Raw genomic sequence first — 121,896 nt, 5'->3', positions numbered from 1 at the left:
AATAAACCGTGAAAGCTGCAGTGGTCTGAATGGAAAAAAAAGGGTCTGGCCCTTAAGGGGGGTTAAAGCCTACGGTTCTCAAGTGGTTAATTGTTACATAGTTACATAGTTACTTTGGTTGAAAAAAGACATACGTCCATCGAGTTCAACCAGTACAAAGTACAACTCCAGCCTGCTCCCTCACATATCCCTGTTGATCCAGAGGAAGGCGAAAAAACCCTTACGAGGTAAAAATTCCTTCCCGACTCCAGATGGCAATCAGATAAAATCCCTGGATTAACATCATTGGCATTACCTAGTAATTGTAGCCATGGATGTCATTCAACGCAAGGAAAGCATCTAAGCCCCCTTTAAATGCAGGTATAGAGTTTGCCATAACGACTTCCTGTGGCAATGCATTCCACATCTTAATCACTCTTACTGTAAAGAACCCTTTCCTAAATAAATGGCTAAAACGTTTTTCCTCCATGCGCAGATCATGTCCTCTAGTCCTTTGAGAAGGCCTAGGGACAAAAAGCTCATCCGCCAAGCTATTATATTGCCCTCTGATGTATTTATACATGTTAATTAGATCTCCTCTAAGGCGTCTTTTCTCTAGACTAAATAAACCCAGTTTATCTAACCTTTCTTGGTAAGTGAGACCTTCCATCCCACGTATCAATTTTGTTGCTCGTCTCTGCACCTGCTCTAAAACTGCAATATCTTTTTTGTAATGTGGTGCCCAGAACTGAATTCCATATTCCAGATGTGGCCTTACTAGAGAGTTAAACAGGGGCAATATTATGCTAGCATCTTGAGTTTTTATTTCCCTTTTAATGCATCCCAAAATTTTGTTAGCTTTAGCTGCAGCGGCTTGGCATTGAGTACGATTATTTAACTTGTTGTCGATGAGTACTCCTAAGTCCTTCTCCAAGTTTGATGTCCCCAACTGTATCCCATTTATTTTGTATGGTGTTAGACCATTGGTACGACCAAAATGCATGACTTTACATTTGTCAACATTGAATTTCATCTGCCATGTATGTGCCCATATAGCCATCCTATCCAGATCCTGTTGCAATATAACACTATCTTCCTTAGAGTTGATGATTCTGCACAATTTTGTATCATCTGCAAAAATAGCAACATTGCTCACTACTGTATCCACTAGGTCATTAATAAATAAATTGAAGAGCACTGGACCCAGTACAGACCCCTGTGGGACCCCACTGCTAACAGTCTCCCATTTTGAGTATGATCCATTGACCACAACTCTTTGTTTTCTGTCCATTAGCCAGTTCCCTATCCAAGCACACAGACTCTTCCCCAGTCCTTGCATCCTCATCTTTTGCACCAGACTTTTGTGGGGAACAGTGTCGAATGCCTTAGCAAAGTCTAAGTATATCACATCTACAGCATTCCCAATATCCATATTAGCATTCACTACCTCATAAAAGCTGAGCATGTTAGTCAAACAGGACCTGTCTTTAGTAAACCCATGTTGATGCTGAGAAATAAGATGTGGTGTTATCCAAACATTACTGTAGCCAAATAGATAAGCAGGGCTGCCAGGCAACTGATATTGTTTAAAAGCAAACAAACATGGCAGCTTCCATAGCGTACCCATGAATCGGCTGTTGGGAGACTTGGGTGCAGGGGAAAGCCGATAAACTGCTAACCCTGCTCCTGCACAAGTCCCGGTGGTGTTAATTACTATTCCCCCTCCGGGTTGCGGTGGATGGTGGGAAAAGATGTAATTCGGCTTCCAGTGATTAGTGGCGGCTGAATTAGCGTTTTTGTAGTAATTTGTGCTCAGTTTTTTTGACGGCACCCAAATAATTAACTGAGCGCCACTATAGCTGTAATTCCTATTACGGCCTATGGTGGCACTGGCTGCGCCTAAATCTCCTGTGTCATTTTCACAGCGCTTTGCGTCCATATGTCTCACTTCAGGTTCCCTTTGAGGCCCCTTCACATGTACAGCTGAAGTACCTGCCAGGTCTCTTATCAGCTGGCCACCTAGTGCCATTTGGCTGTAGTTTACTGCAGTAGCATTGCAGCGTTCATTCCCCCCACCCATGTCAGCACTTTATATGCGGTGCAGCAAAGGACTTCCTTGTGTGGAATGCAAATGTTACTCTGATGCACGTCTCAACTGCTCATGCTGACTGCTAACAATAGTCTGGTCAGTGCACATGCAAAATTGCATTGCAAGGTAATTCAATGGGGATGGCTCACACTAATGCGATTTGTGCATGTGGGTTGGAAAGCCTGCAGCATAATATTGCAGTGTGATTTAAAATTACAATGCTTTAGATTTACATGGATCATTTCTTTTTGGTTTTCAAGTAATTAATACAAAATGACAATTTCTGCTGGCAACACATTTAATAAAGCAAGGTATATGCTGTACCTAGGCAGCCTAAGATGCCCTCACATCATGCACTGCTAGAACCATGTTGCTAAACTGGCATGCAGCACTCTGCATGGAAAATACAAGTATTCACAGATTTGGTGGAGGCTGGAGGATTGCTTGTAATGCTCCATAAAATAAATCTTTTCATTATTTAATATTAGGAAATCTGGTTACAACCTTGGCTATAAATAAATGTTGCTCAATGATAAACACACGTAGTACGGATGTGAGCAACAGGCCAAGGCCTCCAGGGAGCTTTCACTATCCCTCTCCAGTCCATTAATCTTTCTACAAAATACACAACACAGCCTGCCTAGATTTTATTTCAACTGTAGAGAAAATCTAAAGTGCAGCTTCACTCATTTCTAGCACCCAGGGAATCTCAATAGCACATTAAAATGCATGCCAACAATGTGGCTCATACAATTTAAAGTTTAGCAGAGGGTTTATTACCCTACTTCTGAAGCTTGCACAACTGCAGAAATTTCATCCAGATAAATACTGATATAATTATTTGATTGCACTCATAAGCAGAGCACAAACACAAGCTTTCATCAGCAGGGAGGGTGGTAGGTACAGTTGTGTTCAAAATTATTCAACCCCCACTGAAATTGAGTGTTTTGGCTAGTTTTACATTGATTTTGATAATTTCAGTCATGTTTACAATTAAATCAAAGAGTCACTTGTAAGTCAAACAAATATAACATTTATAATGAAATAACCACAAATGTCTTTTCTGTGCTGACATCATTATCAGTTTTATTAAACCCCCAAGTGACATTCATTCTTAGTACAACATCCTTTCCAGTTAGAACAGCTTTAAAACCTGAAGCATAGCTTGGCACAAGTGTCTTGCAGCGAACTACAGGTATCTTAGCCCATTATTCATGGGCAAAAGCCCCCAGTTCAGTCACATTCTTAGGCTTGCACGCTGCAACTGCTTTCTTTAAGTCCCACCAGAGGTTCTCAATCCGATTTAAGTCTGGTGACTGCAATGACCACTCCAAAATTCTGAAGGGAATTCATGGTACCTTGCACACGCTGAAGCTTTCCTGTACCTGCAGAAGCAAAACAGCCCCATGCATGATTGACCCCTCGCCATGCTTCACAGTAGGCAAGGTGTTCTTTTCTTCATAGGCCTTGTTCTTCTTCCTCCAAACAGTGTTGATCCATGGGCCCAAACAGTTCTAATTTTGTTTCATCAATCCGCAGAACACTATGCTAAAACTTTTGTGGTAGTGTTCTGTGGACTGATAAAACAAAATTAGAACTGTTTGGGCCCATGGATCAACGCTATGTTTGGAGGAGGAAGAACAAGGCCTATGAAGAAAAGAACACCTTGCCTACTATGAAGCATGGCGGGGGGGGGGGGGGGGGGGGGTCAATCATGCATGGGGCTGTTTTGCTTCTGCAGGTACAGGGAAGCTTCAGTGTGTGCAAGGTACCATGAATTCTCTTCAGTACCAGGAGATATTGGTTGAAAATGTGATGCAGTCCATCACAAACCTGAGGCTTGGGAGACGTTGGACCTTTCAACAGAACAATGATCCCAAGCATACCTCCAAGTCCACTAGAGCATGGTTGCAGATTAAAGGCTGGAACATTTTGGAGTGGTTATTGCAGTCACTAGACTTAAATCCGATTGAGAACCTCTGGTGGGACTTAAAGAAAGCAGTTACAGCCCGCAAGCCTAAGAATGTGACTAAACTGGAGGCTTTTGCTCATGAAGAATGGGCTAAGATACCTGTAGATTGCTGCAAGACACTTGTGTCAAGCTATGCTTCTTGTTTAACCTCTTGAGGACTGCAGTGTTGAACCCCCCTAAAGACCAGGCACATTTTCATTAAATTGGCCACTGCAGCTTTAAGGCCAAGCTGCAGGGTCACATGACACAGCACACAAGTGATTCCTCCCCCCTTTTCTCCCCACCAACAGAGCTCTCTGTTGGTGGGGTCTGATCGCCCCCCGTGTTTGTTTATTTGTATGTGTTTTTTAAATCTTTTTTTTCCACCTTGTATACCCACTCCCTCCGCTGGCCAATCCCTGTGATCAGCTGTCATAGGCTTCAGCCTATGACAGCCGATCACCTCTGTGGCTCAGGAGTAGAGATGTAGCGAACGGTTCCCGAACATCTCTGAATGCATGGGGCTTTTACTACTTCCGGGTCGCTCTGACCCGGAGTAGTACACCTGCGCTGCCCGGCGAAGCGCGTCCTAGATCGCGCTCCTGTTGCCGGGCACTCTCTGCGCATGTGCGTGACGTCATGAACGATGTCACGCACATGCGCAGAGAGTGCCCGGCAACAGGAGCGCGATCTAGGACGCGCTTCGCCGGGCAGCGCAGGCGTACTACTCCGGGTCAGAGCGACCCGGATGTAGTAAAAGCCCCAGAGACGTTCGCCGAGCGAACAGTTCGCAACATCTCTACTCAGGAGGGGACAGCCGTGTCACACGGCTGTTCTCAGTACAGTGCTGCTGCTGATCGCAGTGCTGTACGGGTAATTAGATGGTGATTACGCCATCTAACAGTCTCCTGAAGGCGGAGCTCAGCTCCGCCCACCGAGCAGGAGATGCGCGTGCATCCTGCGCGCGATCTCCTGCAAAACAGAGCCACAGGACTTAACGCCAATTGGCGTTAGGCAGTTCTGGGGCTGCCGCCGCGGCCACGCCCATCGGCGTGACGCGGTCGGCAAGAGGTTAAAAGCTGTTATAACTGGAAAAGGATGTTGTACTAAAAATAAATTACACTTGGGGGTTGAAAAAAAATTGATAATGATGTGAGCACAGAAAAGACATTTGTGGCTATTTCATTATAAATGTTATGTTATATTTGTCTCTGACTTACAAGTGCCTCTTAGATTTAATTGTAAACAAGATGACTAAAATGATCAAAATCAATGTCAAACTGGCCAAAACACTCAATTCAGTGAGGGTTGAATAATTTTGAACACAACTGTAGGTATAAGGTGAGGAGGGAAACATGGCAGTGCCTATAGCTTTTAGAAACCAGAAACCGAAAAAAGTGGCATTTGCTGGGTTATATGTGTTAAACTGTAATATGAAGGTTTGCATTTTTAAATGGTTGCATGTTTATATCTTTTAAATTCCCATTTTTAAAAGGTCTAAAAGAAAATACATTGCCAGGGAGCCTCTCCTCAGATCAAGTGAATGTAAGTGACAGTACCTTTTTTTTTTTTTATAGCATACATCTTCTACCTGCACATGATCCTGGCCCTAGTTACAGTAAATGAGGTTATTATTGAATAGTCAGCTTATTCAGTTGTAAAGATTGAGTATACTGAAAAAGTATATTTTTTCAGCTCTCCTAAAGCTCTCCATGTGTCAGACGTGGTTTTAGACTGGTGAGATATCTGAACGATATAGTTTATCTGTGCACAGTGGATATTATATCAGACCTGACTGTGCCACACAGGGAGCATCCCAGAGTGGGCAGGGTCAGTGGAGTACAATGTCCCTTCGCTGAGTGTCTGCCACTGCCAGGCGGATCTCTGGCTAAGGCATGAAGGGCAGTCACTGTGCACACTGTTTGCAGGGATGGCCCTGTCCAGGAACCAGCTAGTGTTTTTTATATTATTGATTGGGAAAGGTCACTTTTCACCTGTTGAGTGTGATGGGAGTGCTGTGTGAATGACAGCTGCAAAGCTTTCTACTGCACTGGAGCCATAGAAGCTTCAGCAGCAGATTTTTCTTCTGAAAGTTATTGGCCTGTATGAAACTACATTCTTCACCTGAGTTTTCTCCTAGGTCAGTGATGACTAACCTTGGCACTCCAGCTGTGATAAAACTACAAATCCCATCATGCTTCTGCCTCCCCGAGTTATGTTTAGAGCTTGAGAGTATTGCAATGCCTCATGGCACTTGTAGTTCCACCATAGCTGGAGTGCCAAGGTTAGCTAGCCATCACAGTCCTAGGTGATACGATACTTATTTGTAAATTAAATCACCAGTAAACAAGAAATACTCAAACTAATTTTAACATACGTTTTGCACGTACTTTTTCAATTTTAGACAACACAAGATGAAAAATTATGTCCTAGAAGAAAACTCAGGAGAAAAAGTTAATTGCATATGGCCCCTTGAATGGTGTTAGATTATTGCTAAAGTATACTCGCCTCTACCTTCCACCATTCCTTTTCAGTGAGGAAAGTGTTGCACAAGGATCTTTGTTTCTGCTTCCCTTAGAGGCAATAATATAAAAACTATAAGAAGTGTGTTAGTAGAACAAATCTATATAGATTTGAAGGAGCACATAGTAGGCTGCACATGTGCTGGAAATAGAGGTTATCAGGTGAAGGAGGAACCATAGGATTACAACATATAGTATAATGTTCTATATAACCCACCTTTGACATGAGCAGTGGGTGTACATTGCCTGAACTCTGTGTGAGTTGGCTTTGGGTACAGACAGCAAACACCGGTCTTTGCAGGAGAGCACAGACATGTCTTGCATCACCCGTGGCTGACTGCTGTACAAATCAGCATTTATGATGTAGGATGTCCTTGCACCATCAGATTAGAGTACATTGTAAAGCATGGAGATAATATATATCGCTATAGTATAAACTCACTGACACAGATTGACCATATATCATAAAATATTTATTGTAGTAAAAATAAATAACGTATGTAATTGTAACAGGCTGATAATATATGTAACATTCATTTTCAATACACCATCCACATGCATGGATAGATAGTCAATGAGATATAAATAAGTTGATGCAGATCTTATGTTATATTTACAGTATTTGATATTTGAGCAGTCAAATTCAGTAGCTAATAATTTTAATTACTCCATTTTGCAGCTGGCTCTGTTTGCATAAATTAACATACAATTTGCATCAACTCAAAACAATTAGCCCATTGTTGACCATCCATGATGGACAGGCAGTCTCTCTCATGACTTGCTAGCTTATCACCCAAACCAGGACCCACATATTGACTGTAGTGGTCAGGTCTAGGAGAACTCATGAAGGAGCAAGGGATTTGTTTAATCTGATTTGCTGTGATCTCATCCTGCTTCAGCACATGATCATGACTAGCAAATCAGAGACTTGCATATCTATCACCTGACCAAACTGATCACATGCTTCTCCGTAACTTCTACACATGACCATCACTAGGTGACTGATATGGGCATTATAAAAATGAAGGCATCGTTTGAATGTTTAATGCTTCTCAGTGCACAGTTTTTAGCTGAGTTTTTGATTTAACCGTTATTATACAGATAATAAGATGTCATTAGTACATGTTTGCATACAACATGAAAACAAACAAACTCAGCAGCTATTGAGTTTACTGGTGAAAGTTTAAAGAATACAGCAGTCACCATGGCTGTCGTTTAAAAATAAATACATAAAGCTTATGGAGTTGAACATCCAATTTCTATAAAATAAAATCTGGATTTTGACCTGGATGTCTTGTTCTTGGCTTGTATGGTCGTTTAAGTCCCTGATGGCATACAGTGCTTTATACTAATAGATCTGCAGTGCAGCCTAACTCCAGGCTTCCTGTTGGAGAATAGAAGGTAAAGATATTCCTCCTGCATGCCACACTTTGTTGTACCGCAACACACCTGCCACAGTGTGAACGTTGTATTGGTTGTGCATTGCAGTGTGGCAAGCCACGCTATAGGGTGGCCATTATGCCACACCACTGTAAACAGGGCCTCAGATGACTTAGCAGAATTAGCCCTTTGAACAGCTGCTTTACAACTAATATTAAAGGCATAAAACACATTCCTGTGCTCTGCACAGGCAGTCATACAGACAGGCTGCAGCAGCAAGCTGAGGTAAGGTGCCAGCCGCCTGCAGTGGTCCTGTGCTGGTTCCTGTGTACTGTAACAGGCATCCTCTTCCCTGTTCTGCCTTCATGGTTGAGGCTTGTGTGGAGAAGTCTACGTTCATTATACTCTAGCCTTTGAAAAGTGGATTCTTTGTGCCACCTTTTTACACCCTTGTGCAGAGAAGATCCTCTCGTCCTTTGGCACAAACACAAGTTCCTGCAGGAGACTCTCTACAGAGCTTTCTGTATATGATAAACCCCGAGCAGTGAAGACATCTCGCACACACAGTCTGACATGAGCACGTTCCAGAGGCAGGAAAGGTACAAAGTCACTAACAAGACCCTCTTGTAGCAGGTGCCACGGCAGGAAGTAATCTGTAAAGGAAAACACACTCGAGTCAATCACTTTCCAATGTTTTTAAATTTATGTTAAAGCCAACTAAACCCAACATTGCACAAGACAAATTCTGAGACACCACATGTTGCTTAGGGTAAATTATAAGTACTGTATTACCTTTAGAAAACAAAGCCTTTAGGCTCAAAAACCTTCTGACTAGTGCAGCTAGCTGCAACTGAGCAGTATCACCTCAGTAATGGAAAGCCTCTTTATGATCCAGAGACTTCCTGGACCCTCCTTCAGCCCACTGATCCATTGTAGGAACCCTCTTTACCTATTCAACCCAGCACAAGTCAAATGCGCTCCATGCAGCCACCCTCCTGGCTGTGTATCAGCACACAAAGCAGCTCATTTGGCCCTACCATAGGCCATAACGGTGAATTACGGCTATAGCAGCCCTCAGTGACTAATTTTGGTGCTGGCAATAGCCCGGACCTCAAATTGGGGGGGAAGGTAATTCAGCTGCCGGCAGTAGCCGATGCTGTGTACGAGAGGAATCGCTACCGGGAGACTTGGGTGCAGGATACAGCCGATATGGCTTATCCTGCTCCTGCACAAGTTCCCGGCGACGTTAAAAAAAGGTTCACAAGCGACTTTCTTCTACTGGGCATGCACAGACCTTACTCAAGCTATTCCTGAGCTGGATAGGTAAAGAGGGTCCCTACGATGGGCTGATGAAAGCAACTACAAAATTCCCACCTCCTTATGTAGACTTGTTTGTTTATTGTAATAGGGGGAAATGTTATTCCTACTTTGGGTGTAACTGATCTGCCCAGCAGCTGAATCCACCAAGTACAAGAAGCAAGCTATACCACAGCTCCAGCCACATATAACCCTTGGAAATAGTACATTAAAATTACAAAAGTAAAAGTTGATGTTTTAACAAAAACCTCTTGATCTTGGCCAAACAACAAATATCACTAAGGCCTGGGGCAAACTACAAGCGCAGCAACAGCGGAACTCTGAGGCAGATCCCACTTGGTTAAAAAAAATGAAGCATTTTCAGAGCTATTTCATTAGAAGGAATGCAAAGTCATATTCCCTCAGAAATTGAGGTGTAAAATCGTTAGCATTTGGGATTAAAGCAGACCTGACCTCAGAATGTCTTCTCTGCACTAAAAGATACACAACAGCATAATAACCTTTAAACAAAAACATTTCTTTGTTACAGCTGATACAAATCCTAAAATAAATCTACACTGTTTCTACTTCCTGATTCATGGAAGCAGACATATTGTTAACATCCAGTCAAATGTCAAAAGTCAATCAAATGGGCTTATCTGCCATAGGCAGTCATGTGACAGTGATCAGATTACAATTTGTGATTAGACACAAATGAGGGGGAATTAAACCGGCTAAACTCTCTAAATACACACAGGGTGCATTTCTCTACGTTTTCCTTCTGTCTTGTGCGAGAGTTCAGGTCCACTTTAACAATTTGTAGCGAGTCTCAGGCTTAACCTGACACATTTCTATATATGAGAAGCCTTTACACAATTTGAGTGTACTGCTTATGAATAAGCCATGCCTCATTAGTAACTGTCAGCCAGTCCATGGAAGGTCAGTCACTACGGTCGGTGTAACTGGCTGCATCAGGGACTGCAGCTATACTCGCCTCATTAGTGACTGTCGGCCAATCCATGGAAGATCAGTCACTAGGGTGGGGTAACTGGCTGTATTAGGGATTGCAGCTATACCCGCACCATGACAGTAATTACTGACACTGATGGGGTCAGATGAGAAGCCAGCTAAGGGAAAACATACAAACTAAAGATTTTTGTATTGAAAAACAATGCATTTGATTTACAATTTTAAATACAATAATAAGTGTGCCTGTGCTATTGCTTTAAGTTTTTAAATAGTTAAAATAACAATTTATTTGATAGGCTATGAAAATCACAGTACCCCTGTGTATAAATATGTATTTTATCCTACATAAGCTAAACAGAACTTGCACGCACCTTCACTCCTCCTTATTGCAGTCTTCAATGGGCGATCCATATCATCCAGAGTAATCTCCTCACGATGGCGACCAGCACGCCAGAAATTAAGTGTCACCTCATTGATGGCACTGCTGCCGGTAGCACTAGAATGAGAAATAGCAATTACATTGTTAGAAGACATTAATAGGGAGGGATTGCATAAAATACATTTTGAAGCTTGTGAGAATTTAAAGCACACACTTTTGTTTTGAATAGGGGATAGAAACAATCGAAAGTGGGGTCAGACTTATTCAGGAACGATGCAAATCTTTTGTTCCAGTACACACGTTAGGACATCTGACCGTCTCAGCTGACAATCGTTTTGGGGACCACCAAGGTCCCATTTGTCAAAGTATAGACAGACAAAAACTTGTTGGTACGTGCTTTTTTTTCTGCCTATGCCTTGACAAAGGGGACCTTGGTGGCCCCGAAAAGATTGCCGGCTAAGACGATGAAATGTCCTAACGTGTGTATTCAAACAAAATATTTGCATAGCTCCTGTATAAGTCGGTGTGCAGTCATAGTTACATATAGTTATTTGGGTTGAAAAAAGACATACGTCCATCTAGTTCAACCAGAAAACAAAGTACACCACCAGCCTGCTCCCTCACATATCCCTGTTGATCCTCTTTCAATTTTTTTTGATTGTACAGTACTGCTAATGGGATTCTGCACCAGCAACCACTCCTGGCAGCCGGCAATTCTTTTTAAATGAATGGTATGGGAATAGATCATCTTTGGTATTTTAATCTATGGAATTTCACTCACTTCCTGTCTGGACTCTAGAAGTGATGAACAATGAGATGCTCCATACATTCAAATTGTATGTACTGTTTTGGAGGCACAAGGGGACCTACACAATAGAAGGAAGTAAGTTTAAATGCCTTGGTTGGTCAGTATAGTAGGAGTCTATCTACCTAGCCACACAGGTCAGGCCTGTTTTCCAGGAGCAGCTGAAGGTGGTGAATTCACTACCTGTCAGCTGCTCCTGCCCACCCCCGCCATGTAGTTGCAAATGCCATGGCCAGAAGGGATGAGATTTTTTTCGCCAGTGTTAACGAACGCTGCCATTTGCTGCATGTAATAGCAGTCGGATGGCGCTTATTTCCAGCAGCCAGGATGCTGAGCTGTCCAGTAAACTAGCAGTTCTACCGTCTGTAGAAAAGAGGCTTTAAAATTGTTTTCTGTTTGTTTTTGTAATTTGAGCCATCTTCATGATGCAGTACTGATGAGAGAGCTTACCTCAGGAATATGAAGATGCTGCGGGCGGGATGGTCTTCAGCAGGCCTGAGAAGGGGCAGCAGCGGTTCCAGGAGGGCTGCTGGTAGCTTGTCTGCCTCATCAAACACAAAGAGGGGCTGTGCACAGCGTGAGGAGATTTCTCTCATCTGCTTCCCCAGCTGAACCTGAGAATGAATCAGTGACACATGACATAATGCAGAGGGATTTACTGAACACTCTACTGCTCATTACATCACATTAATCAGCGCACAGTTTACACATTCCCAGCCATCATCATAAATACTGAGGAATAAGTATTTCCATTTACATCTTGGATGCTGCTAAACCTGAACTAACAGCTCTCATCAGCTGTGCTTCCCTCGGCTCGGGGCAGACAAATGGACCTTTCTTTAAGAACTGCATTGCTCAAAACAGTCAGCTCCCTCTAATAATCCAGATTTATCACTTTTTTTAATATACGTATTTACTGTATTCAACCATTATTTACTAATACTAGTATTTTTTAGCACCTAATTCACTCACACTGGTTTCTTACGCCTGGAACACACAATGAGATTTTCTGGCAGATTTACTGCCAGACCGATAATTTACAACATGTCCGATCTGATTTCCGATAGATTTCCCATTGTTTTCTATGGCAAATCCATCAGAAATCAGATTGGACATGTTGAAAATAATCAATCTGGCAGAAAGTCTCATTGTGTGCACCAGGCATTACATTCTGCTAGGATCTGTCATCTACACATCAGGTCTGCTCAGTGTCCTGGGCACAGGCAGAAAGATAATAGATTACAGACACTAGTCATCAGACCAGAGTAATACTACAGACATAGGCAGCAGCAGGAGGATTTGCAGGAAGAGGCAGGACAAAATCTCAGATGAACAGGCTGCAGACACAGCACTGCTGATGTACTGTATGTGTAATTTATAGGTTTACATATACCTGAAAGCCTAACTTTAGCTACAATTTGTATGTGTATTTTATAGAACACTATTTTAAATTAATCATGCATATACTGGTAGTTTCAAAAAAAATAAAATAAAGTACCGGTACTATTGCTACTCCTAAGTAAACTCTTAGGCCCCATTCACACTTAAAAGCGCAAAACGCCGGCGAATACCGCCAGCGTTTTGCGGGAGTGATTTTTCCGCGATTACACGCAGAAAAAAAATCAATGGACACTGCGGCAATTTTTCTGCGATCGCGTTTAGCGCCTCTATAGTACTGAAACGCGTTAGCCGGGAAATCGCCTGAAAATGGTGCAGGCTACGCGCTTGGCGTTTATCGCTGGCGACTGACGTAAATCGCCCAAGTAAGAACGAGCCCATAGGGTTTTCTAGCACTAGCGCTTTAAAAAGCGATAGCGTTTGAGCGTTTTGCCAAAATCGCCGGCAAACCGCTCTAGTGTGAATGGGCCCTCACTGCCCACCTGCAGTCATTGTGAAGCCATGTCTTCCTACTAGAGAATGACAGCTAAGAGTCACTAGAGAGGCCCGGCTTGAGCTGACTGAGCAATTATTCTAACTCCCGCCCATGTCACTGAAGGGGGAGTGTTTTTCGGACAGACTGGGAGTGAACTGGTAGCTGCAGGTCACAGTAGAAGAGGAAATTGTTGCAGCAGGAATTTTCTAATACTGTATAATTTGAATTGTTTTTTCAAAACTTTTATACGCAATTATTTTAAATGGTTCTGTTGAATGCATAAAAGAAAATTGCCTCAACAGAACTTAAAGCTTTGCCCACCCACTGCTTTTACATGGAAAATATCCCTGTTGGCAGTTTAATTTACTTTACATTATGAAAGAAACAAAAGAGCAATGACATTTTGTACAGTAGTGCTGTATAAGATCAGTCAGATTATAAGATATAGAAATTACCTTATAGGACTCCACATGGGACTGGTGGGGGAAGTGCAGCTGCGGGATGAAGACTTTAGTACAGCGGTTCCGCAGTCCCAAGTGATAAAGGTTCTCAGCCATAATACGAGCAACAAGGTTCTTGCCGGTTCCTGTCCAGCCATGGAAGGACAGCACCAGTGGCTGGTGGGTATTCCCATCTTCCTGAAGGAACCGCTCCAGGGATGACAATATCTGCTTCACTGCCTGGTGCTGCCCATGTACCCGCCGCTCCAGATCCCAGTGCAAACCTGGCAAGGGAGGATAGAAGCTTACATCAGTAATGGGTATTTATTATGGCCATTAATGGGAACTTTCAACAGAGATCATTAGAGGAACCTTTAAAGTGAGAAGAGTACAGAGACGGCCATCTTTATACTCTCTTGAATATTACTAGTGGTCTGGCTGCCTTGTGGATTGTTTGGTTTCAGTAGTGTAAGAACCACTATCCTGGAACATGCATGTGGCCAGAACACCTATTCTTCATGCAGGCTGAGGAACAGCACAATAGTCAGAGCACAATAGTCAGAAAAGTATTTCCTTTGTAAAGGAAGTTAGTAACGGCAGCTTCCATATTTCTCTAAAGGCAAGCTGCCTATAGATGTCCATTTTGAAAATCAGAGTATCTGTTAACCATAGCAGAAATGACTAGGACCCTTTTACCTCCAAAACAGCTCTGACCTTTCTAGACATGGACTCCACAAGGCCACTAGAGGTGCCCCTGTGGTATCTCAATAGTTTTAATGTTGTACCTGATCAATGTGTATTATTGAATTTGTCATGCATATAAAGAGGTCTGTCCATCTGCCTGGAATCACTGCTGGTGAAATGCAGCTGTAGAGACTCCTCTGTGCACACATGGAGAATGTGGACTTGGGCCAGAAGCAGAGCAGCTCGGCTCAGGAAATGACTGGGAGGAAGAGAGTCCAGAACAGAGGAGATTCTTCTAAATAATATGAAGATTCATGTATTGTGGGAAGAAAAATGAAACCAAACATTCAGGAGGTCTTGCAGGAAAGGGTCGATTTCTCTGCATGTCAGGGGGAAATGGTTTATAAAGGCTTCATCTCTACAGCATGCAAATTCATACCTTTTCACATAGCAAAAATTTGCATGTTCATTTTTACACTCAAAACACAAGCCTATAGAGGAAATGAGGCCTACGTCTGAATTTTTTGCTGGTAAAGAATGATCAATGGCTGAAGCCAACACTATGACAACAGTTTAACTGTATGGCTTGTCTGGTGGTTGTACAAGGCCTGCTACACATCATGCAACACTTCAGCTCATACTCAAACATGGGATCCAATTGATATTCAGATCTGAACTGGATCAGATACAGAAGAATGCTAGCGTATGCAATCTCTTCAAATTTTAATCATATTTCTTATTGGATATCAATCAAAAATAACTTGAGAGGAAAAACTGGTACCAAAAGTGGACATACATGCAGAACAATGGCTGGAACTTTGATTGATATTTTCCAGCTTATTGGATCTTCTTCTGATCGAGAATGAGATTGGTTCTTAGTTTGAGATCGGTTGCTGGCAATCAATAAGCTGTATAGTTTTTTGCTTGGTCCAATTATTTACTCGATCAAAATGAGGATCTGAAGTAAAAATTGCATCACACGTACCAGGCCTTAGCTCCCACATGGCGACAGAACACGTTGCTAGCCTGCAGGCTATCGATGCGTCTGTACAACCTTAGCTGTGTCCCGATCACTGTCGGGCAACAGTAATCCCCAGTCTGTACCCAGCCTTACTTTTCTCACCTGTGATATTGTTTGTAACAGCTCTCTGTGTGGGATCGGTGAGATCAGTCACTCTAGTGTACAGATCAGTCAGAACGTTCAAAGAATCCCATCCCAAACTGTTCCAGTTCCAATCTGTAAGGCAAGAGATCACATGAGTACACACAGTACACCAGTACAAAAGTGACAAGGCACACGGGACAGACAGAGCCTCAGCAGAGACCATGCAGAACGTTTGAAAAGAGACAATCAATGGGATGCAAGTATGCCACACTCACTGCTCATTACATGCAGCTTGAAAATTAGCTTATCAAGTGCAAACAGATTTTGATTGGCTCATTTGCAACATCTCAGAAAAATTAGTTTATCACTGATCAGCACTACTTTGGAATGGTGTGGAAAGGGCTTTGAAACGTTTGGGAGCTCTTATTGCTGTTTCACTAGAGAGAATTCCTCTCGCTTTCTGTCGGCATTTGGTGAAACTTTCTTGCTTAAGGGCCCTTTCACACTTCCTGTTACCACGCGGCACACAAAACATCACATCCTGTTGAAGAAGCCGTGATAGCCCTATGGGACTGTCCCATTGGATGCAGTGCAGTGCATCTATGCCTTGTGCCCGGTTAACCTGGAAGTGAGGCATACCGTCATTAGAGTACACTTCACTGTATGGTGGCACTGCAGCGGTAACATGTGGTGCGACTTTTTTGGACAATTGCGTTGCAATCATATAACAAATGCACCACAACGGAATGCATTAAGTATGAAAGAGAATCTGAAATGAAAATAAACGTATGATACAATGATTTGTATGCGTAGTACAGCTAAAATATAGAACATTAGTAGCACAGAGATCAGTCTCATATTGTTTCCAGTACAGGAAGAGTTAAACTTCAGACGTTATCCTTGAAAAAGAGCTTATCTGAGCTCTCCGACTAATTTAGTCAGAAAGCAATGCTCTTTTCTGATGCATTGATCTCAACCTCTCTTACTTTTTCTTCTTTGTTTAAGGTTTTACTGCAGAGCTAATGACCCTTTGAACTTTCAATAGTTTAAAATACAGAGTATAGTTTGCAAAAATAAAAATAAATAAAAAGCTATATAAACGAAAAAATAAGACTTTTCTTTGCTACTAATGTTTTATCAACTATCCATACTACACATACAAGTCATTATATACGTTTTTTTTTTGTTTTGTTTTTCTCGCTTCGGCGTGTAAGAAAGTTAGAGGTCCTGGTGTCAGGAGAGGTGGAGCAGCAATACAAACTAGTTTGGGATTCCAACTATTCCCATCTTTACCGAAATATTTTGTTTGTTGCGATCTTTGTTACTTCTTAGTGAGACTTATTTACTAGTGTCCCCATTGGTAAAAGAAACGATAAAAAAAAAACAACTCACAGGATGACATTACAGGACAGGATTAAAAATCTATAAAGGGTTCTAACCCATTACAGTTACTATCCAGTCTATCAGCAATTTAGTGAATGGAGAAACAGTCAGCACTGACCTGCAGGATCACTCTTCTCTTCACACTTGTCCGGCCACAGCCAGCACTGCAGCCCATGGACATACTCCCAGGAAAGCTGGGCCAGATCCTGCACTTCGGGGGCACCAGAAAACCACACGCTGTCCTTGTCCTTTGCATCCTGACTTTGCTCAGCCAGTCCTGAGTCCCCCTGCTCAGTGCTAAGCACTAAGGATGAGCTGATGAGAAGCAGCAGGATAGAAGCTCTGTGCATTGCAGGCTTAGGCAATTTCTAAACCAGGTTCTTGGGCTGTGTTTGGTTCTTGCAGCTCTGCAGAGCTAGTGATGAGTGTGGCTGGTCAGTGCTGTATGGTTTCCTCTGGATGGAGAATCTCCTCCCTCTTCATCCCTTGTAGGAATACAGCTCACCCATGTGCTGCTTTCACTTGTTATATTGCCTTTTTCCTTTCTCCTCCCTTTGTCACATCGCACCACATTCCACTCCTTACTTCAGGTGTGTCATAGTTTCCTTGTCTGTCATAAGTATGCTGTGATTGTAAGCACGCCCCTGTATGACTGTCACTTTCCCTGGGATGATGGGCTGTGCCTACAGTGCCTGTGCTCTGCCAAATCCAGCGGGCTATTCCTGGTTAGCTGTGACTCATCCTTCATGAGTCCTCCCTGTACGCACTACAGCTTACTGGGGAAGATATGAGGAAATAATGCTTCTATTTGTATTCTGTTACGGGACACACAGTTCTCTGCTGAGAGGATCTTCACGGCTCAAACATTAAAACCACCTGCGTAATAATGTGAAGGTTCCCTGTGTTGCCAAAAACAGCCAACATCCTATAGATGCTCGATAGGGCTGAGATCTGGTAAATACAAAAATGGCATTTACTCCCTTCACTGTCAATGACGTGTGTGACAGACGTACATACACCTGTAATGTGCTATGTAAGGTGTGAGCAGTAATGTAAGTGCAGGCATGAAGGGAACAGATTACAGAGGTCAGGGTTATTTCATTCATCCTGTACTTTGGTGGGGGGGGGGGGGGGGGGGGGGGAGAGAGGGAACAATTGGCTTATTGCTATATTCACACTATCACTGCTATAAAGCAAAAGTAACCATAGTACATTCCATTAGCAATTTTTTAAGTTCCTCTAAGGCCTCAATTCACTAAGCTTTATCAAACACTTTACGTTTGATAATTTACCTCATGGGTGAAATCTAATTTTGAATTCACAAAGAGGTCATAGATTTATTGAACGTTTTATCGATAAAACATTCGATAAATATATATCACCTTAGTGAATTCAAAATTAGATTTTACTCATGAAGTAAATTATGAAACATTCAGTAAAGTGTTTGATAAAGCTTAGTGAATGGAGGCCTTAAAGGATACCCGAACTCAGGGCCGAGCCTGGGCGGGTGCTGAGAGGCGCCGCCCGGCCCCGCTCTCCCCCTGTGGCCGCCGCCGCCGCTCTCCCCCTGTGGCCGAAGCTTCAAGCTCCCTCCCTCTAGCCGCCGGCGCCGCCACGTCAGACCTCGATCAGGCGGCGGGCGCTAGGACCTAGCACGCCACACTGATATGCGGAAGTGACATCACTTCCGCATATAGAGCGGGTGCGTCCGGCGCCCTTTTCCTGGTCGGGTCGCCCGCTGATTGAGGTCTGACTGAAGCTGCTGAAAGGTGAGGGGGGAGCGGAGGATGGAGCGTTGGCGGCGGGGAGCGCTCCTGTCACTCACTAGCTATCCTGGGCACAGATACTACCTATCCTGGGCACAGATACCCCCTGGCTACCTATCCTGGGCGCACATACTCCCTGGCTACCTATCCTGGGCGCACATACCCCCCCTTGGCTACCTATCCTGGGCGCACATACCCCCTGGCTACCTATCCTGGGTGCACATACCCCCTGGCTACCTATCCTGGGCGCACATACCCCCTGGCTACCTATCCTGGGCGCACATACCCCCTGGCTACCTATCCTGGGCCCACATACCCCCTGGCTACCTATCCTGGGCCCACATACCCCCTGGCTACCTATCCTGGGGACATATATCCCTGGCTATATATTTTGGGGACACTGTCTGTTTGTCATTATGTGCATTTGCTGGTGAAAAGCTGTCTTATTATGTGCATTTGCTGGTGAAAAGCTGTCTTATTATGTGCATTTGCTGGTGAAAAGCTGTCTTATTATGTGCATTTGCTGGTGAAAAGCGGTCTCTTGTTATGTGCATTTGCTGGTGAAAAGCGGTCTCTTATGTGCATTTACATGGGGAAAAGCTGTCTCTTGTTATGTGCATTTACATGGGGAAAAGCTGTCTCTTATGTGCATTTAGTGGGGAAATTTTGTCAGTAAATTTTTAGGTATTTGTCAGTAAAAAAATAACGTGAAAGGTTGGCAACACTGGCAGGCTGCGCGGCGCAACGAGAAAGATACAGGCAGCCCACCTCACGCTTGGGCTTGGCGGGGGGAGGAGCCTACGACAGCGAGAGTAGGGTGGCCGCAGGCAGCCATAAATACGCAGTGTGTGACTGCGTCGCACTCGCAGAGCCTCTCAGCCTGAGTCAGTCCAGAGACTAGCAGACTCGCAGGAAGCCAAAGCCAGCCAGGAGCAAGCCCATGGAAGAGGGGTAGGAATGGGGTATCACATGCATGCGGAAAGAGGTGGAAGGTGTGGGTGTGATTAGGCAGGACACTGGTGTGGTTATGTGGTTGGGCGCGGTAAATTTAACCACTCCCATAGGCGCCAGAGAAAATCTTGCACCCAGGTGCCAGGCACCCCAGGCTCGCCCCTGCCCGAACTGAAATGTGACATAATGAGATAGACATGTTTGTACAGTGCCTAGCACACAAATAACTATGCTGTGTTCCTTTTTTATTTCTCTGCCTGAAAGAGTTAAATATCAGGTATGCAAGTGGCTGACTCAGTCCTGACTCAGACAGGAAGTGACTACAGTGTGACCCTCACTGATAAGAAATTCCTCTTTTTTACCTCTTTCTTCCTCTCAGAAGCCATTTTCTGCTAGGAAAGTGTTTTATAGTTGGAATTTCTTATCAGTGAGGGTCACACTGTAGTCACTTCCTGTCTGAGTCAGGACTGAATCAGCCTTGCATAGCTTATATTTAACTCTTTCAGGCAGAGAAAGGAAAAAAAGGAACACAACATAGTTATTTGTGTGCTAGGCACTGTACATACACATGTCTATCATTATGTCACATTTCAGTTTGGGTATCCTTTAAGTCTTATATAGATGAAACTCCGTTGTAATTTTGGGCCTCTATGATGAACTGTACATTTGCCAAAGAAGCAGAATGGGATTTTTTTTTTCTTTGCACAAATCATAGATGGTTACAGACTTAACTAGAAAGCCAATTTTAATCATAAATTACAAGTTAGTTTATGTCCAACTGAAAGTGGAGTTTTAAGTAAAGGCTGTGATTATAGCCACCAAAAAGGCCATTTTTAACATCAAGAATTTAAGCAATGCATAATCTAAATGTACAAAAATTGAGCAATGAGAGAATCCAGGGTGACACTCATTTTGTAAAGAGACCCCTGGTTCTATTAACCGCTTTGCAAAAAAAAATAAAAATAAATAAAAGCCTGTTTTTAGTATTATAGGAAAAAGGATAAGGCTACAACCTCAACTTTCAGAGTACTATGTGCAATTCTGCCCAATCCAGCCCACCCCACCCCACACAAAATCCAGGATAATTGAGAGATTATAATTTTAATCCCCTTCTAAAGTTTCCAGGATGAATAATCTCCCCAAACTTCACAACAATTTTTGAAGTGATACAGTCTTTTGACAATTCACCACCATGAAATCATCTAATCAGAGAAGCAACTGTATTTTGTTGCTCCACATTCAAGATCCAGGCTGCCAAATAGAACCGCTGGGGCTCTGGATGTAGAATTCTCTGTTAAAAGAGGAGTTGCAGACAGGAGGTGTAACTACAAATCATGCCCCTCCCCCCCACCAAAACTTTGATGGGGCCCCTTAACGGTCACAACCCTTCTGTTGCCTCCCATTGGTGACCCTAACAGCCTGGGGGCCCATCTTACAAGGCTCATAAAACAAGTGTAGCTATCAGGATCTTCACACCCATAACATGTGTAGCCACAAAACCACCTGATCTGGAGCATCAGAAAAAGCAAAGGTTGGTAGTTGGGGCCTCCAAATACCTCTTGCCCCCCACCCTGCAGTCACAGAGGCTGCTCCCCCTAGTTACACCCCTGCACCCTAGAGCTTTCCCCAGCAGAATCTGTAGAGCAGGCAACTATACTTTCCTGGGCCAAAAAATCGTTATAAGCAATAACATTGCTTTGTTCAATTCTGATTTTCCACAAAATCCTTAAAGTGAACCTCCAGACTAAAAATCTACTCAGCAGCACTGAAAAGGCTTGATGTTTCTTTAACAGTTTCACAGCATAAGAACTTTGTTTTCTTACATAAGCCTTATTTTTAGCTGCACAAAGGCTAAGCTCCGCCCCATCAAAGAAAACTGCCCGGGCATTTTTCCTCTGATGCTGTGCAAAGCATGATGGGATTTCCCATGTTGTTATTCTCGTTGCCTAGCACCTGGGAAGGATGATCAGCACACAGGACAGTTAGAAGTGAGTCTCATGCTCCCTGTCACCTCTTTTCAACCAAAAAGATGGCTGCCCTCATGAAATCAAACCTTTGCCTGTTCTCTTAAAACAGGATGGGTAAGAGACTATATTACCTATTTTTATTAACATAACTAATGTAACTTAATGACAGTATGTTTGTTTAGGCTGAAGTTCCTATTTAAGATCAACCAGATAGGAGGGAAGGCTTGCATCAAGACAAGCTTCTGCTCAAATCTTCATGCCATAAAGATGCTTAGGGTAAAACCAGAATGCTTGTATACATAAGACTACTCAAAAGACACTTTGAGCTTAGGGCTAAAAGTGTTTTAGGGCTGTAACTATCTTAAAAGGAACTCGCAGTGAGAGAGATATGGAGGTTGTCAATTTTTTTTTTCATTTAAACAATACCAGTTGCCTGGCAGTCCTGCTAATCTTTCTGGTCAGTAGAGTCTGAATCACTCACCTGAAACAAGCAAGCAGCTAATTTTGTCAGAAACATCTGGTCTGCTTGCTTGTTTAGGGTCTATGGCTGAATGTATTAGAGGATCAACAGGATAACCAAGCAATGTGCGTTGCATAAAGGAAAATAAAGATGTCAGCCTCCATATATCTCTCACCTCAGGTTCCCTTTAAACTCACAAGTGTTAATAAAAGCAATGTGTGTCAACAACTCATTTGCCAAAAAGCCCAGCAACCTCTAGATTCACATTTGCTGGGAACAATAGGAACCTGCACCAAATTATGTACGTGGTAGTTACAAAAATAATAGTAATAATAATGGACACCCTTTACCCAAGTATACTTGTCTCGTACTAATCTCATTACTATTTTCTCTCATCATGCAACGCTGAATACCCTAAAATGTCAAAGTAAAAAACAAGAGTTTAGCAATTGTTTTTTTTTACAAATGATAAGAAATGAAAACTGACACAGATGCATGACTGGAATGGCACCAAGCAGTTCAGCATTAGGTTTATCAGACCAGAGAAACTGGTCTTCTCACATTCCTTTACCTGCCTTTCTGCAAGCCTCAGGCATGCTTTCATGTGTCTTGTAGGCTCGATTCCCACTTGCTGCAAAAATATACCCATCATCAGGTACATATTATTTATAAGCTCTTCTCAGTGCAGGAAGCAGATCCAAATGGTAAAAATAGGATCCGCTTCCACTTAGATCTGTTTACTGTATTGTGGTAAACTGAATGCAGAGTGCAAACTTGCCTAATTTTTTTGGAGCATGATCGTCGCCGTCACACAAATATTCATGTGTCCCTGATTCTGCTACTGCCGACTTCTCTGCACTGTCGTCAGAAACAGATCAGTGCCCAGGCATGGGGATCCCCACTAGGATGCAAAAGACCAATGGGAATCCTCAGCAACAGGAAGGATTCTCATTGGTTCATGGTGGACTAATGAAAATGCTCCCTGTTGCTAGGGAGAATTGGTCTATCGTAATCCAATGGACAGCCCCATGCTCCTGCCATCCTCTGGACTGTGAGCTTTAGGAAGGATCAAACAGAAGAGTCAGCAGCGGCAGCACCAGGGGACGTGAGTATCAGCGATTGCGATCGCAGCGGATGCAAGATGGAACTGAGGAAAGTTAATTATGTATTATTTTACTATCAGATGGAATTTAAAATATTTGTAGAAAGATGTTAGTGATGAGCTGCAGTTTCATACACAAGTGTTATAGGTCATGAATTGTGTCAATGTGCACAATATGGGGAAAAACAAATTCTCAAATCCTGCCTTCACTTTGTTATTATAAGTTACTGAATGCTGTTTTAAGAAGGTAAACTTCTGCTTTACAAACATTTTAGTAAGGAGGCTTTTTGGTCTATTTCAGCCCCCTTTCACTCATATGACTTCTGGTTCACCGTGAGCTTGCTAGGCAATCTGTAACTCTTGTTAGATGAGGAAATTGAACTTAAAAAGGGCAACTGAAGCAAGAGTGATATGGAGACTGCTTTATTTATTTACTTTTAAATGAATACTGTAGGGGGGGGGGGGGGGGGGAGCGGGGGAAAATGAGTTGAAGTTACCCAGGGCTTCTAATGGTCCCCCGCAGGCATCCTCTGACAGCGCAGCCAGTCACCCATGCTCCGGCCCCGCCTCCGGTTCACTTCTGGAATTTCAGACTTTAAAGTCTGAAAACCACTGTGCCTGCGTTGCCGTGTCCTCGCTTCTCCTGATGATACCAGGAGCGCACGGCGCAGGCACAGACCATACTGGGCCTGCGCAGTACGCTTCTGGTGCCATTAGCGGGAGTGGGGACACGGCAACGCAGGCGCAGTGATTTTCAGACTTTAAAGTCTAAAATTCCAGAAGTGAACCGGAGGCGGGCTGGAGCATTGGGGAGTGGCTGCGCGGGCACCGGATGCCTGCGGGGGATCATTAGAAGCCCCGGATAACTTCAACTCATTTTCTACCGACCCTCTATAGTGCCCCTTTAAGCGATACCAGTTGCCTGGCTATCCTGCTGTTCCTCTACCTCTAATACTTTTAGCCATAAACCCTGAACAAGCATACAGCAAATCAAGTGTTTCTGACATTATTGTCAGATCTGAAAGATTAGCTTCATGCTTGTTTCTGGCATTATTCAGACACTACTGCATCCTAATAGACCACCAGGTCTGCCAGGCAACTGGTGTTGTATAAAAGGAAATAAATCTAGCAGCCTCCATATATTTCTCACTTCAGTTGTCCTTAAAAAAACAACATACATGTATAGAGAGGAAGGGAATGGATGTAAATAAGAAAAGGTGAGTGTGTATGTTTAGGAGATTGAATGGAACTTGGAGTACATAAATTTAAAATGTGAAGTATGAACCCGGAGACAGGGGCTATTTAGACCCCAGGTCGCTTTTTGTCGTTTACTTGTTTTTGGTCTTTTTCTTGCTTTTTTGTTTGTATTTCCTTTTTTAATTATACATACATATACAGATATTCGTAATCAAGAATTCATAAAATTATCAAACGATGATGCAAAACTAACCCAACATAAGAGGGCTCCGGTGAAGCGCAGCTAACCTAGTTGGGTATAGTACTAATTTGTACGCGGAGTTTGAAAAAACAAAACAAAACAAAAAAAAAAAACACATACAATCAGAGGGTAACTTACCCAGGTACTTGAGGACTTAAATCCCCCCTAGGTAGTTATCCACGTCACTGGTTAGTCACAGGAGCTTTTGGTTAATTGAAAAGCTTGTTGTCTTTATGTTTACTGTTTCAAACGCTTTTGTACACATGCCACCAAAGAGGCAACTAGGTTTATACGGGCCTCCAAGGACTGTTTTATCATCTCAAGTGTCATTCGCCTCAAGTGTAAAAAACAAACATAAAGAGCGTTCTGAGACTGGCAGAAAATAGCAATCACGCTGTCCTATCCAGGACACCTGATATGTAGTGGCTGTCACAATCCAGGTGAGACCTGTTCTGGATAGGACAGTGTGATTGCTACTTTCTGCCAGTCTCAGAGCGCTCTTTTTGTCTGTTTTTAGCCATGTACACTGGGACCACAGAGCTGCATATGAGCAGGATTGCCTGATCGCACCAACAGGGGACACTCCAAAACCCCATTCTATCATTCTCCTCAAGTGTATTAAGTGGAAATTTGCTCTTGTTTATGTACTTAAAAATTCTGTATACCCCGTTATGGACCCATTTCTGTTTTTCAATAAAAAAAACCCACTAAACCGAAACAGCAACATACAATAAAACAAAAACATGTTACCTCACAAGAACAAGACTCAATCATCCAGTGTGACACCCAATACAGCCAAACACAGTGGACAAATAACGGGACAGACGGCTACTTTTAGTGATTGTTTTCATTTTTCTTCTGCTTTCCACCATAAGACATAACTCCAATTTAAAACATTATCTGCAGATCATTTTATCAGCTAAACGGGCAGGAATTAAAAACAAACAAAAAAAAGAGGTTCTCTTTAAATTAGGGCTATCAATATAATCATTTACAGTGCTAGACTTGTACATAAAAGTATACACAAAATGTTCAAGCTCAAAATATGTGTAGCTTGGAGAAAGAATATTGCTCTGTGCCTGCTTCTCCTAACTTAAGAGGAATTGCATTATACTGGCCACATATGCTGTAATGTTACCCACAGTTTTGCAGAGTGACAACCTACCTTAATCTATCCAAAATTCTATTCAGTTAGATTGACCCTCATGCCACACAGTTGTGTAAATACTGGCCAATCAGATTTAGGGCTGGTTCAGACGGACGCTTGCGGAGCGTTTATCGCAAGCGTTCGGAACGTCGCGGTAAACGCTGTTCGGGTCCCGATTTTCGCGAGCGGTCGGGCTGCCCCTGGAAGCGACATGTTGCTTCCAGGGAGCGGCCAACCGCGACGGCTGATGTTCCCCTAGGGGAAGAAAAAAACGCGACCGCATCACGACGCGACCGAAGGCTACTGAAAGCCTGACCGCGCAGCCGCCGCAACGCCCCCAGACGCGACGCCACGCAGACGTCCGTCTGAACCAGCCCTTATACTGGTACAGCAAGCATTTCAGCAAATGTGTCACCTCACACACAAAAGCACCGCCAGATACTTGTCCTGCTTTTCTCGAAGGCTGCTTTCACAGTGGGAAGTTAAGAGGCGCACGTTAGAGGAGCCTGTAACGCACCCCCACCGCACAGCAATGAAAAATCAATGGGCTGTTAACAGTGCCCACGTTGCGTTACACATTAACGCTTCACGTCAAGACAACGTACTGCATGCAGTACTTTATACGCGGCTAAGCCGCGTTAGACTGTTTGCACATGCTCAGTACGGGTGTTTTTATTTTAGGGGCGGAAAGGAGGCGGGGAGAGGCCGCTACGTAGCCAGGCACATGGCTACTTTATATTCACTGCACTTGCAGTGTTTACTCTTTGGAGCGGCCGCTGATTGGCTGGCGGGATCACGTGATGCGGAGAGCTCCACTCACGTGGTCTCCGCAGCGCCTCCGACAGAGCAGGCGCACCAAGAGCTGCTTGTAACGCGGCTCTTGGTAGCGTCCTGCTCCAACACCACCAGGCGTTGCGTTAGTGGCACGTTATGTGCCCTATAACGTCCCCTAAACGCAATGTCCTGGTGTGTAAGTAGCCTAAAGCAAAGTGTAGCTAGACTGGCAACTAATGTAATCAAATTAATATGAGCCTAAGTAGAAGGGTGCCTGTTCTCACATATACATAATGAATGTTATGTAGTTTGTGGTGTAACTCCAATCAAACTGTATAGGTTTAATGTTGGCTAGTCTACACACCCCATTGTGAGTGCAAGCATGAACCATTCTAGTAGGGCTATATTCACTTTAATTTTTTATTAGTCATTTCAGAAACTCTTTAAATTACTGTGAGTCAAAATATTTTACTTTAAAAACAGAATCAGTAACACTAGGCATCTGCAGGCATCTGCAATAACCTGAATATCCAACTGAAGTTTTATCTTTCTGAAAAATAAATTGCCTGTTTAGGTAAAGAGTGCTTCTAGTATAAAAAGATTAGGCCTCTGCCTCTCATGTAAGGCTTCTTTACTACTGCTTCACGATTGGGGGGGGCACGGTTAATTACTTTTCTGCTCGCCTGTAATGCAGTAGACAGGTGACGCAATGCTCCCCTCCTCAGCAAGACATGTCCAGTCTTCTAAAGCTCTGCGGTCACCCCCACCCGCGTTGGCATAGCCTGCTCCCAGCTCGGCAGCGTCCGCCAAGCCACAACAAAGCAGGTGGGGGAACTTCATCAGACTCTTGGAAAAAACACCAAGGCTTGTACAACCCCCCCCCCCCCCCCGCAATCAGCAAACACAGCAGAATCTACCTAAGTGTGAACCAGCCCTAAGACAGAGCCTTACATGACAGGACTACAGTACTAGAAGTACTCTTTAATTGCACTCCTTCCAAAGCTCTGTGCATTACAGGTCTGATTAAGGCAATTAGAGGCCATTTCACAGCCTGAACTTCAGCGTGCTTGTTCCTACTCTTACTGATGACCATCACATAACACAGGCTTGTGTTTCTTTTTTAACAGGCATTCCTTTCATGTTTTAAAAAGTATCCATTAACACTAATGAATTGAGCAACAACTTAGACTTTGCTGGTCACAAATGATCGTTCTGCCAGTTTTGTCTGAAAATGTTTTCAGCTATCTCCTGCTATTTCTTATGGTGGCCATACACGGTACAATAAAAACGTTCGATTTTCCCGTTTATTCGATCTAAATGATCGAATTGAATGAAAGTTGAAAATATTTTTTTTTCCGATCAAGAAATTCGAACGATTATCCCGTTTTTTCGGGAAAAATGATCGGACATGCTGGAAAAATCTTTATATTCGATCTAACAGAATAATCAAACTAAATTATCTAATTGAAAAATTGTACCATGTATGGCCACCTTTACAGGGATCTGAATTGCCCTTAGGCATGCTGAGGGCATTTGATGTTTCCGCAGCAGGTTACCTTTGTACATCCTGCCGCCTCCAAAGAACAGAACATACATCTTGGCAGAAGGCCAAGCAGCATCTGCTGTTAAAATAATTTATGATCACTTTGGGTGACCATTCTGAAATTTTCAGAGGGCAATAAAGTGTGTACGTAGCTTTAGCCATCTCTCAAAGCAACGCAGTGAATGAATACAGAAGGTAAGCAGCAGCATCAGGTAGACAATACTTCCTTATTGGGGCCATTCAGAGTCATACCAGTGCCTAGGAGTCGGTTTATAGCACAATCATTGCAAATAAATGAGTAAAGCAGCCATATTGGCTGATGAATTTATACTTTTCACAGTTTACTAGGAACCAGGAATGTTATTACCATTTTTTTGGCATAACCCAGAGAGATTCCTAATAAACTGATGGCCCCTAGGCCATTCCTTTTGTGTATAAGAGACAGGTTACATTTAATAACATGTACCCGTGTCTTAAGAAAAGTAGCCATCACAAGCAAGAGAGATCTGTGTGGCAAGCACTTCTGTAGGAAACGCAGTTCCACTGCCACTGACATTCAGCACACTGCCACTGATGTACAGGGATGGCTACATGATTAGCCATTAGCTGCAACAATGATATAAATAAAGTGTTACTGCTGCACTTTACAGCAGTTCAAGACGGTTCTACTATTAAAAGAATGACACATTCAACTATCTCAGTTTCAGGTGGACACTGGCAGGTTGGATTGCAAACTGGCATCTTGCACCTCTCAGGACTATGCAAGACCTCTGTCCCTGAGCATCCAGCTCTGCACCCCTGCCAAGGCCATTATAAAGATAACATTCTCCTGCTGATGACAGTGAGCACAGCAGGAGAAGGCATGCTCCTATACTTGCTTTTGTAGTAGCTGCGAGTCACGGCACAGCCAGTGGGACAGTCTTTAAAGATAAATACAACTGGCAAGTGTATCTGCGGAAAAGAAAGCCACACTCAGCCTTACCTGAACAATCCTGGCGATTTCCCTGGTTGGCCAGTAGTTGCTATACTCCGTCCTGAAAGAGGAGAATTAAAGCACACCTGAGGGATATGGAGGCTGGCATCATTATCTCCTTTTAGGCAATGCAGATTGCCTGGCTGTCCTCCTGTGCCATTGTCTCTAAAGGTGTACACACCTGCCTGGTGGATCGATTGCACGGCAGCGGTCGGGGGGGGGCTACATACATCATTATCGGCTGAGGAAGTCGTTATTGGCCGCCTCACCCAACTTTGATCACGTGTCTGTATCTAGCTTAATACCATTAGCCATAGACCCTGAACAAGCATGCATATCAGGCATTTCTGACTGAAGTCTGACTGGATAAGCTGCATGCTTTTTCAGGTGTGTGATTTAGATACTCCTGCAGCCAAAAAGATAAACAGGACAGTCAGGCAATTGGCATTGTTTAAAAGGAAATATGACAGCCACCATATCCCTCTCAGGTCATGTGTACTTTAACTATCCAACCAACAAAAGGCAAAGAGAAGAGTAAAGTTGCCCACTAACGGTACAGTCTAATGAACGATCTATTGACGATGACCATTGGACTACTTATTTTCCCTTCTGTTGGTGGGCCTGAACAATTGTTTCCGATCGATCGCAACAATTAGATAGGACAGTCGATCGTTTGAGAAATTGGACCTATAATGGGCACCTTTAGGCCGAATCCACACTATAAGCGCTTTTCGGAGCTTTTTGTGATTGATTAGCGCGTTCTGAGCACTTTTTAAACATTTCTCCCGTTCACTTACATTGAAATCACGGTAAAAGTCGCCGCGATCGCGAAAAATTGTGGCAATTTTTACCACAATTTTAATGAAAGTGAATGGGAGAAATTATTAAAAAGCACTCAGCAATCACAAAGCACTCAAAAAAGTGTTTATAGTGTGGATCCCGCCTTAAAGGGATACTGTAGGGGGTCGGGGGAAAATGAGTTGAACTTACCCGGGGCATCTAATGGTCCCCCGCAGACATCCTGTGCCCGCGCAGCCACTCACCGATGCTCCGGCCCTGCCTCCAGTTCACTTCTGGAATTCCTGACTTTAAAGTCTGAAAACCACTGCGCATGCGTTGCCATGTCCTCACTCCCGCTGATGTCACCAGGAGTGTACTGCGCAGGCACAGACCATACTGGGCCTGCGCTGTGCGCTCTTGATGACATCAGCGGGATCGAGGACACGGCAACGCAGGCGCAGTGGTTTTCAGATTTTAAAGTCTGAAATTCCAGAAGTGAACCGGAGGCGGGGCCGGAGCATCGGTGAGTGGCTGCGCCAACACAGGATGTCTGCGGGGGACCATTAGAAGCCCCGGGTAAGTTCAACTGATTTCCCCCCGACCCCCCTACAGTATCCCTTTAAGCCTGGCGTATGCTTACTCTATCTACCAGAGCAGTTTGTCTATTCTCACCACACTGAGGCCGGATCCACACTATAAGAGCTTCTCTGAGTGCTTTGTGATCGATTAGTGCTTTTTAAAAAGGTCTCCACTTTTTACCGCAATTTTAATGAAAGTGAATGGGAGAAATTTTTAACAAGCGCGAATCAATCATAAAGCGCTTATAGTGTGGATCCGGCCTAAGGGGCCTTTTCCACCAGCAATCACAGACGCCAGCGATTTTTCATTAATTTTGTTATGAGATTGCGATTTTTCATTTGCATTGCATTATCTCTCTTAAAAATCTCTCCAGAAAGCGATTGCGATTTGCAAATTGAATCACTATAGTGGAAAATACTTCTCATGATTTCTATGATAAAAGTAGCAACCCTAGCGATTAAAAAATCACTAGGGATTTGCGATTCAGCTGTGCAGTGGAAAAAAGGCCCTAACTTTTTTTTTTCCTCTCCTTGATGGAGAACACTGACTGCTGGGCCCATCCAGGGGTGACTATTATAGTTATTTTCTTTCAAGCACACAGGTCAAGAAGTACAATTATCTTTTAACACTGGATTGGATTCTGCAAAAGCTCTAGGTACCTTGGTGCCTATTCCACCTACTGGCGTTCAGCAATAGAAGAAATATACGTTTTGGGCGACTCTTACCACTACAAAAAGGAGGAAGAAAAATTAAAGAGATTTTTATACTGACAAAGTCTCAGAATATTTAGTAGAATTCAGAATATTAATCTCCAGATTGCTCTTATAGGGATTTCTGAAGCTGCCCTACAATGGCTGACAGCATCAGAGCTACCATGTGTCTTAATACCGCATTTTCGGGACAAGTTGATAAATTAGCTTCTTTCTGATCTGGACAGAGCTGCAGTAGTAAACGCTGAACGCTTTGTGCCCTATGGCTCTTGTGAAATACGGCAGCGCCACCATGTGGCCACAGTTAAAACTGTACAGCTGTAAACCAACACCCTCAAGGCCTGAAGGTATATAACCTTTGCGAAAAATTTAAAAATAAAAAACAGCAAGAGAATAAATTATGACATCAAGACAGAACTTGCCATTTTCTTTTTCTGCCAACAGTCAATATGTCCTGAGCATCACATGTCTGTGATGTCCCTTGAGTTCAATAAAAATCTTAGTTCTGTAATGCCCACATTATGCAGGCTATAAGGTGTCCTGGAGTGTCCGTTTCCACCCCCTGGCCCGATATCCCTCCACCGTGATGGGCTGCAGTCTGTGGGGGGAGTGCTGTGCTCTGACATATTTATTAAAAGATTCACATCCAGTAGATGTTCTCGTGAAGAACCTAGTTTTCAAAAGGACAAGTCTTCTATTAGACGTGAGACAAAGTCATTCGGTCCTCCACCATCACCACGTCTGAACCAAACTGGTCTAAACACTGCTGGACGGTTGATAGGATTCCCTGCAGGCGTCGTTCCAGCGCCTCCAAGTGAGTATCAGCCAGGACAGGGGAAAGGGGGTCATGACTGGTAGCAGAAAGTATTGTGGAGCGAAGGGTACCGTGCTTCAGGTGAGAAAGCCGATTCCAGGTAGAGACGCGGATACTGTAACAAGAGGAAAGACTTATAATAGTAGTGGAAGGGTTTTGATAAAAAAAAAAAAAATCAACTAAAAAAAAATCTCATAATCCCCTTTAGATTGTAAGCTCGCAAGGGCAGGGCTCTCTCCCCTTTTGTGTCTTGAAAATTATTATACATTTTATTTATCGTGTTACTTTTATCACTGTCCTTACCAATTCTGTATTCTGTATCATCTTTGTATTTTGTCACTAATTATGTATCTTGTATATACTATTGTCTGTATTATGTACCCCCATGTTCGTTTCTTACTTTATACAGTGCCACGGCGCTTTATAAATCAATAATATCTGACTGTTAAATAATTTTTATATCACCCAATTTAAATACTTACAGCTTGCGCCTAAAATGAGTTCCATGTGACAGAGCTTGACATCTCAGCTATGTAGATAGTGAGTGACAGATTAAATATGGAGATCACAACTAGACTTGGCTGGCTGTATGTGTGTGCCATGATCATGCCGTAAGGCCCATATACACGCCTGACTAAAGGTTGCCGAGGCATCATGTGTACAGTGGCCACCAACCCATGAGCAATACAGCGGAACAACTTAGCCCCACGATAGGCGATAGCACTGTCTGTGCCGCTACCCCGCCATAACGCATGCGCCGCTCTGGCGTCCTCTCTGATCCCCCCACATGGATGCTGAATGTATCGTCCGTTACAAAGCTGACCTGCGACTGTATAGGCCAGTGATGTCCTCCAAGGGGATTGGGCCCTGCTCCCCAACGAGCGACATAAGTCAAGGGGTGTTTATGCAGCTTTACACACAATATTGATTGTACTGATACATAACCCCAGGTCTAACTACACTATGCAGCTGTTTATTGTGAGATTTTAACTCTAATCTATCCCTACTGTATATTTTATATCCCTACTGTTGATTATATAGGTGTTCCTTTAGCGGCTAAAGGAACACCTATATAATCAACAGTAGGGATATAAAATATACAGTAGGGATAGATTAGAGTTAAAATCTCACAATAAACAGCTGCATAGTGTAGTTAGACCTGGGGTTATGTATCAGTACAATCAATATTGTGTGTAAAGCTGCATAAACACCCCTTGACTAAAGCTTAGCCGATCATCAAACCCCAACCAACCAATCAAGTGCAGTGTATAATCTTATATTGCATAGGTGTGGTGTGATGCAAAGAGGGAGTATAGCTGTCCATACAGGCATCGGTTTTTACTGCCAGATTTGATCACCGTTATCAATCAGCCAGTTATCTGTGACGCAACTAGCCACATCAATCATAATTTTAATCAATTTGAGGCAAAGATTTATCAAAATTATGATTCGTCCAGACAGTAAATTTCGGTCGATCAGACGCTCCAGGGGAGCGGCGGTAGTCCGACAGCCCATAGCGTTGTGACAGCCCAGAAGGGGAATAGCTACCCCGGACTTTCAGCAGGCACACGGGAGAACAAACTTTAAGCTTCCCCCTGCACCGAAATTTGGCCACCGCCCATTTTACATGTATGCATGCGAGCACCCGTACTGTAGGAATTACTGGTGATTAAGAGAATGAAAGATAACAGAAGGTGAAAAAGGAAACAATCTTACATGCAGCATTGGTACAGAGGGGCGAGGATGCTGCGTTCATCCGTAGATGGGTTTCCAAAACTGCAAGACAAAAGAAATCATGCACATTTGTGAAAAACAGTTTACATGGTATTCTTACAATGGACAGAAAACAAGGGCATAGCTAGCAACAACTCAGCCACCACAATTATAAAATGATCTTTACTGTCCTTTTATACAGACAATTGTTACTTATCAAAGATTGTGCAATGTGCACACGGAAGTATTTATGATCATTCCTACATGAACCTAGGATAACCTTCGTCTCACTTCTATATAAAAGTCTCCTTAAGGACTTGCCTCCTGGACTTAGCTCTGAAGCAGCCGATGACCTTTAAAACTGCACACGTTACTGTATTAATACAACTGTAGTGTGGATGAAACCCCTTGCTGATCATTTTCATAGATAGCTTAATAATAAGAAGAAAGTGCCTTTCTATTAATCAATGAAGCTAACCATGACATTATCCTCCCTAGCGGTATTGACAGATTATCCGTCCATACAAAACATGCTGTGAACAGTATAAACGTGCATAAACATCAATATTCTCCTGCACTGTCTACTAGATCCTTGCTTGACACATTTTGGCAAGTTACAGGAAAAAAAAAAGTTATAAAAATGAAATTTTATCACTTTTTGCACAGAAATCCTGGAGAAATTGAACGCCAGTGAGGGAATTAACAGGAGTGCTTGGGTAATCAACAGGGTAGGGCTAAGCAGCAATAGCTGAACCTGTAATTTTTACACCCTTGCCCTGGGAGCAATTTAGCCTGGAAACTTCCCTGATTAGAAGCTGAAGCTTAGCTTCCAATGCGCCCTCTGCATTACACACATGGGGAGGCATGCTTCCAATGCGCCCTCTGCATTACACACATGGGGAGGCATGCTTCCAATGCGCCCTCTGCATTACACACATGGGGAGGCATGCTTCCAATGCACCCTCTGCATTACACACATGGGGAGGCATGCTTCCAATGTGCCCTCTGCATTACACACATGGGGAGGCATGCTTCCAATGCGCCCTCTGCATTACACACATGGGGAGGCATGCTTCCAATGCGCCCTCTGCATTACACACATGGGGAGGCATGCTTCCAATGCGCCCTCTGCATTACACACATGGGGAGGCATGCTTCCAATGTGCCCTCTGCATTACACACATGGGGAGGCATGCTTCCAATGCACCCTCTGCATTACACACATGGGGAGGCATGCTTCCAATGTGCCCTCTGCATTACACACATGGGGAGGCATGCTTCCAATGCGCCCTCTGCATTACACACATGGGGAGGCATGCTTCCAATGTGCCCTCTGCATTACACACATGGGGAGGCATGCTTCTAATGCGCCCTCTGCATTACACACATGGGGAGGCATGCTTCCAATGCACCCTCTGCATTACACACATGGGGAGGCATGCTTCCAATGCACCCTCTGCATTACACACATGGGGAGGCATGCTTCCAATGCGCCCTCTGCATTACACACATGGGGAGGCATGCTTCCAATGCGCCCTCTGCATTACACACATGGGGAGGCATGCTTCCAATGCACCCTCTGCATTACACACATGGGGAGGCATGCTTCCAATGTGCCCTCTGCATTACACACATGGGGAGGCATGCTTCCAATGCGCCCTCTGCATTACACACATGGGGAGGCATGCTTCCAATGCGCCCTCTGCATTACACACATGGGGAGGCATGCTTCCAATGCACCCTCTGCATTACACACATGGGAAGGCATGCTTCCAATGTGCCCTCTGCATTACACACATGGGGAGGCATGCTTCCAATGCGCCCTCTGCATTACAAACATGGGGAGGCATGGGGGGAGGGTCTTATACTCGAGTCGGCTTGGAAGTATAAATGATCTGCGATTTTGGAGAGCAATTTTTAAATTTATTGGATCACTTTTTGCACAGACATCCAGCAGAGACTGAACACCAGGGAGGTTAAGGCCAAGTATAGGTGACAAGGGGTTAATTGGCTTGGTAGGGGTTAAAACTTCAATACAGAGAAAAACATTTTTCAATGTGGCACGGTCACTTTAATAAACAAAAAAACAACAACAAAAAAAGTTTAAACTTTTGAATGTTTTGTGTAATGTGTGCGCACAATTGTGTGGAAACAGCAACTAGTGCAGGACGTAAGCCTCATGTCCATAAACCATAAGTGGTTAAAAAGAGAATCTGAACTGACACATGGCATGATGATAAAACAGGAGTATGCATAGTTCTCAGCATACGTAGAACCTGCCTCTGTCCAGGTTTTATTTTCATGCATTCAAAGAGTATCAATAATATAAGGCAGTGTTCCTGAACTCTGTCCTCAAGGCCCACCAACACTGCATGTTTTGTATATATCCACAGAGGTAGTTAATCAGCTGTGCTGAGACACTAATTGTGATTGTTTGTGGTTTTCTGCAAAACATGTACTGTTGGTGGGCATTGAGGACAGGGTTGGGGAGCTCTGATATAAGGGATCTTTTTATAATTGCTTTATTATGCAGGGGTAGAATTTTAAAGGTGTGAGGGGTTATAGGAGGTGGCAAAACCGTATTTCCATAGTAATATCCCCCTCTTTGTCCTGCCCTGGTGATCATTTAAGGGTGATTGAAGGGTGATTGAAGGGCGGCGATTGAAGGGCGGCGATTGAAGGGTGATTGAAGGGTTCTCTCCACCCCCCCCCCCCCCCCCGTTATGTTATTTATAGCTTTCCTTGGGGTCTAGTGGTCCCCCTCCTGATTATATTATTTGGGGGTAGTCTAGTGGCAATACGTGCTAGTCTAGTGGTCATCCCTTCCCTTTTAATGCATTCCCCTTGTTTGTATGAATGCCGACCTCTTGTTTATTGGACACCAGGGTAATAATACGCCCTGGTTAGTACCCCACTGCTTGCCCCTGGCGATGAGCACAGGTGTGTGCTAGCATGCAGGCTGTGCTCATAAGATTCTGCAAACTAACAATCACATCCTTGTGCTACAACTGGTGGCAGAGAGAACGTGATTATACTGTAGCATGGGCGAAAGTGCTTAAGGTGCAGATATTGCTGGTTTCACTGGTCTGTTTCTTTGATAACATTTGTCAACAGGCACTTCATCACAATAATCTTGCTTGTGACAGGTTCACTTTAAAATTTGTGTTCATTTATTTCCTAACACTCTGCAGGAACACTCCCAGAACTACCAGTCAGTTCCCCAGTAGGCAGACACATGGGACATTAAATCTCAAGACAACATCAGATCTAAAGAATCTCACAGCTATATTCCCATGATGCTCTAGCGTTCAGACAAGCATGTTTAATTAAAATATAGGCATTAATATAAAGTATCGCTAATAGAATCTTTAATTCATCAAAACCACCATCAAGGAGTCCTAATTAGCGAAACCAGTTTTTGATTTCTATATTATTGATGTCACACATACTTTGATTTCTTAAAATAGTGACTGCAAAGATTAAAAAACCTATTTAAAATGGCAGAATACTAATAATACACAAAATCAAATGATAGCCCAAACTGTGTCCCATACACAATCTAAGTGCAGCTACGGAAAACATTTGTAAATGAAAACAAAGCACCAAAACTTACACAGGCTGCAATATACAGTACCTCTGCAATAATTGTTACTACTAAGCTTGGAGGTACCTGGAGAGCAGTGATCAGCCAAAACCCTGAACTTTTACAAAACTGTTTCTCATGGGCAGAAAGCATTTGCAGCTCTCACCTAAGGCTAGCTTCACACTAGGGCTTTGCATATGCTGTAAAAACTGGATCTCAACACAATGAATGGGAAAAGCTGCACTGTGAGGTACGTGCGCGACGAGATGCATACCGTCAAGCATAAAGTAAATAGAGAGTATGCCTACCACAACTAAAATGTGCACAATGGCCTCACTAAGCTTATCTCCTGTCTAATAACATCTCTAGAGTTATCACCATGGTGATAAGGCATGTAGGCCTCAATTCACTAAGCTTATCTCCTGTCTTTAATAACGTTTCTAGAGTGATCACCATGGTGATAAGGCATGTAGTATTCAGGAAACATTTTACCTCAGGCAAACCGAAAGTTAACTCTTCTGTCTAACTCTTCAATCCTTAAAATAACTCCAGAGTTAAAGACAGGCTGTTAACTGCGTGTGAAAATTACTACAGAGGAGATAATTAACTACAGAGGAGGTAATTTGAGTAATGAAGAGATAAGATAACTCTCTCACTGGGTGGTGGCAAGTTATCGCTTGCCTTATCTCCAGCATCATCTTAGTGAATTGAGGCCGTAGTATTCAGGAAACATTTTACCCCAGGCAAACCTAAAGTTAACTCTTCAATCCTTAAAATAACTCCAGAATTCTAAAGTTAAAGACAGGCTGTTAATTACTACACAGGAGGCAACTTAACTACAGATGAGGTAATTTAAGGAATGGAGAGATAAAATAACTCTCTCACTGTGTGGTGGCAAGTTATCTCTTGCCTTATTATCTCCAGAATTATCTTAGTGAATTGAGGCCATTGTCCAATACAACGCAGTATGCCTTGCACTATTCTGATGGATTCCACTGCAACCATGGACATCTGCAGGAGGGGGTGCCAGATAGTATTAAAGTGAATGTTTACCAATTTAAAAATAAAAAAGTCAGATACTCACCTAAGGAGAGGGAAGGCTCGGTCCTAATGAGCCTTCCCTCTCCTCTCCCGGTGCCCGGTCCTGCGCAGGATCCCCCGTATCGGTATTCGACCAGTTCGGTCAAATACTGCCACTTCCGCATGCCGTAGGGAGCTTTCGGAACCCTTCGGGAGCACTCGGGCTCCCGAAGACGGGCCGCTCCATGCTACGCATGCGCGTGCGCCCTCTATGACGCACTCACGCGTATGTAGTATGGTGCGGCCAGTCTTCGGAAGCCCGAGTGCTACCGAAGACCTCCGAAGTCCCTGCGGTGGTGGACGCGAACGGGGGAGCCAGCGCAGCACCGAGGGCACCGGGAGAGGAGAGGGAAGGCTCATTAGGACTGAGCCTTCCCTCCCCTTAGGTGAGTATCTGACTTTTTTATTTTTAGATTGGTAACCATTGGCTTTAAGCCCCATCTACACGATACGATTCTTTGTGCGATTCGATTACGATTCTATTTATGATTCGATTAAATCCGGCATGTCCGATCGGGATTCGATTCAATTCGATTTGCAAAACAATGGTAAATTAAATTGAATCGAATCCTGATCGGACATGTCAGATTTAAATCGGATCGTAAATAGAATCGTAATCGAATTGCACAAAGAATCGTATCGTGTAGATGGGGCTTTAGGTTGTTCCCCAGCACTGGCTGATGGGGCCACAACCCAGTGAATAGCGCTTCCCCCTGGGCACCCGCAGAGTAGTCGCAGTAGATCAAACTCTCCTCTGTCCAGGCGCGCTCCCACTTTCAGTCTCTGTCCTTCCGTGTTCATCCTTGCAGGCACCTCCTCTCAGCTGCCCAGTCATGGAGAAGAGCCACCCATGAGACAACAGGACACAGGGAAGGAGGGTGTGCACCGGCAGGACAGGAGAGTCCACTCCACCGTGGCTGCGCTGCAGGTGCTGGGGGGATCCACTATTCACTTAGGGGAGACCTGTGGGGCCTGTCAGCCACCTCAGGAGCCCTCAGCAATTGCCCAGCGTCCACCTCAGGAGCCCTCAGCAATTGCCCAGCGTGCTCCTATGGAAGCGCTGGACCTGGACGGTGAGTCCAGTGGCATTTTCTGCAGCAGTTTGCAAAAGTCATGTCACTGATTGTCCTCAGAGGAGCTCACAATTTAATCCCACCATAATCCTGCTGCATAATTATTGAGTGGGGGATATTTCTGTTTAAATATAAAAGAAGTGGTTACTGTGGAAAATATCTATTTTGTTATGTCTCATGTTATGTATTATGTGTGGGTTATGCAACAGGCACAGTGTGAATGCAGCCTAATAGAAATTAAATGTTCGGCTCCCTATTTCTCTCAGGGTCCTTTCACACTGATTCTGTTGCGCTCCTTTGCAACAGACAATATCATCACATCGCAATACAGTTTGATATGACATACAATAAATAAAAATAAAAAAATACTTGTTACCATATTCTTTATTGCCCTTGCAGGGATGATTTTTTACATTGATGTTACTAGAGGTCAAAATCATGCCCCCCAGATCACAGAACAGCACTGTTAGGAGCTTTTCTAGCACGAAAACTGTACATAATTAAATGTATTTGTAATTGTTTGAGGTGAAAATACTAAGCTCTTGTGTTGCTATGCAAAGCTGTTTAGGTACTGGATGTTGTAGAACAGGGGTGTCAAACTCAAATACAAAGTGTGCCAAAATTAATCACCGACACCAAGTTGCGGGCCAACCACAATGTCTAGTGGCTACCTCGCTCCCTTATACAGTTCCCTGGTGTTTAGTGTTGTCCCCCTCCGTCCCCCATGACTTCCCTAGTGATCTACGCATTCACCTCCAATATAGCTTCCCTGGTGGTCTAGAGTAGGTCAAACATAATGCAAAGTGTGGAAATCACTGGAGGGCCAAATCTGATGGCTTTGTGGGCTATCGCATAATTAACTGATAAAACCAATATCTACTCGACCACTAGTCTTATTCAAAACTATAATGCAGGCATTAAACCAACAAGCGTTGATTCCAGTGATACCTTAAATGACTAACTGTACATAGTATATTCCAAGCTTTCGAATGTTAAGTTTCTTCAGGCATTATACAGAACTGTATCAGAACCGTACAATAACATTGAAAATTGTGTTATTATACGGTTCTGTATAATGCCTGAAGAAACTTAACGTTTCTAAAGCTTGCAATAAACCGTTTACAGTTAGTCATTAAAGGTATCACCAGAATCAATGTTTGTTGGTTTGATGTCTGCATTTTTGCTCCACGACTAACACCGGACCGCACTTCACTGAAAACTATAAGTGAATGTGTTTATTTTTTATTGTAATTTAGCCACCTGTTGATAATGCATACTGCAAGTGAAATACATAAAAAAATGCACAAAAGCGATGGGAAACAGTTTATATCTAAGCTACATGGTCACCATTTCTCTGGGAATAATACAGATATGAAGCTGTGAGAGTCCTGACGGAGTTTATGAAGCAAACACAAGGATACTAGTTATACAATATAGGAGGATGTACCATGTTCACTTTCTGTAGGTCTGACAGGTACACTCACCTCTTTGCATTGTCTAGTAATATAAGCATGCTAGCTCCCTCATCATCCTGAAAGCTCTCGTAGTGGTGACGATCGGCATTGCCAATCAGGTAATCAAAGATGGCTGTATCAATGATATCTAGAAGCCGGGGACCAGCATCATAAGGAGGAGTCTTCTTAACTGCATCACAATAACTTTCATCATACTCCCACCTAGAAAGAATGAGTACATCAGAAATGGAACATACTTCCAGTACAAATTAGTCTAATTTCTTCTGAAGGTGTACCTTGCCAGCTTGCCCTCCCGATAGGTTCTGCCCCAAGGGTGCCTGTGCTTCTGAAGGGGCCACACATCAGGGAGCCAGAGTGTAACAGAGCCCTCCATCACTTCCTTGTCTGCACAGGCAGGCTCTGTCTCACGGCAGTAGTAACATTTTCCATAAAAGCAAGTGTTGTTCCCTGTTAGAAATGAACAAACAGGTCAAATCTGAGCTTCTGGTGAATGTAAACTAATTCAGCATTTAGGTGGCACTCAAACATTTTAAAGCGGGATTGCCACCATAAAAATCAAATTTCAACAGCAACTAGTCTGAGTGTATTAAGTGATAACGATGCCAATCCTGCATTCAACATTTTCAAAACTTTTTCTGTTATGGTTTGGAGTTATCACATACCCTAGGAGCACTGGCCCTTTAATTGCTATCGGTGGGCAAACCAGTTGCACGCTGGGGGGGTATTTTATCTATAATATATTCCTCCTTTTTCCTTTATTTTCCCCTCCTCCTAATCACATAAGATAGTGCACTTCCTGGTATAGACCTCAGTGGGAGTGTCTAAAGACTCTGGGAGGAGGGCAGGTAACGAATACACAATTAGCAAGAGGAGAAAAAAAAGTGAGGGAGGAAATTATGTCATTCAAAGGTAACCAAGATGTAAACGGTCTAGAATAGGATTCTCTGCTTTTCCTTTATAAAATTCACAGTAATCGTAATGTGTACAGTGCAATACATCTGTTATGTAAGTAGAACTAGTATTTATCTACTTATGTGTTTTTTTTATTTCTAGGTTAGCATGGGTGTCGCTTGTTCTTTAAGCAGCTACTGCCCTTTTCCTGTGTGTGCTATTAGCTGCAGAGAGACAATATTACAACTCTTGCGAAGGAAACATGTCACAATCAGCAAACTAAAACACCTCTCTGCTGGTAGGAAGGGAAAACTATGTGGGTGTGTGAGCCTCCACATATAAAACCAAGGTGAACATTTTTTGCATCAATTTGCTTGAGGCTGTAGCTAAATAGTGACCTGACAATGCACTGCATTTGATACAAGCTGATGAAAGTTACTGGCTGTTGTGGTAATTACTGCCTTTAGCAGTGTCAGCCACATGTGCTCACAATTTGGTCAAAGAGTATAAAAAGTCTAAAGTCACACACAAGCTAGACTATCCTTGCCCAATGCAGCAGGCTGGGGCAGTTTGGGCAAAGAATCTATTGTGTGTACAGATGTCTGCCCTCCCTGTCCTCTTTTTAAACAGATGCAATAAACGTTAACGCACCATAGAACGTTCCCGTTCATCTTTTTATAGAGCTTCACTCTTTCCACAAGTCATGAAGCTTGTTAATTGGTGACGTTCACATGGTTTCTGAACCCAGGACTTTCCACTTGGTTGGAGTAGTTCAATGAGTTCTTAAATCCAACAAGTGTATAGAGAGCAAAATAGCAGAAATTTACCTGATCTGAATATCTGACTTAAAAAGGTCTCAAGACAGCATGAACAGATCACTAAGTAATGCATTATATAACTGACAAGTATTCCTTTCCATACCAGACATGAATATTGTCAGGGGCGCAGCAATAGGGGTTGCAGAGGTTGCGACCGCATCAGGGCCCTTGGGCCAGAGGGGCCCCTAAGGGCCCTCCCTCAACTGCAGTATTAGCTCTCTATTGGTCCTCTGCTCAGAATAATCACTTCTATAGATACTTTGAATATTAGTAATCATTAAAGAAAATCTGTAATGAAAAAACTCCCTTGGGGGGTACTCACCTCAGATGGGGGAAGCCTCCGGATCCTATTGATGCCTCCCCCGTCCTCCTCGGTCCAACAGTGGCGGCGAAAATCCTCCCGGAGCGGCGGCGATGTAAATATTTATTTTTTGGCTCCAGCACAGGCGCAGTATCCGCTCTTCCCACGTAGATAGGAGAAAATAGCCGATTTCCGTCGGGCTGCTCTACTGCGCAGGCGCAAGTCTCCTGTGCCTGCGCAGTAAAGTGGACCCGGCGGAGATCGGCTATTTTCGCCTATTTCCGTCAGAAGAGCTGCAAAAGCGCCCCCGCTGGAGCCCGAAAAGGTTAATATTGCACAGGCTGTTGGATTTGTCGCCTGTGCGTTTCGGAGCTGCAGCGAGGAGGTTGGGGGAAGCCTCGATAGGGTCCAGAGGCTTCCCCCTACTGAGGCGAGTATCCCCCAGGGGTACTTTTTTCAGTACAGGTTTTCTTTAACAAACTGTTCCCCATCACCTTCTTGCTCCTCAGACACTGTAGTTGCCATTGGCTAATTTTGGTGCACCGTATCAATTGTTATGTATAGAGTGCTTGGGGGCCCCCCCATCTAAAACTTGCATCGGGGCCTATAGCTCCTTAGCTACGCCACTGACTACTGTTTATCTTGCTTTAATATCTGTACTCACCCTGCTTTAGAAAAGTGCTCAACAACTGCTCAGTGGCTACTGGTTTAATTTCTGTGATAAGATTTACATATCTTCCGACCACTAGAGGAGCTCGTCTGAAGCCGAGAATCCTGAAAGACAAAAACAGTAGAGCACTTCCAATAAATTTAGAGAGACACAGAGTCTAGGACAGCGGTAGGGAACCTTGGCTCTTCAACTGTGATAAAACTATAAATCCCAGCATGCATTTGCCTTTATAATAAATGTGGCTGACAGACTCCTGCAATGCATTGTGGAACTTGTAGTTCTTTAGCAGATGGAGAGCCAAGGTTCCCTACCCCTGGCCTAGGAGATCCCGCAAACATGGTATAGACTTTTTGAAATGTGTGCGTTATTAGGCGGCCATAGTTTGCAAACCTCACCATCAGTCTACTGCAGGCTTTCTCAACCTGGGTTCCCTGAGTACTCTGCAGATGTTCCTTGACATTTTTCCCCATCGTGGGGGTTGGGGGAAGTAGGATAGAGAACACACTATAATAGTGGGTACTGTAAAAAGAAGCACTACATTGGGGGTCAGAATAATAATGAGCACATTAATAAAAAGCATTCGAATTTGTAATAAAGGGCACTGTAATGGGAGTAGTGGCATAAACAGCCACATCAGCTTTTAAAGACCATGCCAGGAGCTCCTTGAGATCCCAAAAGTATTTGCAGGGTTCCTCCAGGGTACAAAGGTTGAGAAAGGCTGGTGTAGAGCAAGAAGTGGTTAATAATACTGTATCATACACGAGACTGTGATTACACATATGATTCTGCAGGGGGAACTAATGGCAATAAATTAAAGAAAGCCTGGATTTATTGCAAAGTAAATTCCACTGCCTATATGTGCAGCTGACTAATTATGATACATTCTGTACTACTTTGCAGGAAAAAAATAGGTTCTTCGACTGTTATCGAACCTTAAAAAACCTTAGCAAATCACAAATCACATAAGGTTCTGAACCCAGGGAACACACCTATCCAGGTGAAAAGCAGCAACCTCTGCATTATGCCGATCATAGCCAGCGTAGGGTTCCCCTTCCACTATATAATCCCGGCTGTATCTGTAATGACAAAATAGATTCATAATTAAAAACAATATTTATCAAAAAGGGAAATTAGCCTCCGTAGAGTCAAAGATACAATCAGAGAACACTTGCAGGGAAGATAATCTAAAGCCTCGTCTACATGAGGCTAATCGAGCCGCCGGATCGCCTCTTCCGCATCCCCGCGCGTACCCGCCGCGTCGGATTTGATCCCCCGCTCGTCCCCGTTTATCTTCCGCTCGATTCCCTGCCATTGCCCCCTCGTGGGGAACGAGCAGGGAATTGGCGGTGGCGAAATCCGACCTCTCGGATCTTATCAATCGAGCCGCATTGGCAGCTCGATTGATAAGTCACATCGCCTCGTGTAGATGAGGGTTAAAGCCTGGTACACACCTTCAATTTTAATTGGTCAATCTCTGGCCAAGGTTGCCACCTCCATGTAGTATGAAGGGTCAACAGATATTGAATACTATGAGCAGATAAACCCTCATACTACATGGAGGTGGTAAAATTGATCAGTGATTGGCCAATCATCATTGAAAAAGTGTACCAGGCTTAAAGCAGCAGGATCAGCCATACTATGCCATGTAAAAATCAAACACATATATAAGTAGATAAATACTTGATCTACTTACATAACACATGTATTGCACTGACCACGTTTTGATTTCAGTGATTATATAGTAAATGAAGAGAATAGTTTTCCTGGCAGTTTCCATTTTTATTCCCTCTGACTGAAGCCAAATCCTGATGTCATTTCCTCCCTTACTTTTTTCTCTTTTCTCCTGCAATCTGCAGTGTCAGCTCTGGCTTGCTTTCTGAACACGTGCGAGCACAGCATCAGGTTTCAGCCTCAGCCTGTCACACTGAACTGGTCTCAACCAATCAGGGAGGAGCAGGAATGTGGGAGGGGAGATGACAAGCTTTCTCCTCCGCAATGGTACGAGAATAGAGCCTGGCTGACTGAGATAAGATTTATTACTACACAAACATTTTTGAATAGATTGGAATGCTTGCAATGCAGGGTGAGATTCCTGGCAGCATAACATACACAGTGCAGTTGGTGGAATTTGATTTTGTGGCTAATAATCCCGCTTTAGTCTAGTTTACTAATAGTGTATGCTTAACTTAAAGGGAACCAGAGAGGAACGAGGGGTGAAAAAAGGCAAAGATTTTATACATACCTGGGGCTTCTTCCAGCCCCATAAGCCTGAATCGCTCCCACGCCACCGTCCTCCGCTTCCTGGAACCGCCGGTACCGGGCCCGGCACTTCCGGTGGACGCGGCCAATTGTCCACATCACAGGCGCTCCCTCCATACATGCACGCATGCGGCTGCGCAGTAGGCAGCCACATGCGTATCTGTATGGAGAGAGCACCCTGTGATGCGGAGAATTGGCCGCGTCCGCCGGCCGACTCGTGGCAATGACGGGACCCGGTGGCGGCGGATCCAGGCAGCGGAGGACGGCGGCGTGGGAGCGATCCAGGCGTATGGGGCTGGAGGAAGCCCCAGGTATGTATAGTTCATCCTCTGTGGTTCCCTTTAAATCAATCCTGAAGCAAAAAAATAAAGAAAAAAACATAACAAAAAGAAAACGTTGATGCTTACCGCACTAGTGGGAAGCCTCTGGATAGTCCAATGAAGAGACCCTGTTCACCCTCTAGCTCATCTGCTCTGGTGTACTAGTGCGGTCCACAAGTGGCCAGTAGAGCAAAGCTGATTGTGCAAAGCTTTTTTCCTTCATTCTACTGGGCATGTGCGGACCGTACTCTCACATCAGTGTGGATGTGCTTGTCCACCCTCGCTCCAGAACAGATGAAGCATATTTGACTCTCTGGGTCAAATATGTTTAGAGGGACCCAGTGCTGGATCAATGGGCTGGAGAAGGATATTGGAAGTCTCTAGATTCTCCAGAGGCTTCTCATCCCCACCACCCCCTTCCGATTCACACACCCATCAGGGTTGCGTTAAACTAAAGCCAACATTTGGTTGATACAGTATATTGCCATGTAGTGGGGTGCGTTTTCTCCTCATATAGAGGAGTAATCGCTGCCAGTAAGCTCTATGTAAAACCAGTCAGACAAAGCCTAATCCTGATGCAGTGCCAGTATATTCCCATGTACATGGCAAGGAAATGAACAGCGCTACTTAAAAACAGATAAGTGCCTACCTGCAAGAGAGTGCAAGCAGGGCCGCCATCAGAAATTTTGGGGCCCCTCACAAATCATCAGTCCGGGCCCCCCCCCCCCCCACAAACTGAGAAATGTGTGTAGCCATTACATGTTGGCAGAGCTAGTTGGAGGCTTGCTGTCCATAAATTAATCACGAATAACCACGGTGGATACTCGTGATTCAAGTTAGCTCTAATTGCCACAGCTGAGCGGCTAGATGCGGCGGGGTTAATTACCCAGAACGCCGATCTCCACCCAGCGTTTCAACGAGGTGCAAGTGTCTGAATGGACGCGTTGCAAGCCTCGATATCGAGCACTTCCTCCTTCAAGCCGGAAGGAGGAAGTGCTCCATCATTTTTTTAGAACCTCCCAGTTTTATTTTCTGTTTAAAAAAGCTAAAAAAGTAGGTTTAATGCTATTGTCTCATATGGTAATGATTCAGATTTTCCCATAGTCTCGCAGTTAGCAATCATGAGGCCCCCAACAAACCATGAGGCCCCCAACAAGACAAATTCAGCAATCATGAGGCCCCCAACAAGACAAATTCAGCAATCATGAAGCCCCCAACAAGACAAATTCAGCAATCATGAGGCCCCCAACAAGACAAATTCAGCATTCGTGAGACCCCCAACAAGACAAATTCAGCAATCATGAGGCCCCCAACAAATCATGAGGCCCACAACAAGACAAATTCAGCAATCTTGAGGCTCCCAACAAATCATGAGGCCCCCAACAAGTAAAAATTCAATCATTAGGCCCCCAACAAGACAAATTCAGCAGTCATGAGGCACATAAATAGACAGCATTTCACATAAATAGGCAGAATGCCCCCTTATTATGGTAGACACCTCTCACCTGGATTCTGACAGGGACCCCCAGGTTAGGTAGTGAGTGACATGGAGCCCTTTAGGCAGTGAGTGACAGGGAGCCCTTTTAGGTAGTGAGTGAGTGACAGGGAGCCCCTTTAGGTAGTGAGTGAGTGACAGGGAGCCCCTTTAGGTAGTGAGTGAGTGACAGGGAGGCCCTTTAGCTAGTGAGTGAGTGACAGGGAGGCCCTTTAGCTAGTGAGTGAGTGACAGGGAGGCCCTTTAGGGAGTGAGTGAGTGACAGGGAGGCCCTTTAGGGAGTGAGTGAGTGACAGGGAGGCCCTTTAGGGAGTGAGTGACAGGGAGGCCCTTTAGGTAGTGAGTGAGTGACAGGGAGGCCCTTCAAGTAGTGAGTGAGTGACAGGGAGGCCCTTTAAGTAGTGAGTGAGTGACAGGGAGGCCCTTTAGCTAGTGAGTGAGTGACAGGGAGGCCCTTTAGGGAGTGAGTGAGTGAGTGACAGGGAGGCCCTTTAGGGAGTGATTGAGTGACAGGGAGGCCCTTTAGGGAGTGAGTGAGTGACAGGGAGGCCCTTTAAGTAGTGAGTGAGTGACAGGGAGGCCCTTTAGGTAGTGAGTGAGTGACAGGGAGGCCCTTTAGCTAGTGAGTGAGTGACAGGGAGGCCCTTTAGGGAGTGAGTGACAGGGAGGCCCTTTAGGGAGTGAGTGACAGGGAGGCCCTTTAGGGAGTGAGTGAGTGACAGGGAGGCCCTTTAGGTAGTGAGTGAGTGACAGGGAGGCCCTTTAGGGAGTGAGTGACAGGGAGGCCCTTTAGGTAGTGAGTGACAGGGAGGCCCTTTAGGTAGTGAGTGAGTGACAGGGAGGCCCTTTAGGGAGTGAGTGAGTGACAGGGAGGCCCTTTAGGTAGTGAGTGACAGGGAGGCCCTTTAGGTAGTGAGTGAGTGACAGGGAGGCCCTTCAAGTAGTGAGTGAGTGACAGGGAGGCCCTTTAAGTAGTGAGTGAGTGACAGGGAGGCCCTTTAGCTAGTGAGTGAGTGACAGGGAGGCCCTTTAGGAAGTGAGTGACAGGGAGGCCCTTTAGGGAGTGAGTGAGTGACAGGGAGGCCCTTTAGGGAGTGAGTGAGTGACAGGGAGGCCCTTTAGGGAGTGAGTGAGTGACAGGGAGGCCCTTTAGGTAGTGAGTGAGTGACAGGGAGGCCCTTCAAGTAGTGAGTGAGTGACAAGGAGGCCCTTTAAGTAGTGAGTGAGTGGCAGGGAGGCCCTTTAGGGAGTGAGTGACAGGGAGGCCCTTTAGCTAGTGAGTGAGTGACAGGGAGGCCCTTTAGCTAGTGAGTGAGTGACAGGGAGGCCCTTTAGGGAGTGAGTGAGTGACAGGGAGGCCCTTTAGGGAGTGAGTGAGTGACAGGGAGGCCCTTTAGGGAGTGAGTGAGTGACAGGGAGGCCCTTTAGGGAGTGAGTGACAGGGAGGCCCTTTAGGTAGTGAGTGAGTGACAGGGAGGCCCTTCAAGTAGTGAGTGAGTGACAGGGAGGCCCTTTAAGTAGTGAGTGAGTGACAGGGAGGCCCTTTAGCTAGTGAGTGAGTGACAGGGAGGCCCTTTAGGGAGTGAGTGAGTGAGTGACAGGGAGGCCCTTTAGGGAGTGATTGAGTGACAGGGAGGCCCTTTAGGGAGTGAGTGAGTGACAGGGAGGCCCTTTAAGTAGTGAGTGAGTGACAGGGAGGCCCTTTAGGTAGTGAGTGAGTGACAGGGAGGCCCTTTAGCTAGTGAGTGAGTGACAGGGAGGCCCTTTAGCTAGTGAGTGACAGGGAGGCCCTTTAGGGAGTGAGTGAGTGACAGGGAGGCCCTTTAGGGAGTGAGTGAGTGACAGGGAGGCCCTTTAGGTAGTGAGTGAGTGACAGGGAGGCCCTTTAGGGAGTGAGTGACAGGGAGGCCCTTTAGGGAGTGAGTGACAGGGAGGCCCTTTAGGTAGTGAGTGACAGGGAGGCCCTTTAGGTAGTGAGTGAGTGACAGGGAGGCCCTTTAGGGAGTGAGTGAGTGACAGGGAGGCCCTTTAGGTAGTGAGTGACAGGGAGGCCCTTTAGGTAGTGAGTGAGTGACAGGGAGGCCCTTGAAGTAGTGAGTGAGTGACAGGGAGGCCCTTTAAGTAGTGAGTGAGTGACAGGGAGGCCCTTTAGCTAGTGAGTGAGTGACAGGGAGGCCCTTTAGGAAGTGAGTGACAGGGAGGCCCTTTAGGGAGTGAGTGAGTGACAGGGAGGCCCTTTAGGGAGTGAGTGAGTGACAGGGAGGCCCTTTAGGTAGTGAGTGAGTGACAGGGAGGCCCTTTAGGTAGTGAGTGAGTGACAGGGAGGCCCTTCAAGTAGTGAGTGAGTGACAAGGAGGCCCTTTAAGTAGTGAGTGAGTGGCAGGGAGGCCCTTTAGGGAGTGAGTGACAGGGAGGCCCTTTAAGTAGTGGGTGAGTGACAGGGAGGCCCTTTAGGGAGTGAGTGACAGGGAGGCCCTTTAGGGAGTGAGTGACAGGGAGGCCCTTTAGCTAGTGAGCGAGTGACAGGGAGCCGCCGCCGTCGTCGTCGCTGCCGCCGCTGCCTCCCCTACCTTGCCAGTGAGTGCTGCCCAGCGTCAGACCTCAAGATCAGCGGCGACCCGACCAGAGCGGGCGCTGGACGCACCCGCTCTATATGCGGAAGTGACGTCACTTCCGCATATCAGTGCGGGCGCTGGGTCCTAGCGCCCGCACTATTGTCGCCGCCTGATCGGGGTCTGACTAGGCGGAGGCGGCGGCGGCGGCTAGAGGGATGGAGGGAGAGGGAGGGAGAAGCGGTCAGGGGGGGTTGAGCGGCGGCCGGGCGGCACCCGGCAGGGCCGCGGCGGGGATGGGGCCCCCCTGCAGGGCCGGGGCCCGTGACGGGAGTCACGGATGTCCCCCCCTGATGGCGGGCCTGAGTGCAAGCCCCACGTGTGGGATAAAATACACACCTAGCATACACATAACCTGTCTACCACTGGAGGATGTTTGTTTCCTGTAACAGCTTGCATGCAATTTGTTAAGTACTCGTCCCTCCCAGTGCGGAGAAGACATCCTCACATGGGAGGGGACCTAACACTAACTAAATCCTAACCTATGCACATGCATAGCCTGGGCGCGCTACCAAGTAAAATCGAGGATGACTTCTCTGCAGTGGGAGGGACTAGTACTTAACAAGTTGCATGCAAGCTGTTACAGGAAACTAACATCCTCCAGTGGTAGACAGGTTATGTGTATGCTAGGTGTGTATTTTATCCCACAAGTGGAGCTTGCACTCTCTTGCAGGTAGGCACTTATCTGTTTTTAAGTAGCGCTGTTCATTTCTTTGCCATGTCCTAATTTAATTCATTTTTGGTCAGCTGCTTCCACTTAACAGCCTTGCTTTTGGTGTATATGCAGAGCTTCTGTTTGGGTTCAAGGTGCGTTTGCAGTTTCTGGGGGGCTCAGCGCACCTCTGATTGTAGGCCATTCGGAAGCGGCCTGGTGATGCGCTGATCCACCTTTTGCGCAATATTCCCATGTACTAGGGTGTGTGTTCTCATCCCCATTCTCATTCCCGTGTACTAGGGTGTGTGTTCTGCTGCTTGCTTTTTTGGCAGTTGGAAACAGCTGTAAATAGCTGTTATTTCCCACAATGCAACAAGGCTCCCACAGTGTGATTTCAGAACCATGGTCCTGACATCACACTGTGGGAGGGGTTTCACCACAATATCAGCCACACAGAGCCCCCTGATGATCCATTTGTGAAAAGGAAAAGATTTCTCATGGGAAAGGGGGTATCACCTACTGATTGGGATCAAGTTCAATTCTTGGTCACAGTTTCTCTTTAAGGTTAGAAAAAGTGGGCGGAGCCAACAGCCAAATATATACCCCGGCAACACTGCTTCTGTCTTCCGCTAGTGAAGAATAAAAGAACAGATGGCATGTAGTGCGAGTACACACGACCCAGCATATGGGATAGATTTGGATTACAACGTTTATGTCCAATTGATGTTTTATTTAAAAGTGGAACATGAATTATTTCCATTCACATCCATCACTTACTACTGCATAACAAAAACCTTTTTATTTCTATACAGTATAACCTTCAACTAAACATTCTCTTTTGTGAGAGAGCCATATAAACGGAGTGCTCCAGATTTGATCACCCTGTATATGCTTCTATAACAACCAGATGCCTGAACACAAAAGACTCCACTTGGAAATGAGGGCTGTGAAATTGCGGTGGCATAGCTGTTACCTTGATCTGTGAGATCCGGCTGTGAAATAAGTGAGAGATGTCACAGGATAGACAGAGCCTTCCGCAACACAAGTGATGAAGGTGAGGAACACAGGAAAATCTGTTCTATGCTCCTCTCTAGCGAACCGCACATTTTTATCTACCCCACCATTATATTTGCCAATAAAGGCTTCTTTTTTATAGAAAGGAATATAAGATTGCACATAAATAACTGGAGGCACAAATCTTAAAACCATATAGGAAACTCCAAATACGAGAAGTCTAGAAATGATCACAGCAATGAGCAGGCCAATATTAAAATGTTATTGCAACATCAGTGTTCTCCCCAGGCTGTTTTAGCCGGGTGCTCCACCCAGCTAGTTTTGGTGAGCACCCGGCTGTCATCGGCTCACCTCTTCCTCTGCTGTAAGCAGAGTTGCACACAGAAGCACTGGCCCTGCATTCTCTCATCTTGCCCCACCCGGCTACTATTTCATGCCACCCGGCTACTATTTCATGCCACCCGGCTACTATTTCATGCCACCCGGCTACTATTTCATGCCACCCGGCTGGAAAAAAATTCTACGGATCATTCTCTATCCATTTATCTTAAAGGAATACTGCAGGGGTGTCGGGGGAAAATGAGTTGAACTTACCCAGGGCTTCTAAAGGTCCCCCACAGGCATCCTGTGCCCGCACAGCCACTCACCGATGCTCCGGCCCCGCCTCCGGTTCACTTCTGGAATTTCAGACTTTAAAGTCTGAAATTCTAGAAGTGAATTGGAGGCGGGGCCGGAGCATCGGTGAGTGGCTGCGCGGGCACAGGATGTCTGCGGGGGACCATTAGAAGCCCCGGGTAAGTTCAAGTCATTTTCCCAGAACCCCCCTACAGTATTCCTTTAAAAGGTGTAAAAGAATTCAACCCGGAATACATGCTAGAGAATAGTTGTCTAAAATAATGCTGATCCTCATTTCGGGTTACAGTTTAGGAGCGATTACAGACATGCTGCTCGGCTATCTGCCAGGCAGCTTGTTTAATTCTATGGATAGGGAGGGGTAAAAAAGTCCAAGAGCAGCAACCACAACAGCAGTCAGATGAAGGGCTATCAGATTGCAAAATGCTAGGTACTTTTTGGGCTTGTTCACACCTAGGCGCTTTTGGCTTTTTTTAAGCGCCAGCGATTTTGAATAATCGCCCTAAGTGCTTGCGCAATGATTCCCTATGAGAGTGTTCACATCTGAGCGGTTAGATTCCAATCCGCTCACCAAAGCGCTGCCTGTACCATTTTTGGGGCGATTCGCCTATAATGGAAGATATAGGGAAATCGCAAAGCGCTTGAAAAAGCGCTTTGTAGATAAATTCCCTGAGCACTTTTTAGAATAAATACATTGTATTTATTCTATTCCGGGTCAAAGAGTTCACTGACGTCAGGAAGTGAAAAAACAAATTGCTCTGCAAAAGCGCTTAGAAAAGCGCTTTACTAAAAATCACTAATGCGCAGGTAAGCGCAGGAAGGCGCACACACACACAAAAAAAAATAAAAAAAGAAAAAAAATTGGGATTTGTGATGTGAACAAGGCCTTAACATCTTGAAAATCACTTTTGTGCCGAGTTGCAGCGAGCCCTTAAAGTTGCAGTGGCCTTAATTGTCAAAAATAGCCTGGTCACTAGGGGGGGTTTAAGACCGTGGCTCTTAAGTGGTTAAAGAGGAATTGTAACCAAGGATTGAACTTCATCCCAAACGGTAGCCTTTTTCCATAAGAAATCTTTACTTTTTCCTGGGAGGGGGGTGGGCTGGGTCTGTATGGCAGGTACTGTGGTGAAACCCCGCCCCCAGTGTGATGTCAGGACCTAGGTCCTGACAGTTTCCTGTCTGTGAGCCTTGCTGCACTGTGGGAAAGAACGTTTTTTCTTGCCAAGCAACCAGCATCTCCCTCTGTGCATATGTACAGTATATTGAACGCCCCCCCCCCCATCCAAAAAAAAACAAAAAACACTCACACAGCACTACTGGTGGTACTCCATCACCCCCCCCCCCCCCCCCATGTCTGCCAGTAATAAAGATGAAAAGATGATTACATGCAGGCTGATTGTGGTACAGACAAAATAAAATAAATTACATGGTGAGTATCAATAATTTCTTGATCTTTTATTTTTTTTAGCTTCTCACTTTGCAATGTTTCCTTCTTCCCCTTTTCGCTAAAGTGCCTCTTTAAACTCATGGAAACTGTGCAGGGGGTGTTTCCATTAGTGCACTGTGTTCAGGACGCAGAAAAAAGGAGGGGAAAAAAATTGGCATTAAAAAAAAAAAAAAAAATTGTTAAAAAAAAATTAAACACCGGGGGAGCGATCAGACCCCACCAGCAGAAAGCTCTGTTGATGGGGAGAAAATGTGTGTGTGTGTGTGTGTGTGTGGGGGGGGGGGGGGGGGTGTGTTACTTGTGTGCCGAGTTGTGCGGCCCTACAGCGAGCCCTTAAAGCTGCAGTGGGCCAATTTATGAAAAATGGCCTGGTCTTTTAGGGGGAGGTTTAACACTGCGGCCCTCAAGTGGTTAATAACCAGGCTGTTTTACTGGTTTTATTTTGCTGCCTGAAAGAGTTAATTTGTAAGCATGGAAGTGACATCTTCTGTTTTGTCGGTACCTTGTCGGGAATACAGTTAACATCACTGATAAGCAAATTCCAGCCATAAAAGGTTTCCTGGCAGAATACACTTGAGGGCAGGGAGAGAAAAAAATACACAAACTACTGACCTTTTTTCTAACTCTGGGACACTAAAGTCCCATACACACGCTCAATAGCGTTTTTTTATGCAGTCCAATTACCAAATAACTTTTGCTGTGAAACAAGTTGAAGCAACAACAACAAAAGAAAAATCTGTCCAACTATCTTCCAAACTTGCCTGTTGGAAGATAAGTTGCGTGTGTATAGCTGACAAACAACCAGATGACCAACTGATAACAGGTTGTTTGCCAGATCCAACCTGTGGATCCATCTGACCAACCATTAGACAGGCTGGCACGAGTGTACAATTCTTTTGAACAACTGTTTTTGGAATTGGACTTCTTGTATGAACCTTAAGAAATAGAAGATTAGTAGCACAGATGTGAGTCTCATATTGTTTTTTCCAGTACAGGAAGAGTTAAGAAACTTCGGTTATCTATGCAAAAGAGCTACTCTGAGCTCTCCAACTAATTTAGTCAGACAGCAATGCTGTTTTCTGGAGCACTTATCTGAACCTGTCTCTCACTGTTTCTTGTTAGTTAAAGGTTTTTCTGCCAGGAAGTTCAAAGTTCTGTTTATGTGTATTTACTGTAATGTAGAAAACCTTCAATAAAAAATTTCTTAAAAACAAAAAACAAAAAAACAACCATTAGAAAAAGCTGCAATCACCTTCACTTAGTTATTTCAGTGCCCCTTCCCATCATTATATGTCCAGCCTAGCACCCCATGCCCCAGTGGTATGTGATAGAGACTATTTCCTCCCTGTATCATAGGGAGTATACATGCACATTCTATTTCTGAAACTCAACATTTTTAGATTCTGCATATCAACAGTCAGAACCTGAAGTAACAAAGCAGGACATTCAAATAGGCAAGTAAAGATACGCTCACAGCTGGTACCTTATGGCTGCAGTTTCTAAATGCTCCGTTACTGTTAGCTCAGAGTGATTTTAAAGTTACCCTCTATCAGGGCTGTGAAGTCAGTACAAAAATCATCCGGTTCCAACTCAGATTCCTCAGTTTATGAGACCACCGACTCCAACTCCAGGAACCCAAAATTGCTCCGACTCCTTAGTCTAACACTTACCAGGAATGTGGATTTGGTACAAAAATCATCTGACTCCACAGCCCTGCCCTCTATTGATATCCCTGTCCAGCAGTAAGGTTGTAAAGCATACAGCTTAGCTACAACCGCAGCACTGGCTATTCTCACAAAGCTCTATTGTGCCCTAAGCGATTGCTGCCATTTGGTTGAACTTCCTGGTTTGGATGCCAGCCATGCCCACTTCCACCCCTGCCATACACTTCCTGGCTCCACAGTTTAACTGCCTGGCCTCTGTGACTCATCTGAACTTAGCAGCCAGTACAACTGCAGTAGTAGGACTGTACAATACAGGCTGTACCCTTATTGCCAGACAGGAAGGTACACACCCACTACAGGGTCTCTATCAAGTCAAACTCCAACGTTTACAAATAAAACAAACGAGTTTACATATGAGTGAAACTCCTTTAGTAGTTTGCATTCAGGTAGCAGAATCCCAAGAGATCACCTCTTTATATAAAAATAGGTAATTTAAAATGTACAAAATGAAATTCTAACACAAAATGATCCTAGAATATCAGCTAGAAGTGAAGAGTAAGTATTATACACCCTGTGGAGCACAATAGTAAGGTATTATATGGTAACTGAGGGAATTCTCTGTAGGCAACAGCACTCCTCTCCGTATCTCTCACCTCTTTGGTTTGAAGACCACCTTCTGTCCACCTTCTAGCACTAACAAGGCTTTGAGCTGTGTACCTTTGTAGCCCACATCAGCTCTTATAATCTTCTTAGTAGCCATGGCATGTAGGACTGCTCCCATTTCTGGTGTATCTTCCGGATACACCTCTCTAGGAACCACCCACTGAGAAGCTATCTCCCATGGAGACTGCAGTGTGTGCTCAAGTCGGGAGTCCATGGTGAGCCGTAAGCTGGACATCATGCGCTGGAAGGAAAGCTGGTCTTGCCTCTGAGCAGCTGAAGTCTCCAATCTGTCCAGCAAAAGAAGCTTGGTTAAGACCAGAATGACCAGCAACAAAGCCAACACCACGACCCGCTGCTTTAGCTTCATGATGACCCAAAGTTCTGGGCTAGCATTGATGGAAGGTGACTTGAAGGCAGGACATTACTTTGCTGGATCGCTCTAGGACCTATGGAGATAAAAAAAAAAAAACACAATTATCAGGGTTTACACATGATATCAGAGTGCTACATAAACCTATACACAGGGCACGGTAGGACACATTATAAAAACCACAGACTTATGAAGGGGGCAACTTGTGCAACTGCCCTCAAGACATTGGCCTCGATTCATAAAAGGCTGTGCTATAAAAAAAAAAAAAAATCAATCAGGACATTAAAATATCGCTTTTGTGTGCCAATTCATAAAAATGTTCACAGGTGCAGTAGAAGTTTGGTAATTTACCGGCTTCAATAGACAAAGACTTGTTCGGTAACAGCAGAGCAATGTGGAGCTGTCTGTTTTGTTTTTTTTTGTTACCAGCTGTTCCTTGCAGTGAGGGCATTACAATAGTTAGAGGCATCCCGAAATTCCTTTAGAATGTACATGTTTATTTTACTGCCTCTGCTCGCTCTGAATCTGTCTATTAGTCTTTCTTAACATTTTATTTAACTGCCACAGCTTAGATGAACTCCAAGAAACTCTAAACATGCCCTGCTTAGGCGATTTCCCCACTAGTTCCTCTGCATCTTCAAACAGGAACCTAAATGGCTAAACAGCCGATGGGTTCCAGGGGAAACAGCTTTTGTTTGGTTTTCTCTGTTTGCTGCCTGGGGGGTAGCTCTCTCTGCTTCTGCGAGTCACAGCTGAGTTTCCACAGTCTCCCACAATCTCCAAACTATTTACGCCACAGCAGAGGTGCCACTAATATTTCTGATGTATCCAAAGTATAAATGGGTTGGCACCACCAAGTAGTAAATATAGCTCTTTATTCCAGCAGTAACAGACGCTGTTTCGGGCTAACAAGCCCTTTATCAAACTGCTCCAGTAATATTTCTGGACTTTACCGCATGTTGTATTTTTTTATGAACTGACATTTACAGACATGTGTTAAGGTATTTACCGCAAAAGTCAGCAATTTACCCCACGGCTCGGCAATTTCAGCTTTTCATGCGGTAACTGCCCTTATGAAATTCACATTTTCCTAAGTGCTCGGTAAAGTCAGCTGTTTTCTTACCGAATGCGGTAATGCTTTATGAATCAAGGCCATTCGGGGTCTACTGGGTGTTTTGCAGAGGTGCTGATGTTTCCTATTCATACTTTCTAGAGGAGAGCTGAGAACATACAGGAACAGTCCCAGTTTACTTGAAGGATGGGGGGGTGTGAATTTGTAAATTAAAGGGAGAATCTTGTATTATATACAATTCCCATTAAATGTTCTAAGGTTAGTGACATTTGTAAAAGCATTACCTGTGTTATGTTCTAGTATAGAACTAAACCTATCCACTGAGCTGCAATGTGCAAGCAACTATGCATGTGTTATGTATTAAACCAGACTATTTTCATCAGTTCCAAGGTTTAAGGCTTGGTTCCCATCTGCCATTGGACCACGTGCGGCCAGTGACAGTTTAATGTCTGTCCCAATCGTCCAGCTGTAGCCTGGGGCATAGGAGTCACCTCCGTAAGCTATAGGGGGATCGCATCCGACAAGTGTGAATGGAGATTTGCAATTAGTGGAGAACAGACTTAAAATGTCTGTTCTCAGCTCAAGTGGAAACACGCACAGTCCTGCACAGATCTAAATCTACCCTTCAGACCAATAACAATGGAATCTCCAGCAATATGCCCTAACTGGGAAAATGATGATGTACTGTGCAATGAGTATACTGTGTGGCCTTATGGTATATGAAGTTTATTCTTTTCTGTAATGTCTGAGAAGATTCCCCAATGTTATGCCATTGACAGAGCTGTGGTGTCGGAGTTGGAGTTGAGGGGTCAGAGCAATTTTGGGTACCCGGAGTCAGAGATTTCATAAACTGAGGAGCCTGAATCGAGAGTCGGATGATTTTTGTAAAAAATCCACAGCCCTGATAAGTATTAGACTAAGGACGTAAAAGGGAAAGAGGCGCCCTGATATAATAAAAGCATCTAAAATCAGCTTAAAATCGAAAAGTGATATGAGGTAGCTTACCTCAATGACGAAACCTCTGTAGTTAATACAAGGGATTTTTATTAGCACAGGCAACGCGTTTCGCGGGTCTCAGCCCGCTTCATCAGGCCAGTAAAAGTGCCTACAATAGCAACAAGAACTCCTCAATATACTTGTACATGTATATCAAACATAATAGTAAAAAATGTTCTACCAAGATCATAAACATTGCATCATATCATATTGATCAAATTTTTAGATGCGTTTTTGTACATACATAATGTTTTTTTATAAATTATTATTATGTAAGAAAGAGTAATACTGGTGATAATCGTTAGCAGTAAAGATACTAATCGCAATAAAGGAGGAAAACTTAATGGGCCTGATTCACAAAGCGGCGCAAACCGTCCAGCACGGGCGCGCCAAAACAGCCAGCACGCGAAGCGCCGCCCGCGGACCGCCGCACGCGCAAAACGCCACGACCCGCGCGATCGCGGACCCCCGCGAATCGCGGCAAACCGCGCACGCAAAAGCCCGCAACCACACGAACCACGGCACCCCGCGCGCGCAAAAGCCCGCGAACGGCACCCCACACGCCAACCGCCCAGCACACCCACGCCAAACAGCCCGCACCGCCCCGCGAACCAGGGAGTAAATTCAATAATAATTATAATAATAATAGTAGTCGCTGCTTTATAAAAATAAATAATAAGTATCAACATTGTTGGTAATATTAAGAATCCATAGTAAAAGTATATCGCTCATAAAATCATAATATAAATTTGTATAAACACAAATAACAATTAGGACTTGGCCAGCTATTGAATATAAATATACATAAAGTCAAACTAAGGTGGTATCTCACAGCTACATAAGCTATTCGATCACAGCACTAGTTGCTCTTTAAAAAATAGACTGGTCACAAATAGGCTAAAAGAAAAGACACAGTATTTCATTGTGCTAAGTTTGAGTATGGTGGGTGAACAGCAGGGGGAGCGTTAGGTGGTCTGAAGGAATGAGGGTCAGAGCACTTACCAAATAGAAAAGATCATCTAGCATAGGGAGCCTCTGTAGGGGGCTCTGCAGAGCTGTCTTAAATAACTTCTGTAATGTCTGAACAGCATGCTTGCTGAAAAAGGGGCGGCACCGGAAGTTATTGATGACATCACACAAAGGGCCGCCCACCGGAAGTACTGGCGGCACCATTTTGGTTCTGGGCGATGTATAGGGAAAGGCTATTGAATGCCAGCACTTTGCTTATTTAATAGAGAACATCCAGATGCTGGGGGAAAAAAGTTTTAGTAAATGGACACTAGATGGCAGCAGTGTTAACAATTCTTCAGTATAGATAGTGCTGGAGATTTGTGCTTGTTATAAAAGCTTCTTTAAACATAGGTGATTGTTGGTAATAGGTGGCTTATAGTGAATTCTCAAGGTTGGTCTGAACTTCACTATCTCAATTGGAACCAATTTTACTAATTACATTATATTAATAATACTAAAATAGTGAATAATAATTATTATGCTAAATTATTACAAAATGCTATAAGTGCATATTGTTGGTATCAGGTGGGGTATCATAATTTGCTCATAAATTTATTAAGAAGTGTGCATGAAATAATATTTTTAGTTATGAAAAATGATTTAAAAAAAAAATAAAAAAAAAATACATAAATAAATGAATAAAATATATAATAATTAATAAATATGTTTCAAAGACATCATTATAATGCCGTCATATGTGCATAGTGCGTGTTGTGCTTGTCATTTGATAGCTACTAGCTCATAAGCATTACTATTGGGGAAAAGGAACTGGAGAGGTGGAGGAGACAGTTGGAAACTAGGAAGTGTAAGTATCTGGTCCAGGGGGAAATTATGTATGGACAGAGTTGGTAGATAGTATATCTTATGGGGATACGTATAGTGAGCTGGACCTCTGAGTTAGAAATTGTGCTCTAAACATTCATTTAAACCCTCTGGTTTGAGGGTTCTCAATCTGAAGATCCAGAACATCTCTCTTGCCCGCAACCGAGCTATTCGATCGGAGCAGGAGGGATTGTCGGGTATCTGTTCTATGGGCATGAAGAATAGTGTTTTTGGATCCGAGTTGTGGCACTCCGCGAAGTGCCTTGAGAGACTGTGTTTGGTATATGCTTTGGTGATGTTCCTTCTATGTTGGCCGAGTCTGGCTCTTATTTGCTGAGTGGTACGTCCAACGTACTGTTTTTTACAGGTCTGCTAGGAGCACTAGTATCCCATGCACCTAGTTCAAATACCACTCCAAATATACAAAAATGCAAGTCATCTAAATGTCTGGCCTGTGATTATCTGCATCCAGGGCAACTTTCTTTCATTTGTGAAATCACACAAGACTCATATGAAATCACCCATTCATTCCACTGCAGCACCACCCATGTTATTTACCTCATCACTTGCCCCTGTAAAAAACAGTACGTTGGACGTACCACTCAGCAAATAAGAGCCAGACTCGGCCAACATAGAAGGAACATCACCAAAGCATATACCAAACACAGTCTCTCAAGGCACTTCGCGGAGTGCCACAACTCGGATCCAAAAACACTATTCTTCATGCCCATAGAACAGATACCCGACAATCCCTCCTGCTCCGATCGAATAGCTCGGTTGCGGGCAAGAGAGATGTTCTGGATCTTCAGATTGAGAACCCTCAAACCAGAGGGTTTAAATGAATGTTTAGAGCACAATTTCTAACTCAGAGGTCCAGCTCACTATACGTATCCCCATAAGATATACTATCTACCAACTCTGTCCATACATAATTTCCCCCTGGACCAGATACTTACACTTCCTAGTTTCCAACTGTCTCCTCCACCTCTCCAGTTCCTTTTCCCCAATAGTAATGCTTATGAGCTAGTAGCTATCAAATGACAAGCACAACACGCACTATGCACATATGACGGCATTATAATGATGTCTTTGAAACATATTTATTAATTATTATATATTTTATTCATTTATTTATGTATTTTTTTTTTATTTTTTTTTTAAATCATTTTTCATAACTAAAAATATTATTTCATGCACACTTCTTAATAAATTTATGAGCAAATTATGATACCCCACCTGATACCAACAATATGCACTTATAGCATTTTGTAATAATTTAGCATAATAATTATTATTCACTATTTTAGTATTATTAATATAATGTAATTAGTAAAATTGGTTCCAATTGAGATAGTGAAGTTCAGACCAACCTTGAGAATTCACTATAAGCCACCTATTACCAACAATCACCTATGTTTAAAGAAGCTTTTATAACAAGCACAAATCTCCAGCACTATCTATACTGAAGAATTGTTAACACTGCTGCCATCTAGTGTCCATTTACTAAAACTTTTTTCCCCCAGCATCTGGATGTTCTCTATTAAATAAGCAAAGTGCTGGCATTCAATAGCCTTTCCCTATACATCGCCCAGAACCAAAATGGTGCCGCCAGTACTTCCGGTGGGCGGCCCTTTGTGTGATGTCATCAATAACTTCCGGTGCCGCCCCTTTTTCAGCAAGCATGCTGTTCAGACATTACAGAAGTTATTTAAGACAGCTCTGCAGAGCCCCCTACAGAGGCTCCCTATGCTAGATGATCTTTTCTATTTGGTAAGTGCTCTGACCCTCATTCCTTCAGACCACCTAACGCTCCCCCTGCTGTTCACCCACCATACTCAAACTTAGCACAATGAAATACTGTGTCTTTTCTTTTAGCCTATTTGTGACCAGTCTATTTTTTAAAGAGCAACTAGTGCTGTGATCGAATAGCTTATGTAGCTGTGAGATACCACCTTAGTTTGACTTTATGTATATTTATATTCAATAGCTGGCCAAGTCCTAATTGTTATTTGTGTTTATACAAATTTATATTATGATTTTATGAGCGATATACTTTTACTATGGATTCTTAATATTACCAACAATGTTGATACTTATTATTTATTTTTATAAAGCAGCGACTACTATTATTATTATAATTATTATTGAATTTACTCCCTGGTTCGCGGGGCGGTGCGGGCTGTTTGGCGTGGGTGTGCTGGGCGGTTGGCGTGTGGGGTGCCGTTCGCGGGCTTTTGCGCGCGCGGGGTGCCGTGGTTCGTGTGGTTGCGGGCTTTTGCGTGCGCGGTTTGCCGCGATTCGCGGGGGTCCGCGATCGCGCGGGTCGTGGCGTTTTGCGCGTGCGGCGGTCCGCGGGCGGCGCTTCGCGTGCTGGCTGTTTTGGCGCGCCCGTGCTGGACGGTTTGCGCCGCTTTGTGAATCAGGCCCATTAAGTTTTCCTCCTTTATTGCGATTAGTATCTTTACTGCTAACGATTATCACCAGTATTACTCTTTCTTACATAATAATAATTTATAAAAAAACATTATGTATGTACAAAAACGCATCTAAAAATTTGATCAATATGATATGATGCAATGTTTATGATCTTGGTAGAACATTTTTTACTATTATGTTTGATATACATGTACAAGTATATTGAGGAGTTCTTGTTGCTATTGTAGGCACTTTTACTGGCCTGATGAAGCGGGCTGAGACCCGCGAAACGCGTTGCCTGTGCTAATAAAAATCCCTTGTATTAACTACAGAGGTTTCGTCATTGAGGTAAGCTACCTCATATCACTTTTCGATTTTAAGCTGATTTTAGATGCTTTTATTATATCAGGGCGCCTCTTTCCCTTTTACGTGCTAAGTATACCCCCGAACACATCCTGTCCGAGGGGAGGTGGCAGACCACCAGTGGAGTCCCCACAGTGGACTCTGTCCCCTTTTTTCCACTAAGAGAGCGACCATCCTTCCGGTTCTGGCTAGGACCACCCCGAGTGGAGTCGGGTTTATTGTCTCCACCTGCTTCCTGTGGTTGGTTGCCCCAAGCAACCTCCCTTTGTGAGTAGTGCTTTTAATTTATTTTCTTTTATTGTGGTCATTGACATATTGCACTACTGGGCTCCCGTTTTTTGTCTCCTGTGACTTTTTCTACAGGGTGTTCATCCACCCCTACTACAAAATTAGACTAAGGAGTCAGAGTCATCTTGGGTACCCGGAGTTGGAGTCGGTATTCTCATAAAACTGAGGAGTTGGAAGATTTTTGTAATATTTTTGGTAATATCCGCTGTATTACTGTATATTAGGTGCAGCACTTGGGCTTTGGTTTAGTCAAGGTCCCTGTGGCATCTGCGATTCTACTCTATTTCCGTTAGCAGCATTTACTTTTGCAAGGTTTATTTCTTCTGATAATTAGTGTTGGTGTTTGAATTTGGGATACTGAATTTGGAAACCTGAATTATCCTTAACAGCAAACTTCAGCACCCGAGCAAGTGGACAGGGTCATGGGGAGCTCGCTTACTTGTACTGGACTCTGATGCTTCCTTCTTCCAAGCCAATGGAAGTATTGGAGTCGGATGAAGTGCAAGTGAATTCCCTGTGACCCTGTCCACTTGCTCGGGTGCTGAATTGTGGTGTTTGGGAGTATTCGGCTTTCCTAATTCAATATCCCAAATTTTAAATCACCAACGTTACTGATGATGATGTCAGATTAGGTGGTTGCCTGTAGGCCAGGATTCAGAGATTTCCTTCAGAAGCTCATCTTCTGCTAAAACAGGTTGTAGTTCCTTAATGATTTTGTGTATACCTTCTATCAACCTCTTTGCTTCTAAGAGGTCCATCTCACTATAAACAGACTGATTTCAGCACAGGAGCTGAACTGATGCTATAATAACCATATGCCTATTCAGCATTGAAGAAACTGCCTATTCAGCATTGAAAAACTTTTACATGTACAAGGTGTGCTGTAATGACACTAAACATGTACAGCTGCACAAACATATACCTGCAGACTTGCAGGAGGTACATATCACACAACATAAATGAGATATGAAGCAAGCATGCAGCTAATCTTGCAATAGCCTGCATATCAGCCTCCATATTTCCCTCACTTCAGTTGCTTTAGGAAGGGATGGTCAATGAGATGCAAAAACATCCAAATTGAGGCAGGATTAGGCAACTTTGCAAGCAAATTTACACAGCTTGAAAATGGGCCAATTGAATCCCACCAAGGTAGAATTCGATTGGTCCTTTTTAAAGAAGCTTAACTTTCTTACACACTATTCCAAACTATTGCCCTGGAACTTGGCTTTTATGACTTCACAATAAGTAGGCTAATCTCTCCAACAAGTGCAATATGAACAAATCAAGGCTTGGTTTTTTTTGTAGTAGGGTGAGCAAGAGTGGAAGAAAGCCTGATGTCTGAAGAAGGGGGGGGGGGGGGGGGGGGGGAAGGAGGAGGATGCTCAGCACTGTGAGGTAAGCCATTGGATGCTCCTCCAGAGGCTTTCTCGATCCTCCATGACCCCTCCACTGCTATCCGGGACCCTCTTTTCCTGCATGGAGGAGCTTACTGCCCCTGCACAGTATCACAGAGCAGTTTGTACATGACTGACTTTGTGCTATTGCACAGGCCTTACCTTGTGCAGGGAAGAGCGGAGTGCTTCCTTGAGCACAATATTCAACATTCGCTCCACAGGGTTTGTAACAAAACTGGGAAATGTCAATGTTTGCTGCCAGTCAAAAAATTAGCCTACATGTGTGTACACACCTAACATCTGATGTCACTGTCAGGGATTGAGACACGATCCCTTGGGCTACATAGCTAGACCGACCTGTACAGATGCGTGTCAGCTGTGTATCTGACAGCATGTTCTGTTGCTACATGGGGGGAGGGGGAGGAAAGAATATGTGCGTGACTTCAAAGAAGTTAGCCTGGCTCCGCTCTGCCAAGTTAATTCACTGAGCGGATCCCTTAGCTGGTCGGGGGCCTCTGTATACACATCTATCGACCTCTTCAGATGATTTTAGTCAGGCCTGTGTACGAGGCTTAAGGACTGGTTCACACTGGAAGTGCTTTTCTAAGCACCAGGGACTGAAAAATCTCTTGCTAATGTTATGTGCAGGCACGGGCTTGAATTCGGATTCGGGTGATCCGGATAGTTACTATCCGGATTCCACCCATTAATGCTGTGCGGGCTGGGTGGGGGTCAAGCTTACCTATCTGACGTCTTCTTCGCTCGTCCCTCGACGCCTCCCACGATGCGTTCCAATCCGCCGTCACCTGACTACAAACACTTCCTCCTTCCGGGTTGAAGGTGGAAGTGTTTATAATCACGTGACGGCGCATTGGAACGCATCGTTGGAGGCGCCGAGGGACGAGTGAAGACGTCAGATAGGTAAGCTTGACACCCCCCCAGCATTACTGGGTGAAATCCGGATAGTAACTATCCGGATCACCCGAATCCAAATTTAAGCCCATGCCTGGTTATGTGTGATCCCACTTGAGCGATGTGATTTAATTTTTTTTTTTTTTTTTACAACTACTGCATTACATTAGCAAGAGTTTTACAAATCACTGGCACTTAAAAAGCTCTTGTAATGTGAACCAGCCCTAAGGCTTGTTTCATACCTGGCATTACATACTCTGTAAAAAACAGGATAGCAACGCAACAGAGGTGAAAAGTCACATATTGCAGTACATGTAAGGAGCCACATACACAGTGAAGCATACAAGTAAACAATTATACGATTAGAGTATCATTCACTGCAATTACACTGCACAAAAAATTATATATCCTAGATATGAATGAAATATTCTTATTAAATACTTTGTTCTTTACATAGTTGAATGTGCAGACAACAAAATCAAACAGAAATTAACCCATCAACCCATGGAGGTCTGGATTTGGAGTCGCAGTCAAAATTAAAGTAGAACAAAACACTACGGCCTGGTGCACACCAGAGGAGTTTTTCTGAGCGTTTTGAGTTTTTAAATCTGCTGCTAATGTTATCCTATGTGTCTGTGCACACTGGAGCAATGAGGTTTTGTAAAAAAAACCCATAGCATTACATTGGGAAGAGCTTTTGAAACCTCTAAAAGCTCTTCCCAATGTAATGCTATGGGGTTTTTTACAAAACCTCATTGCTCCAGTGTGCACAGACACATAGGATGACATTAGCAGCAGATTTAAAAACTCAAAACGCTCAGAAAAACTCCTCTGGTGTGCACCAAGCCTAAAGGCTGATCCAACTTTAATGTAATGTCCTGAGGCTCAGTAGTGTGTGTGGCCTCCACGTGTCTGTATGACCTCCCTACAACACCTGGGCATGCTCATCATTGGTTAAGTGTCCCCTTTATTTATTTGAGCAGTGTATAAAACGTGCATGTTATCCGAAACTGCACAACATGCCTTGTTTTATTCTAACAGATTCTGTCTCACCACATTGCTCACATGCTGATGTGAACGTACCATTACAATATAACTGCATTGCGTTTGCCATGCGATAATATTGTCCAAAGCACCATGTCAGTGCAAAAGTAGCTTAATGGTTGAAACACCAAGCCTCACACACACACTAGATGGAACTCGGCCACTGAACTTCAGAGCAGTCTCAGCCAAGGATCTGGCATGTGTACAGGTGTCCCCAGAGGTCGTTCTATGATCCAGCACACTGGATCTTTTAACAGTGATAAACAAGAATACGGTTCTCATCCTCAGACCAACCATTGGGGAGCTGGTCCATCTTGCACTACTCTGTCCTCCCATCTTCATAGAAACAGTACAGCACTCGCTCCCTACATTGTGCTCTTTATTTACGGCCAAACACTAACAGTAAGTGTGTACGCACCTTCACAGCAATGGTACTTCTAAAAAGTCACAGAGTACTGTTGTCATAGCTGAGAAAGGTGGTTTGAGCTTACTGCACACTGGAACGGTAAGATAATTGGTAGTTTTCCGTTAGTGAAGCACAACCGCTAGGGAAAGGTTAATGTAAGGCATTAAAAAGGAGGCAAAGGCTTAGAGAGGGGGGAGGCGGGGGTTAACATGAGACAAAGGTGCACGTCGTCAGCAACCATAAATGTTAGCAATAGCTACATCTTCCTGGTGTGCGGCAAAAAAAATAAATGTTTGATGTAATTACCAACCTCCATCTCTTTGGCACTAATCTTGTTGAGAGGACCCAGCGGCAAAACCTCAGATCAATGGCAACATTCAGCTTGGGGCAAATTGGTCACTACCACTAATTTGTAAGAAATAGGGTGCCCAGGGGGAAAAAAAAACTGTCCTAAAATTGCACATCAGGACCTAGTCAGGCGGAGCAGTGCTTTTCAGCGCTGCTAGATTTGGGTGCAGCCGGCGCCTTCATAGACTACAATAGGAATCACTCCTATTGCAGCGCTCAGTGAGTAACGTCGGAGCCGTCAGCAGACGGAGCCGAGGTTGCTTAAAAACATAATAATTCAGCCTCCAGCAATCGCTGGAAGCCGAATTATATCATTCCCCCACTATCCATGTCGGCCTGGAGGGGGAATAGTAATTAAATCGGCCAGGACTTGTGCAGAAGCAGGATCAGCCATATACCGCTGTATCCTGCGCCCAAGTCTACCGGCGCCGATTTCAAATGTACTCCTAGTCGGGCGCTAGGCTTTCGGGCACAACTTTATTAACCTTAATACAGTTAGTGGCGTGGATAGTGTTTCCAAATTGGTTTCACGTTTAAAGCTATGTATGGCTAAGGTGAACCAGCGCGAAAGTCCATAAGGAAATTCCGCTAAGAAGGTGAACAGCACCTTCTTGAACTGCTAGGTTTTAGATAGGTTGTAGTAATAATATGCCCACACTATTCGACCAATTAGAATGCTTCAAGTTGTAGATGTTGCTGGGATTGGATAACTGTTCACTATATCACTGGCACACCTCAACAAAACTAGCTCCATTTTTTACATATTAGTGGTTGCGACCATATTGCCATGGGTGCACAGGAAGAGGCCGTGGGTCCCCTCAACTAGGCTAGCATCCTCTCTGTCACACATTAATATCCCCCCAGCCAATGCCTCAAACTAAACTCTACATTCTCCAACGACTAAAACCTCAACATACAACCAATTTTACTACTAAGTAATATGAAAATGTATCTGCATCTGCTTATAGACTTCAAAATCTGTTGGCCCTTCATACTACATGGAGGTGGTAAAATTACCACATCATTGGCTTATCAAAATTGAAAGTGTCTACCAGGCTTTACACTAACCTCCAGCTAATGATGGTGACCCGCTAACTAAAAAGTACCATACATTTTAGTAACACTAAATTGCAAAAAGACTTGGGTTGCACCTATGTATGTTTGTTATCCAAAACTTTTTACTAACAAGAGATGGGTCTAACCTCAAGTAAATTAAGCCATATTCTTGCTCCTTCGTAGGGACAGGCATATACTATGCATTGCCATGTGGCATGATTACTCTTGAAGCACTTCATACTGTAATTTTACAATAATAAACCATATTGATTGCATGATTGCCAGTAACCCCAAAGATGGCCATACATCTGTTCATTTTGCGGCTGATCAACCATCCGTACTGCAACAAGTATGCCAATTAATGATTCAGCCATTTTCGGACTAAAATTGGTCAAATGTATCGATTGGACATGCTCAGAAATTTGTGGCCTACATGGTTTGTTGCGCGGCAGTAACGGCATGCGATACAGCGATAACCACAACCAGAACCCCTTGCAGCTGTCCCCCCAAAGTGTTTAGATGGCCCCGTTGCCACTGCATGTATATACTTTACCTGCCCCCCGTACATACACATATGCGCCCCACATGACTACCTGCATATAACACGAGGTGCGTGTGATTCACACACACACACAAACGCTATAAAGCTGGCAGACACATGGGGTGCCAATGCAGAAGTACGACACGGACGGTCGGGGGCAGCACACAGGTAAAGTATTTTACATGCATGGGAATTGGAGGGGGAGGGCAGGGATGGATATCTAACATTTTGGGAGACAGAAGGGTGCCCCAAGAGTGATCACTAAAACGATTATGTGCAGAAATCAATTGGGAATCAGCTTGGAGTGTATGGGCAGCAAACAGATCTCAGAGAGATCGGTCTCTTGGTCAGATATGCCCATTCATGGCTAGATGTATGGGCGCCTTATAGCACTGCAGATTAGTCTCTCATGGTCATCCACCAGTGAGAGGTCTCCAGACTCTTCATTCTCTATCACACTCCTCTTTAGCATATGCCACATGAACCCCGTACTGCCAGACACAGCAGCCACAGGAACCACGGGAAAGTGACGTACAGCACCAGCCAGGGCCGCACGCAGCACACCGGGGCCGCCCTCCTCATACCTGGTCAGAGTAATCCTCTCCTCCGGCGCTCCGCCCTCTCTCGGTGCCAACATTACACTCTCCCTCCCAGCCAGGACACCGTGTAGCGCTTGGCGGAACTGTCACCTGCGCCAATCAGCAGCAGAGCCTCCTGGTAGTCCCACCCAATGAGCGGACGCCCTGCTTCCGAGCTCCAACTAGAGCCCCAGCGAAGTCAGCCAATCATCGTGCGGGATTCAATCGAGCCTGACACGTTCGTGGCTGCTGCCTCTGCATTCTGAGGCATGTATCCAATGGGTAGGGATTATTGATAGCACGTATGCGTCTGCACGACGTTCGAAGGGAAATTGTGAAGCTGCGGCGGCCATATTTGAAAATCTACGGTACTATAGTAGTAGTATAGTAGTGTATGCTGGTGCTGAGTTAGCCATTCATTAGGTTGATTAGCTTCTGAACCAATGTCTTTTGGAGGGACAGTTCCACACTCAAAGTAAAATTCCTCATTGAGATTCAGCAGTGATTTATATTAAATTACACCCGAGGTGAAAAAAAACTAATTAAATAAACAATTGTATCTATCCAATGGCGTAGCTAAGGAGTTTTGGGCCCCGATGCAAGTTTTACCATATATAGAAATTGATATGCAGCACCAAAACCTGCCAATGGAAACTACAGTGTCTGAGGTGCAAGAAGGGGATGGGGAACAGTTTGTTAGTGATTACCACTATTCAAAGTATCTATACAAGTGATTATTATGAGCACAGGACCAATAGATCCTGCAGTTGAGGGAGGGCCCTTCTGGCCCAAGGGCCCGATGTGGTGGCTACCTCTGCTACCCCTATTGCTACGCCCCTCTTTCTCCTAAAAATGACGTTTAAAGATATTCCACAGTTTTATTTTATATTTAAATCTAGTTTTTTAAGTTTTCACTGTTTTATTTTTCTTGCTCAATGACACATTCATTGAGGTATGCCAGAGCTAAAATATTTGAACTATTGACCCTTTTATCCCTTTCCAGCTCTCAGAAGCCATTTTCTGCTATGAAAGTGTTTTATAGTTATAATTTCTTATCAGTGAGGGTCACACTGTAGTCTGACCCAGTCATGACTCTTTTGCTGGGGATCCACGATACGTTTCTGTACCATGTACCGGCCAGCTGATAATATTCAGCTGGCCCGATCATGCCGCTCGGCCTGGGCCCGCTGGATTCCCACCGGTGGACAATGGCAAGGAATCGAGTGGTGATAAGGAAGCGCCGGCGGGGACGAGCGGCAATCGATGCGCGCACACGGACCAGCTGGGATGCGCCAGCATTGAGCTGCTGGCTCTATCCGGCGCACAAAACAAGCCGTGTATGCATGGCATTACATACCTGATGTTTAACTCTTTCAGGCATAGAAAGGAAAAAAAAAGGAAAACTGCATCGTTACAGTGGGTTGCAAAAGTATTCAGCCCCCTTGAAGTTTTCCACATTTTGTCACATTACTGCCACAAACATGCATCAATTTTATTGGAATTCCACATGAAAGACCAAGACAAAGTGGTGTACACGTGAGAAGTGGAACGAAAATCATACATCATTCCAAACATTTTTTACAAATAAATAACTGCAAAGTGGGGTGTGCATAATTATTCAGCCCCGAGTCAATACTTTGTAGAACCACCTTTTGCTGCAATTACAGCTGCCAGTCTTTTAGTGTATGTCTCTACCAGCTTTGCACATCTAGAGACTGAAATCTTTGCCCATTCTTCTTTGCAAAACAGCTCCAGCTCAGTCAGATTAGATGGACAGCGTTTGTGAACAGCAGTTTTCAGATCTTGCCACAGATTCTCGATTGAATTTAGATCCGGACTTTGACTGGGCCATTCTAACACATAGATATGTTTTGTTTTAAACCACTCCATTGTTGCCCTGGCTTTATGTTTAGGGTCATTGTCCTGCTGGAAGGTAAACCTCCGCCCCAATATCAAGTCTTTTGCAGTCTCCAAGAGGTTTTCTTCCAAGTTTGCCCTGTATTTGGCTCCATCCATCTTCCCATCAACTCTGACCAGCTTCCCTGTCCCTGCTGAAGAGATGCACCCCCCGAGCATGATGCTGCCACCACCATATTTGACAGTGGGGATGGTGTGTTCAGAGTGATGTGCAGTGTTAGTTTTCTGCCACACATAGCGTTTTGCATTTTGGCCAAAAAGTTCTATTTTGGTCTCATCTGACCAGATCACCTTTTTCCACATGGTTGCTGTGTCCCCACATGGTTTGTGGCAAACTGCAAAAGGGACTTCTTATGCTTTCTGTTAACAATGCCTTTCTTCTTGCCACTCTTCCATAAAGGCCAACTTTGTACAGTGCATGACTAATAATTGTCCTATGGACAGTCTCCCACCTGAGCTGTAGATCTCTGCAGCTCGTCCAGAGTCACCATGGGCCTCTTGACTGCATTTCTGATCAGCGCTCTCCTTGTTCGGCCTGTGAGTTTAGGAGGATGGCCTTGTCTTGTTAGGTTTGCAGTTATGCCATACTCCTTCCATTTCTGAATGATCGCTTGAACAGTGCTCCTTGGGATGTTCAAGGCTTTGGAAATCTTTTTGTAGCCTAAGCCTGCTTTAAATTTCTCAATAACTTGATCTTGGACCTGTCTTGTGTGTTCTTTGGACTTCACGGCCTTGTTTCCAATCCGCTTCTGTCCGCTTTTTATCAGCACATCAATGTTACAGATTGATACATGTTGCTGAAAAGCGGACAGAAGCGCATAGATGGAAACAAGGCCTTAGAGAACCTCTGAGGCCCTCACAGAGCAGCTGTATTTGTACTGACATTAGATTACACACAGGTGCACTTTATTTAGTCATTAGCACTCATCAGGCAATGTCTATAGGCAACTGACTGCACTCAGATCAAAGGGGGACAAATAATTATGCACACCCCCCTGGAATCATGTATGATTTTCATTCCACTTCTCACGTGTACACCACTTTGTGTTGGTCCTTCATGTGGAATTCCAATAAAATTGATTCATGTTTGTGGCAGTAATATGACAAAATGTGGAAACAGTGAAGGGGACCGAATACTTTTGCAACCCACTGTATTTGTGTGCTAGGCACTGTACATACCCATGTCCATCTCATCATGTCACATGTCACCTCGGGTATCCTTTAACCTCCTTAGCAGTAACCCTGTGCTGGACACGGGGTAAGCCGCCGGAGGGTGCCGCTCAGGCCCTGCTGGGCCGATTTTCATTATTTTTTTTTTGCTAGCTGCGCCAGCACTCTGATTGCCGCCGGCCCCCGCCCGATCGCCGCTATCTGATGCGGCGCGCAGCCCCCCCCCCCCCCCCCCAGACCCCGTGCCAATCAGTGCCAGCCAGCGCCGAGGGGTGGTTCGGGACTCCCAATGACGTCCCGACGTCGGTGACGTCATCCCATGGCGACGGGGGAAGCCCTCCAGGAAATCCCGTTCTTTGAGCGGGATTTCCTGATCGGAGATCGCCGAAGGCGATCGAAGTGGGCGGGGGGATGCCGCTGAGCAGCGGCTATCATGTAGCGAGCCCTGGGCTCGCTACATGATTTAAAAAAAAAAAAAAAAAAACTGCTGCGCTGCCCCCTGGCGGAATTTTTCATACCGCCAGGGGGGTTAATACACATTTTCTAAAGTATTGGGGTGCCTGATCTTACAAACACATTCATTTGGGTAATTCAGTACCTGCTTGTGGACAGCGTCGGGGGTGTTAAATGGAACCCGAGGTGAGAGGGATATGGAGGCTGCCATTTTTATTTCAGTTGCTTCGCAGCCCTTTTGATCTTGCATATGTAGTGTCTGAGTCAAAATTCTGGAGCAAGCATGTTTAATCCAGTAATACCTGAGTCAGCTGAGTCAGAGTACCTGATCTGCTGCATTCTTGTTCAGGGTCTATGGCTAAAAGTATCAGGAGAAATGTCAGGTAACTGGTATTGTTTAAAAGGAAATAAATATGGCAGCCTCCATATCCATCTCACCTCGGGTTCCCTTTAACTCACGCTTGTCACCCTCCTTCAAAACCAGAAGGTAAGTATTGTAATGTTGTGAAATGCAGAGGCAGTAACACCGCATGCAGGTTCTCATCGGAAGAATTCAGAACACGGTAACATAATTTGATAAACCCAAACATGTAATTTTATGAACGTCCATAGGCTTTAATATGGTGTTGGCCCACCTTTTGCAGCTATAACAGCTTCAAGCAAACCTGTATTTTTTTTTTTGAGAGGACAACTAGATACTAACCTAGAAAGAGGGAATCCTTTCAATTCTCCAGTGGCTTTCCTGTCCTCCACCAGACCGTTCCAGTGCTGGGACCCCCGAAGCTTGCGGCCATGCTCCTGTACAAGAACAAGTGTGGCTGGATGGCTCAAACCTGCGCAGTATCACGGAGCCGCCGCTTGGGCTTAGCAGAAAAAGCTCCTTGTTAGTGCGCAGGCTTGAGCACCTGTGCAATGCGTCCAAACTCATCAACTGGCTTCGGAGGGTCCCAGCACCGGAATGGCAAGGTAAGTATGTACCCATTTAGGGCACTTTTTTCACAACTCTTCTGGGAAGGCTTTCCAAAAAGAATGAATTCAAGAATGTTTACATGGGAATTTTTGACTATTCTTCCAGGATAGCATACTGTATGTGATTGTGAGGTTAGCCGCTGATGCTAAATGAGAAGGCCTGGCTTTCAGTCTCAGATCTAATCTGCAAAGGTGATCTACAAGGTTGGAGTCAGGGCGCTGTTGCAGGCTAGTCAAGTTCCCCCGCAACAAACTTGCTCATCCACCAGTTAATGCATGGACCATGCTTAGTAACACTCCCCGCTGTCCTCCTGGGTAATGTCCGCTCCCTCCCTAACAAGTTGGACAAATTGCAGCTCCTCTGTGTTAAGAGGGAATTCAGCAGACACACTCCAGTCTTGGCTTCATAACAACATCCCAGAAAATGTCTTACATCTCTCAGGATTCAGCCTTATCCAAGACAACTGCGACACCGCCCTTTCTGGGGAAAAAAAATGGAGGCGGCATCTGTTGCTACATCAGTTAGTTATGGTGCCTCAAAACAACAGTACATTCCAAGAAATGCTCCCCGAAACTCAAACAACTCCTTGTCAGCTACAGTTCTCCTCCTACGTCCTTATAGGTGTGTACATTTCAGTTGATGCACAACCTCAATGATACAATTACGCAGTTAGAGACGTCCCTTCTAGACTTGCTGTTGATCATGTCAGGGGATTTCAACAGTGCCAACCTCCACCAAGAGCTGCCACACTTCCACCAGCTACACGGTCCTGAAAGACGCATGCAGGGCCATCCCGTGGGCAGCACTAGGTTCCTCTGATCACTGCCTCATCCTCCTGATCCCCACCTACACCCCCTTCAGTTCTGAGTGAGGTGAATGTTCTGCGCCACCTGTTGACAATGATTGCTAGGAAAGCGTCCGGCCCTGATGGCGTGTCACCAGCCTGTCTGAAAACTTTTTCACAGCAGCTCGCTCTCATTCTCACCTCCATCTCCACCAGATCCCTATAGGAGGGCACAGTTCCTGCATGCTTTAAGAGGTCCACCATAATCCCTGTCCCCAAACAGCAGGGAGTCTCCGGCCTCAATAACTTCAGGCCCATAACTCTTAGGCCTTGTTCACATCTAAAATCACAATAGTTGACGCCAGCGTTTTGTGATTTTGTGCACCATTATTTTTAGCGCTTACCTGCGCGTTGTGATTTTTTGTAAAGCATTTTTCTAAGCGCCTATGCAGAGCGATTTGTTTTTTCACTTCCTGTTGCAAGTCAAGAAATGAACTCTTTGATGCAGAAAAGAATAAATACAATGTATTTATTCTTAAAAGCGCTGGGGAAATCGCTATACAAAGCGCTTTTTCAAGCGTTTTGCGATTTCCCGATATCTTCCATTGAGGCAAATTGCCCCAAAAATGGTACAGGCAGCGCTTTGGTGAGTGGATCGGAATTGAACCGCTCATATGTGAACACTCTCATAGGGAATTATTGCACAAGCACTTTTAGGGCGATTTTGAAAATCGCTGAGCGATAAAAAAAAAAAAAGCCAAAAGCGCCCCTAGAGTGAACAAGCCCTTACCTCTGTCATTATGAAGACATTTGAAAGAGTGCTCCTATCCCTCCTAAAGGTGCGTACACACATGCGACTATAGTCGTTTGTAACGATCGTTCCCCGATCTTTACCAACGACGATCGTTACAAAAAACGAACCACCGACTATTAAGGCAAACGACGAACGAGCCAAATCGCTACAAAAGAAAGTTCTGTCTCGGCGGATTTTAACCAACGACGATCGTTTGCAAAAGTAGTACATCGTTGGAAACGATCGTTCGCACAAGGCTTGACATGCGCATTTCACTATTTCTCCATGGAACTTCTCATTTTTATGCGCAGGCGCAATAGTTGCTTTCTGTGATGTAACGTTCGTTCTAACGATCAGATCGTTACACACATTTTAAAACTACCTTTACTTAGGTCGTTCTTTCATCAATTAAAAGTTCGTTCGTCGTTCTTAACGAACGATCGTTGTCGCATGTGTGTACGTAGCATTAAAGGGAACCTAAACTGAGAGGGATGTGGATGTTTCCTTTTAAACAATACCAGTTGCCTGGCAGTCCTGCTGATCTCTATGGCTGCAGTAGTGGCTGAATCACACACCTGAAACAAGCATGCAGCTAATCCAGTCTGGCTTCAGTCAGAGCACCTGATCTGCATGCTTGTGTAGGGGCTGTGGCTAAAAGTATTAGAGACACAGGATCAGCAGGAGAGTCAGAGAACTGGTATTATTTTAAAAGGAAAAATCCATATCCTTCTCAGTTTAGGTTCCCTTTAATGAAAATATCAGGGAATTTTAACAAAATGAGATCTACTTACCTGGGGCTTCCGCCAGCCCCTGGAAGGCTATGTGTCCCTCGCTACAGCTCCGCTCCAAGCCGGTCACCTGGGGTCGCCTCCATAGCAGCTGCCAACCCGGTGAGGTCGGTATCTTCTGCGCCTGTGCGAGTGCGCTGCCGCGACGCTCATGTACACGATTGTGTTACTCTGCTCAATATACAATTGTGTTACTCTGCTCAATATACAATTGTGTTACTCTGCTTTGTTTGTATTGTATTACTCTGCAAAATACTGTGTGTTCTATCTCATACTTTTAGTCCTGTATGCCTAATCCAATTCCAGGCACGACGCAGTCATGTTTGGCAAACAAAATGATTCTAATTCTAGTGCCAATGTACACCTTTCTAGTGAGAAAGTAGCAGGACAGGTTTACCTTCAGTGAATTCTCTGTATATTGGAGCCATGTATTGTTCTTTGTTTTTCTCTTATAAATACAGTATGTCAAAAGAATCCTGTTGCAAAGTAGTAAGATGTGCAGTATAGTTGGCAAGTGCTATTTAATCACCATTTATAAACTGGCCCGAAGACGAGCAAGCTGGGTTTTACAGTCAGATGGACTGTGTTATGGAGCTTGCAAGACACAATGGCAACATGTATGCCATCATAACTCAAGCAGTCAATAAGGATCCTGTTATACTTCCTGGTTCCATACTTAAATGGTTAAGATTAGGAACAGGTTATTCAGCATTAAGGCAAGTGTTTCAACATCCATGGTTTGATATCCAGTAGTTAAGCTGAGATATCAAGCGGATTTAAAAAGGCTACATACACCACACCTTAAGCCTCGGACACACTTGACGACTGTAGCTCATGACGAACGATGGGTCAAATGAGCATTGTTTAGAAAAAAAAAATGTAAGACGACACATGTGGCCACATGTGACACTGGCCACATGTGATCCAGCGCAAGTGGAAACTGAGCCTTAAAGAGACACTGAAGCGAAAAAAAAATTATGATATTATGATTTGTATGTGTAGTACAGCTAAGAAATAAAACATTAAGATCAGATACATCAGTCTAATTGTTTCCAGTAAAGAAAGAGTTAAGAAACTCCAGTTGTTATCTCTATGCAAACAAGCCATTAACTCTCCTTTAGGGCCCTTTTCCACTAGCAATCGCTAGCGTTCACGCTGAACGCTAGCGATTGCTGAATCGCAATTAGCGGCGATTCCCCGACGTTCGCGGCCGCGATTTTGCTATGCTATGCACTGCATAGCAAAATCGCGGCAAAAGTCGCTCCGCGGCGCGATCGTGATCAAGTAAAAAACGAATCGCGGTAGTGGAAATGACCTACCGCGATTCCTATGTTAAAAAGCAAACCGTAGCGATTGTAAAATCGCTAGCGGTTTGCGACTTTGCGATTCAGCCAGCGCAAACGCGCTGGTGGAAAAGGGCCCTTAGTCGTGGAGAGGGCTGTTATCTGACTTTTATTATCTCAACTGTTTTCTTTTTCTCTGCTAGAGGAGAGGTCATTACTTCACAGACTGCTCCGAAAGACTCATTTTGAATGCTGAATGTTGTGTAATCTGCACATATTATAGAATGATGCAATGTTAGAAAAAACACTATATACCTGAAAATAAAAATATGAGAATATTTTCTTTGCTGCTAATCTTCTAGTAATTATTCATAGTACACAACCAATTCATTATATCATATTTTTTTCGCTTCAGTGTCTCTTTAAACTAGTTGAAAAGATTATGAGTATGAAGTATACTGCACATAAAAACACAACTGGCAGCTAGTAAACTAGTATTTATCCCTCTGTACTGTTGTGAAAGCAAACCTGAACTGGGTAAAGTTAGTGAAAGTTATTGAAAAGGCTGTCTATCTGCAACTTGAAGCCAGGCTCTCAGCAAACAACATCCTGGACCCTCCAAAATCTGGCTTTAAGAAACACCACAGCTGTGAAACAGCCCTCATCCAAGTCTGCAACGACCTGCTCATGGCAAGGGACAGAGGGGAATGCTCCATCCTAATCCTGGCTAGATCTCTCAGCGGCTTTTGATACAGTGGACCATGAAATCCTGCTCAACAGACTGCAGGAGTACTGTGGCATCAATGGATCAGTCCTACAGGTGTGGATGAATGATAACTGGTTAAAACTGAATGCTGACAAAACGGAGGTCCTTGTTGTCCAAAGCCAGCGCTTGCCATCAAAACAGCTCTATCCTAAATCAACACCAATCAGGATTGGGAATTCAGACATAAACAGCTACAACCTTGTGCTGATCGATGGCGAATTGAGTTTCAGAAACCACATTTTGGCCGTAGTCAAATCTTCCTACTTTCATCTGAAGAACATTGCCAAAATTAAACATCTGATTCCCCCAGAGATTCTTCCAACCCTAGTTCACGTCTTCATCACATTACGACTGGACTACTGCAATGCCCTTTATGCTGGCCTCCCCAAAAAGGACCTGCTCCGCCTACAATTAGTGCAGAATGCTGCTGCCAGATTGCTAACAAACCAGCCTCGCCACTGTTACATTACACCGATCCTTCGCTCACTGCACTGGCTACCAGTAGAATGGAGAATACTCTTCAAGATTGGACTGCTGACATTTAAATCCCTGCACAATCTGGCCTTGGATTGATACATGAAGGACTTGCTGAAGCTGCACCACACCTCTCACAACCTCAGATCAGCAGGATCTATAAACTTGGTCACTCCCAGAGTGCACCTCAAAACCTTTGGAGACAGAGCTTTCTGTCATGCACTACTCTTTGGAACTCCCTACCACACTCAGTAAAGGCAGCCCCATCCCTGGAGTTATTCAAATCAAGACTGAAAAACCACCTGTTTAGCCTGGCATTTCCAGATTTATAGAATTCTTCCTCTGTACCAGAGACTTACCAATCAACCAATTATTGGTCTGAGCCGTGCTTACGCGCTTGGAGTCCCACGGGAGAAAAGCGCTTTACAAATGTAATTTTGTTGTTGTTGAAAATAAACTTTAAGGGTAACTGTAGTAAAAAGAACAATTAATAAAATTTCTTATTATTTTACAATATTCATTTATAGATTATTTAGTCAGTGTTTGCCCATTTTAAAAGCTTTTCTCTTCCTGATTTTCATTCTGAAATTTGTCACTGATGGTGACATCTTTAGTTCTGCCAGGTGATCTGTACAGAATATTCGTTTACTGAGCATTCTATGCACAGAGGGAGATACTGCTTGCTTGGCAGTTGGAAAAAGAGGTTATTTAGCACAGTGAGCTTGATTCATTAACTCATTACAGAGCTGAAACAGCACAAGTCAAATCTTCTTACACGTGTTAATGACAGTAGCAGGACTTAACTATAGCCCGGGCACACTACGTGCACTACTGGCAGCATAGCGTGTGCTCCTTCGCAACGGCCGATCCTTGTAAATGGCGTGTGCATTAGTGATGTATCGGGGCCGCTACTACGATATTTAACATAGTATCGCGGTAGTAATATGTCACAATAGCACGGCATTTACATCGATCGGTCGATGCTAAGGAGTGCACTCTGCACTGCTAGTAGCGTGCGTAGCATTTTGTGCCTGAGCTATAATTAAGTCACGCCAATGTCAATAATGCGCGTGCAAAGATTTAACTTGTGCTGTTGCAGCGCGGTAAGGTTAATGAATCAAGCACAATGCAACTATGTTCACAGCAAACTGTCAGGACCATGGTCATGACATCACACTGTGGGAGGGGTTTCACCACAATATCAGCCACACAGGCCCCCACCCCAATGATCTATTTCAATGATCTGCACCCGACGCAGTTCACTCGCCTTTCCGTCCATAAGACGTCAGAGCTCCGTGAGCAGGTCAGGAGCTGCTTTCATTGGCTCCTGACCGTGTGATCACTGAGAGCCAATCACATTGGCCTACATTGGACCTCGTCAGGAGACAATGAAAATGGCTACTGACCGGCTCACTCAGCTCTGACCTCATAGCAATGGCAGAGAGAGGGGCCTGCAGGGATGGAGGAGCGACGTGACCGGCGGGTAATGTAGGGCGATTCATTAGTAAGCACCCTTTTTTAATACCAGCAGTCTCTGGTCCTTAAAGTGAACCTAAACTGAGAAGGATATGGATTTTTCCTTTTAAATAATACAAGTTGCCCGACTCTCCTGCTGATCCTGTGTCTCTAATACTTTTAGCCCCTGAACAGGCATGCAAATCAGGTGCTCTGACTGAAGTCATGCTTGTTTCAGGATTACAGAATAGAGACACCGAGAGCCCAATATAGTGTATGCACTGGTATGTGGATATGATATGTAAATATCTATTTATACTCACAAACATGGGTTACCGTCCAGGTAACCACTATATCAGCAGGTGAGGAGATTAGACCTGCCCCCACTCAGGATTAAGAAGTCGCTCTCTGCAGATAGGAAATAAGGGGAAACACGCCTCCACCAAGGGTGGACTCAGGAACTGTATAAGCAGACAGAGGCGCCAAAAGGATTAAATATTTTAAAATGTTTAAAATAAAAGGAGGCAGAGGTGGACTTGCGTTCCCCCCCTCCCAAGCAGACACACATGAGTGTATATTCAAAACAACAAAAATGTATTTATATACTCCAGAAAGTGCAACGCGTTTCGCGGGCATCTCCCGCTTCATTAGGCAATAGAAATGGAGCATAAAACTCAAATAAGTCTGGTGCAAAGCTCAGCACCTCTGCCTCTGTTTCAGGATTAGCTGCATGCTTGTATTAGGTGTGTGATTCAGCCACTACTGCAGGCAAAGATCAGCAGGGCTTGCCAGGCAACTGGTATTGTTTAAAAGGAAACATCCATATGAGAAAGTGGAACTGAAAATAAAACAAAACAAAGAGTTTCACTTACCTAGGGTTCCTGCCAGCCCCTTGCAGCCTTCCTGTCCCGTGCCGGTCCTCCATGATCCTCCGACCTCCCGCCGCCAGCTAATTTCATTTAGGCCAACTTGTAAATCGATGGGCCACTGTGCCTGAGCAACCCTGCTAAGCGTAACCTTGTTTGCGTTCCCGTCCGCAATAGCGTCCGGCGCAGGGCGCTATCGATGACAGGAACGCGAGCACAGCTGGTGCAGTGGCCCATCACTGCCTTGTACACACGTTAGATGAAACTCAGCAATAACAACCACCTCTGTGTTAGGAGCATTGTTCTTACTTACCCTGTCTGTTCTGCAACACTCGTGCACTGCTCTGCTCTGGGGGTCAGAGCCCCCCCCCCAGCCTTTAACCCTCTTTTGCGTCATTACTCATACATGTTTGCGAGTTTTTGTTTTTTTTATCCAAAACAAAAAGTGGGCAGTATCATGCCATCAGCAGATGTACACAATTTATGTCCAATCATAAGCAGTAGATACAATTCCAGGATAAGGAAGGTAAACTGGCATGGAGAGTTGTCCTTCTTGATCTTTGATGTGTTTGTCTTCAGACTTGAAGGATGGTTTTCTCTCTGATATCCTGGAGGAAAGTTTATATGTGTACTGTACATACATGAGACAATGAGATGGTGCAGATAATCAGATTGCTTAGTGATCTCATTCCATACAATGTAGATATTTCTACAGTCTAAAAAAGGGTGGACAATTACAAAGATACTAATCTTTCCTCTTTCCCTATTATACATTGTACTCTACATTCAATATCTTATTTGAAGTTATTTGTAAACAATTGCAAAGAGACTAATGCTAGGTACAGACAATGCTTTTTTTTCCCGGTCGATTTGCCTTTTGATTCTCTTATCTCTTCTTATGTATTTCCATTCACTTCTATGAGAAATCAACCAGAAAAACGATATACAATGAAAATAATATCAGACTTGACGGAAATGATCTATCGAACCATGCATCTGAAAAAAACGTATGGTGTGTACCTAGCATAAGCCACAAGGTGCCCATACATCTAGCAATGATGGGCAGATTCGACAAAGAGTCAGATCTCTCTCTGATCAAATCTGATTAGTGAGAGATCTGTTGGCTGTCCATACCCCGCAGGCCGATTCCTGAAAGATTTCAGCATGAAGACTCTTGGTAATTGGTTGAGTCCACCGCCTTGTTGCTGCACCCCTGTCCTGTGTCACCCATCAAGCTGTGCCATCCATCTTCGGAATCCCCCGCTCTTCCATTAACTATTTACGTCTCCGGCATTCAGCACGTGGCATGTGTGACTGCGTCATATTCCAAATACAGGGAGTACTCAACTTACGAACCGCAGTGTCATGGACTCCCTGTACTGTCGCCGTATCCTCCTCTGCTCCCCCCTTGTGTCCCACTCCACTCCTCGTGTTGTTATCAGCAGCGGCAGCTCGTCTCACCTCATTCAACGGTGATCAGAGATCTCTCCCTCACTACTCACTGTTGATGCGATCAGCAGAAGCCAGCACTAGGGGAGCAGTGAGAGATAGGAGAGGTCTCCGATCGCCCATGGATGAGGTGAGACGAACTCCCGCTGCTCATAACCAGGCATGGTCGGAATAGCCGATTTCCGTTTCCGGCACAATTCCGCATTCCGACATATAGAAATTCCGTTACCGTTCCATTCCGACGGTATACCGGGTCAATTCCGCGGAATTCCGATTTACACGGAATTCCGTCGGAAAAATTTTAAAATCCCTCCTCCTCCTCCTCCTCCTCCTCCTCCTCCTCCTCCTCCTCCTCCATCCATCCATCCATCCATCCGGGAATTGCAGATTTTCAAAACAGCTTATATACCATAGCTGGGATTTGAACCCAGAACCTAGTGTGTAGTAGGTATGTGTCTTACCCTCTAGACCATGACCCACACTGCATGCTAAAGCTGCCGGTAGCATAAACCATACTTCCATTATGATCAATTCGATAGAAAAAGTAGCATGATTAAGGATTTGTACTTTTTGAAAAGCATGCTTATTTATATACCATAGCTGGGATTTGAACCCAGGACCTAGTGTGTAGTAGGTATCTGTCTTACCCTCTAGACCATGAACCACACTGCATGGAAGTAGGTATCTGTCTTACCCACTAGTAAGGCTGAGGCTGGAGAGGCTGCAGCCTCAGGGCGCAGTGTAGGAGGGGGTGCACAATTCATTCAGCTGTCATTCCCAATTGTGTTTGAAGCAGAAAGAAATAAGAAAAGGTGATACATGGCAGCGACAGCAAGCCAGATAAGTAGAGATTAAGGTGTTGGGGGTGGGGGGGGCCCCTGGGGCACCTCTTAGTGTAATAGCAATCAGTGTGTGACAGCTGGGGTGGGAGGGATGGGGGGGCGCACTTTGCTGTCTCAGCCTTGGGTGCTGAAGGACCTTGTCCCACCTCTGACCACACTACATGCTAAAGCCTGGCCCTGAGTGTGGTTGATGGTCTAGAGCAGTGGTCCTCAAACTAAGGCCCGCGGGCCGAATGTGGCCCCCTAAGGCTTTCTTACCGGCCCCCCACACAGAAAATGTATTGCTTATAAATGCAGTCAGCTACATCTTTAAATATTGGTGGTCCACATATGGAATAGCAGTGCAGCACCCCCGATCCACATGGAAGCCAGAAAGCAGAAATTTTGCTGGTTTCCAATCAAATTCCACATCAGGTGACACTGCTGTCCAATTGGCTTGCAGATTGTCACCTGGGTATGCTTCACTGTCTGGTCCGCAAAGACTTCTACATCATTTTATGTTTACTCCGGCCCACCAGCGGTCTGAAGTATGTTGACCCGGCCCTCAACCCAAAATGTTTGGGGACCCCTGGTCTAGAGGGTAAGACAGATACCTACTACACACTAGGTCCTGGGTTCAAATCCCAGCTATGGTATATAAGCATGCTTTTCAAAAAGTACAAATCCTTAATCATGCTACTTTTTCTATCGAATTGATCATAATGGAAGTATGGTTTATGCTACCGGCAGCTTTAGCATGCAGTGTGGGTCATGGTCTAGAGGGTAAGACAGATACCTACTACACACTAGGTTCTGGGTTCAAATCCCAGCTATGGTATATAAATAAGCATGCTTTTCAAAAAGTACAAATCCTTAATCATGCTACTTTTTCTATCGAATTGATCATAATGGAAGTATGGTTTATGCTACCGGCAGCTTTAGCATGCAGTGTGGGTCATGGTCTAGAGGGTAAGACAGATACCTACTACACACACTAGGTTCTGGGTTCAAATCCCAGCTATGGTATATAAATAAGCATGCTTTTCAAAAAGTACAAATCCTTAATCATGCTACTTTTTCTATCGAATTGATCATAATGGAAGTATGGTTTATGCTACCGGCAGCTTTAGCATGCAGTGTGGGTCATGGTCTAGAGGGTAAGACAGATACCTACTACACACTAGGTTCTGGGTTCAAATCCCAGCTATGGTATATAAGCTGTTTTGAAAATCTGCAATTCCCTACTGCATGGGAGGGATGGATGGATGGATGGAGGGAGGGAGGAGGAGGAGGAGGAGGAGGAGGAGGAGAGAGAGATTTTTTTATGCTATTGCGGAAAATTCCGTCGGAATTATAACATTTCCGCGGAATTCCGTTTGAGAGTTATAGGAATTCCGATTTGACTACCGGAATCGGAATTAACCTAATTCCGGCCGGAATCACGGAATTTATAATTCCGCGGAATTTTCCGAACATCCCTACTCATAACTATACACTGGGAGTGGAGGGGGACACAAGAGGCGAGCGGAGGAAAACAGGGGGACAGAGGACAACGCAGGGGGGCACAGAGGGGGACAAACAGGGCACAAAAAGGGGACAGAGGAAGACACAGGAGAGCAAACAAAGACACGGGGCCAACTAGGGCACAGAGGAGGACACATGGGGACACAGGAGGAACAAGGGGGATGCACCAGGTTTAGTATATATATTTTTTTTACCTGTTTTTTGTCCAAAGACCTAGGTGCCGCCTTTAACAGTGTATTATGCGCACAGAGACCTATAAAGTCAGGCATATGGGGTAACATTTTCACCATGACAAGTGTTAGAATAGATTTTTGGGGGGACAAATTGAATATAAAACTGAAAATGTGTAATTTTCAAAATTATGGTTACATTTGGGTAAATTTCAGACAAACCCCACAATTCTAATTATTACCAATTGCCCATGATTGTATAGCCTTACATGTCAATTTAAAATAGTGACAGTTATGGCATTTTTTTTCAGGATGGTTAGACAATTAAAGACTTTTCATTATTAATACAGGAAGGAAAAAAAAAAAAAAAAAGTACAAATTAAAGGAAAAAAACACCTTTATTCAAAATAAAGTACCTTCGCCATACATTGTACCAGCAACATACGGTAATTTAAGTGTTAAAATAAAGGGGATACATAGCTTAATAAAATATCTTTTTCTACAGTGGTGCTGTTTATTTTCTAAATGTAATTGGTGAAAACAGAGAAATTAGGAAATCTAGGAAATAAACTTAATGCTAAGAAACAAAAAAAAAAAAAAAACACGCCCTACGAAAGTTTATCACTAAGAGGTCATAAGTAGTGAAAATGTTATTGCTGATTAAATAGGGACATCGCTAAAACAGCAAAACTACTCTGGTAGTTAAGAGGGAAACAGGGAAGGATGAAAAGTGGTTAAACAAAATATAAATATACGAGACTGAGTTCCATGTTTAACTGCTTGCCGACCATGTCACACCAACGGGTGTGGCCGCGGCGGCAGCCCCAGGACTGCCAATCGGCGTAAAGTCCTGGGGCTTTGTTTTGCAGGAGATCGCGAGCATCTCCTGCTTGGTAGGCGGAGCTGAGCTCCGCCTTCAGTCTCCCAGTGACGATTGCCGCTCGGAGACGGTTAGCGAAACCGCCGTCTAATTAGCATGTACAGCGATGCGATCTAAAGCAGCGCTGTACTGGGGACAAAGAAGCGATCGGCGGTGATAGGCTAAAGCCCTGGGAGGGTTGTAAAAATAAAAACAAAACAAGCATTTTTATTAAAGAAATAAAAATATTTACAAAAAAAACCCAAACATTGGGGGAGCGATCAGACCCCACCAACAGAGAGCTCTGTTGGTGGGGAGAAAAGGGAGGGCGAATCACTTGTGTGTTGACATGTACAACCCTGCAGTGAGGCCTTAAAGCTGCAGTTGCCTATTTTACAAAACATGGCCTGGTCTGTAGGGGGGTTTAACACTGTGGTCCTCAAGAGGTTAATTGATCTTTAGTAAAACACATACAATTAATCTTCTCATAAGTTTATTTTCACTGCAGGTTTGCTTTAATGTTAGTCTACACTTTAATCTCATCTCACTTACCGGTACATTCAGTCTTTGGGTGTCCTCAGTCCTTTCCAGTGCTCCAGGATCCACTCTCCCCATCTTAGCTGATCACTGCCCTTTACCTCCAGAGTCCCTATTCACAAGCCAATTAGATAAACAAACCCACAGAAATGATCACAGGTAACGAGGAGCAGATAAAACTTAATTTTGAGAAAAAGTTAAAGAACACCTGAACTAAGAGGGATAAGGAGGCTGCCATATTTATATCCATTGAAAAACAATGTTAGTTGCCTGGCAGCCCTGCTGAACCTCTACCTAAAATATTTTTAACCATAGTTCCTGAACAAGCATGCAGATCAGGCGTTTCTGACCGACTGGATTTTCCACAGGCTTGTTTCAGGTGTGTGGCACTACTGATGCATGAAAGATCAAACGTAAGCTAGGCAACTAGTGTTGTTTAAAAGGAAATAAATATGGCAGCCTCCATATCCCTCTCATTTCAGGTGTCCTTTACCATTGCTTTGAATTGCTTCATTCAAAAGCTAAGAAACCAGGAATTGATGGGGAAATAGGGCACTCATATGGCAACTCAAGGCTCAACATTTTGGGCTATGATGAAAATGATCAATAATAATAACAGGATACCAAATCAACAAAATAAAAACAGCATTACTGTCCCATTCCTAAGTTGTCCCCTACAGGGACAACAAAGGATGATTTGCACATTCAGTAGTGATGCATTGTGGGAGACATCATATGCTCACTCCAATCTGAATCATCGCACATACCTTCTGTTTTAGAAGGCAAACTTTGGTTTTCCATAGTATTTTAGTTAGAGGGCTTTTTGGTCCTTTGTAGCCCCTTACACACTCCTACGAGTTCTGGTTCACCATGAGCTTGCTGGGTAATCTGTATTCCGGAGGATGGAGATATAAGGCAGGAAGTTGTGCATTACTCTCATTTGTTTTGGATATCAGGAACACCACTTTAACAGCACCTGCCTAAAGGACACAACATAATAAATGCTCATCATATTTGCAGAATTGGGTCACTTGTTTTCTGTCTGTACTCGGTTGTCCAGGAGAAACATCTGCCTTTCCCTGTCTTTCATTTCTTTACGAGGCGTCAGCAGGGAGTATGAAATCAGCAGACACAAGTAGCTGGGGCATGTCAGTCAGGCTTAGGAGCACAGTGAGGTAACAGGTCCCTCTCCAGGTTTTCAGGCCCAGTGCAGCAAACATGGAGGTGCAGCTGCTGCTTCTGACCACTGAAGTATTAGCAGGTCAGACATGAGTTATGGACAGCTCAGCAGAAACCGGGAATGGACATGGAAGCCTTTCTTTGTAACAGATCAGTAGTGCTGCAACTTGTAAAAACAGATTGTTCCATTTGGTCTGTAAGTGTTCCCCTGTGTATGCTGGAAACGGTGAGACGTGATCAGCCTGTACACTGCTGAGAGTTTACAAATGGAAATTCTGAAGACTGTACCTCAGCCAATGAAGACAAATGCAGAGGGGTCAGGTGGAGGAGGACTGAATGAACAGTCACAGCTGAGGTTATAGACATGGGAAAAGTTCTTCATTTAGCCAGCAGGTGGCAACCCATATCATTACGAAGTATGAACAACTATGTTTATGTTTTAATTGCATTCCATACACATGCGTGGCATAGCAATAGGGGGAGCACAGGTAGCGACCGCATCGGGGCCCACCCTCAACCGCAGTATTAGCTCTCTATTGGTTCTATGCTGGTAATAATCACTTCTATAGATGTTTTTATTAGTAGTAATCATTACTAACTGTTCCCAAACCCCTCCTTGCACTTCTGACACTGTGGTTGTCCTTAGCAGGTTTCGGTGTGCCGTATCAATTGTGTTTAGAGCACTTGGGGGGCCTAATGTAAACCTTGCACTGGGGCCCATAGCTCCTTAGCTATGCCACTGATGCGGTTATTACAAAAACAAAATTATTAGTGTACCTGTGGGGGAAAAAAAGTTCCCCTACAGGATACTCACCTCAGGAGGATGAAACCTCTAGATCCTGGAAAGGCTTCTCCGTATTCCTCTACCAGTCATTCTAGCGCTGGCACCCCCTAAAAAATTGCTTGTCAAAAGCTCACACCTGCACTAGCATGGACCTGCTCAGGCAACGGCGGAAAAAGCTGAGCCTGATTGGGTCTGTGCTACTACGCACATGCAAGCCGTAGCATGGACTATCAAGCTTGGCTTTTCTTGTGTGTGCAGGCGCAGTGTGGCTGCACTAAAGTAGTCCCGGTGTTGGTTCGAGCCAGTGGAGGATGACAGGGGAAGCCTTCCCAGGATTTAGAAGCTTCCCCTCCCGAGGTTAAAGGGAACGTCCAAGCAAAATAAAAAAATGAGTTTCACTTACCTGGGGCTTCTACCAGCCCCATGCAGCCATCCTGTGCCCTCATAGTCACTCACTGCTGCTCCAGTCCCCCGCTGGCAGCTTGCCGACCTCGGAGGTCGGTGTGGGACGCATTGCGTACATTTTTACGCATTACCGCTAGTGCAGGAACATAACACATACATGTTTACACATTACTGGTTCAATGAGTAAAAATTTACGCATTGAACCAGTAACGCGTAAAATGTATGTGTTAATGTTCCTGCACTAGCGGGAATGCATAAAAATGTACGCAATGGCCTCAATTCACTAAGCTTTATCAAACGTTTGATGATTTACCTCATGGGTAAAATTTAATTTTGAATTCACTAAGGTGTTATATATTTATCAAATGTTTTATCACTAAAACGTTCAATAAATCTATAACACCTTAGTGAATTCAAAATTAGATTTTACCCATGAGGTAAATTATCAAACGTTTGATAAAGTGTTTGATAAAGCTTAGTGAATTGAGGCCAATGCGTCCCGCCGACCTCCGAGGTCGGCAAGCTGCCAGCGGGGGACTGGAGCAGCAGTGAGTGACTATGAGGGCACAGGATGGCTGCATGGGGCTGGTAGAAGCCCCAGATAAGTGAAACTCATTTTTTTATTTTGCTTGAACCTTCCCTTTAAGTATTCAAAATAGGCTGTAGCAAACCTCACAGGTTTGAAAGTATACCTGTATCGAATGTTAAATAACGGCCACTATAGAAGTATGTAGGGAGGTGTGCACACTCTTACTGCATCTCTCATGAGCCAGCATTCCCCAACCGTGTCCCCCTAAAAGCCTCCTTTTGGGTGCTGTAAGTCGGCGCCCTTTAACTCAGGCATACATGGCAGCGCATGCACAATATGTCAGGTGGGCCCCTTGTGACCGTGCTACTCACTCGTGCGCAAAGGAGATGAGCAGGGGCCGCGGTCACAAGGCGCCAACTTGACGTACTGCATATGAGTAGCCATGTATGTCTGGGTCAAAGGTCGCTGCAGTGAGAAAAAGGTCACCTTCAGTATACGTCGGTGCAGTATGAGAAAACCACGTACTGCGCTGGACACTTCCGGTGACACGAGCGAGGATTCCTGTGGCTGAGGATGCGCGTGGCCAGGGCTGCGCAGGCACAGTGGTCCACTGACTCACAATACGAAACTGAGCCGCGGTGAGGAACCGGAGGATCATTTTGCCCCGGCGCAGGCACATTATGTCTGCAGGGGGCCAGTAGAAGTACCAGGTAAGTGAAATTTTTTTTTCCGCCTTGCAGGTTTCCTTTAAAGGGGATCTGACGTCAGAGGGCTATGGAGGCGGTCCTGCTGATCCTCTTCCTCTAATGCCTGGTACACAGGGTGCAATTTTTTGTCAGATTGACAGAATCTATTTACAGCCGTTGCAGCTGATCTGATTGCCGATTGATTTTCCAATGACTTCAAAATCGATAATAAAAAAGATCGGAAATCATATTGGACTGGTCGGAAATAATGGTTGACAGTCAATCTGATGTATAAAAGCATTGTGTGTACTAGGCATAATAATTTTAGTCATAGACCCAGAACAAGAATGGAGATACTGAGGCCAGAATTATGAGCACGATGCCAGGTAGCTGGTATTGCTTAAAAGAAAATACAGTAAATATGGCAACTTGCATATAGCTCTTACTTCAGGTTCCCTTTAAACAGTAATAGTCAGTGGTGTGCCTGAGAAGGTACAGGTATTTGTGATTATTCAGACTGAAGTGTGCATTTAAAGAAAATCTGTAAGAAAAAAAACCCTCTGGGGGATAGTTACTTTGGGAGAGGGAAGCCTCTGGATCCTAACAAGGCTTCCTCCGTCCCTCCATTCAATTGCAAGAGTCCCCCGAAGTGCGGTGAGGTAAATAATTATCTGCCGCGGCCTGCGCAGGTGCACTAGTGGCTTCCTGTTCGAGTTAAAGGGAAGGTTCAAGCAAAATAAAAAAATGAGTTTCACTTACCTGGGGCTTCTTCCAGCCCCATGCAGCCATCCTGTGCCCTCGTAGTCACTCACTGCTGCTCCAGTCCCCCGCTGGCAGCTTGCCGACCTCGGAGGTCGGCGGGACGCATTGCGTACATTTTTACGCATTCCCGCTAGTGCAGGAACATTAACATACATTTTTACGCATTACTGGTTCAATGCGTAAAAATGTACACATTGAACCAGTAACGTGTAAAATGTAGGTGTTAATGTTCCTGCACTAGCGGGAATGCATAAAAATGTACGCAATGCGTCCCGCCGACCTCCGAGGTCGGCAAGCTGCCAGCAGGGGACTTGAGCAGCAGTGAGTGACTACGAGGGCACAGGCTGGCTGCATGGGGCTGGTAGAAGCCCCAGGTAAGTGAAACTCATTTTTTTATTTTGCTTGGACATTCCCTTTAAGGCAGACATAGCCGAACCCGATCGGATCCACTCTACTGCGCAGGTATGAGTCATTTGCATCTGCACAGTAGAGTGGATACGATAGGGTGCGGCTATTTCCACCTTACCCGAAGGAAGAGCTGCTACTGCGCCTGCGCTGGATCCCGGAGAGTTAAATAAATCTCTGCTTGTCAAGCTTGTCGGGGGAGTTTTCAGGGGAGCCAGAGCTGGATTCCTGCCGTATACAGAGGTCAGGGAAGCCTCATTGGGACCCTGAGGCTTCCCCCTCCCGAAGTAAGTATCCCCCGGCTTTTTTTTTTTTTTACGTTACAGAGTCTCTTTAAGGTGCTCCACAATGCATCAATACTGAATATCCATATCGTCACTTTGTTGTCCCTGACAGCTAAACACACCTCCAGATCTGCTGGAATGCAATGATGTGTCAGCTTAATTGTACAGAGCCTCAATAATAAACATGCATGCAGTTTCTGACTGGTTGATCCTCATCAGTGCATGCCATGGAGTAAAGTGTTACTGAAGGGAGGAAAAAAAAAAGCCTCTAGGGGGTATATACCTCGGGAGGGGAAAGCCTCTGAATCCTAAAGAAGCTTTCCCGGTCCTCACCAGAGGGGATCCAACCCATACTGGGACCTCCGTGCAGGCGCAGTATCAGGTTCCTTTCAAGCTCCTACAGAAACAGCTGAGCCCAATGGGGTCCACTCTACAGAGCAGGCACAAGCCAACCTCATCGGGCTCGGCCATTTCCACCAGAGTCTGAGTGAGTAAAGCAAGCCTCATTCCATCACGTTGGTGATTATCGCATGCCGTTACTGCCGCGCACCCAATCGAGCATGTCGGCCCGACATTTTGCAGCCTGTCCGATCGATACATGCAACCAATTTTGGCCGAGATTGGTTAAATCGACAAATCAGTAGATGTATGGGAACCTTTACTTGTAAGTGCAATTTGATAGAATGTGGTTAAAGTAAGCAAGAACAACAGTTCATTTTTTTACATTTTATTTTCAGTAGGAAATAACCTCAGGACAGTGTATTGTAACACATACACATTCTTAAAAGTGCTCACACACAAAATATTGAAAGAAACTGTGACCCTGGGGATCAGCACATCACTCGGAGAGATCATAGTACCAGATCCCCATCCCAAATACCTGCGTCACTAACACTTCCACTGACAAAAGACTGAATGGCACTAAATAAAGGATGACTTATCCAGACATCAACCAATGTGTTACTTGTACAACCTTCTAGATTTTAACTGCAAATTAAGACTAATAAAATCACTGCACCAGTGTAATCAGTGATACCTTTTACAAGTTCAGTACACCCAAAACTGACATTTTAGTTTTCGGGGGTTGCCAGTATATCACCCAGAGGTTAGATTGCTATACGGGATTCCCAGCTACTCCCATCACTCATGGGAATGTGTTTAGGAGGGAGATGCCATGGTGCAAATATCTAATCTACAAGAAGCAAAGGCGATTACAACCTGCACCTGACATCTAAATGCAGGGTGGTAAAATATGGTCAATGACACCCCTACAGCACAACAGGCAACCTATAGGTTCCTAGACACACCCTGCAGTTCAAGCATTGTACCTGCATTGCTCACCAAAGTAAAGGCCTGTACCCACCAGGGGATTTTCATGACGACCAGCGATTTTTTGAGTGACGAGCAGTATTTCTGTGATCTCGCAACATGGCTACAGGTGCTACAATGTTTAGCGACGCACGCCGATAACGACCATAGCGATGGACCGGATTCTTTAAGATCACCAACGACTCTGTGCAACGTAACATGATCGATTGACTTCCTGCCTGCGCCCATCGTGCATAGTCGTGTGACGTCGCAAAGAAGAGGACCCGCTGAATGCTCGTCATGAAAGGGACGTCGCTGGACCCATCAGGTGGTGAGTACTCAGTTTAACCCCTCCCCAACCCATGTTACTAGCCTTCCTAAAGCCTGACCCTAAACTCTCCCCTGTGAACCCCTTATATCTCATCCTATCACCTTCCCAATACACATAATCTCCAACTCTAATATTATTCCTTTACTGATAGCTAACACAACCATATAACCTCAAAATCTAAAAGTTACCTCTACATATCCTACACTCAACTCTAACCCTCCTAATCAACCCCTAACCTTAACCAATAACCCTAAGCAATACTGATCATCTGGCCTTTACTTTTACTTTAGCATTGCCTTCTTTTGTGTTTGGCACCTGCAGATTACAACTTAGCTGTCAGGCAAGGCTGAATTTATAGTTTATGTGCCCCTAGGCCAAGTATGTTGTGGCTACCCTTTCTTGTGCAGCAGCACCCTCTCCCATTCCATGTGCAGCATCCATGTACTTGCAGCCTCTCTTTTTCACTGACAGCTATCTTGAGCATCATTTTCCCTTTTTCATGTGTTGATCCCCATTTTCAGCCTCCTCTTTCATATGTAGCAACCCCTTTCATGTTTAGTCTGCAGCCGCCCAAGGCCAGGGCCTTTGTAGACATCCAGCCCTGCTGTCAGGAGCTCATAATTACCACAGAATACCAGTAAGTTTGGGTACACAGGACTCAAGCTTAAAGGTATTGTGCACTAAATCCTCCTGCTTCCCCTTTTCTGCCTCATATTCATTTATCTAGGCCTATAAGCAGGCTGAGTAGACACAGTATTGCTGTCGGGTATGCAAGTAAAGGGGTGTACCTAAATTCCTAAGGTTTATGATTTGTATTGGGGTAGTAGAAGGCTGCCAGAGTGCAATGCAAGTACAGTGAGTCTGCAAAGTTATGCCAGGGCACTGAATGGTTATTGCTGTAGCACCACTGCTTAGTTTAATCACAAACCCCATTAACTAATAATGCTTTTCCTTTTGGGTGGACTTCTCTTTAAAAATCCTCTTAAGTGAAAATTAAAATAAATCACTGAATGATCGATTTCACTCAGTATATTAGACTGGTTAAGGCACTGGTGTCAACCAGGTTCTCTCTTGCCAAACAGAATGAGCAAGCTCAATGCCCCGTGGCATGGTCACTGCCTGCTCTCAATGCATTCTCATACAGCACCAATTCCCCAATATTACATTTCTCATGTCAGTACAAACTGCTTTATGGTCTTCTGTTTGTCCACAGTTACTGAACATTCTCTGTGGATCGATATATACACATAATATGACCATTAAAATGAAAGCAACATATTAAAAGGTGTACAGCTCAATATGTGGAATCTACAAAAAAATGTTTATGCAATTCAGATGACCAGCTTCCTATCAGAAACACCAGCTCAGTGAGCAGGTCTGGTTAATCAAAAAAAAAACAAAAAACCTTTTTTTTTATTTTCACTCCATTTAACAGGAAACATGTTTTATACAAGTGGAAAAGGGTACACTGCGTTACGTGCCACATTTCCATCGCAGAGACTCACTCATTGGAGTGTACATTTAACCACAAGACATTAAAAGGGAGTGCATCTCTCTAGATCCTAAGTGATCTGGTTGGGTAGCATATCTTCTACCACTAGAGGTCGCTGGAGACAGGCTGTTCATTCAGCATTACATCAGCATCTAGTGGTCAGATGAACAGGCTACTGGATACTGCAGGTCCCAGGGAAGAGGAATCCTGGAGTACCTTACAGGGGATCTGAAGTGAAAATAAGCTTATGAGATAATGATTTGCAGGTGTATCACAGCCAGGAAATAGAACATTAGTAGCAAAGATACAGGTCTCATATTGTTTCCAGTACAGGAAAAGTTAAGAGACTTCGGTTGTTATCTATGCAACAGAGCTTCTCTGACCCAGAGAAGTGGTGACAGTCCTATTTTCTGAAGCACTTATACATCAAAGAAAAAGTGAAAGGCAACTTCAGATAAGGTTTTACTGCAGGGAAATTCAAAGGGTCATTAGCTCTGCTCTGTTTCAGAGTTCTAAATACAGAGTGTGGTTTGTAAACTGCCAATATTAGAAAATTATGTAATGTTATAAAACAAAAGCTATATAACTGAAAATAAAAAATGTGAGGCTCTTTTCTTTGCTATGAATATGCTAGTAAGTATCCGCACTACACATACAATTCATTACATCAGAAGTGGTTTCTTTTTGCTTCAGTGTCACTTTAAAGAATGTCCCTGATCAGACTAACGTTCCTTCTGTCTCCAAAAGCAAGCTAGAATCTGATCTCACAAGAGCATTTGCCTTTTAAACAGAATTAGTCAAATAAGGATAAGGAATCTGTGTATCTCTACTCTGAAAAATAAATAACAGTAAATGATTACTTGTCAGTTTTCTCCTGTTTTGCTGTTTAAAGGAGCACTATGGCAAAAAATTATAAGATGTAAAATATGTGCAAACATTACAAATAAGTATGTTTTGCCCAGAGTAAAATAAGCCATAAATTACTTTTCTCCTATATTGCTGTCACTTACAGTAGATAGTAGAAATCTGACAGAACCAACAGGTTTTGGACTAGTCCATCTCTTTATAGGGAATTATCTGGGATTTATTTATTTTCAAAAGCAGTTGGTGAATGGCAGTTGCTCTGTCCAACTGCTAAAAAACTGTAGCGAGCAGGGAAGCTGGCCAGCATCATTGTTTAAACCCTTTTTAGGGAATATCTTTATAAAGAATAAAAGCCTTGCTTAGAATCCCCTATGAAGAGATGGACTAGTCCAAAACCTGTCACTTCTGTCAGATTTCTACTATCTACTGTTAGTGACAGCAACATAGGAGAAAAGTAATTCATGGCTCATTTTACTCTGGAAAAAACATACGGTACTTCTTATTTGTCTCTGCACATATTCAAAAAATTTTCGCAATAGTACCCCTTTAACTGTATAGTCCTTAAAAAAGTCCCAGTAGGGCTAGACGTATCCTGCATAGACTACATCCCTGCCTTTGACTGCAGACAGCTGGTACTAGGCTGATTTATCAATGTGGATACTAAGAAAACATAGGTAAAGGAGTAGCCAATAGCGCAGAGCAACAAGTCTGAATCCTGGTCTCATCTTGCAGCTCGGGGTAATCGCTGCACTTGTGCTCCTGTGTTGATAAATCAGCCCTAGTGTTTCCTAGAGGGTCTGTTCACACTATGAGCAGTGCAAAGCATACCACTCCCTTTATCGCCCACTGCCTGAGGTGCCCCTCAACTTACACTGTTTACGCCAGTGATGGAGTTGTGCCATACAAATGCATTGAGAAGCATTAAAACATGCTGCCCTATGTGTTTGTATGGAATGGGGCTGCATCACACCAACGTGGTCAGTAGGGGTGCAGATCGGGGTGCGTCACTCAGTGATGCTGCAGCTCTGAAGAGGCCCTGATGCTAACATTTAATGATGGCTTTTTTTTATTTCTTCCTGACTGTACTAAAAGGAATTGGACAATATCAGCAATGAGCCCAGGCAGGTCACACCCTGATAAAAGGAAACACGTATACATAAAAAGGATAAATTACTGCCTGATAGGTAAACCTTCACTAGAAAGAGTGTGGATTCAAGAAATACTTGTTCACTAGAGTAACCATATAAGTCTTCAGTGAATTGTCTTCTGTTGTGTTCTATGCACTGAACTAAAGGGAGCTTATTCCCTCATTTAAGCAGCGATGAGCTTTGCAGCAGTTTTGTTTTTCTGCCGCACTGTTTAGTGCACAGATCCCCATACACAGCCATCTACAAGAGTAGATAGAGACACTACCCATAGCCATACATTGTGCACAGGGCCTGATAGCTTATGGGAATCTAGAAAGAAAAGGTGAAAAGAATAGGCTGTGCTTGTTTCAGTCGTACAAAGCTGAGTTCTCTCGGCCAAATATCTACAACTATATACACATATACAACCTGGAGCAATGCTGCAGTCGCCATCTTGTAAACAGAGGACACCTGAGCTCTCAGACTATTGGGGAGGAAAATGTAAGGCTGGGTGTCTGCTCATCATTGGCAGGTACACAATTCAAGGTATGTGAAAGAGGCCATTTTAAAAAGACAAATGATTTACCTTTTCATTTATAAATCGCATGTAAACATCGGTGGGGGATTTATAATCCTAATGCTCAAAAAAATTGGGTAATTTCTACACAGTTTAAAAGGAAAACCATAAAAACTGCAAAGGCTACCTACCATTAAAAATACAAACTGAGGAGAACAATCCTGGTGCAGACATATCCTAACACCTATCCCAAGTATGGTAATCCGTCTCTTGGGCCTTGTGTATGCAACTGCAGGAATGCAACAGAAAGCGGTGTTGCACATTATCGGTGTTGTGTCGCATACAGTCTTTGAAAAGTATGCTTCACTGTTCGCGTGCGTGTTTTGCAGTTACAGTAATATACTGCATTTACTGCATTAGGATGGTGCACCAAGTTATATCACACCAGCCGCACTGAAAACATGGCATAGGTAGTGTATTGCAGTGTGACAAGCTGTGGTACATTATGGCTGTTATGCCACACCCCAACCCGTTACTGTGAATGCAGCCTTAAAGAAAGTGAGGGGCGGTTCACAGTCACAGAAGGAAGTGAGCTGCGGCCATCAGAGATCAAAGTATCAATACTTCCTGATTACAGCATGGAGAGCGGCGGCACACGGCACTCAGACTTCAGTACAACTATATACATATATACAACTGTAAAATGATCAAACATCTCTTGAACAGCGTGGCTCAGCATGACTTTATACTACTCAGCGCAAAACAAAACTATGCAAGCGACCAGTGTACACGCAGCACTGCAAATTGTATGCAGCTTTAAAATGGTCTAATCAAATGCTGCTCTTGTATTTGATTGGTCCATTTTCAAGATCAATACATTTTTCCAAATAAATTGGCATTAATATTGATTTGCCTCTCATTGTCCCTCTATGATCTCTAGCTAATAGTAAACTGAAGGCTACTAGTTATACAGCAGTGACGTGACAGTTACTAGTAATGCAGCTTTGAAGTGACGGTTACTAGTTATGCAGTGGTGAAGTGAAGGTTACTAGTTATGCAGCGGTAAAGTTATGGTTACTAATTATACAGCAGTGAAGTGATGATTGCTAGTTAAGCAGCACTGAACTCATAGGTAAGTGTTATGCAGCGGTGAAGTGATGGTTACCAGTTGTGCAGCGGTGAAGTGATGGTTACTAGTTGTGCAGCGGTGAGGTGATGGTTACTAGTTGTGCAGCGGTGAGGTGATGGTTACTAGTTGTGCAGCGGTGAGGTGATGGTTACTAGTTGTGCAGTGGTGAGGTGATGGTTACTAGTTGTGCAGTGGTGAGGTGATGGTTACTAGTTGTGAAGCGGTGAAGTGTGGGTTACTACAGTAGTTATGCAGTGATGAAGTGACAGTTACTAGTTACACAGTGGTGAATTGACGGTTACTAGTTTTGCAGCGGCGAAGTGACTGTAAATTAGTTCTAGTGATCTATGGCAGGTTTCAGATACTCATTTGATTTTCTAGCAAAGAAAATATTACATTCCTTTTACAGAATTTACAGGCCCATTTAAGAAAAAAAAAAAAAACATCTATGCTGCATGAGAGGGACCTGTGAAGATAAACATCATTATTTTTTGGGTAATGATTAGGTAGTAAAATGCATGTTTAAGAGAGAGCCTGGTGCCCCAAGTTAAAGATTCTTTGATTGATCCTCCCAAACTAAACACTTGATTTGTAAAGCAGAGTTAGAACAATATTTTACATCTCCTCACTAGTAAATCTTACAGCCAAAGGTCAAAGTTTTCTTGATGGAAATACTGCTGTGATGTCCGCCCCCTGGGAGGAGGGGCCTCCACTCAGCCCCAAGCTTCTTCTGATCACATAAGAGAACAGCCTGATAGATATTCCAGAATTTATCCTGCAAGTACTGCCAAACTTGTGCTCTGACCTCAGAGAAGTCCAGATCTTTCAAATCTGCACTTTAAAGCAGACCTATAAATGCAAAATAGGCCACAACATTGTGCTACCATAAGGCAAAACTGAGCAACAGCAAAGGGACACAGGCATTTGTGGGGCCTCTAAGTAGTCAAACTGATCACATGCTTCGCATTGAGTTCTTATTAACATGAACAAAAATACTGGTGAGTCCAGATAGCAGGATGAGAACCCATGGGGTATACTATTAACTCCCCCCCTAAACCACCACCTTACAGGATGCCTGGCCTCCACACTGGAGCAGAGGCAAAGTCATGAATTTAACATGGGGGCCCCTCAACAGGAAGTGCGTCTGGCACATGAGGGGTGTGCCATGGCCAGAAAGAAGCACGTCTGGATGTCCGAACCAAAAAGCCCAGCCAAATGCACGTACTAGCTGAGGCAGAGTCAGTGTGGCTGCAGAGATAGTATGAAGTCTTACAACCAATCTTCTCTTCATTGCCCTTTCAGTTCCTAGACAGCTACAAGCATCTAAAAATCCAATTTCAGTTTTCACTTATTCGTAGCCATGGCAACAGAACAGTTTACAGCACTTCTGAGCATCCAGAATGCTCCCCCCCCATCATGATAAGTTAGCCGCATAGAACATGAAGCCTTGTTTCTAATCTCCACAGACCGGGGTCTGATTAGGTAATTATAGATTATAGAAGGCAGACACTACCATTCAGAATATCTTTTCTTTGCTTTGTTAGAGCACTTTGCAATGAATGATGTCTCATGGGACACAGGAAAAGCGGACAAGGTCTATAAAAGTCATTGCAAAGTGTTGAGATGACCTGGTGGGATCTGCATTTTTATTAATAAGATTATTTGAATTTCATTTTAAGTGCACGTTTATATTTAAAGGGCAACTGAAGTGAGAAACTATGGAGGCTGCCATGTTTATTTCCTTTTAAACAATACCTGTTGCCTGGCAGCCCTGCTGGTTTGTTTGGCTGCAGAAGTGTCTGAATAACACCAGAAATCAGTATGCAGCTAATCTGTCAGATCTGACAATGTCAGAAACCCCTGATCTGCTGCATGCTTGTTCAGGGTCTATAGCTGAAAGTATTAGAGGCAGAGGGTCAGCAGGGCTGCCAGGCAACTGGTATTGCTTAAAAAGAAATAAACATGGCAGCCTCCATATACCTCTCTCTTCAGCTGTCCTTTAAGCATTTTTTCACAAAACGCTCTAATTGTAACCACTGACTTCAGCATGAAATCTATATAAAAAAAAATCTATCAAATTGCAGCGTTGCAGTGTACGATGCAGTGCAACGGTATGGGATGTTGATTTGCAGCAGCTCCCGACCCGCTGCCGATTCATCAATATTGTCTTTTTGGTGTGATTGATTTTCAGCCAAAAGTAATCGAATTATGGATCAGGACATTGGGGCATAAATTTTGAGCAGATTCGATCACTGCTCGAATCTGCCAGGAATCGGCAGGAAAAATCGTTCAGTCTATGGCAACCATAATGCAGATAGTTTGTATTAGTTGCCACCTCACACTCAGCACCGACAGGAACACTGATGCAGCAGATGTGTCACTACTGTGTGGAAATTACTCAAAACAGTTTATCTCCTCGCCAAATTCTGCAGATGTTGCCCCTATTCCACCTACTTTACTAATGTGTCCCAGGCTGAAATCTGGCCCACAGAACCCCACTCTGCCTTCAGTGAGTTTATAAAGCCACGGGCAATTCTGGCACTGAAGAAGTCATTAATAAGTCTGCAGGAGCTCCTGTTAGTAGATAGACAATTGTTGGCAAGTCCCATCTAGCCTCTTCTCACTCAAAAGTGCCAGCTGCCATTTTTTAAATCAGCTAGAAATAATTACACTGCCATTGTAAGGTAACTTTGTCAGGAGCCGTGCGGCAGATAGTACAGTGCTAGATCTGATTACAGAAGTTCATTGGCCCTGTTTTTATTTAAAAAAAAAAAAAAAAAAAAAAAAATCGCCAGACTCTGGCTAGAAAGTACCAAACATATGTCTGTTCTTTTTACTAAATGACTGCAAAGCTAGGAAACTTTATAAAAAAGTGGATTTTGTTCTCTCTGCTGAGTGATGTTTCTAAGCTAAACTAAACGTTAGTTTTTTTCAAATGTTCAGCTAAAGCGGATGGCAGCCAGGATTTTATGAAGCACCAAGATTCATCTAGAGGCACAAGTTACTTTTACTCTTGCCAAAATTATGATAGTACACTAGTACAAATCTGATTGCTTAAAGCACACCTGACCCGAGGCAAAGCTACTTACAGTAAGCACAGAGGTATGTTCGTGCTAAATCCACATACAAATGTACAATGTCTGTTCCTCTCCTTGTCCCCTCCGATCTACGTAATCGATCCTTGCAGAATTTTACTTTTGGCCATAGTCATATTTTCAGACAGGAAGAGGCAGGTTTCTTGCAATGTACCCTCCCATTTCCTCCTCTCAAGGAGGGGTGAATGGGGTGGGGAAGAGAAAGGACTAGAAAAGTGATAGGAGAAACAGCACAGCAAGCCTGCCTCTTACTCACTCAAAATTTGACTTGCCACATTTCTAATTTTTAAAGGAGTGATTACAGGGAGAGGAAAGGACAATGCGGAGAGATATGTGAATCCAGTATGAGCATGAATCTATGCTTACCTTAGGAAGCTTTGCCTCAGGTCCAGCGTACTTTAATAGTACGGTAATTCTTACTCCCAGAAATATAAAAGCAGCTACACAAAATAGCAAACTGCACAATATATGCCATATATGGAGGCTCATCCGCTGCTGATCTGATGTCATTCTGGACAAAAAGGGTGCTGAAGTGATCACTCCTACATGTGTAAACATATCCTACAACCTAGACAAAGGTCAGTCTGGAAAAACACAGGGATAGGTTGGCATGTCACAATTCTTAAAATCAAAACACAATCAAAGGCATTAAAACTAAAGATGAATAAAACGATTTAAAATTCACAATACTGCTGGTTTTTGTGTGACTCGGTTGTGTATCAGGCTTGGGTTAGTGCAGATTCCCCATGTAAGCAAAAAAAGAGTCTTAAAATGTAACCGTCACACATACAACTGTAGCCATTTTGTGGAGTAAACAGGATCAGGCAGACTACAGATTCACAAGGAACATCGCTGTGGACTGAGGCACACAATTGGATACTGGCTCAGTGCACAAAATGGCTGCCTCCATTAGAGACAGGTGACAGATACACTTCAATGACAAGCAAGATCAGATACAACTGTTGCTTGGAAAAAACAATACTGAATGTTTTACAAAAAAATGAAGGAAAGACTTCTTCACATCTGAGCACATGGTACCTATTCACATCAATATGGTGCATTCTAGAATGCCTTTTACATCCCAATTCCAGGATTTTATACTTGGTTTAAAACAGCATGGAAAGAGGTTAAAAACCTTTGTATTTTCGTTGCCATCAGTGTCCTCGCGGGAACTACCACAGAGATTTGCGGTTTTTATATGAAGGCTGGTAATCCCAGGATAGGAAATGAGGGACATAAGTAAAAACTAGTCAGAGTGTCTAACTCTTCCTTATTCTAAAAAAAAAAAAAAAAAAAAAAAAAATAAAAGTTGAAATTTTTGCTGTCTTTTCTCATTCTTGGAGGTATTTCCTACTTCCTGTCTGCACAGGAAGTGGTGTAAATTCTCAGAGATGGAAATGTAGGACAGCAACAAAAATCCAAAATAATTTCTAACCACTTCGCACACTATCAAAAACTAAATATTTTTTTTTTTTTACCTGACATTAGGCTTATAAGTCCTGCATGTGTATTTATGTGTGGTGCAACATGTTACCTCATGCTTCTTAACCTGAATGAGGCCAGCACAGCAATGCACATGACCGGAGCATGGATAGGTCTTAAGGGATACACTTACAGATGCCCACTCATGATACAATTTTTTTTGTCCAACCTTACCATTTCTATAGAGTGACTACCTAAAATGCGTGCATGTAATAAAGGCGCTGGGATACTTGGCCGCGCGGTGAAGCTGATGAACGGTTCCCCTTGTTCACGCAAATTTCACGGCTATTTACAAAACTATTCCTCTACTGATAACCTTATTTAGTAGGGAAAAGGTGTAATTTGGGCTCCAGCTGTCTCTGGCGTCCAAATTACACCATTTGTGTTCCGGCACCTAAATTCCCCAGTGAGCGATTCTATAGCCATAATTCATATTACGGCCTATGGCAGACGCACAAATCTCAGGCGCTACGCGGCACCCTTTTTACCTGTCTCACCCAAAATATCCATTCCAAAATATATTTACTCTGTTTGCCCTTCTGCTACATAGCTTTGGTAACATTGGACAAAGAAAAATTCCCACATCTGACTTTTCACTAGAATTAATGACATATGGAGTCCAACATCCACCTTCCCTTCTGTCACAAAGGGACAGAAGTATCTGAAGAACTATTGTACGTCCCGCCATTTAAAGAAAATCTTTAGGGTAAAATAATGCAGCTTCTATTGGTCTGCTTGTTTCTAAAGGTGCAAGCTCCAGATTCTTCACCTTTGCTTCAAAACTAAGCAAAGTTACGGTTCTTGCAACAAAACATGCAACCAGTGTGTGTTGGGATGCTTCACTGCACACGTATTCCTAGTTAGTGATTCACAAACAAATGAAGCAAGGATAAAGATAAGGATACGAGCCCCATAACTTGCTTGTTAAAAAGTAGTCCGTGCAGCTCCCATATTTGATCCTGACATGTTCCTGTAATTTTTCTAGTGCATAAAAGGCATATTCTGATTGGCTTTCTTAGGCAACATAGACAGCTCTGACGTTAGATACTTTAATACAAGGACAATCTGTCTCTCTCACTCTACAAACAGCCTGGTACCCTTGCCTATCGCACAGACCTCCCCTACACCAACACCTTCACTATCTAGCTCACCCCCCCCCCCCCCCCCACCCTCCAGAATACTCTCCTCTTCCTACAGTAACACTGTTCCGTCTACTAAGTTTTTTCACTGTGGTTTTCCTAAAGAAAACTCAGTTTCTGTGTTTGTATTTACATATATAAAAAAGCAACCCAAAAAGGTCAACACTTCTTTCCCCGTAACAGTGAGTTTGACAATTAATAAATGCTAAACAAAACTCATAGCCACAAAGGACTGTGTAACACACTCCGGTGAGTTCACTCACTCACACGCACACACGCACTCTCACACACACTATTTGGTGTTACATTTCAACACTCACATTTTTTGTTTAGTTTGTCTTTAAGGCAGTGGTTCAGTGAACATTAAGAAAGAAAAAAAAAGTCTATATACATAGGCGAAATAGGTCCATGGCTGTTCCTGTCCACATCTGTAATTATGCCTGCTGTCCTGTGCAAGGTTATTACAAGATGTGCTGCAGAGAGGTGTATTTCTCCTCCTCCTCCTCTGCAATCAGTGCGAAAACTCGCTTCTGTTTTGTTCATTGCTTTAAGGTGCTGCTGCCCACAAGAAGGCAAAGAAGCTTTGCAAACCTATGGACTGCTATTCACAAGCCCCTGAGGGACTGATGTACAGTAGAAAACAGGTCTGTGATAGAAGAAATCACTCGAAGGTCATCAAGTTGGCAGGAACCTGTTTCAGAAAGAAAGGCCACATGATTACAGGTGATCAGATTGACGGTAATCAGTTTAAGACATATGTATAGAGGAGTGTACTCACACTTAAATAAAAACTATATTCAAAATTTTCCCTAAGCACCCACAGAGCAGCCACACCAGTCTAGGACCAGACTTTTTTTTTTAAGTGCCTGAAAAGGGTTAATAGGTATAGTTTCATTTTCTCCTCCAGCCTCATCAGTGATTAAGCTGTGTGGTTGCTGAGCTCCCCAACCTCAAGATGGTTCCTCAATCTCTGAAAGAAGGAGATACAACTTGGGGGAGCTACTTTCGGTGCTTACAGAGTTAACTGGATATTCAATTATTACTAGATAGCAGCTACTAATACTTGATGAATGTAATCATGGGAGAATTAAAGTTTTTACAAAGGGGACATTACATTGGGTCACAAACAGGTGGGATAACTATACAGTGAATATGAAGTAGGGATGTGTTAGACTGTATTTTAACTTTAATTGTGCCTAATATTGATTCCCATGTTTTTGTATCCCTAATTTGCTACAATTCTAACAATAAAAGTTTTTTCCTGCCATCACAGACAAAAATTAAGTCTGCACACTCAGTGTCTGCAGAAGTTATCATCAATTGGAAAGTGGGAAAATTATGGGCTGCAGTGGAAAATATTCAGACACATTGTTCAAACAGGGAATCAATACAGGGAACACTGTAGTTTTGTTCACCTATAGTAAAAGCATGGTGTAACAGCGTATAATATAATGTACATACTGGGGTTGACATGCCCAAATCTTAAAATGCGAGTAAAATAATACAAGTTTAATCCATTTTTGACGAGGAGAGGGGAGAGAAAACAGAGAGTTCGTTAAAACACCTCATGCGTCATAAGGCCCAAACGTTTGCAGAGATTAACATAACCTATATACAGTGGCTTGCAAAAGTATTCGGCCCCCTCGAGTTTTCCACATTTTGTCACATTACTGCCACAAACATGAATCAATTTTATTGGAATTCCACGTGAAAGACCAATACAAAGTGGTGTACACGTGAGAAGTGGAACGAAAATCATACATTATTCCAAACATTTTTTACAAATCAATAATTGCAAAGTGGGGTGTGCGTAATTATTCGGCCTCCTGAGTCAATACTTTGTAGAACCACCTTTTGCTGTAATTACAGCTGCCAGTCTTTTAGGGTAGGTCTCTACCAGGTTTGCACATCTAGAGACTGAAATCCTTGCCCATTCTTCTTTGCAAAACAGCTCTAGCTCAGTCAGATTAGATGGACAGCATTTGTGACCAGCAGTTTTCAGATCTTGCCACAGATTCTCGATTGGATTTAGATCTGGACTTTGACTGGGCCATTCTAACACATGGATATGTTTTGTTTTAAACCATTCCATTGTTGCTCTGGCTTTATGTTTAGGGTCGTTGTCCTGCTGCAAGGTGAACCTCCGCCCCAGTCTCAAGTCTTTTGCAGACTCCCAGAGGTTTTCTTCCAAGATTGCCCTGTATTTGGCTCCATCCATCTTCCTATCAACTTTGACCAGCTTCCCTGTCCCTGCTGAAGAGAAGCACCCCCAGAGCATGATGCTGCCACCACCATATTTGACAGTCGGGATGGTGTGTTCTGAGTGATGTGCAGTGTTAGTTTTCTGCCACACAGAGTTTTGCATTTTGGCCAAAAAGTTTCATTTTGGTCTCATCCGACCAGAGCACCTTCTTCCACATGTTTGCTGTGTCCCCCACATGGCTTGTGGCACACTGCAAACGGGACTTCTTATGCTTTTCTGTTAACAATGGCTTTCTTGTCACTCTTCCATAAGAGCCAACTTTGTGCAGTGCACGACTAATAGTTGTCCTATGGACAGATTCCCCCACCTGAGCTGTAGATCTCTGCAGCTCGTCCAGAGTCACCATGGGCCTCTTGACTGCATTTCTGATTAGCGCTCTCCTTGTTCGGCCTGTGAGTGTAGGTGGACAGCCTTGTCTTGGTAGGTTTACAGTTGTGCCATACTCCTTCCATTTCTGAATGATCGCTTGAACAGTGCTCCGTAGGATGTTCAAGGCTTTGGAAAATCTTTTTGTAGCCTATGCCTGCTTTAAATTTCTCATTCACTTCATCCCTCACCTGTCTGGTATGTTCTTTGGACTTCATGGTGTTGTTGCTCCCAATATTCTCTTAGACAACCTCTGAGGCCATCACAGAGCAGCTGTATTTGTACGGACATTAGATTACACACAGGTGCACTCTATTTAGTCATTAGCACTCATCAGGCAATGTCTATGGGCAACTGACTGCACTCAGACCAAAGGGGGCTGAATAATTACGCACACCCCACTTTGCAGTTATTGATTTGTAAAAAATGTTTTTGTTCCACTGCTCACGTGTACACTACTTTGTATTGGTCTTTCACGTGAAATTCCAATAATATTGATTCATGTTTGTGGCAGTAATATGACAAAATGTAGAAAACTTCAAGGGGGCCGGATACTTTTGCAAGCCACTGTATGTTATGCAATACAACTGGGGACAGTTAATGACAAGACAATATACTCTGTACAGCGCTGTGTAAGATGTTGACGATATATAAATCCATAAAATAAAAATAAAATTAAGCTGTACAACACTGATGTAAACTGTAAGCTGAGTGAGAGGAGGAGCTTACCTGCTGTCTGTTGCTTTGGCAGGCAGCACTCAGATGCTTGAACCACAACATCGCATTGCCACGGTTCCCAGCATGGAACTTGTACGAATTTCCTGATGCAAGGGAAAAGCGGGTTACTAGAATTCAGAGATCGCAAGTAAAATTATTTACAGGTTGATTTATGAAAGTGTTCTGTCAGTCCTATCTTTTAGTACAGCTGATCAATGGGATAAAATGGGTACATTGCAGCTTTCGGTTTTGCTAGTCATGACAAGAAGCATAAATAAGAAATGATCACACTGAAAATATGCCTATGAAAAATCATCTATTACTAAGCACTAATGTGTACTGTGTCACGAGGGAGTTAAATGGAAAGTCACTAAAGGTTTTTTTTTTTTTTTTTTTTTAAACAAACGTGGTAAACATAGTCCAGCAATACTGCATCACACTGAAGTTTCCAAAATTGCCCATAAAGTGTCCATAAATATGACAATAAATCTTTAAGAGGCACAGTAAGGCATAAGATATGTTTTACTACAGGTTTAAAAAAAAACATAATTTCAGACTTTACTATTGATAAATATCCTATGGGAACCGTATACCCCTAAGCAAATATTTTCCCATGTCCTTGGGCACAGAGGATCTTGCTCTGTGCTACTGCGCAGGAAGTACTTTGCGCCTGCACTGTGCAGCCACAGACAGCAGAGAGCTCGGCTGCTAACACCATATTCGACAAGAGAGTCACAGCGCAGGAATGGATGTGAGAAAGAAGACCAGGGGAAACCTCTGGACAACTCAGAGGCTTCCCTCTACTGAGATAAGTATCTACAGGTAGTCCCCGACTTACGAACGCCCCGCCGATACGAATGGCATGGATTCTGTGTTTCCATGGTAACAAAGCCAGATTTTTCAAATCGGACTTGTAGTTTTTGAGAAAATCGATTTTAAAAAAATGCAAAGAAAAAAATGACTTTTAAACTTGTATAAGCATGTACAGAGAGCAGAGGTGACACAGAGGGGGATACTGGGGGCACAGAGGAGGTACAGGGGACAGAGATGGCACAGTGCTCCGACTTAAGAACAGTTTCAGGTTAAGAACGAACCTACAGTCCCTATCTCGTTCATTAATCGGGGAATACCTGTAGTTCTTTTCTTTAAACAACTTCACGTACCCTTTAAAGAGGCATCACAACAACATATAGTGGAATGTAGTATGCTATTCAGGATACCCAATTTATGCTAATTAACCTAGTTTCAGCATCAGCAAAACTTCCTATATCTATATATTGCTGTATATTGGTATATAACCCCTCCCTTCCAGTTAATGCCATGCCTAGGCAGGGGCGTAGCAATAAGGGTTGCAGAGGTTGCGACCGCATCGGGGCCCTTTGTCCAGAGGGACCCCAAGTCTCCCTCCCTCAACTACAGTATTAGCTCTCTATTCGTCCTGTGCTCATAATAATCACTTCTATAGATGCTTTGAATAGTGGTAATCATTAAACTGCTCCCCATCCCCTTCTTGCACCTCTGACACTGTAGTTGCCATCGGCAGGTTTTGGTGCGCAGTATAAATTGTTATGTAGAGAGTGCTTGGGGAGCCCAATTGTAAAACTTGCATCAGGGCCCACAACTCCTTAGCTATGCCACTGTGCCTAGGCTATGATGTCACACAACCTTCTGCCCTGCAGCATTCTGGGAGATAAGGTGTCTCTGCTTACTTTGCAACGTACATTCCGAAGTGATGCAATTGCTAGCTGTAAAGATGTTGCCACCAGTGATAAATTTAAAGGGGAACTGAAGTAAGAGGTATACGGAGGCTGCCATAGTTATTTCCCATTAATCAATACCAGTTGCCTGGCAGCCCTGCTGGTCTATTTCTCTGCAGTAGTATCTGAATAACACCAGAAACAAGCATGGAGCTAGTCTTGTCAGATCTGACTTTAAAGTCTGAAACACCTGACCTGCTGCATGCTTCAGGGGCTATGGCTAATAGTATTAGAGGCAGAGGATCAGCAGGGCTGCCAGGCAACTGGTATTGCTTAAAAGGAAATAAACATGGCAGCCTCCATACACCTCTCTTCAGTTCCCCTTTAAGAATGTAAATCAGGGTGAGGGAAGATTTTACAATAAGCAAACAGGCTAAATAATAAATAATTTCTAAATGAATATTGTACAAACAAAGCAATTTTATGCATTATGATATATTCAGTAAGTTCCTCTTAACTTAACCTGATTATTTTGGTGCAGTACAGACCTGGTGCGACACTGGTAACCTATCGGCATTCCCATTGCCATCAGGAATTGCCAGAGAACATTTCTTACCCTTCTCAGAGTCTGTGAGCAGGAAAAGATCTGGGTGTTCTGGGTCATCAGCCATCATCACCATCCAACCTACTACGGATACATTTTTTGTAGGTGAAGTCTTGTACTGAAAGACAAAATGGAAGCATTACTTACATTAAACATTTCCATACTGGTACTGTATAGCAGCGATGTCTGGAACTGCTCTATACAATGTCTGTCTGCCTGTAAGCAGCTCACTGCAGGGTAATACTTCTTCAGTCAGCTAAGCATTAAAGGACAACTGAAGTGAGAAGGATATGGAGGCTGCCATATTTACTTTCAATTAAAACAATACTAGTTGCCTGGCAGTCCGGCTGATCTATTTGGCTGCAGTACTGTCTGAATCCCACCAGAAACAAGCATGCAGCTAATTCTAGCCAGATCTCACAACGATGTCTGAAACACCTGATCTGCTGCATGCTTGTTCAGGGTCTATGGCTAAAAGTATTGGAGGCAGAGGATCAGGAAGACAGCCAGCAACTGGTATTGCTTAAAATGAAATAAATATGGCAAGCTCCAAATACTTCTTGCTCCAGTTGTCCTTAAAAAAAATCTTATATCTTTAAGGGAAAATAAATACCCATATTATTTTTATATTTCAAGCACAATAACAGAGATACTGCCTGTGGAGACTTGCTACACACACAATCTGGGAATTTTTTACCTGGTTACATTTTCTCATCAGTCCTTTGACAATGTTTTAGTCATATTTTACTCCACCCCCTCTCCCCTTCAATTACCCCCATTGTGTGACATGCGGAAAATTCTGGACGTGTAAGTGCAATTCTATGTGCGCCCAGAAGCTATATACTACAGTTTTACACTATGTGCAATGTTTATGTGTTTTATTGAGATTTTAAACTGGATTAAAAGCAGCCTCAAGGGAGGTTAAGAACCTGGATAAGAGTGGAGGAGTTTGTTCGCAGGGCAGCATTAAGCACATTTTCCACCTGCAAGTAGAGGTGGGCTACATCGGGTGAGCAGATCTTGTGTGCAGTGATTGGGGAATATCACATACACGGAGTGACAGCACTTTGAACACAGGGTCATTGATGATTATTATTATTATATATATTTGGGTCTGGACAGTATTACCCTATGTCGAGATTGTTTATTATTACAGGATCAAGATTCCAAAGGGAGCTGTATGTGATTAATGCCTAAAGCCGCATCTACACGCGTAGATGCGGCCGCGATGCTCCTTATCAATCGAGCCACTGATGCAGCTCGATTGATAAGATCCGACAGGACGGATCTCCGCACCGCCGATTCCCTGCTCGATCCCCGCGAGGGGACAATGGTAGGGAATCGTGCGGGAGATAAGCGGCGCCGGCGGGGACGAGCGGGCATGAGCGGGGAATCGAATGCGGCGGGGACGCGGCGGGCACGCGGAAGAGGCGATCCGGTGGCTAATCGGGCCGCCGGATCGCTACAACCTCTCCCCGTGTAGACGGGGCTTTAGATCCACCTGAAAGCTGAGGTGGCTCATATCTAGTGAGCATATAACAAGAGGGGAGGAGGGTCTAGAGAAAAGTGGCACTTAACTTCACTGTTCACGAAAAGCACTGTGGTGGTGTGTTAGAGAATACTGGCAGTTTGAATGGTATCGCCCTATGTGGAGTTCTGTATATGTTTTTCAGATGTGGTGAGCGCAGCAATAATTTTGAATTATTTTGGAGTGTTGCAATCAGGGGCGTTCCTAGGGTCCTTGGAGATCGGGGGCACCTGTGGGCACTAGGCAGGGGGTGTATGCGGCGCGCAGCGCACCGCTGCAAAAGTTGGGCTTGGCCATAAAGTGAGTGGGCATGGCCATGGGTGGGGCCAAATGTACATGAACTTAGCAGTGATGTAAGCTACAGATAACGGGCCTGCCCATCAAAATATTGGAAGGAGCCCCCTGTCCTTTATTTAGATAAATTTACAATCAGGCATAGATCAAAGATGTATACGCACATACAAATTTGATTGGTCAATCACTGACCAATTTTACCACCCCCATGCAGTAAGTGGGCCAACAGACAATGCATTTGATGAACAGAGCTAAAATTGGCTAATCAAAATTGTATGTGTGTACCAGGCTTTACAGTACTGTACATACTGAAAGTAGCAGGGATCAGCATACAATACAGCTAGTTTACAATCAGTAAAGGCACAGAGTAACACCTTACACTGTATGTACACACTGGAGGTAGATCAGCACACAGTGCAGGCACTAGAGAACAGCTTATACTGTACATACTGTAGGCAGCAGAGATCAGCACACTGCAGCTAGCACACCCAAAAATATGAGGGTTACGTTGTGTGGTGCGCTACGTGCACCCGATGAAAAATGGGTGTGGCCATGGACCAGAATGTGGGTGTGGTCACAGGTGGAGACAAATTTACATGAACCTAGCAATGTTGGGACATTAGATAAGGACAGTGGTGGCGAACCTTTTGGAGGCCGAGTGCCCAAACTGCAACCCAAAATTCACTTTAGTATCACAAAGTGGAAACAGCAATTTAAACTAAATACTGTACAAATGTTTTAACTCATACATGAACATTATGGAAAATCCAAGTTGAAAATAAACTGTAAAGATAAACAATTTCATCCATCCTACTCCTGAAAAATGTATTCATTTTTTTAGAACCTCCCAGTTTTAATTTCTGTTTTAAAAAGCTAAAAAAGTAGGTTTAATGCTATTGTCTCATTTGATGATGATTTAGCTTTTCCCATAGTCTCGCAGTTAGCAATCATGTGACCCCCAACAAGACAAATTCAGCAATCATGAGGCCCCTATCAAGACAAATTCAGCAATCATGAGGCCCCTAATAAGACAAATTCCGCAATCATGAGGCCCCCAACAAGAAAAATTCAGCAATCATGAGGCCCCCAACAAATTATGAGGCCCCCAACAAGACAAATTCAGCAATCATGAGGCCCCCAACAAGACAAAATCAGCAGTCATGAGGCACATAAATAGACAGCATTTCACATAAATAGGCAGAATGCCCCCTTAAGATGGTAGACACCTCTCACCTGACTTCTGAATTCACCTCTACTGGCTGCTGTGCCTGGCTGGCAATACTGTTTTTGGCTGGATTGGGGATGATGTGTGGGCTGAAAAGCCTGGCAGTGATGCTGTGGCCGATGCTGTGGCTGGGTTGGTTGGTGGTGATGCTGTGACCTGGCTGGCTGTAATGCTGGGCTGTGCTTGGCTGGTTGAAGTAAATGCTGGCCTGACTATTGGTGATGCTGTGGCCTTTTTGACCTGGCTAGCCTGGGTAGTTTAGGTAGTAACAGGTGCCCCCTAGTTAAGGTAGCGCCAGGAGCCCCCCAGCTCATTTAGTGACAGGAGCCCCCCAGTGTATGTAGTGACAGGTGCCCCCCAGTGTATGTAGTGACAGGGACCCCCCAGTGTATGTAGTGACAAAAGCCCCCAGTTTAGGTAAATACAGGAGCCCCCCAGTTTAGGTAGGGAGTGACAGGGACCCCCAGGTTAGGTAGTGAGTGACAGGAACCCCCCAGGTTAGGTAGTGAGTGACAGGGACCCCCAGGTTAGGTAGTGAGTGACAGGCGCCCCCCAGGTTAGATAGTGAGTGACAGGCGCCCCCCAGGTTAGATAGTGAGTGACAGGCGCCCCCCAGGTTAGGTAGTGAGTGACAGGCGCCCCCCAGGTTAGGTAGTGAGTGACAGGCGCCCCCAGGTTAGGTAGTGAGTGACAGGCGCCCCCCAGGTTAGATAGTGAGTGACAGGCGCCCCCCAGGTTAGGTAGTGAGTGACAGGGACCCCCAGGTTAGGTAGTAAGTGACAGGCGCCCCCCAGGTTAGGTTGTGACAGGGACCCCCACGTTAGGTTGTAAGTGACAGGGACCCCCAGGTTAGGTTGTAAGTGACAGGGACCCCCAATTAGGTATTGAGTGACAGGGACCCCCAGGTTAAGTAGTGTGTGACAGGCGGCGCACCCCCAGGTTAGGTTAGGCCGCCCCCCTCCCTCACCTCGGGCTCTCCTCTCTGCGCTCCCCTCCAGGATTGAATAGTGTGGGTATGCAGGCGGCGGGGCAGTGGTAGATACATACCTTCTGTGCGCTCCACGGATGCTCCCCTCTCTAGCTTCTGATGAGACTTCCTGTATAAACAGGAAGTCGCGTCAGACACTAGAGGGAGACCCGTCCGCGCTGGAGCGCACGGAAGGTATGCATCTGCCCCGCCGCCTGCATTCCCACACTATTCAATGCTAGAGGGGAGCGCAGAGGGGAGAGCCCGAGGTGAGGGAGGGAGGGGACCGTCCGCCCTCCCCACCGACGTGCCACCAAGCTCTCCCCTCATGCTGCGACTCCTCCAGAACCTAGCAGCGGCCGGCGGGGCACCCCTAGAAATAGATTGGGGGCACCCCAGGACATGTTGGGGGCACGGGCCCCCCTAAAATAGGGCTAGCGACGCCACTGGTTGCAATTAACACATACACGCACGTGTAACCATCAGCTCCCCTCATAAAATAAGTGAACACTTTAAATCCTTCCCCCCCACCCCCAAATAAAATACAACACTATTATTCCTCACATCTAAACACTTGCTCCCAGGGCATTTCCGCAATACTACTCCTATTACTTCCCAATTAAGTGTAGCCATAATTGTGACAAGTCCTGCCCCTATGACAAGTAAAAAGTGTAGTCATCTCCCTCCTAATGTAGCTATAATGTCCCCTATCTAAATGGCACTGATCTCATCTACCCTTTGTCGCCATAATGCAGTACTGCACAGGGTGGTATGGATGGTACAGAATCAGAATCAAGTTTATTTGCCAAGTACGGCAGTTGTCGTACCCGGAATTGGTTTTGGTACACATGGCATCTTTACATGACAGACAGAACAAGAACAAACAGGAATTACAATGAGACAGGTATAGCGACATGCAAATACTGGTGAATATTCATGGGAGCTCTGTCAGATACTAGGGAACACTCATGGGAGCACTAGCAGCTAGAGTGTGGGCCAGTATTGCCCAGAGTGGAGAGAGTTCAGAGATCGGGGTGCTGGCTAGGTGATAGAGTTCAGGTGGAGAACAGCTTGAGGAAAGAATGTGTTCCTGCGCCGGGTGGTTCTGGCGTAGATGGTCCTGTAACGTCGGCCTGTTGGCATGAGCTCGAAGTGGCGATTCCCCGGGTGGGAGGGGTCGCCAGAGATCTTGGAAGCCCTCGACCCGAGTCTCGCCATGTGGAGGAGGTCTAGTGGAGGCAAGGGTGAACCTATGATTTTCTCCGCAGTGTCAATCACCCTTTGGAGTTTGTGCTTGTCCTTGGTGGATGCTCCTGTGTACCATACTATGACAGAGGAACATAATATGGATTCCGTGGTAGCGGTATAGAAGCTGGTCAACAGTTCACGCGGCATGCCAAATCTCTTTAGTTGACGCAAGAAGAATAGCCTCTGCTGGGCCTTCTTCTGTATCTTGGAAGTGTTTTGCTCCCACCTAAGGTTCTTGGTTATGGTTGTGCCAAGGAATCGTACCTCGGACACACTGGAGACCGCAGTATCTTCGATGAGGACAGGGGAGAGCACAGAGGGGTGCTTCCTGAAGTCTATAGAGAGCTCCACAGTTTTTGTTGCATTGAGAACGAGCTTGTTCTCCCTGCACCAGCTGCTAATCCTCTCGATCTCGCTACGGTAAGTGTGCTCCCCTTTGTTGTCAATAAGGCCTATGATAGTTGTGTCGTCTGCGAATTTAATGACCTTTACAGAGTCCGCAGAGGTGGTGCAGCTATTCGTATACAGAGAAAAGAGTAGAGGAGACAGCACGCACCCTTGCGGAGCACCTACATTGGTGGTTCTTTCGTGGGAGAAGCAGTTGCCAAGCTTAACTCACTGTGTTCTGTTGGAGAGGAAGTCCCTGACCCATGCACGCAGAATGGGATCTACTCCTAGCTGCCTGAGATTGTCGAGCAGGATAACCGGGCAGATGGTATTGAAAGCGGAGCTAAAATCCAGGAACAGGATCCTGGCGTAAGAGTCCGGTTTGTCGAGGTGCTCTCTGATGTAAGCCAAAGTGACATTTATGGCATCCTCCACAGATCTGTTTGCCCTATACGCGAATTGGTGTGGGTCAAGGAGGGTGTCGGTGGAGCGCTTCAGGAGGGTGAGAACGACGCGTTCGAGGATCTTCGCAATGACAGGCGTAAGGGCTACAGGCCTGAAGTTGTTGAGATCTGGATTCCCTGGCTTTTTGAGAACTGGGATAATCAGAGATCTTTTGAGGCAGGATGGTACCTTTCCTTCTGCTAGGGACCTGTTGAAGATGGGCGTCAGGGCGGGGGCTAGTTGGTCTGCACAGGATCTCAGACAGGCCGATGACACTCCGTCTGGACCAGAGGCCTTCCTGGGATTAATCCTTCGAAGCAGACTCAGTACTTCCGCTTCCTGAATGACGACTGGCGCAGGGGGATTGTGACCCAGCGGTAGGATTGGGACGGAAGGAGCCTACTTTGGTATAGGTGTGGGGGAGCTGTGCTGCCCGGGTTTGTGCTCGAATCTGCAGTAGAACTCGTTGAGCTCCGCCGCCAGTTGGGTGCTGGCGGTCGCGTGATGTGCAGGTGCTTTGAAGTTCGTCACTGCCCTAATGCCTTTCCACACCTCCCGTGGGTTGTTGGACTGGAGACTAAGACTCAGTTTGTCAGAGTAGGCCCTTTTTGAAGCCCTTAGTTCTCGGTTTAGGGAGTTCCTAGCTGCCCTGAACTCTTCTGGGGTGCCGGACTTGTGCGCCTCCTCAAGTTTCCGCAGGCGGCGTAGTTTACTGTTGAACCAAGGCTTGTTGTTTGGGAAGAGCTTGAAGGATTTGGTTGGGATGTACGATTCCTCACAGAAGCTGATATAGGAGGTGACATTGTCTGTCCACTCCTCCAGGGTTGGTGTCTCCAGGGCCGACCAGTCGGTACAGTCGAAACATGCCTGTAGCTCAAGCTTTGCCTCTTCCGACCATTTCCTGACAGTCCTGGTGGTAGGCTTCGAGGAGCCTTCTGTAGGAAGGGATCAGGTGGATAAGGTTGTGGTCAGAGTTCCCTAGGGCAGCGCCCTGAGCAGCTTTGTAAGCGTTCTTTAGGACAGTGTAGCAATGGTCTAGCGTGTTGTGATTCCTGGTGGGGCACGTGATGTGCTGCTTATACCGGGGTAGCTGCTGTTTGCATTATTAAAGTCTCCCAGGACAATGAAGAGGGCTTCCGGGAGTGCAGTTTCCCACCGGGAGATGGTGTCGCTGAGTGTTTGAAGGGCACTGGCGGTGTTTGCATCTGGGGGGATGTAGACTCCGAAGAGGGAAAATGAGGAGAATTCCCTGGGTGCATACTGTGGCCTGCAGTTTATGGCTAGGAGCTCCAAGTCTGGTGTGCAGATCTTGCTCAGAGTTACTGTGCTAGTGCACCAAGCGGAGTTTATGTAGAAGCATACGCCGCCTCCCCTCTTTTTCCCTGAAAGGTACTGATCGCGGTCCGCACGGAAGAGGTCATAGTTTGGCACGTGGAGCGAGTTGTCCGGTACATTGTCGTTCAACCAGGTTTCAGTGAAGCAGAGGACTGGAGTGTTTTTATCGATGGAGGGTTTGCTGTCGATCAGTAGGAGTAGTTCATCCACTTTGTTTGGAAGGGAGCATACGTTCGCCAGGAGGATAGGAGATCGAAGCCCCTTCCTTTTGAGTCTCACCCGTGCCCCCCCTCTTCTCCCCCTGTGTTGAATTTTCCTTGGAAGGGCGTTGGCACCGCCAGTCAGCTGTTCAAAGTGGGCACAGACTAGGTCCCACAGTGGAGGTCCTGATGATGGGTGGCACAGGGATATGAGTTCCCATTCCAGTATCGCCTCCCTGGACAGGCATAGCTAGCTACCTGTTCTAGAGCCGATTCCCTACCAATCCATCTCATGTCTTTCCCTAGTGTTTGTATGTGACATCACATATAAATATCAGCACCGCTGAACAGCAAAGTACTTCCCTGCTTAGCTTTGCTACCAGATAGTGTACACTGATCGGTGTTTAGAGTTGGTCTTTTAGCTTTACAGTGTACAGCCATGGGGAACCTCCTCATCCATGGGATGTTAAACCTTAATAGGGGAAGACAGTAGCTGTGCACCCATCTGCTTTCAATAACACTGGTATTTACTGGATCTTAAAAGAATGACTAATTCGCTCTAAATAAGTAGCCCTCTCTCACACAAACTGAGTTTATGCAAATTTTACTAAATGTAATACTTCCTAATGGAATCAATAGTCACAATAGTTAAAAATGGGGGCTGTATCACTCCACTATTCTCAATGTTACAGCTGAACGCCAGAAAAATTTAGAGAAGTAGCCTTAAGACTGTGACCTGAAAATCTGCTGTAGTGGATTACTAGGACAGATAAACATGAGGCAGATGGGAGGAGGGAAGGTTCTGGTTCTTGTCTATATGCCAAATGTGCAGCACCATAATACCATTAAAGCAGGGAGCACTAATCTGGTAGAATTACATTACTGGCATCTCTATAAATAGGCACCATGAAAGTGGGAACCATCATAATGTGGCACCATATATGGGAGCACAATACTGGGGACACCATAAGTGTAGGGGGTACTATAATAGGTGGTGTCCTATAATGGGGAACTATAGATGGGGTAGTGACACGGAAGATGCATATCATCTACCCAGTTTATATTTGAGTCAAGTTGCTTTCCTGGTTGAGCACTTCACACAATGTATGCTAGATGTTCCTCTCTAGAATTCCACCTGGCTCCCAGTTGCAAGGGTGTGATTAGGGTTGCAGGCCCTCTGTTTTGTTTATTATTGTAACCCAGGAAAAATGTAAGTAAATCTGTAGCGAAAAAAAGCACTCACCTATGAAAAGGGAAGGCTCTGGATCTCAGAGTCTTCTCAGTCCTCTCTCAATGTCATCTTTCCAGCGTTGTTCTCCATTTAAATTTACCACCTACGGGAGCCCTTGTGTTTTCGTATCTCCAAGTGCTTTCCGAAGACAGGCAGCCCTGCACCCCACGTGAGTGTGTGCTCGCCGCACGTCTTTGGAAGCACAAGTGCTTTCCATGCCTTCAGAGGATACCTGAACGTATATTTGACAAGTTGGTCAAGTACCTACAACGGGGTGCAGCAAAGGAATGAGGACAGAGATAGGACCAGGAAAGCTCTACAGAGCCTTCCCGATCCATAGCTTTTTGTATTTTGCAAATACCCTGACATAATATTAAATAAAAACATGTTTTCCTACTTTTTATATACCATATGGTTATCAGATTTGCTTTTGTGCATAAGTATTATTATTCATTTAGAAATTACGAGTTCCCAAAGTACATGATTTTGCTCTGAGAGCTGACTTTGCATTTGATTCATAACTGGTTTTATTCATCTTTTAACTTAAAGGAGAACTGTAGTGAGAGGTATATGGAGGCTGCCATATTTATTTCCTTTTAAGTAATACCAGTTGCCTGGCTATTCAGCTAATCCTCTGCCTCTAATACTTTCAGCCATAGGCCCTGAACAAGCATGCAGCAGATCAGGTGTTTCTGACAAATTTAGACAGATATGACAAGATTAGCTGCATGCTTGTTTCTGGTGTGATTCAGACACTTCTTTAGGCAAATAGACCATCAGGGCTGCCAGGCAACTGGTATTGCTTAAAAGGAAATAAATATGGCAGCCTCCATATCCCTCTCACTACAGTTCTCCTTTAAGCAGAAATACTTCCCGAGTGTGTCTGTGTTCAGGAGAGTCTGCACAGTCAGAGAATGTGTCACATTCCTCACTTGATACAATTAAGTAAACACAAGATAACATTATCTCCAGTTCCCATGCATTCAGGTTTCTCTGCACTGAGCTTGTAACTCCTGTGTTTAACCCTTTCAGGACTGGCCGCCTAACCCCCCCCCCCCCCCTTAAGGACCAGGCACTTTTCCATGGGAGAGAGGGGTGCGCGTTTGGGGGGGGGGGGGGAGATCAGGCCGCTGGATCCTGTTGCTGGGCTTTCTGGGCTGTGTCCCCCTTTGTGGCCAGGTGTCCCCCCTTTCAGCAGCAGCTTTGACTCACCTTCCAGGCTCCAGCGATGAGCAGCTGCAGACACCACCGCTCTCTCAGACATCCTCGCTCGTACTGACGCCAAGTCCTGGGTGGCGGCTTGATGACGTCATCAAGCCGTGGCCTGGGACTTACGTCACAACAAGCAGAGATGCCGGCAAGAGCGGTGGTGAGCGCCGATCGTCGCTGGAACGGCAGGGAGGTGAGTGGATCCATTTCTTTCCCCCCTACCGCAGCAGCTGTCAAAGTGATCACTACGATCCGCAGGCGATCATAGTGATCACGTGATCACTAGCCATACGCGATGGCTGCTGATCACTGAGGGGAGATGCCAGCTGTCATATGACAGCTTAATCTCCCCTCTCCAGTGCGCACGATCGCGTCGGGATGGTGCATTAGTGCGGACGTTGAATCAACGTCCAGTCAGGACAGCAGCACCACCTGCTGGACATAGATTCAACCTACGTCGGTCCCCAAAAGGTTAACTAGTTAAATGCTGTTCTATTAAAAAAAATGGTGGTAGTATATAATATGCTGTTAATAATTTTTTTGAGCAAAGAAGAAATGCTGGGTTTTATTCCGCTTTGAGTATCACTTAAAGGTTAGGTTTATATTAGGTTATGTACAGAATGGCCTCAATTCACTAAGCTTTATCAAACATTTTATCAAACGTTCGATAAAACATTCGATAAATATATAACACCTTAGTGAATACAAAATTAGTTTTTACACATGAGGTAAATTATCAAACGTTTGATAAAATGTTGGATAAAGCTTAGTGAATTGAGGCCATTGTATATACGAGTGCAAAGGATGGTAGGCAGATTTCCACTGATTTAAAAGCCAGTGATGGAGGTCCTTGGGACAATTAGTCAAACAAAAGCTCTCCAGAATTAGACAAGATCAAATACCCGTACTCACACTAGACTTCCACCAAAATGACTGCTTTGGTTGACATAAAAACTAGTGTTTGCGCATAGCTTAAAGTGTAACTGTCGGGCATAAAATCAAAAATCAATTCTTTATTTTTATCTGGTAAACAAGTAATAAGGATGCTAACCAGGCAATTCAAAAGTTAAAATCACTATTACTTTTCTTGTTAATAAATTATCATTCCCCAGTTTACCTGACACAAAAAGGAAGTTGCAAGGATTGCCGAGTTGTCCTTTTTTGCTTCTCTATTTCCCCTCAGACTTAATGAATGCAGCCTGATTGGCTTAAAACCTCTTTCCCTCCTGTTTTCCCCTCCCACACCTCTGTTCCTCTCTGATTGGCCAATATTTCCCATGCTGAGACAATGCACTTTCTATAGTGAAGGGCGGGCAAATCAGGCAGAGGAAAGTAGGGCGGGAAATGGCATCAGAATTGGCTTAAAAATAGCCACACTTAAAATGGGGAATGCTGAGGATTTTCTCTTTTTTTACTGTAGAAAAATCACTAAAATCAAAATGTGAACAGTGCAATACATAGGTTATGTAAGTAGAGAAAGTATTTATCTACTTATATATGTGTTGTTTTCTGTGATAGTATGGCTGACAGCTCCTCTTTAAGGCACAATCATGGCAGACTACTGTCAGCCATTGCCAGTGACTTTGAATGAAGAAAGTGCATTTATAGGCTGTTGACAAATGCTGCCAACATATTGCTTGTATGAAAAAATTCAGGCCAGCTTATAGAGCATCTGGAAGCCATCAAGCATTAGTCAGGTGCAGCACTGGTGATGCATGGTAAAAATAGCCAACAGAGGTTAGC

General features: G+C 44.3%; 3 protein-coding genes across 6 annotated transcripts in view; all 3 read right to left on the bottom strand.

Annotated features, from left to right (window-relative positions):
• Positions 1-7,048: 7,048 nt before the first annotated feature.
• Positions 7,049-17,585, bottom strand: TOR3A (torsin family 3 member A). Its single transcript, XM_068239662.1, has 6 exons — positions 16,974-17,585; positions 15,491-15,604; positions 13,699-13,967; positions 11,821-11,984; positions 10,558-10,682; positions 7,049-8,574 (listed from the first exon to the last, which is right to left on the bottom strand). The coding sequence occupies exons 1-6, from the start codon at positions 17,203-17,205 to the stop codon at positions 8,321-8,323; spliced, it is 1,158 nt and encodes a 385-aa protein (XP_068095763.1). The 5' UTR covers positions 17,206-17,585; the 3' UTR covers positions 7,049-8,320.
• Positions 17,586-31,080: 13,495 nt separating this feature from the next.
• On the bottom strand, positions 31,081-70,042 carry FAM20B (FAM20B glycosaminoglycan xylosylkinase). The gene is made up of 8 exons (XM_068242556.1): positions 69,848-70,042; positions 56,216-56,671; positions 44,453-44,539; positions 43,458-43,567; positions 41,059-41,230; positions 40,793-40,984; positions 33,576-33,635; positions 31,081-31,974 (listed from the first exon to the last, which is right to left on the bottom strand). The coding sequence occupies exons 2-8, from the start codon at positions 56,590-56,592 to the stop codon at positions 31,743-31,745; spliced, it is 1,230 nt and encodes a 409-aa protein (XP_068098657.1). The 5' UTR covers positions 56,593-56,671; positions 69,848-70,042; the 3' UTR covers positions 31,081-31,742.
• Positions 70,043-104,485: 34,443 nt separating this feature from the next.
• The window catches only part of RALGPS2 (Ral GEF with PH domain and SH3 binding motif 2), a 340,810-nt gene continuing 323,399 nt past the window's right edge, over positions 104,486-121,896 (bottom strand). For all 4 annotated transcript variants that reach the window (XM_068242552.1, XM_068242555.1, XM_068242554.1 and 1 more), the window contains 3 exons: positions 110,098-110,203; positions 107,797-107,888; positions 104,486-105,129 (listed from right to left, as the gene is read on the bottom strand). In XM_068242552.1, coding sequence (XP_068098653.1) covers positions 105,100-105,129; positions 107,797-107,888; positions 110,098-110,203 — 228 coding nt within the window. In that variant the 3' untranslated portion in view covers positions 104,486-105,099. The remainder of the gene's footprint in view (positions 105,130-107,796; positions 107,889-110,097; positions 110,204-121,896) is intronic.

The sequence above is a fragment of the Hyperolius riggenbachi genome, chromosome 6 (assembly GCF_040937935.1).
Source record: "Hyperolius riggenbachi isolate aHypRig1 chromosome 6, aHypRig1.pri, whole genome shotgun sequence".
NCBI classification, from domain to species: domain Eukaryota; kingdom Metazoa; phylum Chordata; class Amphibia; order Anura; family Hyperoliidae; genus Hyperolius; species Hyperolius riggenbachi.
The sequence above is the reverse complement of the archived record's forward strand: the minus strand, read 5'-3'. Positions and strand labels throughout refer to the sequence as shown.

Excerpts from the sequence above, each read along its gene's own strand:
- FAM20B (XM_068242556.1), bottom strand. The coding sequence starts at position 56,592 with ATGAAGCTAAAGCAGCGGGTCGTGGTGTTGGCTTTGTTGCTGGTCATT. Across the intron at positions 43,568-44,452 it reads GCTGCTTTTCACCTGGATAG|GATTCTCGGCTTCAGACGAG; the intron begins GTGTGTTCCCTG and ends TTTGTCTTTCAG. Across the intron at positions 33,636-40,792 it reads TTACTAGACAATGCAAAGAG|TTTTGGAAACCCATCTACGG; the intron begins GTGAGTGTACCT and ends TTTGTCTTGCAG.
- TOR3A (XM_068239662.1), bottom strand. The coding sequence starts at position 17,205 with ATGCACAGAGCTTCTATCCTGCTGCTTCTCATCAGCTCATCCTTAGTG. Across the intron at positions 11,985-13,698 it reads CCCATGTGGAGTCCTATAAG|GTTCAGCTGGGGAAGCAGAT; the intron begins GTAATTTCTATA and ends ATTCATTCTCAG. Across the intron at positions 10,683-11,820 it reads AGCATCTTCATATTCCTGAG|TGCTACCGGCAGCAGTGCCA; the intron begins GTAAGCTCTCTC and ends TTCTCATTCTAG.